The sequence below is a fragment of the Cnephaeus nilssonii genome (assembly GCF_951640355.1).
Source record: "Cnephaeus nilssonii genome assembly, chromosome: 3".
In the NCBI taxonomy this organism is placed as follows: Eukaryota; Metazoa; Chordata; class Mammalia; order Chiroptera; family Vespertilionidae; genus Cnephaeus; species Cnephaeus nilssonii.
Window position 1 is genome coordinate 39222354 of NC_137074.1, and position 144179 is coordinate 39366532.

Consider the following 144179-nt stretch of genomic DNA (forward strand, 5'->3'; position numbering starts at 1 on the left):
GGGCAGACACTCTGACTGGTAGGTTAGCTTGCTGCTGGGTTCCGGCTGATCAGGACTGAGCAAGATGGGCCGGACATGCCCTGGAGCCCTCCTGCGGTCCCTCCCTGGCTGACCAAACTTCCACATCCCTCCCCAGCCCCAATCGTGCACCAGTGGGGTCCCTCAGCCTGGCCTGCACCCTCTTGCAATCTGTGACCCCTCAGGGGATGTCAGAGAGCCAGTTTAGGCCCAATCCTGCAGGCCAGGCCAAAGGACCCCATTGGTGCATGAATTTGTGCACTGGGCCTCTACTGTGTAATAATATCGATTAATAATAAACTTAAAATATCAGAAATATCATCAAGCTATAGCCAACTGATGAGAATAATACCTTCGTTGGATTCCCAACTTTTGTCCAATTTTAAAAATAAATTTTCTGGAATAACAAATCATTGAAAATGTAAGCCTTAACTGCATGATGGCTGGAGGATGACTGTCCTTAAAAGTGTTGTACTTCCAGCCAACTTTCATTTACTTGAAACTCAAAGCCTCAAAATTTTATGTACATCAATCTTTTCATCAAGCCATACAACACATGCTAAAGAGACGCTGAGTTTATATTATGTTCAAGTTCTATTTTCTCCCTAGAGTCAACACATAATGGTGACTGGATTTTTTATTAACATGTTTATCTAAAACATAACATTCATAAGAAGTCCAAACATAGAAATCAACACATTTACAAACACATTTTCTTAAACTAATTAAAGCAAATAGAAGAACTATACTTTTTTTCTCTTCCACAACCATAACCACTATCCCCTCTATATTTACCTTTCTACCAACTGGTGAAATTTCAATGATATCTACCTTTCTCAAAATGATTACCTTTGAACCTGCTGGAGCCCCCAAAAGGCGGGCATTACTATTGCTGAGGAGAACAGGGAAGATATTCATAATCAGAGCTCGTTCAATGTGGGAAAACTTGGATAGCCTACCTATTTCTTAAGGGTCAAATATCAATGAATATATTATTTAAGTAGAAGCAACATGACTTCTTGAGTCAAACTTCATTGGGCAGAATGGAATTGATGAAAGACAAATGACAGATGAAAGAGTATGATAGTCCACTGTGGGCCTTGCTTTCCAAGTAGTATCTTGCACTGAGCAACAAACAGACCAAGATTTAATGGAATTTACAAGATAGGCATGGTAAAACTTGCCAGACTCTTTATAATAAATAACTCTGGTCATCACTGGTTTCATTAATTATAACAGTAATAATCCAATGTGGTTATCATTGAAAAAGGATTAGCAGGGGAGAAACCAAGATGGCAGCATAAGTAAACATCTGAACTGCTGCCTCGCACAACAATTTCAAAACTACAACTAAAAGACAAAATGGACATCATCCAGAACCACAGGAAGGCTGGCTGAGTGGAAATTCTACAACTAGAAGGAAAGAGAAAAGCACATTGAGACTCACAGGAGCTGCGGAAGGCAGAGGTATGGAGGCACGCATGGATAGGGGAGGCAACTGAGGACGCAGCTGTCTTTTTCAAGCGGGAGTGAGACAGAAGCTCCCGACTGCTCTGAACTCCAGTTCCAGGTGAGACTCTGGGGACCCAGACTCATATGGGGAGAAAATGGACTGTCTAGCAGTGGGTGAAACTCCGGGGTGGCTTTCTCTCAGAGGTGCATGCAGCAATTACCATGGGACACTGAGACCCAGGGGCCTCTTAGCGCAGGGCTGACGGGAAGCCATTGCTGTTTGCTCTGCCCTGAGACTCCGCCCCATCCAAGCTGAAAGCAGAGGTTTTTGCATATGAATGGCCTGGTCCTTTGAATTCTAATCTAACCTATCAAACTGCAGCTGAGTCAGTGAGACCCAGAACATCCAAAAGAAGGCCCAAGGCCCTGCAGCAGCTTGCATTGCTTCACAGCTGGCCTCATCTGGGCACCTCCAAACCCCAAACAAAGAAGAGGAATCTGCAGATTGCTCCATAGCTCCTGCTGGGTGGCCTCAGGCAGAGGCTAAATTAGCACCTCCCTGGAGATCCAAGAGCTAGTGTACCCAGTGGTCAGAGTAGGACCATCCAGATTACAACTCTTCAGATCCATAAGGGACACACTCAAGGGGCAGACTCAGTGAGCACCAAAACCCCACTGAAGCAAGTCTTTGTCTCATAAGGGTGTCTCTAGCACAGAAGTTCTCCCAGCATAGACACAGCTGATCCTTACAGCCAATTGGCCTGGAGGTCAATTCCTCCCAGTGATACCAACAACAATCAAGGCTTAACTACAACAGGACTGTGCACAAAGCCCACAAAGAGGTGCACCAAGAGTGTCCACCTCAGGTAACTGGGGAGGCTGAGACACTGGGCCCTATAGGACACCTAGCACACAAAGCCACTCTATCAACTCAGGGAAGCAGCCAAAATGCGGAGACAAAGAAACAGGTCACAAATTAAAGAAATGGAGGAAAGCAAACGACTGGATATAGAGTTCAAAACCACGGTTGTAAGGTTTTTCAAGAATTTCCTAGAAAAGGCTGATAAATTTAGTGAGACCCTTGAGGATATGAAAAAGGACCAACTAGAAATTAAGCATACACTGACTGAAATAAAAAATAATATACCGAGATCCAACAGCACACTAGAGGATCCCAAGAATCAAGTCAAAGATTTGAAATACAAAGAAGCAAAAACACCCAACCAGAAAAGCAAAAAGCAAAAAGAATCCAAAAATATGAAGATAGTGTAAGGAGCCTCTGGGACAACTTCAAGTGTACCAACATCCGAATTATGGGGGTGCCAGAAGAAGAGAGAGAGCAATATACTGAAAACCTATTTGAAGAAATAATGACCGAAAACTTCCCCCACCTGGTGAAAGAAATAGACTTACAATTCCAGGAAGCGCAGAGAACCCCAAACAAGAGGAATCCAAAGAGGACCACACCAAGCCACATCATAATTAAAATGCCAAGAGTAAAAGGCAAAGAGAGAATATTAAAAGCAGCAAGAGAAAAACAGTTAGTTACCTACAAGGGAGCACCCATACGATTTCCAGCTGATTTCTCAACAGAAACTATGCAGGCCAGACAGGAGTGGCAAGAAATATTCAAAGTGATGAATAGCAAGAACCTACAACCAAGATTACTCTACCCAGCAAAGCTATCATTCAGAATTGAAGGTCAGATAAAGAGCTTCACAGATAAGGAAAAGCTAAAGGAGTTCATCACCGCCAAACCAGTATTATATGAAATGCTGAAAGGTATTCTTTAAGAAGAGGAAGAAGAAGAAAAAGGTAAAGATAAAAATTATGAACAACAAATACGTATCTATCAACAAGTGAATCTAAAAATCAAGTGAATAAAAAATCTGATGAACAGAATAAACTGGTGAATATAATAGAACCAGGGGCATAGAAAAGGAGTGGACTGACAATTCTCCGGGGGAAGGGGTGTGGGGGTGGGGGTGTGCGGGAGGAGACTGAACAAAAATCGTACACCTATGGATGAGGACAGTGGGGGGGGGGGTGGGTAAGGTCAGAGAGTGGGGTGGGAACCGTGTGGAGAGGAGCTATGGGGGGAAAAAGAGGAACAATTGTAATAATATGAACAATAAAGATTTATTAACAAAAAAAACTTTTATGAAAAAAAAAAGGATTAGCAGGACATTAAATGAATCATTTTCATACCAAGTCATTATGTTGTCCATAGCACTTTATTCCACGGCTCTCCATTAAAATTTATGTGGCCATAATATTCTGGGAAGGGTGTGAGCAAGCATCCTACCTAATAATAGACAAATATGCAAATTGACCATACCTCCGACACACCCACAAGCCACGCCCACCATCCAATCAGAGCAAGTATGCAAATTAACCCAAACCAAGATGGCTACTGCCACAGAGAGCAAGGTTTCCTAGGTAACAGAGGAAGCCAAGCTTTCCACCTGCCCTTGCCAGGCCTAAGCCTCCACTCAAGCTACAAAGTTTCAATTATAGAAGGTAAACAAATTCAAACAAATGGCGGCAGAATGGAGCTTGAGAGAGCAGGCCAGGGTTGCCGCTGGCAACAGGGGAAGCAAAGCTTTCCGCACACCCTGGCTGGGCCCACCCGCTTAAGGCAACAAAGTTTCAATTATAACCCCAACAGAAATGGCTGCCGGCCTCGGAGGGAGCCCCAGGCTTGGCTCCACTCCAGGCTACAAAGTTTCAATTGTAGAAGAAAAATAAATTCCAGATACCAGGGCCTCCGCTTGGGTTGCCAGGGGGTGTGGCCGGCCTGCAAACCACCACAGGCCCCTCGCTCAGGCCGCCCCACGCCCCAAGGGAACCCCCACCTGATCTGGGACACCCTTCAGGGCAAACCAGCTGGCCCCCACCCCTGTACCAGGCCTCTATCCTATCTAATAAAAGAGTAATATGCAGATTGATCATCACTGCAACACACAATATAGCTGCCCCCATGTGGTCAAAGATCCTGCCCCCATGTGGACACAAGATGGCCACCACAAGATGGCCAGCAGGAGAGGGCAGTTGGGAGGCACCCGGCCTGCAAGGGAGGGCAGTTAGAAGGACCAGGCCTGCAAGGGAGGGCAGTTGGAGGTGATCAACCCTGTAGGAGAGGGCAGTTAGGGGTGACCAAGTCGGCAGAGGAGGGAAGTTGGGGGCAAACAGGCTGGCAACAGAGTGGTTAGGGGCTATCAGGAAGGCAGGCAGGCAAGCAGTTGGGAGCCAGCAGTCATGGATTGTGAGAGGGATGTCCCATATTGGAGAGGGTACAGGCTGGGCTGAGGGACAACCCCCCTCCATGCACGAATTTCGTGCACCAGGCCTCTAGTTATTCTATAAGTAGTCTAACTACAAAACACAACATTAGGTCAAAAGTTGTAATAGAACTCTCTTTCTAAGTTATCTACTTTCATAAATGTATATCACCTCGTATTCTCCAAACAGTTTATCTGTATGCACATTGGGTAATCAAAGTAGAGAATTTTCATCCTCAGACAGAGTACAAGGGTTTTAATACACTCATGTTATTATTGCTTTATTTTTCTCAGTGACTGATAAATTGTGACCACTTTACCCGCTCAAAATACTTACCAGAGAGATTTGAGGAACATTTGATGGTCCAACGAACTAAAAAATCAATCACTAACAATATAACATAGTAGGTTTAGAATCAGACAAATCTAATTTGAATTCAGACTACAATACATATCAATTCTACAACTTAGATCCGGTTATATACGTCTTCTAATCCTCAGTTTTTTAATTTTTAAAATGAAAATGATAATACTTTCAATATAGGGTTGCTATGATTAAATGTGATGACACATTTAAAACCTTTAACGCCATGTCAGACACATAGTAATTACAGAGATAAATGGTCGCTATCAGGACCTCCTCCAGACTTCATCGTTCTTTTGAATTAGAAAAAGACCTGAAGGTATCAAGTTGGAAAGCAGAGCATGAACTGAATTTTAGCCTTTCCTGGCCACCTCAGCCAGGTGTTTCTGTTCAGTGTACAAACTGCACAACTATACTCAGAGGCCTTGGGAGCTACCATCAACTATAGCACCTGAAATTTCTATCCTTTAAATAATTCCTTGTTAATATGGTTTATTCCCTCTCTGTAGGAAGCACCTACTATTTTGACATTCAATGAAAATAAAAAGGTGATGAGATGCATAGTTTCATACACATTATTTCAGGTGTCAAAACCAGAAAGATATCTGGAAAATTCTCCAAAATTTAGAAAGTAAGAACACACTTCTTAATGGATCAAAGAAATCAATATGGAAATTAGACAGTCTTTGCAACTGAAATAATAGAAATATAATATTTCAAAATATATGGAATACACCTCAAGCTGTATTTAGAAGGGGAACTTATAGCATTAAACACTTACATTAGGAAAAAAGAAAGGTTTCAAATTAATAACCTTAGGTTTAATCATAAGAAACTAGAAAAACAAGATCATATAAAGCTCAAAGTAAGCAGGCTAAAGGAAATAATAAGACCACAGCAGAAATCAATAAAATAGGAAACAGAAAAACATTGGGGATCAATAAAAAGAAAGGCTTGTTTTGTGAGAAGATCAATAAAATTGACAAACTTATAGTCTGACTGATTGATCGGGAAAAATGAAAGAAGGCACAAATGACCAAGATTAGGAATGAGAGAGGTGAATTAACTTCAGATTCTACAGATATTAAAAGCATAATAAGGACATATTATGAACAACTCTATGCCATTAAGTTCAACAACCTAGGTGAAATATTAAAATTCCTTGAAAGACACAGACTACCAAAGCATTTCTTTTGGAAATGTCATTTCTGCTCAGTAGGCAAAAGCAGGTTAGCATATAATGAAATAAAATAGAAGCAACATGGAAAATTACAGGGCATAATCATAATGATAGTTTTCAATACCTAGAAATTTTCAGTTCCTTTTTAATCAGTTCTTTAGCAAAAAGGCATCGGTAGAATCTGAGATTATAATTTTAAATATGTCAAAGATGTATTGGAAAGCATTGGACTTCATTAAGACCTAAAAAAGTCATTGAGTTTTATATACTTTAATGTAAGATCTTAATTTACAGTTTTAATGCAGTGAATAAGGCAAAGTGAATGATTTCTTATATTCTCCAGAATTATCTTTTTATAAAGTTGGATAAAATTACTATAATCTTCATAAATGACATGAAATAAATATCTATCCTATATAATAAAGAGGTAATATGCAAATTGACCCTCACGCCCTCACAAAGATGACTGCCTATGACCAGGCTGGCAGGGGGGTTAGTGAGGGACAATCAAATGACTGAACAGCAGGCTGCATGGGGCGACCAGGCCAGCGGGGGGGGGGCAGGCAGTTAGGGGCAACCAGGCTGGCAGAGGGGGGCAGTTGGGGGCGACCAGGCCAGTGGGGGGGGGCAGTTGGGGGCGACCAGGCTGGCAGGGGAGGAAGTTGGGGGCAATTAGGCTGGCAGGGGAGGCAGTGAGGGGCGACTAGGCCAGCGGGGGGGGCCAGTTGGGGGCAACCAGGCCAGCAGGGGGGCAGTAAGGGGTGACCAGGCCAGCAGTGGGGCAGTTAGGAGTAACCAGGCCGGCAGCGGGGGGCAGTTAGGGGCGACCAGGCAGGCAGACAGGTGAGCGATTAGGAGCCAATGGTCCAGGATTGTGAGAGGGATGTTTGACTGCCAGACATTCTCCAATGGGTCCTGGATTGGAGAGGATGCAGGCTGGGCTGAGGGGACCCCCCCCCCATTCCCTGTGCACAAATTTCGTGCACCGGGCCTCTAGTGTTATATAATGGGCTTCCACCAATTAACAAGAAAGATAAATGAGGCTGTAGAAAATGATCAAAGGATATGTAGAGTGTGACAATTTAAAATAAAAAATTAAAATGTCCATTAATTTAAAAATATTAAAATATTTCCAACTTTGCTAGTTATCAGAAACATACAAAGTAAAACAATGAAATCACATTTTTCACCTATTACATTGACAAGTAAAAGACCTTATAATAATAATTGCTAATAATGAGAAAATGAGAAGTTCCATAATTTATTTTGTAAACATAAATTGCTATAGCTTGAGAAGAGCAACTTAGCATTATCAAGCAAAATTTGAAATGCACATATCCTGAAGAAAAGATAAAACCCATATGATCATCTCAATGGATGCAGAAAAAGCATCTGACAAAATCAGATACCCTTTATGACAAAAAATATTCAACAACCTAGAAGCAGAACAGAACTTCCTCTACCAAATAAAGGATATCTACAAATAAAATATATAGCTAATATCAACTTAATGGTGAAAGACTGAATGCTTTTTCCTTAAAATTAGGAATAAACAATGTGTCTGCTTTCACCACTTCTATTTATCATTATACTGGATGTTCTAGCTAGGGCAATTAGGCAATGAAAAAAAGGACATCTGGATTAGAAAGAAAGAAGCAAATGATCTATTTGAAAATGATACAATTTTGAATGAAAAAAATTCTAAAGAATCCACTAAAAAACAACAAGCACTAATAAATTAGTTTAGCAAGTTTGCAAGATACAAAATCAATATATAAAAATCAATTGTATACACTAGCAATGAACAACCTAAAACAAAATTAATAAAACAATTTCATTTATAATAACATCAAAAAGAATAAAATACTAAGGAATAAACGACCAAAAATAAGAAGTCCAAGACTTGTACCCTGAAAATTACAAAACATTATTGAAAGAGATTAAAGAAGATCTAAATAAATGAAGACATAGCCCATGATCATGGTTTGGAAGACTTAATATAATTACAATGGCAATATTTTCCAAATTGATCTACAGATTCAAAATCCCAACTGCAGTTTTTGCAGAAATTAATAAGGTGATCTTAAAATTAATGTGGAAATTCAAGTGACCCAAATCACCAAAACAATTTTGGAAAAAAGAACAAAGTTGAAGGACTCACCCTTTTTTATTTTGAAACTTACTATAAAAGCTACAATAAAAAAAAAGTGTAGTACTTGAACAAGAATAGACATGTAGATTAATGGAATATAATTGACAGTGCAGAAATAAACCTTTACATATACAGTTGGTTGATTTTTGTCTAGCATGCTCCCCTACTGGTGATAAAACCAACACCCAGGTATGTGCCCTGACTGTGAATCAAACCGATAACCTTTTGGCGTACAGGACCACACTCCAATCAAATGAGCCACCAGACAGGGATGAAGCTGAGTCATTCTTAAAAATGGCTTTATGGTTCTTTAGAGACTATCCTTCCAACTGCAACTCCCATGACATAAGTTATTATTTCTGTATTTATAGCTACTGATCCACCCTTCGCTGCTGCTGCATACAGCAGCCCACCTCTCAGAGTCTCTATTAGAGATCCACCACCTTCCCAGGCAATCTTCTTGGAAACACCTTGCTATGTGAAATTATACATTTTGCTTTTTGTTGAAGTCAATCGAGTCATAGTTTTAGGTTATCTGCAACCAAAGCACTTTTACTGATAATAGTGACTTAAAGGTTATTCTTCTCTTCATTGTAACCTGCTTATTTTGTGGAGTTATTGATTGCGCATTTGATTTCTCTTTAGGAAGGTTCAGTGGTCCTGTTTCAGATGCTCTAAGCTTAGTGCCTTCAGAGAATACTGACAAAATTAATGAACTATAATTATGAATAAAAATTATAATAAAGAAGTATTTTTAAAAGTCTTGAGAGCCTATCCCAAAATAAAAGGCAACATCCCTAGACTTTTCTCCTTAAGCCTCAAGTAAGTTCTTTTTAATTGACATTTTATTTTTACTGTATGTTGAAAATTAGAATGCCCATATATTTAAAGCAATAACTATAATATACAGGTGTCCCCAAAAATGTAGACTCACTTTAACAGTTGATAGTTCAATTTTAATGTATTTTAATAAACACTGCTTTATAATTATTCAAAGTGTGTGTAGACATCTTTGGGGACACTCTATATTTGCTTTAAAAACTGACAAGGAAACAAAAGAAGTAGAACAAAAAGCACTAATTTTGTACTCGGCTGTATGTTAAACAGACAATGAACCAATTTGAACCCAAATATAACTGCTATTTTCAGATGTCTGTTTAATTCTATAAGTAACACATAAATATATTTTATTACAAAAGATTCAAACAGTCTCAAAGTAACTTTCCTTTTTATAAGTATTTGAATACATACATATAAATTTAAGTAATTCACATAAATGGAGTCATTGTAAATGTACTATTGTTCTGTGGCTTGCATTTGTATTTAATAATTAGAAGCCCGGTACACGAAATTCGTGCACGGGGGGTGTGTCCCTGGGCCTGGCTGGCGATTGAGGCATGAGTGTCTGGCGTGGAGGGGCAGGTCCCAGTTGACCTCTGGGCCCTGGGCAGCACCTGGGCCCCTGGGCTTCCTTCCACTCACCCCTCTCCGCCTGAGTCATCGGGCCCCCACTCCCTACTGCCGCTGCTGGTCGCCTTCTACGGGGCGATCAGTGGGGTGATCGGGCTCTCACCCGGCTACCTCAGCACTGCTGGTCAACATCTGCGGGATGATTGGCGGGGTGATTGGTGGGGTGATCAGGCCCTGCTCACACCCGCCTTGGCCTGATGCTGCCCAGCTTACCTGCTCCACCATCCCACCGCGGTCCCCTCTCATCAGGGCCCATTGGGGCTGGCAGTGCCTCCACAGCTGCCTGCTGCCAGCGCTGCTTTGCCGATGCCCGCCATGTTCTGTGCCACCCCTGGTGGTCAGCGCCCATCATAGCAAGCGGTTGAACTCCCGGTTAAGGGGACAATTTGCATATGAGGCTTTTATTATATAGGATTTGTTTTAAAATATTTTCCAAGTCAGTATACAGAGCTCATTTTAACAACTGCATAATATTCAATAGTGGAGTGCCTATAATTTATTTAACCATATCTATTAATTGATATTTAGGTTAATGGTAATTTTTAGCTTATTACAAACAATGCTGCAACTACAAACATTCATCCTACCTAATAAAAGAGTAATATGCTAATTGACCGTACCTTCGCTATGCCCACAGCCAATCAGGGCACTATGCAAATTAACCCAGCAAAGATGGCGGCCCCCACGCGCTGCCCCGCCCCTCATCATGCGAGTCCCGCCGCCTGTGCCTCCCGCTGCCCGATCTGCCGCCGCTGAGGGGGGACCGATTGAGGGGGGACCGATCGGGCCGGCGGGAGGCGGGGGCCTCCCACCACTCCGATTGGAGGGTGGCCAGAGCCAAGGCCTGGGTCCCCGGTGCCGGAGGAAAACTGGTGCTGGCAGCCAGGTGAAGGAAGGTCTATTGCACGAATCTTCGTGCAATGGGCCTCTAGTTTATTCATATTTTCCTATAGTATTTAAAAACTTAATTGAGATATATGTACCTGAAACAATAAAATATTCTCTGATCAATTCCATATGTTGCTCAAATTACATATAGACAATTGTGTAACAGGTTATAATAATGAATCATTTGAACAAACAGATCACTGCCTACATGGTCATTACCTAAAATAGTCTGCTTAATAAATGTCTCATGTCTCAAAATGGAATGTAACACACAAGTTCATGAGCTGACTAATCTAATTGGGAATGCCAGCTGACTTTAGGCATTGTTTGTTAGACCAAATTTTCTTCCTCCTTCCCCTTTTCTCCCTTCCTTCTTCTCACATTTGTGGAGATCACTTATTGATTAAATATTTTATATTATACCTTTTAAGTCTTGGTACTTCCATTACCCACTGAAGTATATCTGTATAATAATGATTATATATGGACAACTATTAAGAGGTGTTTCTAATTTTCACAACCTGTTAGAAGACTGAAATATTGATTTTGAAAAGTAATCCTCTTTTAAGCAGTTACAGAATTATACTTGTCAAACTGTTCGTTTTTCATGATAAGGGAAGACTTGCATTACATTTTTATTGCCTGAAAGAAAACCCTGCCATGCTTTTCATGTAGTCTATATATAGATTTTTCTCATTCAGCAGAAAGGAACCAGATATTCTTTTTCACATAAGATATCAAATACTCTTGTGGTTCATGGATCAACAAACCAAACAATGACACCAAATCTTCCTCACATATTACCACCTGCATTAGCAGTAATTCTTAGTTTAGCAACCTAAGAAGAATATTGTAACAGAATCAAGGTCCGGCGGTATCATAGGGTATTTTTAGATTATTGTGGGGTCATGATCTGCTCTGTTTAGGTGTGGATTTCATGTATTAAAATTCAATAACTAGTTTTCCCAACTTCATAAAGTCCTTAAGGAAAAATGCATAATGAAAACTTTTATGGGGTCTCAAACAGTAACAAAGGATACATTTTAATTTTAATACCAATGTAGTTTTCAGTAATTATTCAACTTGTTTACTATTGTGCCCTAGGTTTTCCTAGGCAGCCAGTTGTAAAAGCCTTCTGTGATTTGGCAGCATAAGAGCCCATAAAGTAATGAACACTAAGTCATTCCAATTATCACACATGCCAGGTCAGATATCAGTCAAGTGCAGCGATAGATAACATTCCTTTAATGTGTAAGGAATTTTGTTAAACAAAACATCCTGCCAGGTTGAATTTAACTTAACTGTACTAAATAAAGAAAACTTTCAGAGACTTAGTAAATAGACTTTGTATAAGGCAATAAATTTTACTTAAGTATCTCAGTTGAGCCTTTTTAAAAAATCTTAATTATACTCTTTCAGCATTTTCATACTAACATCCAAAGGATTCTCTTCTTACTTTGACCAACGATTGTTTTAAAATGTAATGAGTTATGCCCGACCGGCATGGCTCAGTGGTTGAACATCAACCTATGAACTAGGAGGTCACAGTTCGATTTCTAGTCAGGGCACATGCCCAGGTTGTGGGTTCAATCCCCAGTGTGAGGCGTGCAAGGGGCAGCCGATCAATGATTTCCATCATTGACATTTCTATCTCTCTCTCCTTCTCCCTTCCTCTCTGAAGTCAATAAAAATATATTAAAAAATAAAAGGCATCCAAATTGGAAAGGAGGAAGTAAAACTCTCATTATTCACAGATGATATGGTATTTTACATAGAAAACCCTAAGGACTCCATCAAACAACTAGTAGATTTAATAAATGAATTTGGCAATGTAGCACAATACAAAATTAACACCCAGAAATCAATGGCATTTTTATATACCAATAATGAATTCTCAGAAAGAGAAACTAAACAAACAATCCCATTTACCATTGCAACAACAACAAAAAATAAGATACTTAGAAATAAACTTAACCTAGGAGGTAAAAGACTTGTACTCGGAAAACTACAGGATGTTGAAAAAAGAGATAGAGGACGATGTAAAATAGTGGGAGAATATACCGTGTTCATGGATTCGTAGAATTAACATTATTAAAATGTTCACACTACCCAAAGCAATGCAATTCCTATTAAAATACCAACAGCATATTTCACAGAGCTAGAACAAATACACCAAAAATTTATATGAAACCAAAAAACAAAACAAAAAAAAAAAAAAAAACAAACAAACAAACAAAAAAAACTGACCCCAAATAGCTGCAACAATCTTGAGGGAAAAAAACAAAGTTGGAGGAATCACGATACCAGATATGAAATTATACTACAGAGCCACTGTAATCAAAACAGACTTGTACTGGCACAAGAACAGGCATATCCTATATAATAAAAGAGTAATATGCAAATAGACCGAACGGTAGAACAACCGAACAACCAATCAAAGTACAATATGCTAATGATATGCTAAGGCTGCTCAACAACTCACTATGATGTGCACTGACCACCAGGGGGCAGATGCTCTGACAGGTAGGTTAGCTTGCTTTTGGAGTCTGGCTGATGAGGACTGAGCAAGATGGGCCGGACACGCCCTGGAGCCCTTCCACAGTCCCTCCCCGGCCCAATGGTGCACTGGTGGGGTCCCTCAGCCTAGCCTGTACCCTCTTGGACCCCTCGGAGGATGTCAGAGAGCCAGTTTCAGCCCGATCCTGCAGGCCACTCCCCTAGGGAGGGCGCCAGATACAGGGCTCATGGCTGGTGAGTCTCCCTATTAGGACTGATTGGGCACGAGCCCACAGCAGGCACAGTGGGACTGGGATGAGCGGGAGTGGCAGGTAGGAGCTGCAGGCAGAATTGGACTGTGGGTTTCAGGCCAATCCCTGCAGGCCACCCAGAGGCATCCCACCCGTGCACGAATTCGTGCACCGGGCCTCTAGTATATATATACTAGTGGCCCGGTGCATGAAATTCATGCACATTAAAAGGGGATTAATTAGAGGAAATAATTTAATATTGATATTTGCCCTTTCTCTATAATAGAAGTGTCAGAGATGAAAGAAAATTAGTAAAATATATATGAAAACCTTCCTCCTATCAGAGTCTGGGGTGCACCACGGGATTCAGAGTCAAGTCCCCACCCACCCACATGCACTTCAAAATTGAGTGAGACCCAGACCGAGCTGCCCCCTCCCCATTGGGCTAGATCCAGACCCAGCCAGTCCCACCCTTGTCAAGCCCCACCGGGCAAGGGGCGCAGCCTCAGGTCCCCTGTCAAGCCCCACTGGGTGGGGGGGGCACGGACTGAGTTCCCGACCCAGCACTGGGGGTGTACCTTGAGGTCCCCTGTCAAGCCCCGCTGGGTGGGGAGCATGCCCTAGGTCCCCCATCAAGCCCCACCGGGCGGGGGGTGCAGTCTGAGGTCCCCCGGCCTGGTGCTGGGGTGGGGGGCATGGCCTGAAGTCCCCAGTCAAGCTCCACCTGGTGGGGGGCATGGCCTGAGGTCCCCCAGCTTGGTGCTGGGGCGGGGGGAGCAGCCTGAAGTCCCCTAGCCCAGCACCAGGATGGGAAGTGCACCTTGAGGTCCCCCATCAAGCCCCACCAGGCAGGGGGCATGGCCTCAGGTCTCCTGGCCTGGCGCCGGGGTGGGGGGCATGACCTGAGGTCCCCCAGCCTGATGCCAGGGTGGGGGGTGCAGCCTGAGGTCCCCTGTCAAGCCCTGCCAGGTGGGGGGCACGGCCTGAGGTATCCTGTCAAGCCCCACAGAGATGGAAGAGGGCGTAGCCTCAGGTCCCTGTTGATTGCTCGTTAAGGCTCCTTATGGGAACTTGGCCTCAGCTATGGGTGCAGCCATCTTTGTGATAGAGTGATGGTCAATTAGCACATTCCCTCTTTATTAGATAGGACTAGTGACCTGGTGCACGAAATTCATGCACATTAAAAGGGGATTAATTAGAGGAAATAATTTAATATTGATATTTGCCCTTTCTCTATAATAGAAGTGTCAGAGATGAAAGAAAATTAGTAAAATGTATATGAAAACCTTCCTCCTGTCAGAGTCTGGGGCACACCACGGGACCCAGAGTCAAGTCCCTGCCCACCCACATGCACCTCAAAATCGTGTGAGACTCAAACCCAGCCAGCCACCCCCACCATTGGGCTAGATCCAGACCCGGCCAGTCCCACCCTTGTCAAGCCCTGCCAGGCAGGGGTGTAGCCTCAGGTCCCCTGGCCGGGCGCTAGGACGGGGGGCATGGCCTGAGTTCCCCCAGCCCAGACCGGGGCGGGGGCATGCGTTGAGGTCCTCCGTCAAGCCCTGCCAGGTGGGGGACATGGCCTGAGATCCCCTGTCAAGCACTGCTGTGTGGGGGGTGCAGCCTCAGGTCCCCTGTCAAGCCCTGCTGGGTGAGGGGCATGACCTGAGGTTCCCAGTCAAGCCCAGCCAGGCAGGGGGGCACAACCTCAGGTCCCCTGGCCCGGTGCTGGGGCCGGGGGTGCAGCCTCAGGTCCCCTGTCAAGCCCCGCCAGGCAGGCGGGTGCGGTCTGAGGTCCCCCAGCCTGGTGCCAGGGTGGGGGGCATGGCCTGAAGTCCCCTGTCAAGCCCCACCTGGTGGGGGGCACGGCCTGAGGTCCCCTGGCCTGGCGCTGGGGCGGGGGGAGCAGCCTGAGGTCCCCTAGCCCAGCACCAGGATGGGAAGTGCACCTTGAGGTCCCCTGTCAAGCCTTGCTGGGTGGGGGCACAGCCTGAGGTCCCCTGTCAAGCCCCACGGGGTGGGGGGAGGGCATAGCCTCAGGTCCCTGCTGATTGCTCGTTAAGGCTCCTTATGGGAACTTGGCCTCAGCTGTGGGTTCAGCCATCTTTGTGATGGAGTGATGGTCAATTAGCATATTCCCTCTTTATTAGATAGGATATCCTAAGAAGCCTGAAACACCAATCAGAAAGAACACATGCATGCCTATGTTCATAGCAGCGTTATTTACAATAGTTAAGATCTGGAAACAGCCCAAATGCTCATCAGTAGATGAGTGGATAAAAAAGCAGTGCTGCATTTACAGCATGGAATACTGTGCAGCAGTGGAAAAAAAAAAGGATCTCTTACCCTTTGAGACAGCATGGAGGGACCTGGAGAGTATTGTGCTAAGCAAAATAAGCCTGTCAGAGAAAGACAAGTATCACATGATCTCACTGATTTGTGGAATCTAATGAACAAAATAAACTAATGAACAAAATAGGTCCAGAGACATAGAATCTCAGAGGGAAGGCGGGGGAGGGTGGGTGGGAGGGAAGAGATCAACCAAAGAACTTGTATGCATATATGCATAACCCATGGACACAGACAATAGGGTGGTGAAGGCCTAGGGTGGGGGTTGGGGGCAGGCTAGAAGGAGCCAATGGGGGGAAAAGGGAGACATATGTAATACTATCAACAATAAATATTTTTTTAAATAAGTAAATAAAATGTAATGAGTTAAAATCAAATTTGCATTAGTACTTCCGAAAGCACTTACAAATTAAGGAAAACAATTTTAAATGCATTAGTATAGCACGGGAGGTTTTCATTCTAATTTTGATTCACTCTAAATAGTCTTAGCTGCATAAGTATTTCATACCATTTATTTAATAAACGCTTTCTCAAATTTTAATTGTATGATAACAGTGTTTCATTATTTTTCAAATTTTTGAAGTGTGAATTTTAAATGATTGTATTAATTACATATAAAAATAAATGACTATTCTATTCTTTTAATTTTACAGCATATGCAATTTATTTGATTCCTGCTTGGTGGTAGCATGGGACTAGATCATAAAAGTGAGAAATTCCATTCATTATTCATTTCAATGACCAAGGTTTGCCAAATATTCATCACTAACCCCTTAGCTGCTTCCATTTTATAGTCAAGGCATATGAGGCATGAAGACGTTGAGTAAGTTTCCAAAGCTCACATAATCTATTTATATAAAAGGCTAATATGCAAATTGTCCCCTCAGGAGTTCGACCAGGAGACCAGGAGTTTGATCACTTGCTATGACGTGCGCTGACCACCAGGGGGCGGCACAAAATGAAGGAAGGCCCTGGCCAGCAGTCGGAAGGCCCCTATCAGCCCTGATCGCCAGCCAGGCCTAGGGACCCTACCCATGCACGAATTTCATGCACCAGGTCTCTAGTATTTTAGTAAACAAATCAGAATTAGATTTCTGGAAATTTCAGCATGTGACAATTTGCCAAAAGATCTTAAAATATCAATGCAATTACTGAAGACAGGAATGAATTATAGCTGATGCCATACAGCAGTAGTGCAGAAGCTCATTATATTTTACATGTGTCCTATGAGGGGAAAAAGGGCAAAGTATATAAACAGAATAAGAATACAAATAGCCTATTACAGTGATTTGCAAATGGCGCACCGCGGTTTGCCGCTCTGTTGACTAATGAGTTTGCCAACCACTGGACTAGATTAAATGTTACCATGTAGTTGGAAGCTGTGAGGATTAGGCAATTGTGGCATATTGTGTGCAAAGAGGTAAAGGGTAGTATATGACAGTGGTCGGCAAACTCAGTCAACAGAGTAGCAAACCACGGCTCGCGAGCCACATGTGGTTCGCAAGCCGCGGTTTGCCGACCACTGGCCTATTAACATATAAAGTATGTACCCTCACTAAGAACTAAAAAAAAAGTAGATATACATAGAAATATGTGTACAAGGACACACACTCCCAACAGTAGTTACTCTGGGGAATCAGGATTATGGGAGGAAAGACTTTTACTTTCAAATGTAAATATTTTTGTTTTGTTTTATTTTTGTTACAGACAAAAACTATGATAGTCAACAAATATTTACTAAACTTCTACAGTGTATGGGTACTGTATTTGAAATATATCAATGAACAAAACAAAATTTCCTCTTGCTATGGAGCTTACATTCAACTTCCGTTCATTGAATAAAAAAAAAAAAAAAACAGCTGAAGCACCTTTAAGCTTAATTCAAAAGCCACAGCAGAAAAATTTAACAGAGAATTGCTGTCTCAAGCAACATAGGTTACATTGAAGTGTATTTGTTTTGTCTGTTTGTTTGTTTTTAATGGCTACGAGAGAAAAAGACCTAAATGGAAAAAAGGAACAAAATAAACAAATAAAAACAGAATTTAGTAATAGGTAATATTGCAATATCTACACTATTTTTATCTTTAATACTAGTCATGTTTTATGTTTTTTTTTAATATATTTTTATTGATTTCAGAGAGGAAGGGAAAGGGAGAGAGAGAAACATCACTGATGAGAGAGAATCATTGATTGGCTTGCCCCCTGCACGCCCCCTACTGGGGATCAAGCCTGTAACTCGGGCATGTGCCCTTGACTAGAACCAAACCCAGACCCTTCAGTCCGAAGGCCGATGCTCTATCCACTGAGCCAATCCAGCTAGGGCTGTTTTATGTTTTTAAAAGTTATCTAAAGCACGAATCACAAAACTTAAAGTAAACCAAGAATAGGAGTTAGAGTTTAATTTCTGTATTTCACATTTGAGAGACCTTTTAGCTTTTCATAACTTGGATGGCAGATGACAGGAGGAAGAAATCTGTGAAGGAAATGAGAATACATCAAAATACAATCTGAATTGGGGCTTCGAGTCTTAGCCCACTAGTTCAGCTAATTTGCTGAACAAGTTATTGTTAATATTCCAGAGCAGGGGCATTTATTGATTTGGAGTGGAATAAACCAAGGGGCAAAGTGACTGCTTCAAAATCTCCCTTTAATTAAAAATGGATTCCCTTCTTACAAGGGTGACTCATATATTTTATTTAATATTTTCCATTATCAAAAAGGTGGCTTATGTTGTTTCACACATAGAAGGCACTAATTTTTATTTATGAGCACATACATATTTTTCAAATGTCTTTCAGATATGTACATGAAACACTGTACCATTCATGGTATGGTTTCAATCAGCTTTAATTTTTAAATGTTCTTAAATTTATAATTGAACATTTTTTCTGCTACAGGATACATTTCACCTGCATTTGATTTTGGGTGGTACAATGAAGTTTTCAGAATGCTGTATATACCTTGTAGTTTGTCAATTATACTGAAGAAAACACTAATTTCTAAGTACTCACCCATAACAACCATAGCTATATTCCTATTGAATACAATAAATTATGCTATAGAGAACTATTGCACATATTAAGGTAAATTCTGACATACATTCATTCAACTTTCATTCTGCTAATCTTGGATTCTGAAATATATATTTGTATATATTTATATAATATATGTTAAAATATATTATATATACCTATATAACACATATTTCCTTTGTACATTGCATGTATGTGGTTTTTTCTTAATTTAACTACAAAAAAGAAAATGTCAAAATAACACTTTATTAGAATAAAGCAATCAATATTCTTGGTATTTAATATTATTATTTTTTAAATGTTAATACTTGCCAGTTAAGCACTCCACATTTTAAAATCACATTTTCCTGGAAGTAAGGAAATATTTTAAAGTGAATCAAAATGCTCTTGATTCTTTTACACATGATTCTTCTAAAAGTTTCTTGGTAAAATCAAATAGTCATCCAAGAATAGTTGACATAGTTTTTGGAATTCTCTATATTTTTTATTAAGTTGACTTTTGTTTATATCTTCTCAAACCAGAAGTTCTATTTTATGAATTATGAACTAAATTGATATTGAAAACTTTGAATTAATGCCTAAAACTCTGAATTTATGCAACACAGGCGCATTAGGGTAGATTAGAATGATTAATTTTGCTGTGGTGTTAGGAATCAGAAAGAGTAGGTTTTTTCGGTGGCCAAGACATGGAGGCAACCAAAGTGTCCTTCCATCGAGGATTGGATAAAGATGTGATACATATGTACAAGGAAATACTACTCAGCCCACAAGAAAAGATGAAATACTGCCATTTGCAACAACATGATGGACCTTGAGAATATTATGCTAAGTGAAATAAGTCAGGAAGAAAAAGCTAAGAACCACATGATTTCATTCATATGTGGGATATAAAACTGAAACTCATGGACATAAACAGCCATGCGGTGGTTGCCAGAGGGAAGAGGGTGGGGGGCTGTGGGTGAGAGAGACCGAATATATGGTGACAGAAGATGATTTGACTTTTGGTGGTAGGCACACAGTGCAATATACAGATCTTGCAACATATAAATCTGCACCTGAAACCTATGTGATCCTATTAACCACTGTCACCCCAATACATTTAATTTAAAAAAAGAAAAAAAAGAAAGAGTAGGTTTTGATTCTCTTTTAATTCTAAATTAATCGAATGTCAATGAAAATACACACAAATAGTTACATGTTGTTTTAATAGTAGAATGGAAAAAAGAAATAAGTAAAATTAGTGAGGACCTAAATTTGCCAGGAATTTATACGTGTTTTTATTTTAATCCTTACAACAGTATTGTGATGTAGGAAATGTTATTTTCAACAATTTAAGGATGCAGAAAAGTAACCTTTTTTAGTGCCACACAATTAGTAAGTGGTTGTGTGGTTCAGCCCAGGATTTGTGACTTCAGATGCTCAGTCTTGAACAACTATAACCTGCTGCCTGTTTGATTGGTTTTCATTTCCTTTGTCTCCTATTTTACTATTAATTTCCTATTTTCATCCTTCTTTCTTTTCTCCTCTCCCTCCCTTCTTTTTTTCCCTTTTCCAATACAAATGGAGAAATACAAGAAAACAGTAAATATTACTTCCTTGTATTGAGAAAACTACATTATGGTTATCTTAGATATTTTACCTTATTTATTTTTTAAAAAATTAGGGTCAAAAACAGCAGAGTTCTAAAGGGCTCTGTCACTTAGGAACTGGCAGGAAATAGGTGGCATACTCAAATTGGATAACTTGAGGAGAGTTTTATTTTTTTTAATATATTTTTATTGATTTCAGAGAGGAAGGAAGAGGGAGAGAGAGATAGAAACATCAATGGTGAAAGAATCATTGATCAGCTGCCTTATAGGAGCACACCCCACACTGGGCATCGAGCCCACAACCTGGGCATGTGCCCTGACCATGGAATCGAACCGTGACCTCCTGGTTCATAGGTCGACGCTCAACCACTGAGCCATGCCAGCTGGGTGAGATGAGTTTTAAAAAGACGCCGTTAATAAGAAGAGGGTCATCTGACAGGTAGCTTCGATCTTCAGTCAATGGATGCAAACAGATGTCAGATAGTGGAACCAGCTCCTATGGCTCTCTGCCCTCCTACCATCTCCTGAGGGGGCTCTCTATTGGCGGCATCTGTACAAAGCTAGAAGGCAAAAAAAGCCTGCTGGTGCGGTCTGTGCAGTCAGTCTCCCAGGGCATGGAGAAAGCTGGAGAAGAGTGGAGAAAGGACCTAGAGAACCAAACGGAAGATGTCCAGCACAAGGTGAAACTTGTGGTGAAAAGAGGTAGTGCAGCTACTCTAGCTAGACATATTTCCTTGTCTTCCAAAAGCTTTCATTTTTGCCAATATAAAAAAAAAATAGCTTTCCTTGATTAATCCCATTGGAATTCATGTAATGTCTTCATACAAATGTCAATGACATTAAACATTTTATCTGTGCCTGATAATCATATCTTTCATACATATCATTGCTCCTAAATTTTTGCAACATGTGCATGTTATGTATGTTACTACTGAGTCATAGAAACAGCAGGCCTAGGGCCTCCTAGGTCAGATGGGTAGGCCCTGATACTAGGGTACCCAAGGTTGACTTAGCTGATCCCACATCTCAAATGCCTTGAACCAACCACTTTCTCTCTCTCTGTCTCCTGCTCTGTTCTGTTTCATTTAATGCCACTTTGTTTTCCCTGCTCCTAGGGACAATATTTTTCACCATTCTTGTTCCCACAGTTCTCTAGTTAACTTTGCCTAGTTCACATTTAGGACCCTGGATTATTCTCTCTAGAAGCCTGTAGCTTTATTTTTATTCCTATCAAGCAATTTCTGCCTTATACAAAATTATTGCCTTAGAGTAGTCATTTTATATATTACTCATAACTTTCGTGGATCCATAAAGTGAAAGCAGAGAAGGCATATTATCATAGATAAATAAAGAATATTATTAGCAACCTAACAACCTCAGTGTTTTCCAAACTGCAGGCCAAGACCCATATGAGTCATCAACTAAATTTTGTTGGAAAATTCCAGAATTTTTAAATTAAACAAAATACAATGAAATAATAAGGAATAAGAAAAATACAGCCTAGTCGGTGTGGCTCAGTGGTTGAGCATTGACCCATGAACCAGGAGGTCACAGTTCGATTCCCAGTCGGGCATATGCCTGGGTTGCAGGCTCAATCCTCAGTCAAGGGCATGTAGAAGGCAGCCAATCAATGATTCTCTCTCATCATTGATGGTTCTATCTCTCCCTCTCCCTTCCTCTCTGAAATCAATAAAAATATATTTAAAAAAATAAAATGTAGAAGAGATAAAAGCAGAGCTGATCATGGAGAGAATAATGATGACAGAGCAACGAACTCCCTTCCCTACCCAACAGTATCCAATTGTTATATGATTGGAAATAATTCAGTAGGGAAGATATTCCTTTATTCCTTTATTATTTATAAATCACTAGTCCCAGCACGCAGCAAGCAGGAGAAAGTTGTAGGAGAGTAAACTTAAACAGCCTTTAGGAGTTTACAAAGCACACTGTTATATTTCATTTTCTCACTATAATCCTGTGTGGTAGGTTCCAGCAGAGATTTTAGACAACTTGGCCAGGATTGTGGAGTTTCAACCCATTTTTTTAAAAATTCATTTTCCTTCAGGGGCACTCATACAAGTGACTTTATAAATGTATTCTTAAAATAATTTTGAAATATAGGATTCCTTAGCAATGCCAAAAATAACTTGCTTTTTATCTCAGAAAAATAATATAGTTGATTAGTGATGGTGAAATGAGTCTATATTTTTTCATTGTCCTATTCAGTATGCTTTGAGATTTCCTGGGTACTGAACAAATTACATTCTTGGTTCTCTTGATTTTAAATTAATGTGCAAGAAAGGCTTAAACTTTTTTTAAAATATATTTTTATTGATTTTTTACAGAGAGGAAGGGAGAGGGATATAGTGTTAGAAACATCAATGAGAGAGAAACATTGATCAGCTGCCTCCTGCACACCCACTTCTGGGGATGTGCCCACAACCAAGGTACATGCCCTTGACTGGAATCGAACCTGGGACCCTTCAGTCTGCAGGCCGACACTCTATCCACTGAGCCAAACAGGTTAGGGCAAGGGCTTAAACTTTTTATGTCAACAATTATGTATTTACCCTCCCCCCTTTTTTTTTAATATGCCTAAACTTGATATACACTGATTCAAGGGATTAGAATCTCAGTTATACCTTACCATCTTTAACATGTTTCCTCTTCTTTAAAGTGGGGCTGGATTTGCCTGCCTAATGATCATTTGTTTATAAATTAGTTTATAAAGTTAATTACCTGTCAAATGTGAAGCTTATGAACGTTTATGGATGTATCTTTAAGAATTACCATTATATTGCCGAAACCGGTTTGGCTCAGTGGATAGAGCGTCAGCCTGTGGACTGAAGGGTCCCAGGTTCGATTCTGGTCAAGGGCATGTACCTTGGTTGCGGGCACATCCCCAGTAGGGGGTGTGCAGGAGGCAGCTGATCGATGTTTCTCTTTCATCGATGTTTCTAGCTCTCTATCCTTCTTCCTTCCTCTCTGTGAAAAATCAATAAAATATATTTTTTAAAAAAAGAATTATCATTATAATTCCATATATCCCTATTATAGATGCATAGTGTAATTTCTTATTGTAAAATCTCATTTAACCCTTTGCACTTGCTTGCTTTTTTCTCAATTCCTTTTTTCTACTCGGGATTTAATTTTTTAAATACCCCAGATTTTACAAAGCGCGGCAGTAGAATAAAAAACTGGAGTTTCTTTTCATACAAACTTATTTATTTGGATTTTTTTATATTTCAAATTATTGATACATTCAAAGAGTAATTTTAATCTCGACATCCGAGTGCAAAAGGTTAAACCTCACTTCCTCCAGGAAATAGTGCATTGCCTTCCCATGTGATTATGTTATGAGAAGAGGCCCAGTGCACAAAATTTGTGCACTGGCGTGGGGTGGGTGGATCCCTCAGCCCAGCCTGCATCCTCTTGCAGTCCAGGAGCCCTCACTCCTTACCACCTGCTTGCTCACTGCTTCTTACCACTCAGCTCACTGCTCCTTAGCACTGCTGCGGAGGCAGGAGAGGCTCCCGCCACTGCTGCTGCACTCGCCAGCTGTGAGTCCAGCTTCTGGCTGAGCAGCGTTCCCCCTATGGGAGCGTACTGACCACCAGGGGGCAGCTCCTGCGTTGAGTGTCTGGCCCCTGGTGGTCAGTGCGCATCCGATCATTCTGGTCATTCCGCAGTAATGGTCGCTTAGGCTTTTATTATATAAACTAGGGGCCCAGTGCACGAATTTGTGCACCTTGAAAAGAACTGTGGGCCACGAGGATGCAGTGGGCACAAGGGGCAGGGCTTGATCCATCCTCTGCACCCCCTGCCCGGCCCCTTCCATCACAGCCCCCGGTCCCCTCTCTGCTGGCAGCCCCGTTCCCACTACCACTGCTCCTATGTGCTGCCAGCCATGATTGCCTCTCAGGAGCAGGGGGAGGTGGAGCAGGCCTCTGGGGCGATTGGGGCCAGCAGCCGCTGCTCACACCTGTGGACAGCACCAAGCAATTGGGGCCGGCGCCAGGTGCCGGCAGCAGGTGCAAGCGGTGGCTTTGGTGCCGGCAGCCAGTGCGAGCGCTGGACAGGACTGCGGCACACAGGAGCAAAGAATTTTCAGTAACCACCAGAGGCTTGCCCCAATGACAGCGACTGGCATCCCCCTTGGTCTGGTGCCCCCGCTCACCTGCTCCACCATCCCACCACGGCTGATGCCTGCCCTATTCCACGCGCACCCTCTGGTGGTCAGCACATGTCATAGCACCCAGTTTTTCAGTTGTTCCACCATTCAGTCTATTTGCATATTAGGGTTTTATATATATAGATACTCTGTTCTGGGTTCTAAAAGAACCAAGTCCTTTTCCCCATTTATTGTAATTGTTGGTTTAGTCACCTTCATTGTCTGATAAAATGAAAGCTCTTAGAGAACAAGGATTTTTTCTCACCATTATATCCCACATGTGCCTAGGAAAATAGTAAAAGTCTAATAAATCCTTGTAGAATGAAAGAAAAGTCAAAGCTAGAGCTTTTTCTCCATTTTACTAAAGTTCATTTTCATTACTGAGTATTATTACTTAAAAAATGAATTTTATCCTCATTTGCCATATAAGCAGCCCAGACATACTCTCTCTCTCTCTCTCTCTCTCTCTCTCTCTCTTTCTCTCTCTCTCAACTGGCCCACCCCTCATTTGGAATATATCTTCAATAAACCCCATTTTCCTTTACTTAAAAAACACATAAATATGAACATTTTGCATAGAAAATGCAATAATAATAACAATGAAACAATATCATTAAAATGCCTTCACAATATATCTGCCTAGAAAACCAGTGTCTTTGAATGAAGATCATCAAGAAGATACACTTCAGAGTTATCACACATGTTGAGTTGTTGTTAGTTACATATTATTCTCCAAAGATGTCATCTTACCAAAGACAGCCTTTCCCTAAGAAGATGATTCCTTACTTAAAGAAGCAAAAAAAATACGTCTATTTTCTGGCCTTGGTAGAAAAGAATTTACAAGGCAGGATCAGAAAAGGAAGTAAAACAAATCTATAAGAAAATTTATAATAAAATATCAAGACTGCTCGGGTGCATTAATAATTTTTTTTAAATTCTCAAGGTTTCCTAAGTGAAGTCACATATAATTTGGTCTTTCTCATGATGAATGCCAAGCCAATTTTCATTTAAACAAACAATATGATTTGTGAATAGGTTTTATGGTTATTATCTTGACACTAAAGCTTATGCACAATTTAATTAGTAAATTGGAGAATTCAAAGGAAATTGAGGATGCAAGCATTATCTCCCCTTTTTCCTCTTTTCTCCCACACTTCACTTCCTGGGAGAAGATGGGGAATTCATATAATTTTTAAATTTTTACTCAACATATACCCATCTACAGAATTTGAGGGTTAAAAATATTGACCATGACTTTTTGTGCTCTTTATGTACTGACCATTTAGGAAATACTTGACATGTTGTGTATATTCCAGAAATGTTTAATTGATGAATGAGTGAAAAACCATTTTTATAACTATCAGTTATATTTGAAATCACACTAAACTTTTCAAAAATCTTACTCTCCTTACAAATATGTATTTGGTTACCAATATATCTAATAATACTTAGCAGAGGAAAATAAACCTTATTTATGGATAAGAACCTAGCTTTTTTCAGTGGATTGAATCCAATGCACCCTCCTTGTCATCTCCTGCTCTTATGGTTTCTCTTTTCTTTTAATTTAAAAAAAATACATTTTTATTAATTTTTTAGGGAGAGAAGAGGGAAGAGGGAGAGAGGGAGGGAGGGAGGGAGGGAGAGAGAGAGAGAGAGAGAGAGAGAGAGAGAGAGAGAGAGAGAGAGAGAAGGGAAGGGAAGGGAAGGGAAGGGAAGGGAAGGGAAGGGAAGGGAAGGGAAGGGAAGGGAAGGGAAGAGAGGAGAAGAGAGGAGAAGAGAGGAGAAGAGAGGAGAAGAGAGGAGAAGAGAAGAGAAAAATATTGATGTGTGAGAGAAACGTAAACCAGTTGCCAATTGGGGACAAAACCCACAATCTGTGACCTGACTGGGAATCAAATTGGTGACCTTGGTGGATGGGACAACACTCAACCAACTGAGCCCCACTGGCCAGGGAACTTATGGTTTCTTTGCAGCAGTGTGTCATTAGTATTATTACTGAAACTCCTTTTTTTAAAATCATTAGCTTCTTTATGAGGAACAAAATGAAAAACAAAAGAAAAACAAACAAATCTAAGAACAAAGAGTTCTATCTACCCTCAATTAGAGCAGATGTCTTCTTTCCCATATTTGCCCAATTGCATCTACCTGATTTAATGCTCTTTATACAGAACTATCTTCCTCTCAATATCACCAAGTATAGATTCAAAGGAAAACAATTTTAATCAAATTCACAGGCAGATTATAGTCGCCTCGCCACTTCCTCTTATCACAATTGACCAGAACTGTGGTACTGCCGTGCTTTATAGAGCTTTAGAATAATTTTCTTTGATGCACATTTCATATCATTTTGAAATGATATAGCCTGTTTAAAAATATGTTTTATAAAATCAATTCTTTCTCCTGTCTTAATAACTCGAGAATATTGGACAGTACAATTTTTTAAAGTTATTTATTTCCATCTTTTTGCCTTTGAAATTTCCTTTATATTGAAATTTGGAGAAAACACTATTAACTTTCATCTGTGTTTCAAAGTAACTTTACTTATCCCAAATATATTTAAAAAATACTACAAAGTATATATCATCTGCAGTTATCTTTCAAAATGCCTCCTAGAAATAGTCAAAATTAGCAAAAGCAGTTAATCCAAAATACAAAGAATTTTATAGTAAAATTGAAAATGTTGATTTTTTTTTAAAGTTTGCAAATAATCTTAAAAAATTTTAAGGTATAACATGTACTCAAAAAAGTATATAAAAATCAGGCAGTCTAGACAAGAATAATAATAATAATAGAATGAACACCCATTAGCTTAATATATAAAATATTAATCAGTGTCTTGGAAACTATTTTAATATCCCTGCTAGCTGGAAAACTTTCTTTTTCCTATCCCAGGAGGTAACTGCTATTTCCTTGCTTTTCTTTATAATTTGTATTATTTATCCCTTAGCAGTTTCACACTTATTGTTTAGTTTTGAAAACCTAAATGATAAATCCAAACCTTGGTATGTGGGAGGCAGTTAGGCAGACAGGAGCAGAGCAAGGATGATGGGCCAGGTACAGGTCAGCAGGGTGGAAAGCCCCAGGTGCCTAGCAGAGGAGGACCTCCCCCCAAGGATGACCTTGGTCATGAGGTTTGGACCCCCTGACCTTTCCTCCCTAGAGGTAACATCTAGGCTTCAGTTGCATTTCAGCTCTAGGCCCGGAAAAACAGCAAAATCAGGCAAGAGACCCCATGGCTGACCTCAGGACCAGCTGCATTGACTAATGACCCACTGCCCTGGTGCTGACGAATCAATCAGTGGAGACCTAGATCCTGAAAGGATACACGTGGAAAGCTGCTGAATGTTTTAATAAGATCTTCCCCTGGGCCCTAGCCAGTTTGGCTCAGTTGTCAGAGCATCAGCCTGAGGACTGAAGGGTCCCGGGGTTTGATTCCTGTCAAGGGCACAGGCCCAGGTTGTGGGCTCAATCCCCAGTAGGGGGCGTGCAGGAGGTAGCTGATCAATGATTCTCATCATTGATGTTTCTATCTCTCTCTCCCTCTCCCTTCCTCTCTGAAATCAATAAAAATAATAAAAATAAAGCTTCCCCTGAGACCTCCCCTAAAATCTCCATCCTTAAAACCCTTAGGACAGAGAACCCAGTGCGCTCTCCCTCCTGGGAGCTGGTCCATGCCTGTGCCTTTCCTGTTCTTTTAAGATTCCCTTTCCTCCCTCTCCACCCCCCCTCCCCCCATTACCATTACATTCCTCACTCCCAAGCTCCAAGGGCCCTTTATTTCTATAACTGGTTTCCTAAGCCCATTTCTTCTAGGAATTACTCCTTCTACTTCTGTGATTTACCAAATAAATGTTCTCTTACAGTTTGGGTCTTGGCTCTGAATTCTTTCCTGGCCAGAACCCAAGTACCGAGGTTGCTGAACCCAGATCCAGACCAACCCCATCCGTCTCACACCTCCTGCCGTTCCAGCCGCCTAGGACAGATAATGGACAGAAAGGACTCTGTTGCCAATGTTACATATACCTTCCAAGGAGAACAGAAACTGAACAGAATTTGTACGAATTGCTTCCGTTTCCCTGAGACTTTTATTATTAATCCTTTCCCAAGGATATGCTCTTGCTCCAATTTAGTCTTATTGGAATTTACAGTTTAAACAGACCAATTGTACGGTATGTGAATTCCATCTCAATAAGGCTGTTGGGGGGAAAAAGCAAACTAGAACATTACAATTCTGAAGGGTCATAATAGGATGGTATTTAACTTGATTGCTTTCTTCACCATGATCAACCTTTTTTAAAACATTCTGTACATAGCAGTACAATATTGAGCACTTTTGCAGCCACCATTTTCTTTCAGAACTTTTGGAGATTAGAAGTGCTGATCCAATATTAGGTACATATTTTTTTTTAAAATTTTTTTTAGGAACACCCCCCCCCCCCCTTATCTACCCTCCCCTCCCCGAAAGACTGGGCCAGTAGTGGGCATTTCCTTGAGAGTATAGAGGGCCAGGAAAGCATCCTTTTTTTTAGACATTTTCTGTCAAAATGACAATACAATAGACACATAAAGGAGTCCTAGCATTCGTTCTAAAGACCTCGTTTCGGAAGTTTTTAAAGTGTTAAACTATTCAAAGTATCTCCATCACCATGCCTGCAGCATTGGTGTAGCTTCTGGTAGACAAGCCTCACCAGGACGTTCCCAAAGCATTGCGGCCGGGGAAACGTGGTCCCCGCTCCCCGACAAGCTGCCCTGACCACCTCCGACAATGGCCGCGCACCCACGCGCTGCGGCGGGTTGTGGACACGTCCAAGTGGAAGGAAAGGAAGTTTTACACACTCAGGTGCCAGCACGTGGGGAGAGGGCCGGGCCCAACTGCGCCAGGTAGGGAACCGTGGACTCTGGCTCAGGAGCAGCCCACCGATTTTTTTATTTTTGATTTTTTTTTTAAAGAGATAGGCGAAAGAATTTGGAGCACATAGTATGTTCATTTTTTAGGCTCTCTTCTCCCCTCGGAAGTTTGTGTCCGTGGGCAAGTGGAGCGCCCCAGGTCGCTCTTCCCTCGGGGCGGCCACCGCTCCGGGCTACCAGCACTTGCCCAAGTGGCGGGGCCAGACCCCAGAGAGTCGTGGGCCCGAGAGGAGGCGGGCAGGCGGGGTGCCGGTGGCTCATTTCCCGGGGCTGCAGGGAGGGCCCGGCTGCGGTGGGCGACCCGCGGGGAGCGGGGCGGGGGGGGGGCGGGGGGGGCGGGGACGCTTGGGCGGGTCAACAAAGGTCGGCGATTGTTCCGGGAGGAAACCCGGGCGTGGGCGGCGGCGCGCAGAGCCCGGGGCGGGTGATGTAAAGGGTCGAGGGATCTCTCCCGGGGAGAGTCGGGGCAGCGCGGCGAGACCCCAGGGGTGTGGGGCGGGGTGTTCCAGTCCCCGCCCTATTTCCCCGCCCCTCCCCCCGCCTCCTGCACGCCCCTCCCCCGCCTCCCCGCTGGTTGGAAAGTTTCTAGAACCTCTTCCCAGCGGCCTTTGCGGTTCCAACATGGCGGAGCTGACGGTGGAGGTTCGCGGCTCCAACGGGGCTTTCTACAAGGTACCCTCCTGCCGCCGTGTCGGGTCTTCTGGCGGCCGGGGCGGGTTTGGGGGAGGCCTGGTGGTACCGGGGAGTGAGGTTTGGAGGCGACCAGGGCGGCCAGGCAAAACGCCCGAGGCCCCGGGGTTCCCTGCGTCTCCCCCCCTCCGCCCGCGGTTTAACGGTCTCGGGGTCCGGCTCTCCGTTATGTTTTTGAAACAAACGTCGGACACGGCTTGCGTTTTTCCTCCTCGGGAAACCTTTCCCTTGGGCGCCCGTGCGGGCCTCGGCCGGCCGGTGAGGAGGAGCCGAGTCCCTGCCGGGAGGGAGCAGGCCCGAGCGCCGCGCGGCGGGGGAGCCTGAGGGGAGGCGGGGGGATTGTGTGGTCACAGCCGCGCTCCCGCCCCTCGGACGGGCCGAGCCGGAGCGCCGCGCCGGCCGCGCCGACCCCTCCCCACCCTTTCGGGGGGGCGCGTCGCGGAATCTTAGGAATTCACCTTTGTCCTAGGATTTGGGGCTCATAAACTTGAGTGTCTGAAGGAGAAGCGGGCACTCCATTTGAGGGTCAGAATCCGAAGGGAGGAAAACTAGAATACCTTGAAATGTGGCGGGCTGAAACCTTTTCTTTTTTTTTTAATTTTTTTTTTTTGCGGCCTGGGAAATTGGGCGGCGCCTGAGCCCCTCTAGTAAGGAAGAAAAGGCGAGACTTGCCGGCTTTCAAGTATGGTTTAAATAAAATGTGAAATGGGTCAGGGGAAACCAGGTAGGGAAGTGACCATTTTCTTTATGGCACTACCCAGTGGTGTGGGGAGGTGTTGAGTTTTGTGGGGGTTTTTTCCTCCCCCACGAGGGTTTTTTTTTGTTTGTTTGTTTCCATTGGGAGGAAGGAGATTCGTTACTGCGGGATGGGAGCTGGGAAAGGGACGAGGAATTCGAGAGCAGAAGAAGTTGGCAGGGGCTTCGAGTGCAGGGGGTCCCGTAGCTGCAAACGAAATCCTTCCAGTTTGGCGCTGCCATTGAAACGGCCTCCTCCCGAATCTCCCTGCCTCCCAAAGTATGCCAAGACGTTACAAGATCAATACAAAACCTCCCCAGCTGTTGTCTGTCAGTCAGCCTCGCTAAGCCAGCATCTCAAATGCTTGAGAGCTCTGGCTATTTTTATGAAGGGGCCTTCTCCTCATACAGGAGCGTTGTGCCTACGCAGGACTGACTCTCTCCACGTTTCATTTCAGCGAACCTTTTATCCCACGGAATTTTACTTTGTTTGGTGGTCCAAATTTCCCGTTTTCAGCGAGTTTCCCCCCCCTCCCCCTTTCCCGGTTTACTGATTAGCTATGGAGATGTGGTTTGAACTGTCACCTGCAATAGCATAGTGGGAAATCCCAGTTGGCGTCTAAAGGATCTCCCTCTGCTTTTGACAACTTTACATCTAGCCTTAGGTGATCAACAAAGTAAAAAGGGTGTGATGGGAAGAAATTTTAATGCATGACAAGTTAGTTGTAGTAGCCGTCTAGGTTTAACACTCGGTGTCAGACAGGCCCTGGCTGGGTAGTAGCTAAGTTGGGTTGAGGGTCCTCCCAACTTGCCAGGGTTGCTGGTTCCATCCTGGGTCAGGGCATAGACAAGAACCAACCTATGAATGCATAAAGAAATGGAATAACGAATTGATGTTTTCCTCTCTTTCTTAAACCAGTCAGTAAAGAGACAAACTTTAGTGTCAGACAAAGGGACCTAAGTAAACTTTGAGTAGATAACTTCATTGACTTCTGCTCTTATTGAAGCCTAGAGGTTGCCTCTGTGAATGGGTGCAGGCACAATGCACAAAGAATGGGCTTACCATACTTTTTCTGTCGAGGGTAAATAAGGTTGGTAAGCTTTGCATCAATACTCTCTCACCCTTGGAAAAATTTAATTTATCACTATTTGATTACACACTTCTTGTGTAATGGAGGCATGCTTTTTTTTTTTTTTTTGGTCATACTGAAAAGGACTATTTTGTCTTAAATTATTTTGCAGCATGTAGATGGTAGAACACCATTGCTTTTTTGCTAAGTATACTTTATGTTGATTGCTACACAAGATAGCCTTCATTTCTTTTTTCTACAACTCATTTGTGATCATCATTGAAAGTTTTAGTCAAGCTTACTTTGGCTTCTCAGTATCAAGTCACAATGAGTCAAATGTCCCTATTTTGGAACTCTAAAGGTACCTATTATTTATCCTTAACCACGTATCTGCTAGATTCTACTTAGACTTTGATTCAGTTACTCTGTGTTACCTAACAAAGAAGTGGTTCTTTGGCAAAGGTTGGGAAGGACCCCCTAGCCACGTTTTTATGTACTAAAATAATTGCATTTGAACATTTGAATTTTACTCTTGCCATAATCCACGGGTACATGCATTTTGTGGAAATTGTGGTCTAAAAAACTCCAGAAGAGAGAACGGTGAAGTAGAAGGAAGTCCTGGATTTGAAGTTAAGTAAATGGGAATTCTTGGGTCTGTACTTCAGCTTACCATTATTTAGGAATGGACCCTGAACAGACCTCTCTGGGTCTGTTTTCTTTTGTGTAAAATGAGGGGATTGAAAGAGCTCAGGGTCCCCAATATTTTTTTTTTTCTCCTACTTGGAAAAATTGGCTTAATACACAAGCACTTTTTTATTTTTAACTATGTAAATTTAGATTAATTTGAATATAGTAAAATTCACCTTTTTTGAAACACAATTTTATGAGCTTTGATAAATGCTCACAATTGTGTAACCATCACCAGGATGAAGAGATAGAATAGTTTCACCATCCCCAAAATTTCCTTTATTCCCCTTTGTAGTTAACTTCTCTCTTAGGTTGTTTTCTGTTCCCATAGTTTTGCATTTTTCAGAATGTCCTCTATTTGTAGAATCATACACATTATAGCATTTTGAGTGTGGCTTCTTTCATTTAGTGTAGCAGCAATTGAAATTATTTTTTTTTCTTAATTAAATAATGCATGGTTAGTTAGGGAATTTAGGAAACTGATCAGATATTGCCTTGAGAATAACAGCTAACATTTTGGTGTATTTTTTCTTTCAGTTGTGTTTTTCAATGTATAGGTGATTGATTTTCCTTTTTCTCCCCTTCCGTCCATATGCACAGACACACACTTGGATCTAAATGTGAATTGCCAGTGGCCCTGGCTGGTTTGCTCAATGATTAGCGCATGGACCCACGGTCCAAAGGGTCAAGGTTTCGATTCCTGGTCTAGGGCATGTCCCTCGGTTGTGGATCCCCTGACTGGTCTGGGCTCTTGCAGGAGGCAACCAATTGATGTTTCTCCCTCTTTTTTCCTCTCTCTCCCTCCCCTCACCTCCCCCTTTCCACTCTGCCTGAAAATCAATGAAAAAAATACCCTTGGTTGTTGAGGATTAGATGTGAATGGCCAGTGAAGAATTTCAGTCATGGGATTAGTAGTAATATCATTCTGCCTTGAAGCAGTGCTCTGTAGACATTGATTAAAGGTTTCCTCCAGGAGCCAAAACTTATTTCACAAATTATTGGAACCAGTGTGTAGCAGAAGATTTGACCAAAAATTAGGATATCCTCTCCCCCCCCCCCCAAAAAAAAATATTTACACAAATGATAGCATGTTCTGTTATCTTTCTTTTTTATTTTTTTGAGGGAGGGAGAGAGAGAATCATCGATTTGTTATCCCACTTATTTACTCATTCATTGGTTGCTTCTTATATGTGCCCTGAACAGAGGTGAAACCTGAAACCTTGAGGTATCTGGAGGATGCACTAAGCAACTGAGCTACCCTGTCAGAGCTGTGTCTTACTATAAATTAACAGTGGATCTATAGTTAGAGATAAAGACTTGATATTTTGTTTGCAGCCTTATAAATCTATGGGGATTGGAACTAATGGGAGATATGTTAATTAAGCGCTTGATAGGAGATGTCATTTTTATATGGAAATTTGCTTTTATAGCCTTTTCTACCTGGAGCATGGCATTTTAGGGTTTATACTACTAGCCATTTAAGATGCCTTTTTTTTTTTTTTAAAGCTGTGAGTTAGAATTTACAATCTATGATAGAGTATTTACAGCATTGTGTAACCATTACCACAACCTTATTTTAGAACATTTCCATTACCCCCTGCCCCCAAAAACCTTGTGCCTATTTGGGGTCATTAAAATGCTTTTTAACTGGTGTACCTGATATTAAGCTTTGTAATAACATTGAAACTTGCCTAACTATGGGCAGGATATAATTTTTAATGTAAGTTGAAAGTCACTCAATTTCTGGCTCGTATAGAGGAAAGTTTCCATGGTGTTCCAAGGAAATGTGTAATCTCTAAGATGGTTGAATGAAATATTAGGCCTTCTCTATAGAAAATAGAACTAAATACTTTTAGAGTTTTGTGAGTTCTTCTTTGACTATATAATTGACTACAAAACAAATTTTAAAGTATATTTTCAAAATCTTATTTACTTAGCTTAATTTAATGTTAAAATGAAATTTGATAATAATTAAGTTATACAAGGTTAGCATCACTAATGATGATGACCTATGGGGCAATAGTGAAGGAGTTGTATTCTGAGAGTGTAATGACTTCACAGTTAGTATACGTTAGTGTTGATTTCTTTGTGGAGATTAGTTGATGAAAAAGTGGTGGCTGTCAATAATACTAGGGACACTTAATAACATATAATTCCAGGTATTTTAAAGATAATTTTTAGTTTCACATGTTTAAAATGTGATTTTTATAAAAATGTAAAAGAACTAAGACTTAACTAAATGAAAAGGCCAACTAACAATTTTTAAAAATTAAATACTTCTGTAGTTTTGTTTTTATATTATAAGAACAGCACGATTATGAAAACTCTGAAAAAAATTAATAAAACTATCTATCTAGAGATATATTGCCAAGGCCTTGGCTTTATTTACTTACAGAAAGCATGCTTTTTCCATATTTTTACTTTTTTGGCAGCAGCATATTTCCAATACCATATTTGTTTGCCTTCTGTGAGTTAGATAATAGTTTTCTATGAGTGCCTGTTATTGACTAGATATTCTGTGTCACTTATACATGTATTTCCTGATTTTCTCTCAAGGATTCCATGAGGTATGTGGTATCCTATCTCCATTTTACATTTTAGGAAACTGACATGATTAACTTGTCCAAGGTAACACTATAGCTGAAGTGAGATTTAACTCTAGGGCTTCTCACTTCCAATTGCCTTGTTGAGCATAATATTAGTTCTTCAAAGGAAATTTTAGAGTAGTGAGCTTACATTTCAGTTACAAATACAGGGCAGACATGTGACTGGATAACAACTGGAGAAGTGAGTTCTCTACCACAATGTTAAAGATATAGCAAACTAGTTTTTGTTGTGTTTTTTTGTTTTTGTTTGTTTAGTGGGGAGAGCAATATGCCTTCCATCTTCCATGTCTGACCCCTAATTCTTGTACTGACTGGTTGTGAGACCTTGATTTTTTTCATTTGCAGTATGAGACGGTTGGAGTGGTGGAATCTGCTAGGTTCTGTTCACATCTAGCTCTAACAACAATAACACCTATTATTTATTGAGCATGCAAACTATCAGATGGTGCAGGTACTTTACATGAATTTATCTCAGTCCTTTTATTCACAATGAAGGGGAGATCATGTTATCAATTAAGGAAACTGAGGCTATAAGTGATTGTAGGTCCATAAAATTAATAGGAGGCTGATTCAAGATTCATACTGAGCTTTCTGACTCTAGAGAGCCTGATGTCTGTCATCACTACAGTATGTTTTTTTGGAAGTACAAGTATTATATGTTTTATCTAATTATTTTTAACTAGAGGCACAGTGCATGAATTTGTGCACGGGTGGGGTCTGGCTGGCACACCCCAATGGGGGCCCATCGGGCCTGGCTGGTGGGAGGGAGGAGCCATGGGCAGTTGGCCGGCTGACCCCACCCCCGATTGGGGTGTTGGGGGCCAGGCCAGCCAGGGGGGGAGAGGGCTGATTGGGACCCTGGATCAGACTGGTTGGCTACCGCAGTGCACGTCATAGCCACCGGTGTTTCCGGTCGCTCTGATCATTCAGCCGTTCTGGTCTCTGGGCTTTTATATATATACTAGAGGCCCGTTGCAGGAAGATTCCTGCAATAGGGCTTCCTGTGGCAGTCTCTACTGCCCCACCTGCTTCCCTCCCTTCTCCACAGCCCCGCCTGCTTCCCCACTGCCCCACTTGCTTGCTTCTCCGCAACTTCGCTCCCTTCTGCAGCGCTTGGCTTCCTTCTATGCTGTCTTCAGTCTTCGCTCTAGGCCTGGATATGCAAATTAACTGCCATATTGGCTAGGTTTATTTGCATATCCACTCCTGATTGGCTGGTAGGCGTGGCTAGTGGGCGTAGCGGAGGTACGGTCAATTTGCATGTTTCTCTTTTATTAGATAGGATAGATTACAAATTACTAATTAATACAGTGGAAGTCAGGAGGACTGAATTTTGAGGATTCCTGAAAAAATGATTTGAGCTATGTCTTCACTTTACAAAAATCTACTTTTTAGCCACATCACTGTGGTTCAGTAGTTGAGCATTGACATATGAACCAGGAGGTCACAGTTCAATTCCTGGTCATAGTACATGCCCAGGTTTTGGGCTCATTCCCCAGGAGAGGGTATGCAGGAAGCAGCTGATAGATGATTCTCTCTCATTGATGTTTCTATCTCTTCCTATTCCTTCCTCACTGGAATCACTAAAAACTTTTTTTTAAAAAAATCTCTTTACAACAAGCATGTCAAACTCAAAGGCTAACACGGGCCAAATAAACAAGGTTTAAGTTGATGTGGGCTGCAAAAAAACAAAAGCTTCAATTTTCATAGAAACGTAGGCTTATTTCGATAGAGACATGCTGAATACAAAGGGCTGAAATAAATGAGTAATTGTTAACATAAAATAATAGAACATTTTAATAAAAATTGTTTTTTCTTGAACATTAACTTACCAGACACTGAATAACTGCACAAATTAATAAGCGCAACACAAATAAACCTATTTTTCTTGTTCTCTGAAAGCAAAATATTTCCTGTTGCACACACCAAACAAGTCAGCACAAGACTAATGACGTGGCAATCAGCTGCTAAAATATCTGCTGCTAGTATTAGTGAAGAGAAATGGTGTGCCTGCGCATAAGGGAAAGGAATGCAACACGATTATAGTAATCAGTCATTAGCGAACATTGTAGTTCTGAGTTGAGGTGTGCTTTAGCTGTACAATCCATACTAGATTTCAGAGATTTAGTATGAAAAAAATCATATGTATCATAATTTTAAAATACTGATTACATGTTGAAATATTTTGGATATGTTGGATTAAATTGTAAGATTTTTTTACCTGTTTTTATTTTAATGTAGCTACTAGAAATTTTAAAACTTGATGTGTGGCTTAAATTATAATTTGTGCTGGGTATAACTATTCACGTGTTTATATCATCCTCAATTGTTAGCTTTATATTGTGTAAGGTATTTGGGAAAATATTTGAAATATCCTATATAATAAAAGCCTAATATGCAAATTGTCCCCTCGGGCATTCGTTCGACCGGGAGTTCTACCGCTTGCTATGACGTGTGCTGACCACCAGGGGGTGGTACGGAACATGGCGGGCGTTGGTGACGTGCTGTGACCTCTCACCTGCCACCTGGGGGTGGGGGTGATGGGGACGGAGTTGTGGTGAGAATGCGGTGTGTCTGCCGAGCTCACTCTCACTTCTGCTACCCTCCCCCGGGACGCCAGGGCTCGCGCGCCAGGGAAGCTGCCGTGCTCAGGTGCCAGGCGCCTGCAAGGAGCCCACCCCGTACATGTGCGGCCTCTTCTGGGTGAGCCAGGCCATAGCCGCTGGGACCGCAGGGGCCAGTCTGCGAGGCTGGCTGGGAGAGAACGTGCTGCCTCCCCCTCACCCCCAGTTTCTGTGCGGTGCCACTGAGCAGCCCAGAGGCCCATGCTGCACCCCGGGCCGCAGCGTCCGGCCGCGCTCACTGCATCTCCGCATGGGGGCTCGGGCACCGTAACTCAGGTGGAAGGGGGTGCACGGGGGTCCAGGTGTTGCTCAGGGCCGAGAGGTCAGCTGGGACCTGCCTTTTCCATGCCAGATGCTTGTGCTTCGATCGCTGGCCAGGCAAAGGGACTGCACCCGTGCACAAATTTCATGCACCGGGCCTCTAGTTTTATATACATGCATACGTAGTATGAAACTTTTTTTAATAATGTGGCATTTCTTGGTGGTAATTGTGCCACGTAACATTTTTTTTTAGGGTGCCAGAGCTTTTTTAACAAAAGTTTTATTTCCAATTACAGTAGATGTACCATACTATATTAGTTTCAGGTGTGCTACAGTGTTTAGACATTTATATACCTTCTGAAGTGATAACGCCAGTAAGTCTAGTGTTCATCTGACACCATACATAGATATTGCAATATTATTGACTATGTTTAGAAGATTCTTTGGCAGATCTTTAGCAAATAGTAAAACTGTTTTGATGGTTATTAAATTTTCTAGGACCAAATCTTCAAAAATAAAAAATAAAAACAGCTCAAGCAAAACAAAAGCAATACTAGGCATTACTTTGTTACTCTGAGCATGTATATTTAGATGTATAACAATCCCTTTATTATTTTAAAGAGGCCAAAAGAATGGCAAAAATTGAACCAACATTAAATCTGAGTAAAATACCAATTATTTTGTCTCTCATACTGTAGCTTCAACACCTTTTGCTTAGTTTTCTTTGAGGATGAGTCTCTCCCAGTAATAACTAATGGAATTTATAGATATTGTTGGCAAAGGAACATGCATTCCCCTGGCAAGATTTCTTCAGGATAATTAGTCATATTAAAACTTTTCTTCCTTTCCCATGTTATAACTGTTTGGTTTTATAGTTTTTCAGGTTATTTTCAAGTCTCAGGTTTTTCAATAACTTGGTGTGTGTACTTAGTAATAGTAAGCCTTCAATACATATTGAATGAACAAATGAATCAGTTATTCTTGACTTTTGGACACTTGTCTGATACACTGTTAGACTTAGACATTATAGCATTGCATGTATATAAAACTAACTTTATCATTTTAAATTTTGATTCAGACAACTTAAATTGGCTTTTTTTTTTTTTAGGGGTTACCTATTAATTCTGGTCAAGTTCAGATATTGTTACAACTTCATGCATACAGAAAGAACTATTGGGAACTTCAACTCTTTGCAATAGGAAAGTCATAATGGTTTTGGGTGGCCATTTGGAACTACTAAATCATTCCATTTTAAGGTGAACTGTTGGATGTTACAAACTTGTGAAATTAATAGGCAAAGAACATTACTGTTATGCAAGCATTAGTAGGTACTTATGCATTCTTACGAAATTTTCATACCTTCATTGTCATTTTATTTAGAACACTTAAATGTTCAATATTAAAGAATGCTGAAGGCTTACCTTGAATAACTTTTTTCCTTAATATAACTTATTCCATAATGATGTAATAGTTTATATATAAAATGATTAGTAAATTTGCAGATTTTTTTTATTTGTGGGATGTGTCCATTGATTTAAAATAATTTCTGTTTGTAGATTAGTTTATCTTTTAAAAAGTGTATTGTTTGAAGCTACTTTTTATTTTTTAAAGAGATTTGCAAAGTTTATTTGAAAATTCATAATTGTAACAGGACATTTTAACATGTTTTCTCAGGGAATTAAAAACAATATTTGGTAGAATATAACAGCTGAGAAAACAGTTAATAAAATATTTTTATGAAATACCTACAGAAGTGTTCATTTGACTACCCCCCAAAATATATGTACTTTTAATCATATCCAGTCAAACAATTGAAAATATATTGAGGGAACGCCCACAGTCTTCCTGATGACAGGAGGAAGGTGCTTATTCTCACACGTAAGGACCAGGTCAGTGCAGCAGTGCACATGCAGCTGAGAAACAAACGCCAATGTCCTTTTTGACTGCACCATTGTAGATGTAATGGCGAATCAGGAAAGCATACTCACTGACACTGTTAACTGCAGAAGGTGTTTCCTATACAAATTAGACCATATCTACATATATAAAAGCCTAAGCGACCGAACGACTGGTCAACTGGTCACTATGACATGCACTGACCACCAGGAGGCAGATGCTCAATGCAGGAGCTGCCCTCTGGTGGTCAGTGCACTCCTACAGTGGGAGTGCCGCTCAGCTGACCACCCATCCTAGCGGTCCACTAGCCCGGTGGCAGCCACTCACTACTCAGTAGTCCTGCAGGTCCAATCTCCAGAGAACGGGCCAGGCACTGACAGACTGGCACCGCTGGCCTCCTGGAAATCAGCCTTAGGCACCATGGCCGCTTCTGCTCCCTAGATGCCCCGCAAGGAAGAAAGGATATAAAAGCGGCCACCAGGTGGTTCCCAACAACCGGGGCGAACGTCAGCAGAATGGATCTGGATCCCAGTCCTGCAAGGGTGTCCCACCACCCGCCCAGAGGGCTGATTGCGTCCTGGCCGCACCCCCACCCTCCTTGGGACAGGCGCCATACGCAGGGCTCACAGCTGGCCAGTGGTGCTTTGGTGACGCGGCCTCTTCTGCTTAGGACTGACTGGGCGCAAGCTGGTGGCAGGCACAGAGGCTGGGATGAGCGGGAGTGGCAGGCAGGAGCGGCAGTGGACTGCTGGGTTTCAGCCCAATCCCCGCTGGCCATGCTGAGGGACCCCACCCGTGCGGATTTGTGCACCGGGCCTATAGTACAGATATAATCTAGAGAAGAGGGGAATTAGACATAAACACGGGAGTTTGAATCAGTTACCTGGTGAAGTTAAGACTCTTTTAATTGCAGCAGCAGTCTTGAATGTTTGTGCTTGTTATTGGAATCAAATTACAGCTTAGATCTTTTAAGTGTAAACATAAAACAAGTCTGTTACTTTAAAAGTAGATTTGAGGTCCCTAGAGATAGAAAAATTAAAGATGTGCCGAGTAGTAATGTATATACTAGATGCTGTAAGGAAAAAATGCTGACTTAATATCTAAACCCTAAAAATATTTATACATACATATACATACGTATAATTTTACACATGCATAAGTATATTGCTTTATTGTAAGTTTTAAAAATACGTTTTTTGTGTGTGTGTGTGTGTGTGTGTTTTTAATTTCCGAGAGAGGAAGGGAGAGGGAGACAGGGATAGAAACAACAGTGATGAGAAAGAATCATTGATCAACTTCCTCCTGCACACCCCCTACTGGGGATAGAGCCCAAAACCCGGGTATGTGCCCTGACCAGGAATCAAACCTTGACCCTCCTGTTCATGGGTTGACATTCAACCACTGAGCCACACCAGCTGGGTGTAATTATTTTCCTCCTCTTGGCTTCCTTTCACCACTTGATATCCTTTCTTCCCCATTTCATTTTAGGTAATCCATTTATAGCCAAGTATACATCATACCTGATTTGCCTACATACTCAGTAGAATAGTATATAGGTACACATTCAGATACTCGTGTATATTTTTCCATACTCTATAAAAAGAAGATAATCTACATCTTGGCTCTTTTTACTTGGAATGTAATTATGTTTTAATGGTTATGTAATGTTTCACAGTAAGAATTACCATGAAATTCAGTCATTCCCCAGTTAGTAGACACTTGGTTCTCATTTTTTTGCTACTCCACATACCTGTTTCCATTGCATAGATTTCAAAGAGTGGGATAGCTTGTAGAAGGGAACTTTTTTTTTTTTTAACTCTAATAAATGTTAACAGATTAAATTTCCAAAAAGGCTTAGCACTTCCTTTTTCTTCCATCAGTGAATGTCAGCCCTTTTCTTTACATCTTGCCAGGAATGGGTTTTATAATCTTTGATCTTTGCCTGTCGGATGTAAAGGAGGATCTCATTGGAACTTTGACTTGCAGATCCCCACTTGTGAATTTTAGTATTTGTTGGCCACTTGGATTTACTTTTCCGTAAGTTGTCTGTCATTTGCCCATTTGCTTATTGGGATGTCATTTGTCCCTTTTTGAGATTGCTTAAGAGTCATTTATTGTAAGAGTTCCCCTCCACATCTATTATCTGTTGACATTCTGGTATCCCTGGCCATAGAGAACTTTAATTTTTTTTTTTTATATATATATATAGTAGTACTGAACTATTATTTCCCTGTTAACGCTTCAGGGTTTCCAGTCCTGGTTAAGACATCCTATGTTCAGACTATACATAACATTTCTTAGGTTTCCTTATAGTGTTTCACTCATTCATTTTATATTTACTACATCAAGAATTATTTTTGAATATAGGCAGTTGTATTAGCACCATGTACTAATGGGGAGTGGGGAGATGTGAGGGAATTGGTATTTGCTCTCTTTAGCCAAATCTTCCTCAATTCTAGGATTGGGATGGGAGGAGGATGTCCAACTCCAAGAAAGCTGGGTCTCATTCAGAGTTTATAGAATCTGCTGAGAATTGCCCCCAAAAGTCTCTTAGGTGCTTTGGGAAGACCATAGAGTCCTGAAGTGGGACATTGTGACTTGCTTTTGGGCAAATAAGTGAGTTAGGAGCCTTATTTTCCTTATCTTACTGTCCTGGGCCCTGTCTTTTGTTTTACCTACCACATAGTAAATAGTGGATTTGAGCCCGTCTTAATAGTGAAACCCCACTATACTATATTGTCTTTTAATAGATTTTTTCCCTTTCCCTATTAATGAGTTATTTCTATATGTGCTAACTGAAATATTGCTTTATTATAAATTATTTAAATTGTGTGACATAAAAGCTCCAGGGAGATTTACCATGGTATTTATTGGGGGTTCGGGAGAGGGGTAGCTTTAAGTACCTCTAGCATACCTTTAAGTTCCTGGGAATACCTTCGTTTAAGATGCTTCAACTGTTTGCAGATTGAGACTCATATAAAACTAGGATTTGTTGGGTAATGGGGGAATAAGGACACATATGTAATACCTTAATCAATAAAGAAATTAAAAAACCCCCACAAAACTAGGATTCGTGCACCAGTGGGGTCCCTCGGCCTGGCCTGTGCCCTCTCGCAATCCAGGGGATGTGGGAGAGCCGGTTTTGGCCCAATCCCCGCAGGCCAGGCCCAGGGATCCCACCTCGTGCACCCGGCCTCTAGTATGCTATATTCTAGTAAGATCTTTGGTTAATCTCTTCCTGCCCTCCCCCCTCTTCCCTTCCCTCTGAGATTCATCAGTCTGTTCCAATTTCCCATGCCTGTGGTTTCCCCCCTTGCGTTGAGCGTCTACCCCATGGTGGTCAGTGTGCATCATAGCTACCGGCTGGTCGCTTAAGCTTTTATACACACACACACACACACATACACACACACGTATATATATGTATATATATATAGATGGATTGCTTAGGTTATGATGACCACTTATATCTGGGAAGCCCCCATTCGTTTTCTCAACCTAATAGAGTTTCTCATCTGAATTAAAAAACACACTTTTCTCAAATTTTCAAAGATGGTGCATAGCTAGTGCCATTCTATATGCATGGGAGAGAAGTTTAATTTATTATGGACAATGAATGCCTTAATGATTGGGCTCTTACAGACCTGTTGTGCTATATTCAGTTTTCTCTTTTTAATCCTGTAAATCGGATCATATGTGTGTAGAGTGCAAAGTAGGACAACAGATGATTCTGACTGTTGGCATGTTGATTGGAGGTGTAAAAGTAAGCCAAAGATAGAGATGCCTCTAGTTGGAAGTTGGGTTTAGAGTCCAAGTACTAGATTATTTTTCCATTTGGGAAGTTAGTGGAAGATCCATACAACTTCATTGTATCGAAAATGGCATCAGGTATAAGAGGCATTAAGTGGAAATGTTGCCAATTAACCTGAGAGGTAGTCTTTATCTTTTAGAATTTTGTTGTAATGTAAGCATTACATTTAAACCAGTTAAAATAAATTTGGTTAAAACACCTTTACAGGTGATTATGTTTCTTCTTACAGTATCTTCTTCAGTGCCATGGAGAGCATTGATGTTGCAAGCAAACTTTAAAAGAGCTTTCCTCAATTATCTCCAGGATTTTCTTCCAAGAGTTTTTACCCACTCTGCAACTTTTAGTGCTGGCGCTTTCTTGATTTTATCAGAAGGTGTCAGCAGAACAACCTTCTGGTAAGAAACCTTAGTCTTTCCTAGAATGCTCCTTCATTGGTTTGCTCAATGAAATGTCAAGGTGTTGTCAAGTGTCAAAGGAAATTACAGGCAAACCAAGTTTGAGCATACTTTTTTTTTTTTTAATTGATTTTAGAGAAAGAAGAAGGGGGAGAGAGAGAAACATTGATTTGCTTTTCCACTTATTTATGCATTCATTGGTAGATTCTTGGATCTGACTGCCATATGGCTATCAGCTATTCTATGACCAGGAATCGAAACTGAAATCTTGATATATCAGTACGCTGCTCTAACCCAGTGGTCGGCAAACTCATTAGTCAACAGAGCCAAATATCAATAGTACAACGATTGAAATTACTTTTGAGAGCCAAATTTTTTAAACTTTAATGTCTTCTAACACCACTTCTTCAAAATAGACTCGCCCAGGCCGTGGTATTTTGTGGAAGAGCCACACTCAAGGGGCCAAAGAGCCACATGTGGCTCGCCAGCCGCTGTTTGCCGACCACAGCTCTAACCAGTTGAACTCCTGGCCAGGGCTTTGAGCAGACTTAAACAGTAACACTTATATTTATATCCTGACTGCCATATGGCTATCAGCTATTCTAAGATGCCATCTATCATTGTAAGAAGCATTCCGATTTCAGAGATATTAAATCATTAGTATTGATGGGCTGAGAAGGTAGACTGTGGTCAGAGGATGAATCATTAAATAAACTGATAATTGATCAAAGGGTAACAAGTGATAAATCCATTGTGGCCATTCTTGGAAAACAAAAACCTGAGGCAAATTTTGTATAAATTATGCTATTAAACTTTTCATTTTTCTTTATAATCACATTTATCCACAACAGTAAACTCTACCTAATGTAGTTGGGAAAAATGGAGACTTAACCCAGTCAGATAAGCCCTATATAGGACCTGATATATAGAGAATTTATTCCAATCAGTTTATTTGTAGATTACAGTATTTAATCACCTTTGCTTCCGTAATTAAGCCACGAACTAATATTTGGAGAAGGCATAAAAAATATGGGTACTTCACTGTTGTGCCAAATAAGTGGAAAAATAAAGTCTCTAAATTTCACAACAGTGATCCTGAGAAAGAGTGTAGGAAGAGTTTTGGATCTGGGCTTCCACTCAACCTTTAACCCTTTGCACTCGCTTGCTTTTTTCTCGATTCCTTTATTCTAATGCTAACCGTGTGGAGTCACACTTGACATCCAAGTGCAAAAGGTTAAGAATTCATGCTGTCCAGTTTCTGTTAGTAGTTTGCTGAGTAGTAAGGTTTTAAAGTTTCTGTTTCCTTATAAGGAATGTAAGTTAGGGTTGTAATGAATTACAATTGTAAGAAGTCTGTGAATTTTTAAAAAATCTAAAGTAATGGGCAGATTTGAAATGATAATTACTTTCCAGTTAAAGGAATTTTTCTAGAGTAGGATGATACGTTCTTAATGAAGTTAGTAGGGATGTTCTCAGAGGGATTCATGCATTTCTGCAGATTTCTAAGCCACAACAAGCAATCTCTGATAAATTGATCCACACTTTAAACATTAAAATTTTACTTTAACTTACATTTATGTTTTGGACAACAGAGCTGCCTTTCCAGTTGTGAACTAGATTTTGATGTTTTGTTCTGGAACTTTGGCTTAAATAGGCTTTTAGGGAAAGGTGCCTTATTTTTTCACATTAGTATTGCTACCAGTCAACCTTTTGGAGTTTAAAAATATGAATTAGCAAAAGCATTTTATCATCTGATGAAAAGAGCTCCAAACAGAAAAAGAGGTGTGGTTTTTTTGTTTTAAGTATTTTTGATTGATTTCAGAGAGGAAGGGAGGAGAGAGAGAAACATCAGTGATGAAAGAGAATCATTGATCTGCTGCCTCCTGCATGCCCCACACTGAGGACGGAGCTGACAACCCGGGCATGTGCCCGACTGGGAATCGAACTGTGACCTCCTGGTTCATAGGTTGATGCTCAACCACTGAGCCATACTGGCTTGGCAGAAGAGGTTTTAAATTTAGTAATTATAATGGAAACTTTGGAGCTATGTATATGTGTATGGTTTCAACTTTTCTCTGTGAGGGAACTGAAAGGTGTGTATAAGAGAAATTTTGTCCATCTTCAGAGTCATTAGCTAGGGTCCATAACTCACCCCTTCTTATTTTTGACTATATATCCCAATCTTTGAATTCCTATAGGAATTCCATCTTGCTTTCTGTGTAACCAATAAGATTTCCTTCCCCATGAGTACTTACCAAGTTGAAAACCTGTTTTCCACTTGTGGTGTTCTGTAACTTCAAAAATGTATTCTTATGTTAAGCAGATACCCTGTGCTCCTTGTACCACAGGCCATTTAAGCTCCCACCACAAAATAGCCATATACCTTATGCAGATGTTTAAAAAATAGATTTTTATGTTCTGATGAGAAAGGATCTACAAGATATAAAGTGGGAAGAGAAAAGCAAAGTTCAAAACAAATTGTAGTAAATGTGTAATACTTAAAAGAGGATTTATACATTACTAAAATTACAACTTATTTTTTTGTGACTTGCCCATTTACATAATTAATACCGATTCTCCTCTTATCAGCTTATTTCAGCTTGTTCTTACTAAATCAGCAAAGAATATTATAAATTGGGATTTTAACTGTTGTTTCACTTTCCTTTTCTTTCTTTCTTTGTGGTATTGTTTGCTTATATTTTAGCTTTTAGGTAGTATAAGTGTATCAAACTTTTGTTTGTGGCTCTGTTTTTTGTTTGTTTGTTTTGTTTTGGGTACTTGTCTTGGGCTTTCTCCTAAAATCTTTATTGATTTAAAAAAAGTTTGAAACATTTATCCATTGATTTATTTTTTATTTTGTGAAGAAATCCATTTTCTTCTGTTTTTAGTTTTCTAGATGACTTAAACCTATTTTTTGGAATCTGTCGGTCTCAATTATTGTAGTTTTAAAATGAACTTTAATATTTGGATAGAGGTAGTATATTCTAGTTAAATCCTACTACCATTTAAAAGTTTCCTTTTTGAATACTTTCTTGTTTTGGTGCAATTTTATTAGGAATAACCCATTTTCCTCCAACAGAATCATACCATATACTCCCTTAGTATTTTAATGGGATCCCAGTTAGGGATATATTGAAATTTTTATAATATCAAGACCCTCCCTAAGAATGTGATATGGTTTACATTTTCCTAAACATTCTATTTATATTTATTAGTCAAGTTTCTAAGATTTCTGCACATTATGCACTTTTTTGTTTTTGAGGGCATTTCTACGGTTTTATTTTTTTAATGCTGTTAGAATATTTTTTGTCTTTTATTTTCCAGCTGCTTGTTATTTTTATCTAGAAAGCTGATTATTGGTTAACTTGCCACCTTACTGAATATTTAAAAATAAATTTATTTTGGGCTAGATTGCATTTGAAAAATAATTTCTTAAAATAGTGCTTCCACTGCTTACGGAATTCTGCTGTTCCCTTTGAAACCAAAAATATGGGTGTTTTGAGTCCTAGTTCTTGTCTCACCAAAATAAAAAAAATGAAGTCAAGGACAAAAAAACAGTTAATGGAACCAAAGTTTATTGGCAGAAGCCAGTCCTGGAAAAGGTGTAGCTAGGGTTCTAGGAGCAGGTCAGTGTCCAGAACTTCCTTCCATGTTACAGTTGGGAGTAGTTTAGTATCCAAGCTAATTAAAGTCTCTAATAGTCCATGTGTGGAGGGCCACATGGCCATAAGCCACGTGGGCTCACATAGGGAAGGGAGTGCTCGCTCTTTTGTATAGTATATGCTTGCCTCACAGCCTTGTGATTGGTTATCTGTACACTGTCTTTGTGATAGCCATACATTTCAAAGTTAATGCCTCTGGCACGCTTGCTTGCAAGCATCCTTCCTTCCCACCCCAATTGGGGTGTCCTAATAACTTTGCCTGGCTGGGTTCCTCGTTTCACTTCTTCCTCCTATAGTCCCACCCCTACCTAGCTAACTTTTTTCTGTCTCACCATCTCCTCCCTTATCCACAATTTACACATAATTTATGACATTCTTGGGTTTTTACTATACGATGATCTGTTTATTTCTTCTGGGAGAACATTTTCATGACACGTAAGATGTGTTAGTGTCTTATTTTACTTATGGATGATTAAACTATAGTTAAGAGTTTCAAATGTAGACATTTTGGACTGTTTGAACAGATTAAGGGACTATTTTATAAAGCTGCCTTGGAATCTTCCATGGTTGCATATGTATGCAAAGATGAAAAAGAAATGTGAAAAGTTCTGTTCTGAGAAATAATGGTTCCTGGACCAGATGAGTGTGAATAGGAAGAGAGAGATAAAAATCCCCAAATGTTGGAGTACCAGGAAGAAGACAAAGTTCTAGAGACTTAAAGTCATAAAGCCCTCCCCCCGCCATATGCAATGTGGCTATTGTTATTTGGTGACCCTTGATTCAAAGATTTTGGCAAAGATCCAACTCTGCTGTTTTGGCTCTCCTTAGTATAAAGGGACCCACCATTATTCTGGTGACTTGGAAAGTACAAAAAATGTCTTGAAAAGTATTGACTTTGTCCTGTACCAAATAGACACAATTTAATAGAGAGCTAGCCACTAAAGTATCTTATCCTTAGCATCTAGGTTTTGGGGGATGGAACAGATTTCCTAACTGTTCACTACAGTCCAAATGCACTTAAAGGACTGGCTGTCAGGTCCTTAATCCATTTAAACTTATGCCTGAAGGATTTAAACAATATGAGTAGGTGTCCAGAGCTTTATTTTTTTCTTAAAGTTTGTGAAAAATGTGCATCCAAACAAAGCCAATACTGATGTGCTGGAAGTAAAGTGGGGGTGGGGTGGGGACAGGTATAAGCACTGATTTTTAGATAGAAAAGGATTTTATTATAATGAGTAGAATTTCCTAATGACTTGGAGCTCTGATTTGAACTAATCCACATTATACAGGAACTAGAGGCCTGGTGCATGAAAATTCATGCACTGGAGGGGGGGGTCCCTCAGCCCGGCCTGCCCCCTCTCACAGTCCGGGAGCCCTCAGGGTTGGGAGGTGACCTGGCGGTCAGGGGAAGGCGACACCCCTATCATACCTCTGCTGCTGCCACTGCCGCCAGTGCAACCCTAGGCCAGCCCTGGTTACCTGAGCCTCGGGCGGCCCTGGGCGGCTGGGCAGCTGCCATCTAAGGTTTGCCTGCACCTCTGGCCGGCCCTGGGCGGCTGGGGGGCTGAGGGGACTGGGGGACTCGGGAAGTAGGCACGCGGAGCGGCCGGACCCACCTGGGGGCGGGCCCAGCCGTGCTGTGCACCTGCTGCCCCAGTGGGGCTGAGGGGACTGGGCACCACCATCTTGTGGCTGTGGGCACCGCCATTTTTGAGGGCGTGACAGTCAATTAGCGTATTCCCTCCTTATTGGCTGTGAGTGCCGCCATCTTTGTGAGGGTGTGATGGTCAATTAGCATATTCCTTCTTTATTAGATAGGATGATAAGGTTTGACATAATGGAACATTCCAAATTCTGAAAGTTGTTTGTGAAGGACTAGAAAATAGAAAACGTTAGTGAAAGTTGAAAGTATGACTGACCTCTGATGGTAAGATATGTTTTACTCTAATATTCATGAACTTGAAAATTCTAAGTTTCTGAAACATTACTTAGAAATTGCAAGAGTATAATAGAAATAGATGTGTTAGTAACATAACTATGAAAGTGCTCACCAAAAAATGATTGCTGAAAGTACATGTGTGGATGAAGTACTAGGAATAGAGAAACAGACCAGGATATCATTAATATAGTATGGTCAGATAATCAGAACTTGTACTAGAATGACAATTCTTAATTTTTAGCTTTGGGAGGATAGGAATTTAAAAAATGAGTCCAGAATTGCAAGACAGGAACAATTATAGCACTCTTGAAAGGAAAGTACACTTAAGTTCTCACTTAACATCATCCCTTGGTTCTTGGAAACTGGAACCTTATGCAAAACTACCTATAACAAAACCAAGTTTACCATAGGCTAATCGTATATAATAAAAGGGTAATATGCAAATTGTCCCCTCCACCGGGAGTTCCACCAGAGGGTGTGGCCGGCCTGCCAACTGCCCAGGGCTCCTACCCTGCCAGCCTGGCCCGGTGGACCCTGATCAGGGCAGCTGGCTGGACCCCACCCGTGCATGAATTCGTGCACAGGGCCTCTAGTTGATATATAAACATTCCTAAAGCATATTTCTGATCACAAAAATGTCACCAGACTTCTAAATAAACTAGAGGCCTGGTGCATGAAATTCATGCACGGCAGGGGGGCGGTGCTCAGTCCAGCCTGCACCCTCTCCAATCCCGGACGCTTCGGTGAATGTCCAACTGCTGGTTTGTTTCCGCACTTTCAACATATGACAGCTCCATTGTTGTTTCTTTTCATGCTTAAACCCATTGGAATAAGTAGGTATTCAAAGTGTGTATACATATGGGGGGACAACCCTGTATATCTCTAGTCAGCAGTGAAAGGAACCAACGGTGGATTTGGGACCCCCAGACAGGGAACCTCGCTCACTCCCCGTATGTCTCCCCACTCCACTTTCCGCCTTCGCGGGCAGCGGGAGAATCAGTTTTCTCTCATTAACTCGGAAAAGCACATCCTGTCACCTGCTGCCCGGCAGGAGTCTGCTAGGCTCCAAACGAGCAAGGCTCAGTCAGGGCAGCCTTCGCTCATGAGTGCTGGCTCCCAAAGTGCACATTTCTCCTCTGCAGTTGCCCCGATTATCCCACCATTTCACTGAGAGGACAGAACTCCTCGCCTCCTCTGGGTTCCCGATCTTGAAAGCTGACCAAAGACACCTCAGCAAGGGCCGCCCGTGCCCACCAGGTGTGTCTGTCCACACCTTGCTCCCGCCTCAGCACCTGCATTAGCCCCACGGAGGTGATTTTGTCACTGCACTGGCCTCCGCGGGAACAGGTCATCATCACTCCCCTCTCACTGTCATCTCACAGGCGCCCACCCTCAGCGCCCAGGATACCCAGACACTCTCCAAAGGACGTGAGTGTGCCGGAAGGGACGTGCGCACGTCCTGTGGGGGATGTAGGCATGCTGGGTTGATGGAAGTGCGGTGGAGGGGAACTTGCGCGCTCCATGGTCCGGAACTGTTGCAGGCGCGCGTGGGTGACAGCGCGCTGGGGGATGTTCGCACGCCAGCGGGGGAGGAGGGGATGTGTGCACCGGAGGCCTGCGGCTGCACAGATCCGCAAACCCCCGTGGCACAGCCAGGGGGATGTCAATCTGGCCTGCCATGGTGGCTGTCCCTGCGATCACACACCTTCTGGGCCAGGAGGTGGGACTTGAGCAGCCACTCCTCGGCACTGATGCCCTGCAAGCGCTACTTCAGCTCGGCCTGCAGGCTCCACTTGGCATGTTCATGACTGCCACCGGCCGCTCTGCGCCTGTGCGTGCTGCCCCCCAGCTGCTCTGTGCCTGCGCGCGCCACCCACTAGTCCGGAATGTCCTGCCCTGCCCTCCGGCCATTCCCGCACCTGTGCGCTGCCCACAGGCCCTCCGCGGGTGGGGTGGAATGCCTGTGTTGTTGCCATGGCAATGACACAAGCGTCCAGCCCCGGCCACGGCCATCTTTTTCTTGGAGTGACCCTCAATTTGCATATTCCCTCCTTATTGGCTGTGTGCGCCATCATCTTTGTCACAGAGTTACGGTCGATTTGCGTATTCCCTCTTTATTAGTTAGTATATTCAAAACACATTTAACATTAAACATTGAAATTTGAGTTATACGGAATTTAAGAAAGATTAATAAAAACAATTTTTCAACCTGCTTCTTCCAGTTCAGGATTTGGGTGGGGGGAGAGAGGATTGGAGCCTATCCTGGCAACTTGGTGCGCCAGACATGAACCAGCCCTTGACAGGAATCCCTTCCATCTCAGGGCACACTCCTCCCACATTCACTCAGACTGGGACATTCACCTCATGTGCACATCTTCAGGATGTGGGAGGAAACTGGAGTGCTGAGAGAAAACGAACACAGGTATGGGGTGAATGGGCCAACTCCACACAGGACGGGAATAGATTTTTTTTCTTCTCCTTAACATTAAAATGTACTATTTGAGAACCTCCTGTATCCTGAGTTTTAGGCCTCAAAAAATGTTTGCATTGAAATAACCCTTAACACAAATAAATCAGGTTATAGGCTTTTAAAGCTGGAGAGCAATCAGGGTCAAATTACAAATCATATAATTGAGTAGCAGATGTGGGAGGAGTGTACTGAGAGATGAATTATAGTTATCTACATTCTGTGAATGGTGATTTTTTTGTTTTTAATCCTCACCCAAGGATATTTCCCCCCCCCCATTGATTTCTAGAGAGAGTGGAAGGGAGGGGGGAAACGGGAGGAAAAAAAAAATCCACATGAGAGAGAGATATTAATTGGTTGCCTACCTGCATGCCCCTTACAACCCCTACTGGAGCTGGGGAATCTGCAACCCATTTACTCACTCTTGACAGGGAATCCTGTGACCAGGTCTGAGGGCAGAAGGCCATGGCCAGCTCTAGCCAAACCAGCCATGGTGGTGATTTCTATATTATTGAAGAAAATGAAATATTTTCTTCAGCCCCTGTTACCCTCTTCTAAGTTCCAAAGATTTTTCTGGAGTGGTATTGCTGATCTTGCTGTTTGCTTTTTCCACTGCCAGTTTGTTTCATAGTTTTTGGTTTGCTGATTTACTTAGAAGAATGTCTCAGGAATAGTATTCAAGTAGTTGTTGCTTTTTTAGAAATTGGTTAGGCTTCTCCATCTATTTTGTGAGTTTACTAAATTTTGTTGCATTTTTGTGTGTGTTTCTTTTGTGTGTGTGTGTGTGTGGAGGGAGGTGGGGGTTATGCCTAAAAATGTTTTTGGTGTTTAATGGACTTCTGATAAGGAGATGAGGTAAACAGATGTGCTCATTTCTGCCATATTTTAACCAGGAACTGAAAATGTGTGTTTATTTAGCTAGTTTTAGTGCATCTTAGGAAGTTTAGTCTGATCTTTGTTTTTAAAACATATTTAAGTAGTGTTTCAAAGTGTGTGTATGCATTTGACTAAGATTGAGAACTTTGCATTTCTGATTGACAGAAATATAAAGTGTCATTTAATGTCAGTTGTAATTATACCAGGTGCCAAGGACCGCTTGCCCAAGGTTAAATAGTGGTAGAACCAAAGATTTAAACAACAGTTCTGTACCCAAGTCCTTTGCTCTTTCTTGAGTATGTTAGGTCTAATGATTTCTTTCAGCTATATTTCTCAAATGAAGATAAAGTAATTTTAAGGCTAGAAAATGACTACTGATTTTTAGTGAGAATCATAATAATAAAAGGCTAACATGCAAATTGACCAAATGGTAGAACAACCGGTTGCTATGACGCACACTGACCACCAGGGGGCAGACACTCAACGCAGGAGCTGTCCCCTGGTGGTCAATACGCTCCCACAGGGAGAGCGCTGCTCAGCCAGAAGCTGGGCTCACGGCTGGTGAGCGCAGTGGTGGTGGTGGGAGCCTCTCCCGTCTCCGTGGCAGCGCTAAGGATGTCTGACTGCCGACTTAGGCCGGTAGTCAGACATCCCCCAAGGGCTTCTGGACTGCAAGAGGGCGCAGGCCGGACTGAGGGACCCCCCTGAGTTGTACGAATTTTGTGCACCAGGCCTCTAGTCTATATGTAAAAGCCTGGTCGACCAGTTGATTGGTCACTATGACGTGCACTGACCACCAGGGGACAGACACTCAGCACAGTAGCTGCCCGCTGGTGGTCAGTGTGCTCCCACAGTGGGGGAGTGCTGCTCAGCTGACCAATGAGCGCCAGACGCCTGCCTCACGGCTGGTAAGCACAGCTGCGGCAGCGGGCCGCGGACACTCCCCTTGTGGGCCCCTCCCCCATCCAGACCAGGATTGGGACCAGCATTGGGACTGACTGGGCATGAGCCCTCTGCTGCTTCTCAGTCATGGGCACGCTGGTATCACCCTAGGATGGGTGCGCAGAGACCACAGCGGAGCGGCATCAAGCCTACTGAGTGGCAGCGGTGGCAGGCGCAGCAGGACTGCGATGAGCGGGAGCGGCGCAGTGCCCAGCCCAGACTCGGGCTCCTCCCTGGCTGCCTGCTGCTTCTCACACTACTACATCCCTCAGGGAATGTTGGGCTGCCGGTTTTACTCGATCCCTGCAGGCTATGCCAAGGGACCCCACCGGTGCATGAATCTGTGCACTGGGCCTCAAGTCTATATTCATTCCAAAATGGTTTGGAGGCAATGCACTCACTATAGCCGCCTTTTTTTTAAGCAAAGAAGGAAGAGAAGTTGTAGGAAAAATAAGATTAGGTTAATGGCAAGGTTAGTATTCAGAATGTGGTCTTGTCTTGTTATTAAAGGTGGGCTATAATTTAATATTTATAACTAATATTTATAATAAATTTGAGTTTTTCCTCCATGCCAAGTACTGTGGTAAACATTAGTTATTTTACTTGATTCTCAGTTACATGAGGTATGATACCTCACTCAAGAATGTATAAGTGATAGAGAGCCTGGCATGTGAATCTGGAAGCCTCAACTATTTATTAGTCACAGTACTAAATACTGCCTCACTTAGTTTGAGTATTGTATTGACTAATACCTATGATGTTTCAGGCTTTTTACTAATTTCAAGGTAGGTATTTGAAACTACCTACCTGAAGGTTATAGTATTGTGTGAAAACAGGTTCAGAGAGTTTAAGTAAATTCCAAGGTCATACATTTCACAAATGATGAGATGGAAATCAAACCCACATTTGCCTAATTCTAGCTATGTGTTCTTTTCAGTACTCCATATTTTCTTTATATCTCTAGTATTATTGCCTTTTAGAGTTAACATAATGTTTAATTGAATATTGATATACTTTTAATGTTTTTGGCTTTTGCAGGGATTTATCAAAGATGTTCATGAAGACTCCCTCACAGTTGTTTTTGAGAACAAGTAAGTTGTTTTTTTATTGATAGAGATCTTATTTTTAAAGATGGGTAGTGCCAAATGGTTTGCTTTTGGTTCTTCCTTTTGGCAGTGAAAAATGACTTTGCTTTTGGACAGGATTTTTGATGGCTTGATCATCTTACGAATTTAAATAATTCTAGTTTTGATAACTCTTCACCTGTTTTTCTACCCACCATTTACTCATTACTTTTTTTCATGACCCCTTTCTTTGCCAAAACACATGTGAACATGAATCAGTAAGTAGTTTTTGCAAAAATACATGGCACAAATGGGATTTTAATTCTTAAAAAAGCACAGATGTTAAAATAATGTTGTAGGAAGCCTTCCGAGTGGCTACTGGTAGTCATTTTCAAATAGTTTGAATATTAAGGAATTTCAGTTTATAGATACTGTAACAGCTAGGTAATGTTTAAAATATGAAAGAGTATGCTGGCCTTGTCTAATTACTTTTCTCTTTCTGTTGGCAATGGCTGTGTATAACTGAAGGTCAGAAAAGAAGTGTTCAACTTTCACTTTTAAGCGGCTCGGGAACTGCCTGAAAAGATATCTGCCCAACAGCTGTTTCATGTAGAAACAAGTGTTGTGATGATTTCTGTCTTTGAGCAGCTGCCATTTAGATAGTAATGGTGAAAAGAAAGCACTCAAAAATCTTTTATTGCCTTCTGCTATGTGTGTGTGTATATCCCATGCATCCCATGCAGATAGATGCTAAAAGAACATTTTATGTGCTGGTATACCTCTCAGCATATGAATGACCTATTAGAACTTAAAGTTATTCATCAACTCAGCTTATAAAATACAACATAAAAAATGTCAGTTAAACAATAGCTAAATTAGTAACTTCGATATATGTTTGCTACAAACATTAAAACTAAGCTTTTACTGGTTTTAGTTATGTTTGTGTTCATTGTTGAAAAGATAATTTTTATGTGAGGAAATTGAACGTAATGTAATTCAGCTATTCAAAATAATTGAGTAATTTTCTGTGTTTCTGTGAACATGTACACTAAAACGGAATTATGCCGTTTATATTGTTTTATAATCTCTGGAATTATGTCTCATCCAGTTATAAATGTGTTTGAAGTTGATTCCACTGCTGTTATTAAGCAGTGGTGTTGATGGGATGTTATTTTGAATCTACTACTATTATGAATGTAGCCCATATCATTTGCAGAATAATGTATGTACTGTTCCCTTAAGATGAGTAATTTGGCAGGTAATATGTAATTATTTTCAATGATGTTAATTATTTATAAACTTTATCAAGAATCATGCAAAATCTGTTCTACCTCAACAAACTAATTACTTGGAAAATATATAATATGACGTTTTTCTTAGGGAAAACTAAATGATTAATATGAAAAATATACAGCACTAAGCATAGATTATATAGCTTCCATATTAGGGGGTATTGAGATAATGTATTTTAAAATTGTTTATCTCTTTTCTAATCCTTCAGTTGGCAACCAGAACGTCAAGTTCCATTTAATGAAGTTAGATTACCACCACCACCTGATATAAAAAAAGAAATTAGTGAAGGAGATGAAGTAGAGGTATGTATTTGTAAGTTTATTTTCTTATATGCCTATTATTTTGTTTTAAATATTCTTGTAGGAAAAATCTGTTTAACTGATGGAGAATAAATCTAATTCCTTTTTTCTTTCTATTGGCAATGGCTGTGTAAGTAGCAATACTTTAGTTTGGAGTCAGAACTGGGATTCATGTCTCAGCTCTACAATTTTTAGCTTTGTAGCTTGGTCAAGTTTCTTTATCACTAAAATGAAATAATGTGAGAGTTAAGGACGATAGTGCATTTGAATTGCTTTGTGTGGAATATGGCACAGGGAACTAACCATGTTGGTTGCTGGTTTCCTTCTTTTTCCTAATGATTTTAAATAATTCGTGCATCAGTGGGGTCCCTCGGCCTTGCTTGCAGGATCGGGCCAAAACCAGCTCTTTGACATCCTCCGAGGGTCCCGGATTGCGAGAGGGCTTAGGCCAGGCCAAGGGACCCCACCAGTGCAAGATCGGGCCTGGGGAGGGACATGATGAGAGGTTGGCCATCCGGGGAGTTACCACACTAGGGCTCTAGGGCGTGTCTGTCCCATCTCGCTCAGTCCCAATCGGCCAGATCCCAGCAACTAGCTAACCTATCAGTCAGTGTGTCTGCCCCCTGGTGGTCAGTGCACATCATAGCTAGTGGTTGAGCCGCCTTAGCATATCATTAGCATATTATGCTTTGATTGGTTGAATGGACGACCGGACACAGCATATTAGGCTTTTATTATATGGGATAGGATAGGATTTGTCTTGTGCTTTCTTCCTCAGTATTTTTGTAAAATATTAATTATCACCCTTTATTATAGTGATCATTAATATAGTTTATATGTAATGTGAAATATTGTAATTAGTATACTGCCTTGTTCAATATTCTAGAAATGTCTGGAACTTTTTTGAAGGATAGGGAAAATTCATGTTCATTTAAAAATTCTGCCTAGATTTTAACTACTTGCTCTAAGTTTCCTGTGTACGCTTGCTTTTGCTAAATCAAAAAGAATGCTGTGACTTAATTGTGTCAGGGCACCACACCATGAGCCCACTTCCTAATAATGTTACAGCCTTTCACTTTACTCACCTTTTTCTTTTTTAGTTGACTTGACCAAAAGTGGGTACTAAGAACTTTTTTTGTATGGAGACCTGTAAATGTAGTCTCAGTGTGGTGTGTATTTGTGTCTAAGTAGGTGGGTCCTATGAATTATAGCAGTAATGCTGCTGATTACTTATTGTACTATGTTCACTTGGACATTAGACTCCAGTAAAAAAGTTGTGTGTTTTTTTCTTCTTTTTTCTAAACGGAAGCAAACTTTTATTTAGAAAGTTTCCAGAGATAGAAGAAGTGAGCCAGCTGGGCTCCATGGGCTCAGGAAACAAATTGCAGAAGCAGAAGAAAAGCCTTTGGAGCTTAGGAAAAAGAAAGACAAAGAAAATTCACCCAGGGGAAGGAGAAGAGAGAGAGGCAGGGGCCTGCTTCAGAGAGCAAGAGAGCCCTGGAGAAGGGTGTGGAAAAGCAGGTGTGCTCAAGAGAGAGAGAGAACAAAGAGTGAACTTGTATTCTTTTCTAATTAACACCTTTTTGTGAGGATTGATAAAAGAGCTTATTTGCTTTCATTTAGAAAAATATGTTTTAGAAGTTGTTTTTTTTTCTCCCCTGAATTCTTGGTTTTGTTCTAGAATTAGAAAGATGTGGTGGCCAATTCTGAGCATTGTGAAGAATTATTGTTTAGACACTTATTGGTAGTTTAAAGGCTCAGATGAAAGGAAAAACTTGGTGGAGTGCTGAGGATGTTAACAGTGTGCTTTCCCCAATCTCAGACAAGGGAGGCCTTATCCATTTCTTGGACCACCTTTGTTGTTCATTTGGAAATTGATTGCTGAGTGTTTTATTTCAGTTTACTTTTTGTTTTCGTTTTAGTGAAATTTACCCCTTACAGTGTGAGAGTCTGTACCTGAAATTAAGATGTTGTCATTTTTTCACTTGAAAGTTTTGAAAATTTACATAAGGAAGAAGCTTAAACTTAATCTTGACACATTACCCCCAACCTCCTTTGGTCACTAGTACTTAGGAATGTCTCCATATGACCTGGAATGTTTAGGAATTTTGGTTGTTAGGCTTTATATTTTGAACCAAATACCTTTTTGAAAGCCCCCCATACCCTTTAAATTTAAAATAATAAAAGATTGATGTAATAAAATAGTAGAGAATTAACATAAAATGGGAATTTTCCCTCTTAGTGTGGTTGTGTAGGTGTGCTTGTTGCCCACCCCAGTTTTAATCTCATTTACCAGAGTTGAGTGCCTCTTCAGATTTTTTTTTTACATTTATAAAGAACATGTGTGTTCGTTGCAAAAATTGAGAATATATTATATATTTGTGACTTTTGTTTTCAGTTAATTAGGATACTATAAACATTTTCATGTCTGAACATACAGATTACATCACTTTTTCTAAGTATTCCATAATATTCCTTAGTTCTAGAAGACATTGAAGTTAACAAAATTTTTTGCTATAACAAAAAAGCTAGAATTAGTTAATGGTCTTTTATATAAACATCTTCTGGTAATACAGTTCTAAGTGGTTCAGTTGCTGAATCAAAAGGCATGTTATTTAAAATTTTGATAGTGTCAAAATGTATCATTTTGTCTTCTAAAAATGCTTTTTTAAATTACCACTTCATAACACCTGAAGGTGTTTGTTTCCTCATTGATTGACTGGCTGGATTATTATTAATCTGTAAAGTTTTAAAAACCCAATAGAAGGAAGCTTATGTCTGCTCATTCTTCATTTCCTTGATTATGGAGTGTTTTTTAAATTAGCTTATTGGCTGTTGACCTTTTGTTCTGTGACTTGTCTTTATTTTTTGTTATAATAAGGCAGGCAGGCGAGCAGTTAGGCATGATCAGGCAGGCGAGCAGTTAGGGGCATCAGGCAGGTATGCAGAGTGGTTAGGGGTGATCAGGCAGGCAGGCGAGCGGTTAGGGGCGATCAGGCAGTCAGGCAAGTGATCAGTTAGGAGCCAGTGATCCCAGATAGCGAGAGGGATATCTGACAGCCGGACATCCCCAGAGGGGTACCCAATTGCAGGCCAGGTTGATGGACATCCCCTCCCCCCCTCCGCTGCCCCCATGCACGAATTTTGTGCATCAGGCCTCTAGTATGATTTATAGCAGAAAGTTGGTTTTGAAAGGTCTAAAATTGAAAGATTTATTTTGTAACCTAATTAGTGGCTTTTATTTTACTTTAAAAAGTGGTGGCATAGCATGGCCAGCAGAGCTCAGTGGTTGAGCATCGGCCTGGGTTGGGGGCTCGATCCCCAGTGGGGGATGTGCAGGAGGCAGCCGATCAATGATTCTCTGTCATCATTGATGTTTCTCTCTCTCCCTCTCCCTTCCTCTCTGAAATCAATAAAAATATATATATTTTTTAAAGTGGTGGCATATATTTTTAAATACAATTAAAATTTTTGATAAGTATTTGCTTAATGGTTTTCGTTACTAAAGATTGCTAAGAAAATGCTCAGCTTTACAAAGTTGGATGTAAAGGGAAAATGAAGAGTATTTTATAGATTCTCTTAAGCTGGTTATCTATATCATAAAAAGCCTGTGGTCGTGACACTGTGATGGCGGCACGACCAACTGCCGGACTCACCAGGAGGTGCATTGCGGTGGGCAGGACTTCTGGGTCCTGCGGCGGCTGCGGCATGCGGGACCGACTTCTGTAGTGTTGCGGGGCACTGGCAGTGTCTGAGGAGTGTCGTGGGCCTCCATCAGCGTCTGCATAGCGTTCGAGGTTTCGCAGGGTGGCGGACATGGCCTGATGGCAGGTTAGGCCTAGGGTACCCTACACGCACACGATTTAATAGTACACTGGGCCTCTAGTATAATATCATAATGTTCTGGGATATTGATTGCACATGAAGTGAAGTCAATAGATACTTGCATTGTTTAGCAAATTAGTACACACACTACATAGAAAGCTTTATATCTCAAGCTAATGTATAATTTAACACAGGTTTTCAAAGTTTTCCTATTGGATTTTATAATTTGATAATAAAAGTTTATTTTTGAAGTTTTCTGGATGAAATAAGAATTGTCAAGTTTTGTTCCTTACCTTACAATTTTTTAATCTGATATTTTGATTTACACAAAAGTTAAATGTATGTGTATTGTTAACATTACTTTTAAAAATGTTTTCTATTTGATTCTTGCGGCCAATCTGAAAATTTTAGCTGTCTTTAGTTAGTCTTTCTCATAATACCAAGTCCGCTGTTAGTCTTAGTGTTTGGGAAATGCTCAAACATTAAAAAAAGAGGTGAACATATTTTTATTATATCTTTGTCTTGGAAAATGGTGTTTTTTAAAGATGTATGAAACCCACTTGTTCGAGTAGCAGTCACAAATAATGAATGAGATAATATTGTACAGGTAAATTAGTGTGTTCTAGATTCTAGATGTTAAGCTTGCTTTTTCTAATTTTTTTTCTTCATAGATTGTAATGAGATGAAATGGTGAATACAGGAGAACGATAAATGTTTCTTGTATAGTTGTAAAATGGGTCATTATGATTAAACTAGGGGCCTTGTGCAGGAATTCGTACACCTTGAAAGGAACTATGGGGTGCTGTGGAGGTGTTCTCTCTTTTCCACATCCAGCATGGAAAATGAACGGGTCCGGTTGTTGAGTGGTGGAGCTGGGGATTAAGAAATAAAAGAAAGAAAGAGATAAGACGCAGAAATAGAAGCAAGCTGGGAGCTAGGTGGGACGCCATTCTCTCTGATGGAGAGGCAGCGACCCTCAGCCCAATACAGCACATTTATTTTATACCCCCAAATACCAGGAAGTAACACCAAAACTTAGGATCAAAGGAGCTTATTTGCATTCTTAAGTAGGTCCTAGCATTACTGGATTTACATATCTAGACCCGCCCCTGCCGACACCTGGTCAAAGGTAAGTCAGAACTGACAACACCCCCCCCCCCCGCCTTCTTGGGGGGGGGGGCGTAACCGAGACATGGTTCTGCCAGTCGCCTCGGGCTCAGCTGACAACAATATAAAGAATGTCCATGTGCCTTCCCAGGGGGCCCTCTACAGGGTGCGAGGCTGTGGTAGGCAAGGGGCGGGTTTGGCCCATCCTCCGTGACCTCGCCTGGCTCCTCCCACCGTGTCCCTGGTCCCCTCTCTGCTGGCAGCCCCTCTCCCACCACCGCCACTCCCACGTGCTGTAGGCGCCAGCCCTGCTCGTACCCGCCGACAGCATAAAGTGATTGAGGCTGGCGCCAGCAGTGGGTGCAAGTGGTGGCTACTGCCCTGATTGCCCCTCAGGAGCAGGGGGAGGTGGAGAAGCCCTCGGGGTGCTCGCACCAGCTGAAGGTGCCGAGTGATCGGGACTGGTGCCAGACACCGGCAGCAGGTGTGAGCGGCAGCTCCGGCGCTGGCTGCGGGTGCGAGTGGGACCGGCACTGGCAGTGGGTGCAAGTGCCGGGCTGGACTGTGGTGCGCGGGAGCAACAAAATTTCAGTAACCACCAGAAGCTCGCCCCAATAACAGTGACCAGCGTCTTGGTCTGGCATCTCCGCTCACCTGCTCCACCATCCTGCCGCGGCCAATGCCCACCATGTTCCGCACATGCCCCCTGTGGTCAGCACACGTCATAGCAAGTGATTGTTTGGTTGTTCCACCATTCAGTCTATTTGCATATTAGCCTTTTATTATATAGGATTATTATATAGGATAATCAGTTTAGTACTTAACATTATTTAGGAATTTTCTTTATAGTTTGGTGAAAACTGGTAAAAATTTTCTATCTCTAGTGTTTATTACCTCTGTTCGGTTGTGACTTTCAAAGGCATAGTTGAAAATTATTAACTTAAATGAAAAGTTAGCAACATCAGCCTAGAATTTCATTTTAAATCACAATTTGGTGTGTGTTAGTTACAGTTTGGAAACCATTTTATAATAGGGTTTGACTTGGAGTCATTTGTTAGAAAGAATCCTTAAATGGACTTTTGGAATTTGACTCTTCATTTTCCATCTTTCACTCCAACCTTTGATCTGAGTACTATTAGGTTTCTAGGTCTCCCATGGGCACTCCTTAGTCTCCTGCTTTTTTGAGCTTTTTTTTTGGATTTGAAGAAATTTAGTGTTAAAAGCAAGGAGTAGCCGTAGCTTTAGAGTGTGAATTGCTCCCTTGAAACAGTTTGGAGATTTAAGTGAAATCTGAAGGAGAATTTCTATGCGGTGCTCTTATTCCAATGACATAGTTGTAAATAAATTTAGTAATCGACATTTGGAACATAGTACACTAGGGTACAGTTTTAATTCTAGGTTATTAAAGTGATTTTTTTTTAAAAAAAATTGTATGAGATACAGTACATCCTATCAAGGATGTGATTTGACCCACAGCACTCAAGTGGAGCCAGACTCATTGTTGGCTTTGTGACAGTGGCCTTGTCTTTCAGGGATAAAGTTATTAATGAGATTTACAGAGATGGATGTAAGTGTAAAATGGGATACAGCATTTCATTGTTCAATGAGAAGTAAAGCCTCAAAGCAGTCCAAAATGGTTTATTCTCTGTTTTAGTAGGTAAGCTTACATAGCAAGCCAGATTCCTAGAAGGTTATAACCACTTTGGTAGAAATAGAAATAAAATAATGGTAGTTTTAAGACCCGTTTTTTACAGCACTTGAGCTTGAGGCACCCATTTACTAAAAGATATTTCATCTAGCTGAACTGCCTTCCTGAGATAGTGCTTGGAATTGGTAAGAATTTTCGGTTTTTAGGATTTTCTTTTTGTTTTTAATACTCAGTATGCTAGGGGAAATAGTTATCACTTATCATTTGGAGCCAATAATCCATATTTACTGGTTTAAAAAATATTTTTAAGTCATTTTACATACATTTTTTCAGAAGTAAAAATGAAAGGATGGCAATAGTCAACATTATAAGATAACTTGATAAGCATTTAAACATAGCAAATCCAACTTTATATTCCACATTTTCTTGGTTTTGATAATACATATACCTAAAATGAGTAAAGTTCCCAAAATATTTCTGCTCATCAGCTATTTATTATACATAAACTCAAAACATCATATAAATACTGATACCAAATTTAAAATGCATTTCTAATAAAATTTAGTTTATTTCTTCTGGTTCATTTGGCACATGAATTATCAGGATGTAATACTTTAAGAATATTTGGAACTATTGGTGGCTTCTAATTTTATTGAACAAAGCATAGTCATCTTTGTGCTATAATTACACATTTTTAAAAATTGCACTATTTTCATACTTAACTAATTGGGTTGACTAATCCACTGAATTTTTTGCATTTTTTCATCATCTGTTTCTTTCTAGTCATCTTTGTATATACATCTACCTGTGGCATTTGGCCACTTACCAACTGAATCGAGTATATTTTAGTGTGCAGACATAAAAGATGAAACAATACTGTTAGGTGTCCTTGTAGAAAAACAAGAATGGTCCAGCTGCTTGTTGCAGGATTTTATATAATGGAGTCCCAGTTGAATGATTAACTGAGTGAGAATACTAAATTTCCTTTCTCCTTAGAAATGTATTGTTTGGGGATATTGACTTAGGATATTGTCATTTGAAGACTTCATAGTCTGAGATTCTACTTATGAGATAAATTCATATTGATCATTAGAATCTGGAGTGCTGTTGGCTCTTTGCATCAGTCTGATTCCGGTAATAATTGTGAAAGTCCTCTGTAAAGTTTTTTCTCTTTGTAATTATAGGTTGAAAATAATAATTATGAATTCTTAACTGTTCAGCAATATCCAAAAGCAGACTATAAGAATGGTGTTTCTAGTCTTCATTTTCCTGAAAGATTACGCAATAAACTAGAGGCTAATACAGTAGTAATGATATATTTCATTGTTATATCCTTCCAAGTAATACCATCATTTTTCTGTTTTCTTTATATTTTTAAAAAATCATAGTTGGAAATAATTGAATGATGATGAAATAGCAAATTGTTTCAAGATAAGAGGAAAAATATGATCACTAGATTCCACCTTAGATATATAAAAGGGGCCACAGGATTTGTATACTAATTTCAAGATAAAGTAATTTTTATTCTATTTTTAAAACGTTCTTATTTTTTTTGGAAGACCAATGAGAAAGGATAAAAGCCATAAAATAGTTAGATTTGCTCATTAAAGAAATGCAAAAGCTAAAATTGAGTCCCTTGGAGCCTAGTTGGTACAAAGGCTTTTTTTTTTTTTCCTTAAAGTTTTTTTCTAATGTATACAATAAAGTTGATCATAGGTTTTGGCTTACTCATTTATAGGTTCGATTTTTCATTGCTTCCAAAGTCATTCAGATTATCTTGAGAGAAGCTTCAAGCTTTTCAAAACTATTTATGTATCAGTAGTGTGCATTTATCTCACAGGTAGCTGTTAATACATATTGATAGATTTCTCTGGCCACCTCTGTAGGAGTAACCCTTTAGTCTTCTCTTTTCATCCCCCCAGTTTTCCATGTATTGAAAATACATTTAAAAAGCTGCTGTATTGCCCTAGCCAGTTTGGCTCAGTGAATAGAGTGTCAGTCCATGGACTGAAGGGTCCCGGCTTCGATTCAGATCAAGGGCATGTACCTTGGTTGCAGGCTTGATCCCCGAGCCCTGGGTGTGTGGGAGACAACCAATGGATGTATCTCTCTCTCATCGATGTGATATTTCTCTCCTTCTGTCTCTCCCTCTCCCTCTCCCTTCCACTCTCTCTCAAAATCAATGGGATGGGGCGTGGGAGTCAATTGGGGGAAAAGGAGACATATGTAAAACTTTAGACAATTAAAAAAAACAACAACCTCCACACACACACACAAAAAATCAATCGGAAAATATCCTTGGGTGAGGATTAGCAAGATAAAAATAAAATTAAAAGCCTAAGCGACTGAATGACCGGTGGACCGGTTGCTATGATGCACACTGACCACCAAGGAATGGAAACTCAACGTGGGAGTTGCCCCCTGGTGGTTAGTGCTCTCCCACAGCCAACCTACCCCCCACGGGCCAACCTCCTGTGGCCCCTCCCCCTATCTGGCCAGGCTGAGGGACCCCACCCGTGCACAAATTCGTGTACCGGGCCAATCCCTAATGGAAACTTTTAAAATGTATAATGTTAATAAATACCTGATAATTACAGATACAGAACATATACACTTTTTTTTTAGATAGGTGTAATATACTTATGTACTCTGCTAGATGTATTCATATGTGTAATTTTTTTATTCAGCTAACCATTTAGTACATGTGATCTAAATGTCATATCCTTGAAGGAATTTTAAAGTAGGGTTTAGAACCTTTTTTTTAAATGTGTTTTTGATTTTTTTTTTTAAAGAGAGGAAGGGAGATGGATAGAGAAGTAGAAACATCGATGCCTGCAACCTGGGCATGTGCCCTGACTGGGAATCGAATTGATGACCTCTTGATTTCTGGGTTGATGCTCAACTGCTGAGCCACACAGGCCAGGCTATGGTTTTTCACTTCTGAAAATAATTCTTAATTTGAGCATCTTCTAAATACTGACATCAGATTTACAGTACACCTCAATAAGTTCTAGCTTATCCTTCTGCTACTTGAACCATCAAAATGCAATGTTTGAAGATGAATAATGGCAACAGAAACTGTTGTTTTACACTGTGTAAAACTACCTTGTAAGAAGCATTTAATATTTGTTTAGTAAACCCTCATGAATTTGAATTTGATTTTCAAGGAGCTAAATTGCCCAAAAAAAGTTGTTTTAGTTTTCAGCAGTAAAATTTAGGTTTACATAAGTCTTATTAAACTGTTTAGTACACCAGTTTCAATACAATAGTATTTTTGATTCTTAAGTTTAAAGGGACTTGGTATTTATAATAAGTTCTTATTTAAAATATTGGAAATCTTTTAGGATCAGTGGTTGAGGGCATTTTTTTTTTTTCCTTCTCAGGTATATTCAAGAGCAAATGACCAAGAACCTTGTGGATGGTGGTTGGCTAAAGTTCGAATGATGAAAGGAGAAGTAAGTGATGTTAACCCTTGGTTCCTGTCAATGTTACTCAAGTCTATTGTGTTTTTAAAAGCCTACTTTAGAAATAATTGGTCACACATTTCAAATATTCATCACCATTAATTTCTGTTTGTGTTCTGAATTTGCAAACACCAAGGCTGCTCTCCAGAGATATACCCTAAGCATGTGAGGACTACCAAGGTTCTTGCTTGTGAAAACCTATAATCTACTTTAGGCAAATCAATTTGATGTAACTAAGCTGTTCTTAGTATTTGTGCCACAAGGGGGAGGGTCTACTGTTTAAACTGAGCAAGATAATTAGAACTTCATTTAAAGCTTATTATTTTTGTTCAGATGGGATTTTTAAAGTATTTTGATGTCTTTTAGTTTTATGTCATTGAATATGCTGCTTGTGATGCCACTTACAATGAAATAGTCACATTTGAACGACTTCGGCCTGTCAATCAAAATAAAACTGTCAAAAAAAATACCTTCTTTAAATGCACAGTGGATGTTCCCGAAGATTTGAGAGAGGCGTGAGTAATTTTGTTTACTATTACTTTGTGAATTAGGAATTTTTAAGTGCTACAAAATTCTTTTTTCCCCAAATACCCAATCAAAAACTTCTGATAGAACGTCTTTATAATGAATAAAAGTTTTAATGGGTGGTGTTAAAATGAGATACTGGGTTTGTATTATACTTGCCTCTAAATTTAATCTGTTATTTAGGTCTTACACATGAATTAATTTCTCCATAGGTGTGCTAATGAAAACGCACATAAAGATTTTAAGAAAGCAGTAGGAGCATGCAGGATTTTTTACCATCCAGAAACCACACAGCTAATGATACTGGTAAGATAACTCCAGAGTTTAGGTAGTTAATAGATACTGCAGGAATTTTGTAATAAATGTTCAAAAAACTATATAAAAGCTAACTTGGTGTATAGTGAATTTGTTAATACAGTGTGGGAGAAAAAAATTTTTGTAGTTATAGAATGTTAAATTTTTATCTTTTCTGAAGTAAGGAGGAAAAGTTTTCATGTGGCATTCTTAACATCAGACAATTAATTCTTAATGTGTGGTGTGTTGGAACCTCTCACCCCCATCATAATGTGCATAGCAGAATTAAGTAACATGGGAATTCAGGAAGGAAAGTAAGGTTATTCGGGGAAGAGGGGTGAATGTTAGGTGAGGAGAGAAGTGTAGTTGATGAGAATCATGGAAGGCTTTATTATGAAGATCCTGTTTGTATTATCTTGAAAAGTGATTGTTTTGAGTTATTAACTTGTTTGTTTATAGTCTGCCAGTGAAGCAACTGTGAAGAGAGTAAATATTTTAAGTGACATGCATTTGCGAAGTATTCGTACGAAGTTGATGCTTATGTCCAGAAATGAAGAGGCCACTAAGCATTTAGAAGTAAGTGAATTTACTCATAAAAGGTATGTTGTGTGTCCCAGTTTCATTAGTATATACAAGCTCCCTGGCTCAAAATTACTTACTTGACTGTTAGGTAAGGTAACTTGGGACCTATTTTGTGGCTAATACCTGGAGTCATTGTGTCCTTGAGGAATTGCTATGTATTGCTAATTCTTATTTACTCTGTTCTTAACTTTTTTTTTTTTTTTTTACTTCCTTGTCAGTTACAACACACTTCCATTAGTAACTAGATTATTATAACCACTAGAGGCCCTCAGCCCAGCCTGTGCCCTCTGGCAGTCTGGGAGCCCTGGGGGAATGTCTGACTGACAGCCATCAGTTGGACATCCTTAGCATTGCTGCGGAGGTGGGAGAGGTGGGAGAGGCGCCAGCCAGTTGTGAGCCCAGCTGCTGGCTGAGCAGCACTTCTCCTGTGGGAGTGCACTGACGACCAGGGGTAGCTCCTGTGTTGAGCGTCTGCCCTCTGGTGGTCAGTGCATATCATAGCAACCTGTCGTTCCCCCATTCAGTTGGTTTGCATATTAGCATTTTATTATAGGACTGGTGGCCCGGTGCACGAAATTTGTGCACATTAAAAGGGAATTAATTAGAGGAAATACCTTAATATTGCTATTTGCCCTTTCTCTATAATAGAAGTGTGCGACATGAAAGGAAATTAGTTAAATGTATATGAAAATAATATATAAATTTATTAATAAACAGTAAAAAAAAATACAACAACAACAGAGGCATGATATAAAACAAAAACATGATATGAAAACAACAGTGATGCACACAATGACTGATAAAGTGATTAAACTTATTCTAATATCTCCCTGTATACCACATTAAGAATGAAAACACTTTCAGAGTGCTTGACTAATTTCCCTTGTGATGAAGTATTTAGAACTTTAACTTTAATGTCACATGCTCTTCGAACTTGAGAAAAAGTAACATATAACTGACCATGTGCGAAAATAGGTTCAGGTAGGAATATTCCTACTCTGTCTAGAGTTTGTCCTTGTGATTTATTATTAGTCATCGCAAATGCTGGCATCACGGGAAACTGTTGTCGAATCAATTTAAATGGGAGGCCAGTGTCAGATGGGGACAAATCAATTCTTGGAATCAGAACAACCTCTCCCTCTGCAGATCCTGTTAATACTTCAGCTTCGATAATGTTAGGTCGTAATCTTTTGATAATAAATCTGGTACCATTACAAAGACCCCATTTACTATTAAGATTTCTCAATAGCATGATGATTGCACCCACTTTCAATTTTAATTTATGACACGGCATTCCCAAAGGGGTGATACTATTAAGAAATTCGATGGCAAACTTTTCCTTTTTAGCATCATCTATTGAGTCAATGGAATCATCACTCAAATATGTGTGAAAATCTCCATCAAGTATATCCAAAATTTCTTCATTTAATTTTTGAACGTGCTCGTTTTTTTGGACAAGAATCGCATGTTTAGATATACTTTTAATATTATCTATAGATACACTATTTCCAAAGGTAGCTTCACTAATAGATCCATTACAAACCATTTCACAGGGGATTTCAATAATATCCATTCCTAAGTGAAAACTGCTATCAGGTTTGCCACCTCCAAGTTTTACTAACCATTCACTATAAGCAGAATCCTCTGATCTCATATTTGTTGTAAGAGACAACTTTCTGAAACATCCCCAAACAGTACAGTACTTTAAACTCGTTTGTACTATGGCCGATCGCATAGCATGCGGTGTAATAATGAGACATTGTTGAAAATCCCCTCCAAGAAGGAGAACTTTCCCACCAAATACAACATTCATATTCATAATTTCTCTTAGTAATCTGTCTATGGCGTTAATAGCATGACTGCATGCCATGGTGCATTCATCCATAATGAGAAGTTGGGCCTTTTTAATAGTTTTAGCAACTTCACTGTTTATATTGAGTCTAGAAATTGAAGTTTCATTTAATGGAATTGGTAATTTATATTGGGAATGAAAGGTTCTTCCACCGAGAAGTAAATTTGCAGCAATTCCTGTAGACGCTGTGGGTAAAACAGTACCACCACGACCTCTAATATAATGTATTAAAACTTTATACAGCTGTGGGGAGCAGCTACAGTGTTTGGACAGGTTCAAGCCTTGGACCGATGAGAGGGCACAGTCCTCTCATTGCCATGTGCAAGTCCCAGCTTGGAGGGCAGGGCCCTCCCAGCACAATTATAGCTAACAGCTATAGTTGTGGGCTTGTGAACACGTGCCTAAGTGATGTGGGCTTGATAGAGTTCAGATGCATGAAGTTGAGTAGGATTGAAACCCAGGAGAATGTTGTAAACATCTTGATCAGGCCCTTACTTTGCCTGGTGGCATCTGCTGTAAAATAAAGACACGGCTTGTGGACGCGGTCGCTGTCTTTCAGAGAAGCAGTGTCCTACCGAGACCCAGCTTTCATTCTCTGGTCTGTCTTTTCTAAGCCTTTCACCACCCCCACTCAGGGTCACCTTTGGCCATGCCGGCGCGGCACACACAGATATGCAGGTGAATAGGATTCCTAGCTGGCAGGCCCCTGACAGCAAGCTGGTCACCTGTCGATTCCGTGAGGAATGGGGCTCCCTCCTCCCTCCTGTCAGGGTCCGGGGTGCAGGTGAATGGGGTTCCTGGCTGGCAGGCCACTGACAGCAAGCTATCCAACAGGGGATTCTGTGAGGAATGGAGCTCCCTCCTGCCCCTGTCAGGGTCTGGTTTGAAGGTTGGCCACGCCCCCTGTTGGGCCAGACCCAGAGTTCTACCGGGGTTGCCTCTGCCTTGGCAACCCAGGACTGACTGCCGCTGGGCACTCCTGGTGCTCCGAGGGTGGGTTCTTCTCTCAGGCCTCGAGGGAAACAGCTCGGGGAGGGTGCAGCCATTGCCAAGGTGACCCAGGACCCAGTGCCTCCACGCTTCGAGGACTGGTTCCTGCCTCAAACCTCGCCCTCAGTGGGAACAGCTCTGGGAGGGCGCAGCCGTTGCCAAGGCGACCTCTGCAGGACTGACTTCCTTCTGGTTGGTCGAACTTCTGCCATGATGGTGTTACACCCAGGGTTTTTATATAAATAGATAGGATTCTTGTGTAAGAGAAGAATAGGACACAGCATATAATTTTTAAAAGAGCATATCGTTGCTTTTCTATCCTGTCCTAAAATACTCCTGTTCATCACTGGGAAACTTGCAAATACACACTGTCTAGAAATATTGAGACAACTTTGTTTATCTTTAAGACAACTTTGACTGCCCTTACAAATTTAAAAGTTACAAATAGGATATGGGGATGAGTTTTGAAACATAAATCATTTGAATTGGAGAACTGCTTGTATCAATTATTCTGGAAAATTGTTTTAGAATTACTCTTTTCTGTGGCCATGACTAAATAGACTCATCAAACCATTTTTTCCCCCTTCCCTTATATGACCCAAATGAGTTTCCTTTATTTCTTTTTTTTGTTAGTTCTTTTTATTTTTATTCAAATTGTAAAATTGACATAACATAAAATTTACCATCTTAACTATTTTAAGTGCAGTTCAGTAGTGTTAGGTATATTCAGATTGTTGATCAATCCCCATAACTTTTTCATCTTACAAAACTGAAACTCTATACCCATTAAACAACGTCCCTTTCCCCCTTCCCCTTCAGCCCCTTGCAATCTCCATTCTGCTTTCTGTTTGACACATATAAATGGAATCATACAGCATTAGTCTTTTTGTGACTTGTTTATTTTACTAAGCACAATGCCTTCGATGTTTATCCACATTGTAGCATGCCAGCATTCTCTTTTTAAGACTGAATAATTTGCATTGTATAAATAGATCACATTTTATTCATCCATCTATCAATCTGCATATTTAGTTTGCTTCCAGTTCTTGACTCTTGTGAATAATGCTGTGAACATGGTTTTACAGAAAACCATTTGTATTTTTGATCTTTTATAATAAATTCTAATTTACCTCTTTTACTAGTGCACAAAACAACTTGCAGCAGCTTTTCATGAGGAATTTGTTGTGAGAGAAGATTTGATGGGCCTGGCAATAGGAACACATGGTAGTAACATACAGCAAGCTAGGAAGGTTCCTGGAGTTACAGCTATTGAACTAGACGAAGATACTGGAACATTTAGAATCTATGGAGAGGTAAGCTGTTTTCTGTCCCTTACCTAGGATAACTTTGCTAAAACATTGATCACATTTATTTGGAATTTTAGCTTCCCAGTGAAAACACTTTAAAATCAGTCAGCCTAATAATCATACATATATGTGTGTGGATCGAAGGTGACATTGTATTATATGGAGCAATGAAAGATTTTTGAGTAATGTGTACTATTTTCAGAAGTTTCTTAACCAACTGCTTCTGGGTTTAACTCAGTTTTCTGTGCATTACAAATAATTTATTCAAATATTTTTTGCATGCTTACTATGTGTTGGGCACTGGCAGTTGTAAATAACATAAAACAGCTTTGGTAGAACTTGAATTTAGGTAATATTTTGTAACTAAAAATGAAATTTGTGTGGATAGGAAAATAATCTGAGAAATAAATCAAGTTTTTAATTGAGACCATGTTTCACATTAAAATAATATGGATAAGGTGTTTTTTGGGGTGATAATTTTAAGTCTTAGCTTTTTATAAATCTGACTAGAGACCTGATTTTTATTCCTGAAGCCTTTAGACATGGGCATTATAACAGAGTAATTAAGATGAAAGGCTTTGGAGTCATAGTGGCTGAATTAGAATTCTGTTTACCCCTTTGAGTAGGCTTAGAGAATGTTACTTAATCTCCCTGTATAATTTTCTTGTAAATGAGAAGTATAATAGTGCTTATTTTATAATCTATGAGGATTAAATACATTTTTAAAATGGTTATTGTATGTGGTGTATTACATGAGTACACAATACAATTGATCTATGGTTATTAAAGAACAAACAGTAAAAGTGGAAGTTAACTGTTATTGAGAACTGTGAATTCCTTTAGGGAACCCCCCTCTCTTCCATCCTTCAGTCTTTTAAAATTGTACCCAGGAGAAATTAGGAATTTAATGATGCTACTGATAGGTACTTTTTTCTAATGCATCTCTGCAAAACCAGCTTAGTAAATCATTTTGAGAATGAAAAAAAAAATGCAGGCAGTATAGACAATGTGAACAATTTATTTTTAATATTCCCCTGGAGATACTCAGCATGGGAAAATGGACCAAATAAATATATTTTCCTGGGTTTAAATTTGGCAAACATAAGTAAGTTAATTTTCTCAGAATCTTAAAAGGGACCTTAGAGATGACTAACATGTTTTTGTTCTAATAGTACTTTTTCCCTAGCCTTTTATTTTTTTTATTTTTTTATTTTTTTAATTTTTTAAATTTCTTTATTGATTAAGGTGTCACATATTTGTCCTCATCCCCCCATTCCCATCCCACACCCCTCCCCATGGATGCCCCAACCCCCTGTTGAACTTAACCATTGGTTAGGCTCTTTTCCCTAGCCTTTTAATTACTGCTTTTTTTTAAAAAAGTACTTAATGAATTATCTGACCTGAAAGGTCACTTTAGTGGGCTGAGCTTGTTACTAGAATGTCATAATTCAGATTCTGCTCATTTCTCATATTTTTGTTTTGGACTGTGGGGTTTATTTCATGTTTGTTTCTCTCTCCCTTCCTACTCTCCCAGAGTGCTGATGCTGTAAAAAAGGCTAGAGGTTTCTTGGAATTTGTGGAGGATTTTATTCAGGTTCCTAGGAATCTTGTTGGTAGGTATTTCTTCTACATGTTAAAGAAGTTAAATGTTATTTAATTATAGTGAACTAATTGAAAATTAGTCTTGTCTGATATTTTACTTATAGTTAAGTATTTTGATAACCATACTTACTTTCATTATTTCAGTAATAACATTGTATGTGACTTGTATTCATTATGATAAAAAGTAAAGATATCTTCTTCTGTACAGGGTAACCCACTAATAAGACTCATGGCTTTTATAACAGTTTGCCATTACAATTTTTTTTAAGACAATTTAGACCTTGGGCTCTTTCTTACTATTTTCATTCACTTAATATCTTTTTATTATTCATGTTTATCAAAATTGTAAGTACTTTTGAAAATGTATGATAAATTATTTTGTTTATTTAGTGCAAAGAGAAAGTAAAAGTGAATTGACAATATGGTAGTAAATAGTAAAACTTATACACGGTAGACTCTGAATAAATAATGATTGGTTTTGGCAAAGGTAAATGAGCAGGAGAGGAGGATGGTGATAATGATATGATAGGAGGTTTCACTGAAGTGTTTGATGTCATTAATGAAAACTATTGTGCCCCCATGGGTTATAAGTTGTGACAAATTTGAAGCTGGAGTTAAGTGAGCATTATAACTTGGAGTGAGTTGTTGAATAGCTTTGTTATTAATATCCTGTAGATCGGTGCTGTCTGTCCTTTTAAATGCTAATTGAGACAAATGGGAAAGCTTTTGCCACATGTTAAATACTCATGGATTATCCTAGAAGTTTAATATAAAAATAAACATTACCATAAGGTAGTGAAATTTACTAATTTACTAGGAGAGATGAATTTTCATCACCTATCTGATTTTTTACCTTGTTGAAATAGTTAGAGCCCTTTAGGCTCTATTCAGCCTTTAAAAATGTTGGGTTTTTTTTTTATTATTATTATTATTTTGCTGTTAGTGTTTTATTTGTCAAATTCTATAAAACAAACACTGGGAGAAAAATTTAAAAAAAACTCCCACTACATAAAGATGTTTTTCTGGCCTATGACAACTAGAATACTCTGATACAAGAGTCTATATACAACACAAGAATTTGGAATTTCTTGATACTCAGCTATTATATAAAAAGCTTTTCAATTTTGCCTGAACATTTGGGTAGTTATGACATACTGCCAATTAAGCAAGCTCTACTTTATCTGTTCTTGGAAATCACTGTCCTCTGTAGAATAATTTTAATAAATATTATGATACGAAATGTTTATTGTCAAATGAAATCACTGTAGACAAGAAAGCTGCTTTTGAAAATGATCCCCATTTTGTTTAAATTCTACTCAGTTATTGATATCTATCAGTACTAACATTGGTTTGCTGCTTTACAGAGTGTAATTTAACTTAGGTTTCTTCAGTTGTAAAAATGATTTGAGGTATGTACTAGAGAGAGAATCAGGGTTCTTTTCTAATTTAACAATTCTATAATAGCCTTGATTTTAAAGAGTTTGTGGTAGTGTTAATTTTGAGTAAAAAGTCCAGATATTTCAGAAGTGAGGAAATTGGATATATTTGTAGCTTTCTGATTCTTTATTTATTTTGTGCAACAATGTCTGTGCCTGTCATGTCTCTTTTTTCCTCTACCTGTCTTGGTTGGCTTTGATTTGGGTTATTTGTGTACTCTTTAGGAAATATACATTAGCAACAACTATTGTACGTTGGTGAAATTTTCAGAAGAAGTATAAAGATTTCAATTGGTTATTGTGTATAATAATACTACATTTTCCTCCAAAATGTTTTATGGGTGAAGCAGACTTTTGAAAAGTAATACATTCTTAGTCCAAGTGAAAGAGGAAAAGAGGACTGAGGAGTAAAAGGGAATGAGGACTACTTGGTGGGTAAGTTCCAGAGAGGATTCCTTTACACATTCAGGTTCCCAAGAGTTCTAGAACTTGACCATTCCCACCCCTTCCAAATCAAAAGAAAACATACTATGTGAACATAGATTTGAAAATGAGTCAAAATCTTTATCCTCCTCGAAGCCTTCCTTAATCACTTCTCTACTCTGTCCCTTCAGCATTTTTGCTCAATACTCAATTTATACTACAGGTCTGCTTCAGTTTATCAGTATGCTTTGGAATTTAAACTATGGAAATGATCAGTTAAAATTTTGACGGTCTCTGATGGGACTAAATAAAACTTGCAGGTAGGTCCTTGCCACGGACCCCAGAAGGGTGATGGATGTTCACTCACCACTGATAATAGTTCACAAGAAGAAAGGGGTACTAATAGTGGGGTGGGAGGGTTATAATATATCATCCTGACTTTTGTTATTTCGAAAAGATATTTGCTTATTTTTAGCAGGGTCAAGGATGGAGTTGCTGCTTGAGCTTCACTGTGTTAAAAATGAAGGTTGCTTTTATATGCTGCTGCTAGAGCTAAGAGAAGACATGTGACTTCCCTGACCTCTTATTTTTTTGCCTGTTTAATCACTGTTGCTTTAAATTTAGGGTTATTAATGGGGAAGGAGGCTTGAGAATAGGGACAGAAAATCCTATAATAGTGGCTTTGCTGTATTGACTGGCTTACTGTTACCATTGTTCCCTTACTTATTCTTTAATGAAAACTGTTCTCTCAAGCATGCAGTAGGAAAATTTTCATTTTCACCCCTTTCAACCAAAATTAATTCATTGTGGAAATAGATTGCTGAGTTAGCAATAAAAAATTATTGGGGATTTGGACATAAATAACATGGACTTATTTAATAACAAATATGGTGTTGCTGTGAATTTTATAAGAGATACATCGTTTCATATAGAGAAGGTTACCTAAATATACTGTTCCCAGGTAACAGTATGCAGTATTGGTTTGTTAATTTATGTGAATGTATGTTGTAACTAATAAGTTCCTAAGGGGAAGAGAAATCTTCATGCTTCTTTTTTAGGTTGTCCTTTAATTATTGGATACTTTAATTATTGGTTACTGCTGTTTGACAGACTTAGAGATTAAGAGTAGAGAAGGTAAATAATTTGGATTTAAGGTACTTTATAGTGTTTCATATCTAGGAAGACAGCATACCATACACATGTTGTATGTATTTTTATAGCTGTGGAGTACTTTTTAAAAACTTACTGGTGTAAAATGTTATACTTGTTAAATGTTAACATTTAATTTTTATGAAGGGAATATTTTAAAAGTTACATCTTTAAGTCACAGGTATCTTTTGAATAAATAAAAACTTAAAAATAAAATCAATATTGAATTTGTTAATTGTTTGAATAATTATAATTTACAATGAACATAAACAAATTGATCTGATTAATGCTAAGATAAGGTTTTTTTGCCTCTGTATACAAGAAATGGGTTGGACTTGATATTTTAAAAATATAAAAATGATGTAGAACATCTTAAAAGTTTAGACTTTGAGAATGTTTTCCATGTGAGCAGCATTGCCAACCCAGTTAATGGTAGCCTGCTGGAGAGAAGGAAATTTCAGACCAACAGTAAAACTTCTCAGTAGTCTAGGGCTGAGTTAATGAGAGTACAAAGATAGAACATTGCTTGGTTTTTATAATTTGATAGCAAGTTATAAATTATTTGGAAAGGATAGCAGTATTGGTTTTTAACTTACCATTATATTTGTTTTCTCTTATTAAAGGAAAAGTAATTGGGAAAAATGGCAAAGTTATTCAAGAAATAGTGGACAAATCTGGTGTGGTTCGGGTGAGAATTGAAGGAGACAATGAAAATAAACTACCGAGAGAAGATGTGAGTATTTAAAATGTAATTTATTTGGCCTGTTGTTGTTTTTGTGTGTGTGTGTGTGTGTTTTGTTTTTTATTTTTTCATATTATTTTCTTAGCTGACTTAATATTATTTTGTATTTTGGAAATTGTTTTATGAAATTATATCTAGTGAGCTACTTACACTCTAGTGCAATGGACTTTTCTTTTCTAAAAAAGTTCTGTTCCCTATAATATTTCTTTTGCATACTTAGAAAAGAAGTCTACTTTTCATCATGGGCCCTGGGTTCCTTGGTTGGTTTCGCAGTACTTGAGTAAAATGCCAATCCTATCTAATAAAAGGGTAATATGCAAATTAACTGTCACAAAGATGGCAGTGCTCATAGCCACAAGATGGCAGTGCCCAGTCCTCTCAGCCTCGCTGGAGTCCCCCAGTCCTGGGGGGGGGCTGCCGCTAAAAGCGGGCAGCATGAGCGGCCTGACGGAATGCTTGCTTGCTTCATCGCCGCGGTGACGGAGGGCCTCTGAGCAGCGGGCATGGAGCGGGCGGGGTGGGATGCTTGCTTCGGCGACGCCCCCGCCATGGAGGGCCTCAGAGGGACAGGGGACCTGGCTCACAGCCTCCGCAGGCAGGCCGCTACCGCGGAAGCAGCACGGCTCCTGGTGGCAACCTGCGGTTCCCGCCGGTTCCCACGGAAGCGGCCTACTGCGCGTGATACTGCCTGATGGGCTACTAGTTTTTTAATAAAAGTCTTCAATTTGATTATTTTTATACTTAGAATGTAAAGCTGTTCAATTTGATATTAAACAATACAGTCTTTTATGAAGGAATTCTTGACAGCACTCTCCCTAGCAGTTTTATAGAATCTGAAAGCACTGACTCTTAATTGAAATCTTGAAGGTTTTCTGTTGCTATTTTAATATGAACTTTCTGAAATTTCTTTTCAGTCCTACTTCTCACATTTTGATATTTTGTCTACAATGCTGTTCATTGCTTTCATATATCACTTTCAGGATCTCTTTATTTTGTGGCTTCAGTAGTCAACACTGTGTAGTTGACTTAAACTTTGTATGTTTGTTTGTTTGTTTGTTTGTTTTTTTAAATATATTTTATTGATTTTTTACAGAGAGGAAAGGAGAGGGACAGAGAGCTAGAAACATCGATGAGAGAGAAACATCGACCAGCTGCCTCCTGCACGCCCCCTACCTGGGATGTGCCCGCAACCAATGTACATGCCCTTGACCGGAATCGAACCTGGGACCCTTCAGTCCGCAGTCCGACGCTCTATCCACTGAGCCAAACCGGTTTTGGCTGTTTGTTTGTTTTTTTACATTTGAATATTTTTTTATTTTTTCATTTTTTTAATTACTTTATTGATTAAGGTATCACATATTTGTCATCAACCCCCTCCCCCCGTTCCCTTCCCAAACCCCCCACACGCAAGCCCCCCTCCCCCTGTTTAAACTTTGTATGTTTGAATATAAGGCAAGGATTTTCCTACAGAATATCTTCCAGCAATACACTCATACATAACTTCTTCAGTTTTGCACAATAGATAACTGTTTGGAGAGTTTGTTAGCCTATTGGATAGAATCAGTCTCATAAAACAAAAAGCTGTAGATATTTAGCTTAAGTAAATAGCTTCACATTAAGGATGTTGTAACGATGCCTATCAAAGATGGTCACTTCCTTTATTCATTTTTTTCTTTTTTAACTTTTTTAAAAGTAAATCTTTATTTTTCAGATTATTACAGTTGTTTCTCTTTTTCCCCCCATAGCTCCCCTCCACCCGGTTCCCACCCCACCCCATGCCCTTACACCACCCCCCCACTGTTCTCGTCCATAGGTGTAAGATTTTTGTCCAGTCTTTTCCCGCATCCCCTTTCTCCCGAGAATTATCAGTCCACTCCCTTTCTGTGCCCCTGATTCTATTATAGTCATCAGTTTATTCTGTTGATCAGATTTTTCACTTGATTTTTACATTCACTTGTTGATAGATATGTATTTGTTGTCACTTTGTTGTTCATAATTTTTATCTTTACCTTTTTCTTCTTCTTCTTCCTCTTCTTAAAGAATATCTTTAAGCATTTCATATAATACTGGTTTGGTGGTGATGAACTCCTTTAGCTTTTTCTTATCTGTGATTCTGTTTATCTGACCTTCAATTCTAAATGATAGCTTTTCTGGGTAGAGTAATCTTGGTTGTAGGTTCTTGCTATTCATCACTTTGAATATATTTCTTGCTTCTCCCTTCTGGCCTGCATAGTTTCTGTTGAGAAATCAGCTGACAAACGTATGGGTGCTCCCTTGTAGGTAACTAACTGTTTTTCTCTTGCTGCTTTTAGTATTCTCTCTTTGTCTTTTGCCCTTGGCATTTTAATTATGATGTGTCTTGGTGTGGTCCTCTTTGGATTCCTTTTGGTTGGGGTTCTCTGTGCTTCCTGGACTTGTAAATCTATTTCTTGCACCAGGTAGGGGAAGTTTTCTGTCATTATTTCTTCAAATAGGTTTTTAATAACTTGCTCTCTCTCTTCTTCTGGCACTCTCATAATTCGGATGTTGGTACGCTTGAAGTTATCCCAGAGGCTCCTTACACTATCTTCATATTTTTGGATTCTTCTTTCTTTTTGCTTTTCCGGTTGGGTGTTTTTTGCTTCTTTGTATTTCAAATCTTTGACTTGATTCTTGGGATCCTCTAGTCTGCTATTGGATCTCTGTATATTATTCTTTATTTCAGTCAGTGTATGCTTAATTTCTGATTGGTCCTTTTTTATATTCTTGAGGGTCTCACTAAATTTCTGTGAGGTTTCTACAAGATTCTTCAGTAATCTTATAACCATGGTTTTGAACTTTATATCCAGTAGTTTGCTTTCCTCCATCTCTGTCATTTGTGACCTGTTTCTTTGTCTCTGCATTTTGGCTGCTTCCCTGTGTTGATAGAGTGGCCTTGTGCTAGGTGTCCTATAGGGCGCAGGGGCTCAGCCTCCCCAGTCACCTGAGGTGGACACTCTTGGTGCACCCCTTTGTGGACTGTGTGCACAGTCTTTGTTGTAGTTAAGCCTTGATTGTTGTTGGTATCACTGGGGGGAATTGACCTCCAGGCCAATTGGCTGTGAGGACCAGCTGTGTCTACAGTGGAAGAACTGCTGTGCTGGAGACACCCTTATGAGACAAGACTTGCTTCAGTGGGGCTTTGTTGCTCACTGAGTCTGCCCCTTGAGTGTGTCGCTTATGGATGTGAAGAGTTGTTATCTGGTATGGTCTCACACTTCCCACTGGGTACACTGGCTCTTGGATCTCCAAGAAGGTGCAAAGTCAGCCACTGCCTGAGGCCACCCAGCGGGAGCGACAGAGAGATCTGCAGATTCCTCCTCTTTGTTTGGGGTTTGGAAGTGCCAGATGAGGCCCAGCTGTGAAGCAAGGCAGGCTGCTGCTGCCGGGCCTTGGGCCTTCTTTTGGAAGCTTTGTAGCTCTCTGACCCAGCTGCAGTTTGTTAGGTTTTAGGCTGCAAAAGGACAGACCATTCATATGCAAATGCCGCTGTGCACAGCTTGGGTGGGGTTGTAAATTGGGTGGGGCGGGGTCTCAGGGCAGAGCAAACAGCAATGGCTGCCAGTCAGCCCTGCCCCGGAGAGGGCCCCGGGTCACTGTCCCAAGGCCCTGTGCAGGAACAATGATTGCTGCGAGCACCCCCGAGAGAAAGCCGCCCTCACATTCCAGTTTCTCCCCGTATGAGTCTGGATCCCCAGAGTCTCGCCCAGACCTGGAGTTCAGAGCAATCGGGAGCTTGTATCTCCCTCCCGATTGAATAAAAACAACAGCACACCCAGTTGCTAGCTTATTTCGCGCGCGCCTCCACACCTCCACACCTCTGAACCTCCACACCTCCTACCAGTCTCAGTGCGCTTTTTTCTTTCCTTCTAGTTGTAGAACTTCCACTCAGCCAGCTTTCCTGTGGTTCTGGATGATACTTGTTTTGTCTTTTAGTTGTAGTTTTGATGTGGTTGTGAGAGGCAGCAAGTACAGGTGCTTAACTATGCTGCCATCTTGGTTCGGTAATTCACTTTTGATCACATAGTAGGAAATTTTAGAATTCTTAGAGGTGCTTGCAGCTATCGTCGTTCTGCATGCGGGACGCGGAGAACCAGGGACCTCTCCTGTTCAGAGCAGCTAATGCTTATTCATTTTAATTAGTTAGAATGTGGAAGAAAATGAATGAGGAAAAACAAATGACTTAGTATGTATAAATATATCAAAGGCTAATATGCAAAGTGCCCTTGGGAATTTGGGAGAACCTGAGTTTGATCACTCACTATGATGTGTACTGACCACCACGGTGTGGCGTGGAACATGGCAGGCGACCAGCAGTGGTGGTGGGGCGCTGAGGGAGAGAGGAAAGGAGGGGAGGGGAAACCATGCAGTGGCAGCGCATGGGTGGTGAAGGAAGGAGGAGATGGGGAGGTGGGGGGAACCATGTGATGGTGGTGTGCCAGTGGCAAGGGAAGGAGGAGGCAGGGAGGGGGGGAACTGTGCAGGTGGTGAGCAAAGGAAGAGGTGGGGAACCTGATCAGCCCTGATTGCCAGCCAGGCCTACAGACCTACCCATGCACGAATTTCGTGCACCGAGCCTCTAGTTATACCTATGAGTACTGGTAGCTCAGATTGATTTCAATTTGCACTGTTTTGAAAATTGCTATAAATCACAAATAACATTCTTAAGCAAACCTTCTTTCCCTTCCCACCATTTTTCCATGACTTTAAGATGCCTTTGAGATAAGGAATAAAATTAAGTGTCATACTATTATGGGCACTTTCCCTCTTCATGCTTAATATATAAGATAATGGAGATCTATTGGTATATTACCACTATTTAAAATCAGTCAGAAGATCAAGATGTTTACTGGCAAAGGCTATTAAACAACTCAAGTATAAATTTCTTGGCTTGATACTAATATCTCATCTTCCCTTACCTTGATTTATCCCAATTGCTTTTTAATATTTACCATCTTGTTGTAAGTGAATTCTAGGTTCTCCTTCAAATATAAAAATTTATACTTTTCAGTTTGTAGTATTGGTCAGTTGTTCCATTTTTGTGCTAGGTTAAATTTAAATGCTTACCGAAACCAAGAAAATCATGTAAATGATTAAGTGGGTTGAGATGTATAAGATAGGGATGGGAGGGCACCAAATAACTTTCTGTAAAAGAAACATGCTGCTCAGTTTTAATTTGATTGACGTGTGGGAATGCTGCATTGTGTTGCTAGATTATCTGATATTTCTTAAGAGAAGATGAAAATCTATAATACAATAAAGAATTTTTTCAGTTCCTAAACATTTCATGTTAAAACGAATCTGAAGGTTGGTAATAGTTTATTTTGGGCCACCATTCCACAGTGTAAGCCATCTAAATCCTGGAGAGTGTTTATAACTTGCTTTCTCCAAAATCTTTGGTGACTCATCTCTTGTCAGAGATGACCCTTTGTATTCGTAGTAATTATTGTTGGTATACTAGGGTATATAATGATTTTCTTTTATATTTTCTAGTTTATTTTATATCTCCAAGCTAGTAATACTCCTTGAAATCAAGAAATCAAATCTGAATTCTCTCTCTCTCGCTCTCTCTCGCTTTTTTTCCCCTCATTTTTCCCCTGTCACAATGAATTTTATATATTAGGCACTTGATATTTTAAATCAGTTAATTAAGATTTTGATTTTTTTTTTTAAGATTGAGGGTTCCCGCCTAACCAGTTTTGCCAGATTTGCTCAGTGGATAGAGTGTCGGCCCACCGACTGAATGGTCCCGGGTTCGATTCCGGTCAGGGGCATGTACCTTGGTTGCTGGCTTGATCCCCAGTGGGAGTTGTGCAGGAGGCCAGCTGATCAATCTTTCTCTCTCATCAATGTTTCTAACTATCTCTCTCCCTTCCTCTTTGTAAAAATCAATAAAATATATTTTTTTAAAAAAGATTGAGAGTTCCCCAGTCCCAGTAGGGGCTTGTGCAGGAGGCAACCAATCCATGTGTCTCTCTGAAATGGATGTTTCTCTCTCTTCCTCCTCCCTCCCTTCCATCTCTCTCCCCCTCCTCCATCCCTTCCACTCTTTCTAGAAATCAATTGGGAAAATATCCTTGGGTGAGGATTAAAAATAAATAAATAAACAAATAAATAATTCACCACTTAAATTGTTAAAAAGTCAGTTTGAAAATAAGCCACAGAGTAATTTCTTACACAGAATCAAAAGTTCTTAAGCTACACTTAGTTCCATAAGGAACTATTCTACAAAATCAAGAAAATGGGAAGAGACACTGAAACCCATTGGATCACTTTATTTAGGCTATACTCATTCTCCTTAGTCAATAGTATGCTAGAAGTGTATTTCTTTTTTCTTTTTTTTAAATATATTTTTATTGATTTCAGAGAGGAAACGAGAGGGAGAAGAGATAGAAACATCAGTGATGAGAGAGAATCATTGATCGCTGCTTCCTGCATGCCCCCTACTGGGGATTGAGACTGCAACCCAGGCATGTGCCCGTGACTGGAATTGAACCTGGGACCCTTCAGTCCGCAGGCCAACGCTCTATCCACTAAGCCAAACCAGCTAGGGCTAGAAGTGTATTTCTTTAAAGAAAACATATTAATTATCTTAATTCTCTTCTACTTTTTAAAAACCTTCCTTCTTTAAAATTCATCAAAGTAAACCAGGTCTATGTTAATCTTTTGACTTGCTTTTAAACCTGTGACAAAGTAAAGTATATGCCTTTACCAATAATTCCTTATTTTACTTTGTGTAAATATTTATACTCTGTTGGTGATACTTATGTTAACAGTTGGGAAGCATTCCCTCCAACACAGACTTCGAAGATTTCGTTATCTGAAGATGCTCAGTGTCACGAATTATCAGAGTAATGCAAAATTAAAACCACAATGAGATAGCATCTCACACCTGTCAGAATGGCTATTATTAATAAATAAACAAACGGGGCAGGGGATGGACCAAAAAACCTGATATTTAAAAACTAATTTTTAAATGCTAAGTTGTAATGCATGTATGACAATTTTTTGAAAATCTCAATATTTCAAATTACATTGATATTTTTAGCAGCATATTTTTAAATCTTGACGTTTGATAGATATAAATTGCTATATGTTTTAGAAAAGTTTTCAAAATTATATATTGGTATGTCAAGTTTAGGCTAGAACTTTGTTAAAATATTAAATGCTTGAGGACGTTGTTTTCTTACAGGGGATGGTTCCATTTGTATTTGTTGGCACTAAAGAAAGCATCGGAAATGTGCAAGTTCTTTTAGAGTATCATATTGCTTATCTAAAGGTTTGTATTACTATTCACATTTATATCATTGTTGCTCCCCACATTAAGCTTAATTAATTTGATGTTTGTAGTATATTTTAGACATTTATGTATTTTTAATTTAGGTTCAGTTATGCCCTGTTTTTATGAGAATTTATAAATAAAACATCTTTTGCCATAATAAAATGATTTTCCTCATGCACATTGTTTCTCTTTCCCTCTGAACTTTTACATTTCTTTCCTTACTGTTATCACTTAATGTACCTACACATTCTGTACTGGAACTATTTTGTTTTTACTTGATCTTTTACATGCAAACAAGACACAGAATCAGCAGTGAAGATAGGCTTTCTTTGTAACTGGTATTATCTGAATCAGATGCCATTCGATAATTCTTAACCATTGTTTATAATGTAGTCTGTTTGAGTTCATAAATAGAGCAAGGGCTTTAGAAAAGAAATGCCACATAAATTATTAAAAGTTGTATTTATTATTTTCTATTCCTTTTTTATTCCTGCTATGTTTCTCTTGTTTAGAGTATAGTAATATCCTCAACTGCTCTGTCTAGTTAGTATGTTTTCCTTTTAGTCATATCATTGCTGCTGCTTTAGTATTTTGAAAGTACCCCTGATAATCTCATTCCATTCTTTTAAAAGCTTATCTTTATATAAGTCTCAATTCAATCTGGCATTCTAAGCCCATGTTTTACCTTTCAGTACTCTACTAACTTTTATAAAGCCAAGAGCTTTGTTTAGATACCCTACCTTCACATCCTGTAATGACCTCAGTTTCTGAATTATCAAGCCTACTAGTTCATCTAGGTCACAACTCAGGTGTCATTATTTTGATAGGAAAGTAGGTTAATGGTAGCTCTCATTGATGCTACCTGAACCTCATTTAGCAGAGTTTTAACTCATTCAGAGCTAAATCTGGTAACATTGTATAATTACTAGCTACTTAATAAATGGGTTATTTTAATGCTTGTCAAACATCCCCTTGAAAGAGGAGAGTACTGGTCTTTTTTTATATTGTATGCCTGTAGCACTTAGCATGACTGGCACACATATTGGGCATCAGTAAATGTTTGGTGAATTGCAACAGCAAATGACCTTGCAGGTTGTGTTCACTAGGAACACAACTATATTTTACCAAAGGCCCACGATGCTTCTTTCATTGGTAGGGAGTATAGCTCTAGCTTTATACTTGAAGAAGACAAAAAGTTACAAATAAGATTTACCATTCATTGTTTTGATTATAGGAAGTAGAACAACTAAGAATGGAACGCCTACAGATCGATGAACAGCTACGACAGATTGGTATGGGTTTCAGACCTTCTTCCACCAGAGGGCCTGAAAAAGAGAAAGGATATGCCACTGATGAAAGTACCGTCTCTTCTGTACAAGGTTCTAGGTCTTATAGTGGAAGAGGCAGAGGTCGTCGGGGCCCTAATTACACCTCCGGTTATGGTAAAAAAACCTTTTTTTTTCTTTTTTAACTAGTTCTAGTTTAGGTGCTCCAATACATTTTGCTTAATATTATTTAGTTAGTTCTTTACCTTATTTTGCCTTTGAGGGCAGTGGATAGTTCTGAAGTATATATCTTAGTAATAGTGATGGCACACTTTATATTAATGACAATAAAAGGTATGCAATTACAGCTGTGTAATGAAATAAAACATGTTTTTGTTAAGTTGATGGTTCATGATCATATTTATTATTAAATAGATATGAAACTTGTTTTCCAAATATTTCCCCTGTACAGTTGTATACATTTTTCAATAAAAGCCTAATAATGCTGGTTATACTACTAGGAATCATTTTTGCTTACTCTCTGGGGAAAGTAAAAAGGAGAAACATGCTAACCACTGTGCCAAGATTGCATATAACAAATATATACTAGCTTTTAAAATATACTTTATTGGCTCATTCAGCAGTTCTGAATATTAATATCTCTGGAATTATTTTATGAAATACAGCATTTCACTAAAGTGAGGGCTTTAAAAATTAGAACCTAATTAACATTTTTGTAAAATGTATTTATTTTACTCTGAGGATGGGGCCTAACCCATATAGCAAGGGGCCAATGGATTGTGGTGGTCAGTAATTCTCTAATCCTAAATTCTCACTTATTCTTCTTCAGCTTTGTGGAGTTTTCCAATTTTCTACATTTGGACTTGGATCTTAGCAGTGACCTGGTTATTTTTTTCCCTTCATTCTTTCCTTTCTCTTTTCTTCTTCTCTACTCCCCTATGCTAATTCTAACTGCTTTTATAATCCCTAAAATAAAAGGCATTTAGGGAAAATAGGAATATATGAAAGCTTACAGTGTGCAGATTACACATCCAAATTTCATGTCATGTTTGACTGAAGAATCATTTAATGTTGCCAGTTATGTTAAATTCGTACTATTTTTTATTTGTTGTAGAGTTGAAAGATTAATTTTCCCTTCCCTTTCATATCCTCATTTCTTTTAATTTTTAAAGTTAACCCTATATTGAAACATGAAAAACAAATTTCAATAAAATAAAACTGTTCAGCATGTGAAGGGCTGAGAATTGTGGACAATTATTATATTCCTGAAAACACATTTAATGTGTTTTCAGGAATATAATAGAAAAGAAAAGCAGTAAATAGAAATTAAGTATATACTGAATGATTTCAGAGGTGTACAAATTACTAGTATAAATAATCACATTTGACTTTTTGGATGATGAGGATTATCATCTCATTATTATTATCCTCATCTGGGAAGTCAAGTGAAATAGACGAGAGATCATTTTTTTTGCAAAATGCTTTTGTTGCGAGTAGATAATAAATTTACCTGAGAAAGGTAGAGGAATATCATTGGGGCTGAAGAAAGCTCTGCCAATTGTTCAGTAGATGGCACTCTTACCTCTGAATCTTTACAGACGGTGTAACATTGTATTTTTTAAAATAACCATGGAACTTAAATGGGCTTGAGAGAAATAAAATCATTCGAATTTGGTTATAGATCTTGTCCACTTAATATCAAGGATTTTTTAAGGAGATATTACATACAAACTGTATAAGAAACATTTTCTCTATAATATCCCTGAAGTTGGTATGTGTTTTATAATGGATGATGTCTTATAACTTTCATTGGCAACACACAAAAGTATGTCTTAGGATGAATGAGTAGCATATGGATTTAATAAAATGTACTTCAACTATTAAATTTAGCATACACAATCATTGAAAAGGATGTGAATCATCTTCAGGGGTGATTTTAGAAGGTTTAGAAAGGGGAAAATCTGATTTTAAATTGTGTTAAAAACAGGTCTTTTAATTTGTTGGAGTCATTAAAAATTGAATCAGTTTTATGAATTTTAAAGCTTTTAAAAAAATGTGTAAGTTCAGAAGTTCTTATATATTCCAAAGGTTTTCTTCACTATTCATGAAATGATAAATAAGTGTTTGGGAGATTCAAGGAGAAAGGAAGTTGGTAGGCTCCTTCATTTTATTTCCTATACTTAGTCCTTCTAACTTTTGTATCTGAAGAGCTCTTGTATTTTGCTTTTATTATCAAATGACAGTGGCATTTAAATGTAGGGAATTTATAGTTTAGCATGGAAGCACTCTTATTTGGGAGTTTTAGCAAAGGAACTTCAAAATCATGCAGAAATTTACTCAACAACAGAAAATGGTTATGTTCATTGGTAGGTGTCTGGGAGCAGTTAAAGGTATGAGACAGAGCTGCACCCTTTACATTTATCATAGCCCAAGTGAGTGGATCCAAAAGGGGTTAAAAATAGAAAACAACATTCGGCAACACTGCATGACAGGTATACATTGCTTCTAAGAAAATAAGAGAGGAGAGGAGAGGTCTGTTTTCATTCACATTGGTCTGAACCTAGAAATTGAACTGGGCTTTGAAAAAAATGTTTGGTTATATGATAAAAAGGAAAAGGTGGAAGAGACATCCCAGAACTACCTAAGAATAGAAGTGGAAATGAGTGTGAATAGTGATTGGGTTACATAAATCTAATATAATGGTGATATTGTAAGGCTTCTATAGAGTATTTGCAGTATTTAAATTTTTAAAGCGTCATTATTAAAATAGGTCATTTGAAAGTCAGAAATGGTCTAAACTTTTAAAGTTAGGCTGAATTTTTGTCTCATGGATCATGGCTTTAATTCTGTTGTTGGTTTGAAGTTGTCTTTTCTCAGAATAACCCTCTTAAAATTGGTTCAGTAATTTTAAATACTGTATTCTAATTTAAGACACTTTGCTCATAAAACAGCTATTTTATGTACAACCATTAAAAATACACTCCCAGTTTAAAAAAGACCATTAGTTATCAGAAACATCCTGATTTCAGAGAGATTAAAATGTTAAAAAAAAATGGTAAAATACACTATATAACTTTATTTTTCTAAATATAATTGAAGTTGCTTTTAAATATTGGGTAGCAGTTATATTTACTAATTTGATATTAAACCTAAAAATGGGCAAAATTTTAAAAATACTTGCCCATTTAGTGCATTTTTATATTTGTATATGTAATGTTTTATATGTTTTCTGTAATATTCTATTGGCTGTAAAACAATTCAGGTTTTAACTTCTGAAGAGTAGATACTATATTATTAGTATAATATTAACAGTTCTTTATTTATTAGTTAAGAAATTTTGAAATCAGTGTTTTGATGTAGTGTTTTTGAAGCAGCCAAATAGCAGTTATTTAAACAATGATTTGCAGGAACTTTTTAATTTTTCTTTCATTCCTATAAAAAAATTGGCTTATGTTCTCTTCTTTCCCAAGGTACAAACTCTGAGCTGTCTAACCCCTCTGAAACAGAATCTGAGCGTAAAGACGAGCTGAGTGATTGGTCATTGGCAGGAGAAGACGATCGAGAGAGCCGACATCAACGTGACAGTAGGAGACGCCCCGGAGGAAGAGGCCGGAGTGTCTCAGGGGGTCGAGGTCGTGGTGGACCACGTGGTGGCAAATCTTCCATCAGTTCTGGTAGTCTTTTATATACTATGTCAGCATCCTTTCTTTGTAAACATTGTGACTTTATACAAATTAGTTTATTTTCCGGGGCCACTGATTTTTGGAAGTTTCTCTTGCTACTCACTGAGGAAGATAATACAACATAACAGTATAAGGAAAAGCCCTTTGAGTATTTTATCAGTGAAGGTTAACTAGAATATTTGGGTCAGAAAAATGGTCAGATGTTTATCCCTTCAAGTTTGAGGGGCTTATGTAATTAAGAGTGTTTTTTTCTCTAGAACTTTTGAGTGTTATGTATTTGTTGGCCAGACCCAGAGAATTCTTGTGGTCAGAAAGATCTAAATTCCTTCGTGTACTTAATATTGAAAAGTAACTGAAAAGCATTTTTTGCTACACTATGCACTACTTTGGGAACAGGAAAAAATTGTGTAGTCAATTTAAAATATTTTTTAATTATTTTACTGTTTGAGGAATTGAATTGTAAAGAGAAGTGTTCAGAAGACTGAGATTTGAGGTGTGTAAGCAACTACTTCAGTGGATTTGTAGAGTTGCCAGAATGTTTTTGCTTAGCATAATAGGACTGGGGGGAGAATTGTCAGGGATACTTGGACTAGATTATATCAGGGAAATAACCATAACGTATTGTAAACCACTTTATGAAAACCACTCTTAATGTTATACAATGCCCTATGAAAGTTTATATAGTATTTTAAATGTTATACCACATTATATATATATAAATATAATTAAGTATATACCACATGTGCTTACAAGTTAGAAAAAACTGGAACAAATCACAAAATTTAGGGACTTTTTGAAAGGTATTCTCTAGTTCCAGTGAAGCTCTTTAATATCTAAAATTTAGTTTATAGGCTTTCAGATAAATAGTTTTTATATTTTAGTACATTGTTCACTATTACCAAGGTTTATATTATAATATGCTGAATTGCAAAATAAATGTACTTAGTGTTTATGATTAATGGATAAACTTAGTGTCTTTTGCAAAGATGCTAGCTTGCTAGCTGTTACCAAAGGAAACTTAGAAATGAAAAGTCGTGCTTAGGTGAATTTCTTCTATAATTTGATTGGTGGAGGCAATAAATGCACATAGGTAAGATGGGTATTTTTTTCTTACAAATTATATTTTAAAACTTTACTTTTCCCACCCTCACCCCACCTTATCCCACCCTCACTTTTTGTTTGTAGAGATGGGAGTACTAGTCAACACTCATTTCCACATTTTGCTATACCCAGTTAGAATTTCAACTTTTTTAGTTTTTTTTTCTTTGTGTTTGTGTAGACTTGTTTTGATTGCTTCAGTTTATAGTAACGGATTTCTGGTAAGTCGTGCAGTGCAGGTGTTGAGTATTATTTAGAAATAGTCCATTAATATTAGCAAAAAGAAGCAACAGTCACCTCGATCTCAGTAAAGGTGACAAAAACTCTTTCTACAAATTAATTCATATTAGCTGAATATTTATTTCTCCTTATTTTTATTTTTCTAACCTCTGGTCAGGTTTAGCTAGGAATGTGAATGTCAGAAATAGCATGTATAATGTGCTATATCCTAACATTGTCAAAACAAGTCAAAGTAAAACAGTAGGAAGTTGAGGTGTCTGCTCATCTTTTGCTTTAATTTTTCATTGCCATTTCAAGTTTTTTTTTTTTATCTTTAGTACTTTCCAGGTAAAATAGTGATAAAGAAAACATTTGAAGACAGAATATATTTTTATTGGGGGAAAATTCAAGTTTCTTAATTATTAATTAATATAGCTTAATATAGATCAAAACATTCCTATTAACTGCAGCTCTCTTAAACAAATATTTCTTGCCTCTGACATGCATATAGTGCTCAAAGATCCAGACAGCAATCCATACAGCTTACTTGATAATACAGAATCAGATCAGACTGCAGACACTGATGCCAGCGAATCTCATCACAGTACTAACCGTCGTAGGCGGTCTCGTAGACGAAGGACTGATGAAGATGCTGTTCTGATGGATGGAATGACTGAATCTGATACAGCTTCAGTTAATGAAAATGGGCTAGGTATGTAAGCACTTAGGGAAAAGATATATATTGTATAATACTGTTAATGTATTATGCTTTTTTCACATAAGAAAACCCCAAAAATAAGCAATTTGAAAATTGGATTTTTTAGTGCTTGTTTCAAAGTAGATAGCTTTGTATCTGTCTTAAATATCCAGTTTTCAGATTTATATAGTTAAATTATTTGAAACTGAGAGGGTTTATTAAAGTGCCCTTTGATGCCATTGCATAACACCAACATACAAACTGCAAGGCACTTAATACTCTTATTGTACCTAAACCAAAATTGGGCTTTCAGCTTACCTCTTTAAACATTACTATAAATGACACTAATGAAAATGTGTATATTGAATAGGCATTAATTTGCAAAGGGCTAAACTGTCATTAACTTTGGTTAATAAACTGTATTGGAGAGGAAAAATTTGATCTCCCTGAATGATGGCATTTTAAAAATTAAGTCTGAAAGTTTGTTTAAGAGTTAAAACCCTCTTAATTTCCAGATGATAATTCCATTTTGTAAATCTATTTGGAATGCTTAAAACTACAAAAGTTATTTTCCTATCAGTAATTTATGTGTTTTGTCTTCCCTATTTAATTGAAAGTTTCTCTTTCCCTTTCCTTGAATCTTTGAAGGAACAAAGTTTTTGTCTTGTTTTGTTTTTATCAGAATAGTTCATGGTAAATTTTGCAATTACAGATGATAGTGAAAAAAAACCCCAGCGACGCAATCGTAGCCGCAGGCGTCGTTTCAGGGGTCAGGCAGAAGATAGACAGCCAGGTAACTTGAGTGGACCTGTTGACAACACCAGGTCATAAGCATGAAAAAAAAAATGTCATGTGTCTGCTTTCTAAATATATTATACTTACATATACACATGTGTGCATATATATTCAAGATGTGCATTGCATAAATTGTTTACTCAACTAATAAGACTACTACTACTCTTAAGAAAATGCATTCTTCCTTGACACCGTAAATGTTTAGTAACCTGTCTAATTAAACTAATATGACTCAATTTTTTTCATGGAAATACTGTTGAGAAGGCCATTATTTTGTCCACTTGGCAGATTCTTCACACTTGAGTTGGGGCCTGCCATCCCAGGGGACTATGTTGTTAGATTGTGATTGAGGTTGATTGGCAAAACTGGAGAGCTTTTGCATGGTGCCTGCTTACTCTTATCTGCATTTGCACCTCATTTTTGTGGGAATTTTATAATACCCACATTTTTTAAAAAAGTGTAAATGAGAAAAATACTTGAAAATGTCTTTTTCCTAATAAGAGGAATGCATGTTATGTTTTTGTTTATTGTAGTGTGATGTTTTTTCCCTACACCTACTAACTATTCAAATTAATAGTACTTACTTATTAGCTTTAGAATGTTAATTTTTAAGTAGTCATGTTTTAGTAACTTCAAAGAAACCTTGTTGGTTGTGTCTATATTATTTTGAACATAATTCCATTTCCTGTGTAAGAGAATCACATGTATATTCACAAATAAACCCCTTTTAAACTAATCAATTTTGCATTCTTTCCAGAGCAAATTCTTTCATGTGTTTTCCCCAACTAAGAAATATAAATTCCATTATCTTTAGTATTTTAAGTTAAGTGATTATAGAGACATTTAGAAAAACCCATTAAGGCTATTAGTTTCTATTCTTGAAAAAAAAAATTTATGCTTTAAAGATATTTGTAAATTTAAAAGGAATTAAATATTGTCAAAGATAGAAAGTTTCCAGAAAATATTTGTTTTCCCCTTTCATCTTTACTCACTGCCTTTAGTGTTAGAGATATGTTTTAGATCAAGAGATCGTATTTCATTTTTTTTAAGCTGGCACAGCAGTGAATATAATATCTGGCCATACTTTATAAGAAAATTCAGGCTATCAGTATGGGAGCTTATCATAGGATAAATTACAATGTAATTTATTAACTAAATGGATGGTGATTTATTACTAAATCAGTGGACATAAAAGGAATAATGTAGTGGTTTTGTTAACAAAGAGGCAGAGATTTCTGCATGGTATTAATTGAAATTTGAGTAATTTGGAATTTTTAATAACTTGTGTTCCATATTGCATTTATTCTTATTTTACTCTGTTCTTTGGAAAACTGCTTTTCATCTTTAGAATTCTTTGCTTTCCCTAGCCTATTCCTGCCCTACTCCCTCCTCATTCCCCCCTAAAAAAACAAACAAACTCAAAATAAGATAGAACAAGCACACATTTTCTCATTGCCCCTGCAGCAGTTCTAGGAAGGCAGCCTCTATCTAAAGAATATCAACATTCGTTTAAATACACAATTATTTAATTTGTTCCTATTTGCTTAAAATTTCTGTTGTCCTTAATGTTAAACAATGAATATTCTTTACTAAGAATGTGACAATACAGTGGTGTCCAGTTGATTAACTTGGACCTCTAAGAGGAAATTCTAGAGTCCAAATTATGTGGCAAAATTGCCTGTTGTTTTTTTTTTCCCCTAGATATTTTAAATATCTATTAATCTGTATTGAACTTCTAAGTGGCTTGTATTTTAAAGACCGGCTATAGATAGGGGTTTTGTTTGTTTTTTTAATCAACAGAATTTGTTTTGGTTTTTACCTCCCCTTATGGGAAAGGAGGGGCACTGGTAAGTTTTTACCTTTCAAACTAAGTGCCTCTTAATTTAATTGATAAACTATATTAAAGTATATTATTCTATGTCTGTACATAATTGTCAGGGTTTCCAAGTAGATGAGTTCTTCAAGTATCACTGAGGACTGAATTATAGAAACATAATGAATTTAATTATTAAGGTGCTTCCCAAATTAGAATAATTCCTAGAATGGTTTTATCACCAGGTACGTAGACATAACAATGAAGTGGATTTGATAGTACCCCCCTCCCCAGTTTTGGAAACCATTGTTAAATGTATTTATAATTCATTAACAGTGAATTTAAATTACTTTTAAAGCTCCAAAATGAGTACACTGAGTTTCTTCTAATTTGGAAGAAGCAGGTTTAGACAAGAAACATCTTTAGTGGTATTTCTAATAAATGATATGTATTAGTTCTGAATTACATTGTTTCTTTGAGCTTTTAAAAAATTCATCTAATACTTTTAGACAGTTCTTGGATCTTATAAAAGTATTAGCATGTCAATTTATGATTAAGAAAAAATGAATTGTAAATAAATGGTTTTATATAACATCAAAATGATTTATTTTCATAAAATTTGAACCCGATAAACCAATTCTCCTCCTAACTAGTGACTAATTAGACATTTACTTGATTTTTCATTCTTTATGTAATTAATTTGCTCCCATAATTTAAAATACACTATATTTCACTATAATCAGGGATTTTTCTTCACCAGTTTCTGATAGAAAATAATTCTTCCAAAGAAAGAGAATGATTATTTTGTTATTTTTTCAAATATGTGAATTCTAAGTTGCAAGCCTTCAGAGAGAGAGAGGATTGAGACATAAAGTTGGACTAGCCCAGAGTACCTGTAGACAAGAGGTCAATTGTGGTACTGGGTTGGCAGTAAGTAGGACGTGAGGTCAGATTAATCTTTTCCCTAGATTACTGCTGCCATCCACCTACTTGCAAACACGCACGCACACCTCAGTCCCTCAAAAGATTGAAAGATTGGCAAAGTGAGGAGGGAGTGGTTAGTAAATTTATGATGGCCTTTCACCATGATCAGTGTTTACATTTTTAGGGTGGCTTTCTGTCATCTTTAGTTTGCTTTGTAGTTTTTTATTGTCGATCACTCAGAATGGTTTCTAGTGTGGAATGTTTAAAAGGAACCATAAAATACCACACTTGGATTTCTTGTGTTTTTAAAAAAATAAGAGAGCTAATATTTGAGTAACTTTTTACATCTTAGATGAAATTTTCAAATTAAAGTACACCACCCCATGATTTATACCAGACTTGCCCTATTTCCCCCCCAAATACTGTCTAGGCTTAGAATACTGTTTTTCTATTCTTGGTTGTGGATTTCTGTATCAAACTTATGCCACAGCCGTAGACTCAACTGGAAGTAAATGGCTGGATTCGTGTGAAAGAGGACATTAATCTAGGCTTCCTCGATCTCCAGCTTAAAACTTTTTATTGTTATTGCTAAGTTGCAGGCACATTTTTCAAGCTGTTTTTGGTTGGAGGTGTTACCCATCTTAAGAAAAACTTGAAATTGGGTAACCCACCATTAGTTTATTTTAAAAGTAAAATTACTCTTTATCCATCAATAAACTTTAAACATATTTTTCAACACCTGTAATTTTTTTCTCATCTTCAACAGTCACAGTTGCAGATTATATTTCTAGAGCTGAGTCTCAGAGCAGACAAAGAAACCTCCCAAGGGAAACTTTGGCTAAAAACAAGAAAGAAATGGTAAGGAGAATTTAAACTGTAGGTTTTGTTGCTTTTTTTTTCCCCCCCCTGGTATGGTTTAGCGCTATTTTTACTTAACTTTCTGTATGATCGCTTGTTTCCCCCCAACTAAACAAATACTATTTTAGTTAAAGACTACTATTGAGTTTGTTGTTGGCCCCAGGTAACTGAAGATAGAATGCATGCTTGAGCCTGAAATACTTTTCCGTTAGAACTCTAAATAGCATTTGTAAAGCTCAGTCTGCCCAAAGATATTGGGCATAAAGACTATTGCTTAATTTGCGGAGCGATAGGTTACATATCTCTTCTCAGTGATGGATCTAGACCTTTAAGTTTCAATTCTTTTAATGCTTTAAAGGATTTATATGTAACTGAGTTTTTAAAAAGGTGAGTAAAGTAGGCGATTATTTGCTTTACTTAGGGTATTAACTATATCTTTTACAAGGTGAGCTTTCAACTGGTTAAAATAAAATTAGGTACAAATTTTCAGTAATCAAGTACATATTACATATTCAGTAATCTAGGTACCTCTAGGTACTAAAAACAAAGAGTTGAAATACCCAGAGAGGTAGAGTATATTGGTATTTGTTTTGAACTTTAAGAATATTTGAATTATTTGATCCATTATATCAAACTAAAATTATTTATTTGCTAATTATTGTTTATGTAGCTATTTTCCTCCTCAGCTATAGATTTTATTTATAAAGAAGTTGAAAAAGTTGTCTCCCTTTGGCAGGCAAAAGATGTGATTGAAGAGCATGGTCCTTCAGAAAAGGCAATAAATGGCCCAACTAGTGCTTCTGGCGATGAAATTTCTAAGCTACAGCGTACTCCAGGAGAAGAAAAGATTAATACCTTAAAAGAAGAAAACACTCAAGAAGCAGCAGTCCTGAATGGTGTTTCATAAACTGAAGAAGTTCCTAGTTTACAGTTCTTTTACATTACATTTTACAATAGTGCTTGTACAGCTTGCCAAAGATAGAATATGGATCGCCAGTCTTTACATCGCACTTTCAGTTCCTCCATTTGGAATTCAGAAAGGGGAGGGATCCTGAAGAAATCATATGTTAAACATACTTTGACACCTACTGTGTTATAAAATATATCATCAGATGTGCCTTGAGAATAGTATATGTAACATTAAAAAAAGTTGCTGGCTATAGGAAATGTTATTTTGTTTTCAAAATATGGCAGAGATGGGGGGAGGTGGGTGGGGTGGGATCCCTGACATAATATTCTTTATGAAAGCATTAGCTGCTTTTGTTACATTTTTAATATGCAACCACTTCTTCACCTGAGGAAAACTAGAGTTGAAATGCAGTCTAAAATATTTTGCACTGAATTGTAATTTCATTAGTTTAGTCTGGAAACTGGTCTGTTTTGATGTGTTTTTAAAATGCTGTATGTAGAGGAAAATCTGCAGACCACTGGAATACATTTGTTAAACTCTCTCATCTGCAGGGACACTGGGTGATATTGGCAGTGACTGTTCTATATTGAGGCTTTGTTTGGTTTATTTATTAAAGTGTACAGTATTTAAAAATCAAACATAGCTTTAGTTAAAACACTAAGGTGAATTAGTCATGTCCATTCAGACATAACCTGAACTACTGAAAAGATCACTTTCCAGAAGGTTTATTCTGTATAAACTACATGTTAGTCTTCAGTAGAATATCTTTTCCTTTTCTTATTTTTTTTCTTTTTTCCCCCGTTTTTCTTTTTTTTTTTTTTTTATTTTGGTTGTTTGATGTGCAATATGTTTTTGTATGCAGGTAGTAAATAAACTTTGATCTTCCATTTGCTGATTTTTAACTTTCTACTTTTTATACCCACTGTTGCAAAGTAGTTGGAGCTACTTAGAGGCCTAGAATAGTATCCTGATTGCTTTTTAAAAAGCATTTATACTTGCTCATAAATAATATCAAACTACTAATTGGTCAGTTAATCATTTTGTGATGAATCCTCTGAAGTCTTAGCAATTAAAATTTAATCTGTTAGAATAGAATGGCTTAGGGAATTGATCATACATTTGATTTAGGAAAACCTTTGGAACATAAAATTGTAATCAAAGAAATTTGGAGGGCAGTGGGGTAAAATCTAGAATTTTTTGCCCTTATTTAAAATTATTTTTAAAGAAGTATGAACAATTTTAAAATATGGAATAAGCCACTGGTTTGATTTTTTTATTCTCATGGAAATAGTTTTGAAGATTCTCATATGAATGTATTTTTTGTATATATTTTAGCCAGATGGCTTAATTTAGGAAGATGAAGACTTTCACACTAAGTGTGTTGCAAAAAGTAACAATTTATGAAGCTAATTGTGAATACAACAATTGTGGATTTATGGGAAAGTTTAGCTCCACTGAGCAAGAAAGCCCTTTTTGGTATCTTGTTTTTATGTGCATAACTAGTGTTAATTTTTTATGTGCATAAAAATGTACTTTTAGTTTATAATTATTGAAGGAGAATTCAGGGTATAGTTAAAATTGTAGTAATTGCCAGGTCAGTGTACATAACCCTAGCACTTAAACCTATTGTTGAGGATAAGATGTGATGTTATTAAATGCTCTTTTATAAAACCCTAACAGATTTTTTAAAGTAAGGTGTGTTGTGAGTAGTCAGTCCTTGCACATTAAATAGCAATATGAAGTCATTTCATATCCTAGTTTTTAAAAATTTACACACAAATGTATTTTTATCCATCAATGTTAGAAGCAAGTAAAATTGTTGGCCTTTTTATTCTTAGTTCTCTTCAGTAATAGGTTTACAAATTAACTATGAGTTATGAGAAATATGTTCATTAATCCCCAAATTGGTGAATGTGGTATAAGAAAAAAAAAAGATTTTTCATTTTCTTTCACGTAGAACAGATTCACTAAAGTCCTTTCATAAAGATTGTTTCCATGGGAAAGGAAGAAAGAAGAGACCACCTTAAAAAGTGGGTATAGCTAGCCCAAGCAGTGCTTTAGAGTACAACTGATAACCATATTCCCGGAAATAGGTCATAAGATTTCATTATTTGTAAGTGACTAAACCCAATGTTTTGTCCTTTAAAAATATGTGTTGAAGAATCCTGATAGGCTTTTTTGGGGGTAAATAGTACATGCTCAGGTTCAGAAATGAAAAGCCCACTCCCCAAAGAGAACCATTGTTGGTTCAGGTAGCATTCCAAACTTGTTTTGAGAGGGGTGCATCTTTTTAGGCTATTAAATTAGATGTTGGTTGCTATGGGAGAAATTAACTATTCACATTAAACAGATACTCAAGCAAGAAACTATTCTAAAGGTCTTGTGCAGCTCAAATATGTGCTAGCACACGTGAAATCTGAACTAAATCATGAAGTGGGAGCTGAGATGATGTGGAGGCAAAAATGGTCTGCTTTTCCCAAAACTTGCGAAAGCCTAGGATTCATGGGTTTGGCATTACCTTTTTTAATGTGAAATTAAGGGAAATAGCACATCAAACTGCTGGTGACTTTATGGAAACTTACCTGAGACATTGCTGAGGATAAGCCTAAGGAAGGTTGCTTAAATGTAAATTTTTTTTTAAGTACACGTATATATAGGCAAGCAAACTAAAGAACAGGGAAAACTTATGTATAGGCAAGCACAAAGAACAGGGAAACGCTAAACTAGTGGTTTACTCTTGTATTATGGATCTCTGTTTCAGCCATTCTTTTGGCTGTGATCCATCACCTTTATGTCTGGTATTTTTATAGCCAAGAGTCTAGTGTTTAACCGACGAAGGGTATTTTGCAAAGTTGGCATGTTAACAATGTTGCAGTTAGATTGGGAAATAGTACCATTTGTGTCCTCTGTAAATAGATTTACAGGTGTTATTTTTTTGGTTTTTTTTTTGAGGTTAAAAGATACCATTCTCATAGGCTGTGCCTACAATGAGCTCAGTCGAAGGACAGATGAATAGAAAACTGGCCATAATGCATTAAGTCCTATATCAGATGATTGGGTGTGTAAAGGAAAGTTACTTTTACACTCTTAATTTTTCTAGAAGACCTCCAAGAACGTGAACTGGTTATCTGTAGGTTTGACAAAATTATTAAAGGCCAAAAAAAGGATGTTGTGAAGTTCCATTCAGTCTTCTTATCTTTACTATTATGGTTTGGATCCCCTGTACCCTTTTATAAGGTTATCTGGCATTTGTTGACCCTTATTCTTAAAATTTTAGTTCTTTATTAGGATGTGCGCTTGAATGCATAGTAGTAACTTACAATCCATGATAAACCTAAACTTTTGACAAGTGGTTAAGTATAATCATTTACTCTAGAAATCCATTCAAGAGTAGTCTAATCAAAACCCCAAATTCCTGGATGACAGTAGTACATACTAGTATAACCTTATAAGGAAATACGTATTAATTTTGTTTTTAAAAAGGGTTATTAGTGGAACACTTCATAGTCCAATTCATCTGCATTACTATTTCAAGTAACAAAATATGGTGCATAATGATGCTCCTGGATAAACTATAATGCAGCTTTTTATAAGAGAAATTCTATCGGTCAGTTTGCTTACCTATTTCTTTGAGAGTTTGAAAAGATGTATATGTAAGTACAGAATGGGATTTACTGTCTTCTAACTTTTTCTGTATTTCATCTTAGAGAGGGATGGACTACCTAATCTCTTAAGGTTCTTTCCAATATGAATGTAACGAGTCTATTCATATGTGTGACACTTAACCATTTTCCCAAGTACTCTCAACAATTAGTATAGCAAATTAAAATGGTGTTTTTTATATGTGTCCATCCCAGACATTTCCAACTATGCTGTTATGCAATCTAAAGGATATCAAAAGCAAGGTCAAAATTATTTTTCACTGACATTCCCAGTCTTGCAGTTCCAGTATTTGTGTTTTAGGGATTGGAAGGATTTTTTGGGGGGGTGAAATCACAGGGATATTTTCTGAATGTTTTATACCCTTGTTATTTTATTGTCAAATGTAACTATTAATTTTCTACTTTAGAGACTTTATTACAAAAATTTTTCTATAGTTTTTCTGGTAAAATCATTTTATACTTCATTGTTACCTGGAGCTTATGCCACAACTTCTTTGAGCTCCATTTTTCAACTTGCTGTTTTCAGGTTAAGAAAAATGTCACATAAGTATTATATTTGAAATTCCATTAATTGACACCACTAAGGTAACAGCAAGTGTTAACATGTTCCAGATTATACCTTAACACCAGACTATGTCTTCATTGGGTGAGGAATAATAAGTAACACAGGATAGACGCTCTTCCTTCCTATATGCTGTTGCTAAGGCAACAGTTGGCTCCAAGCAGATATACAGCACTCTGAACAGTGTCAATAACACAGAGCAGCTTACAATCATTTTAAGTTTCCTGGTACCCAAGGTTACCTTCAATTCAGGGTTTTTTATATAACCAAAAAAAAACTAGCATTCTAAATAATGTTACATGAAAATAGGTGGAATACAAGTATTTTCATGTAAGTTCTCAACTGTTTGTTGAATGGTTTGAGTCTTCTGGAATAACTAAACTATTTTTCTTATTAAATGCTTCTATAAGTACCCATTATTTGGAAAGTACTTGAAGGCAAAGAATTTGCTTGAAATTCTAAGAGTGGGAAAAGCTTTATATTTGAGGACCACTTCATTACAGCCCACTTTCATCACCAGTTTTTATAAAGTGTAATGTAGGGGTCATCTGATGTCAATGCAGAGGCCCAGTGAAGGCTAAAGTATCTATTGAGAACCAAATTACTAATTAACACAATAAGAGAAGATACCCAGGGCTTAATTATAATTTTGCTAGCTGTGTTACCTCAAATATTTGCTCTGGCTTTTTCCCTATCCATAAAATGTGGAGGGATCCTCATACTTTTCAAGTTGGCCATTCTTTTTCCTCTTAACAGATGAGGAAGCAGAGCCCTAAGCACACAGATGGCTGGCTCAAAGTTGCATGCCTCTTATTGCAGAAGTTTGACTCGAACCCTGCACCTCTTATTCTGTTAGTGTTGTACTAAACTATTCCTTCCTCCCCTTAATACCATCTTACAAAAAGGCCCCAAGCTAGATGTGTAATGACAAGTACCAGACTCACCTCTCTACTACCAAGAAAAACATCTGGGTTATCAGATTTGTGAAAGGTACCACACTGCTGAGGTTTTAACAGCATGGAACCTTGAGAAAAATCAGCGTTTTCACTCAGCATGTTGCTTGGGGCAAGTTACTTAACCTCACTAAACTTCACTTTCCTTACTTCTAAAATGTACTAAATAAGTACTTTTGAGGTACAGTAGGTCCTTAATGTTTCGTTTAATGTTATAGTGCTAAGATGCGACAGGAACTCAACTCTTGTTTATATCAATAGCCTATGGTAAAATTAGTTTTGTTATATATTATTTCACTTAAAAGTTGGGGAACTTATCGAGGACTTTAGGTGAGGACCTTTACTGGGAAAATGCTGGCTCATTTTAAGTAGCTAATGTTAACATTTCACATCAAATTTTTGTAAGAAAACACTATTAAAAAGATACAGATCATACTTCCATCACTTTACCCTTTATGATCTAGAGCAGTAGTCGTCAACCTTCCGGACGTCAGTCTGTGGACCACTGGTTGGTGACGCTGCTCCAAGGGTTTCCTTAAACCAGCGGTTGCCAACCTTTGGACCTCACGGACCACTACTGGTCCGTGGACCACTGGTTGGCGACCGCTGATCTAGAGCCTACATAGATGACGCTTTTTCCTCCCAAGAAAAAAGGTAGAGGTTTTCCTAATAGCCTTCAATGAAATATGGATTCTTCTACTTGATAAAGGTAAGTAGAGGAAACAAAGCTGATATGAAAGAAAAATGTGCTGTTGTGCTTAGTATTAAAGTGGTTCCTACTGTCTATTGTCTTAACCTTTTGCACTCGGATGTCGAGATTAAAATTACTCTTTGAATGTATCAATAATTTGAAATATAAAAAAATCCAAATAAGTTTGTATGAAAAGAAACTCCAGTTTTTTATTCTACTGCCGCACTTTGTAAAATCTGGGGTATTTAAAAAATTAAATCCCGAGTAGAATAAAGGAATCGAGAAAAAAGCAAGCGAGTGCAAAGGGATAAAACGGGTATGCTATTTACTCAAAAGGCATACCTACTATATGAAGTTTTCCTTTTTACAGTTCATGCTTGATTGCCTGTTGGCATATTATTACACTTTATACTTGTCTTTTAAAAAATTGCGTTTAAATTTTAATTGATACTCTTTTCTTTAAAGCTCTTGGTCCTAGAAACTTTTTTTTTTTAGTAGTCCAAAGGTTTGAAATAAAGGGTTAGCAATCCAAAATATAGTTGATTCTCATTACTAGCAGATTCCTCATTTGCATATTGACCTACTCACTAAAATTTGTTACCCCAAAATCAACACTTGATGTGCTTTCCTGGTCATTTGCGGACACGCAGAGTGGTGAAAATTTTGAAACATCTGATGTACAAAAAAAAAAAAAGTCTTGTTTTCATACTGTAAACAAGTATCCTTTTAATGATTTAGTGCCTAATTTTTTTCAATCTTTGTGCTTTTTATTGGTGATTTCCCTGTTTAAGATGACACCCAAGCTTAGGGAAGTGCTGCCTAATGTTCCCAAACACAAGAAAACCGATGTACCTCCATGAGTGGTATTGGCTGTGAGTTAAGTGTTAAGGAATCAACAATATATCACATAAGGTGTTTTTAAACAAAAACACATAAAACAAGGTTTTATATTAACTGGTTGACTAGAATGTGACCAGAGGATTACTCGGAACCAGTATTTCCCCTAGGAACAACGTTTCATTATTTTTAGTGACTTTATAGAACATAGCTACTATGAATAACAAATCAACTGTACCTCATACCCCTTCCCTCTGGGAGTAACAATTTATCCTACACAAAAAGCCATGGCTGCCTTATTATACTCTTAAGAAATAAATACTTGGTTAGATTTTAAACAAGATGGAAAATAAACCAAAAGCAGATATACCCCAATTTTGAAATTCCCCTAAACACATTCCAACACTAAATATTACCTCCATTATTTTGACCTTGAAAGTTTATATTCTCCATTAATAACTTTAAGATTACTTCATAAAATTTAGGTGGTAGGTAGCATACATTATCATCTTAAAGCTAAATACAAGTACTGCCAGAGACCACAGACTAGCTATTTCCCTTGGGTGTTTTATATAAGTCCTTTGGTTAACATCTATACTAATAAAAGGGTAATATCTAATTAGACCAGATTGGATGTCCTTCCAGATAAAGCCAGGGCCAGGCCCGGGGGGGGGGGGGGGGGGTGGGGGGGAGCCGCCCGGGTTCTGAGTGCCTGTGGCCAGCCAGAGGGCAAGAAGCCTGGGTCCCGGGTGTGAGGCCAGAGGTAGTTAGGGGCATCAGGCATGCAGGCAGGCGAGCGGTTAGGAGCCAGTGGTCCTGGATTGCAAGAGGGATGTCCGACTGCCAATTTAGGCAGTTGAACGTCCCCCGAGGGATCCAAGAGTGCAGGTCGGGCTGAGGGGCCCCAACCCCACCCCCCTGGGTCCGTCACATCCACAACGACCGGGAGGCTCGACCAACTGCAGGCATGGTGACCCAGCACTGCCTGCTGAGAGGGCTGCAAATCAGGCCCAGAGAGAGGCCTGAAGAGAGAAGCAGGGTCTGATCTGTAGCCTCTGTTGACCAGCACTTGCCCCTCTCTTTAGCTTCAGGCCTGGTCAGCAGCCATGCCTCCATTTCTCTCCAGGCCCCCACCAGGGCTGCTGATCAGCCCCACCTTTCTGATCAGACCCTGTTGATAGGCCCAGAGACGGACTGGCATAGAAACCAATCAGAACCAAATCTGGGTCAACTGTGAGAAGCCAATGGCTGCCTAGGAGGCAGAGCTTTTGACATTGACTGGCATAGAAACCGAGCAATCAGAACCAAATTGGCCGGCTGAGGAGGGCAGTTGGGAGCAAGATCAGGCCGGCAGGGGAGGGCAGTTGGGGGCAAGGTCAGGCCGGCAGGGGAGGGCAATTGGGGGTGAGATCAGGCTGGCAGGGGAGGGCAGTTGGGGGCTACCAGGCCGGCAGGGGAGCAGTTAGGGGGTAATCAGGCTTACAGGCAGAAGCGGTTAGGGGCAATCAGGCTGGCAGGCAGGCAGGCAGGTGAGCAGTTAGGAGGCAGCAGACCCGGATTGTGAGAGGGATGTCCAACTGCCGGTTTAGTCCCGATCCTTGTGGAATCGGGGCCCAAACCGGCAGTCAGACATCCCCCAAGGGGTCCCAGATTGGAGAGGGTGCAGGCTGGGCCGAGGGACCCCCCCCCCCCCCCCAATTGCACGAATTTCATGCAGTGGGCCTCTAGTCTATATAATAAAAGCCTAAGCGACCATTATGGGGGAACAACCAGAAAGACTGGTTGCTCTGATGTGCACTGACCACCATGGGTCAGATGCTCAATTCAGGAGCTGCCCCCTGGTGATCAGTGCACTCCCACAGGGGGAGTGCTGCTCAGTCAGAAGCCAGGCTCACGGCTCGCCAAGCACAACAGTGGTGGCGGGAGCCTCTCCCGCCTCCTCTGCAGGTGGGAGGTAAGGAGCAAGGAGTCCCGGACTGTGAGAGGGCACACACCAGGCTGAGGGACAACACCAGTGCACAAATTTCATGCACCAGGCCTCTAGTTTAAATATATCACTGTATAAATTCTCAAGAGTCCAAGCTAAGTATTTTGATATCAGGGCATCTGTATAGCTAATCATGTTTAAGCTTAATCACAACAAATGCAAAACTTGATTATATAAAAATTATTTTTACAAATGGTCAGTTTCTTAAAGACGCTAGCTGAATACACTGTAAATATTTTCGTGATTAGAAACGACATACTCTTTTATCAAGTTTTTAATGTATGAAATCTGAATTCTGCCCATGATATAAATGACATCAATTTTTTTAAGTCAGAGTTGTGGCTAAACTCACTCTTAAATTCACAGTCTTAAGCAACTGAACCAGCTCTCTGTACCTTAACAGTCTTTCCTCCTAGCTACTATAACAACCTGTACTAATTCCATCATAATATGTACCATATTGCATTTTAATTACTAGTGTATGGGTCTCATCAGATTGGGATTTCTTGAGAGCAGACTTTCATGTTCACTTGGCCTTGAAGTAAATACCAAATTATTTACCAACTGATTAATGACAGAACAGTATTTCTATTCAAATGGTATGTATCCATAATTATTGAGCATTAATTTCCAAATATTCTATAATTTGATTTAGAACCTTCAAATTTAAATAAGAAACTTAAACCAAGGCTTTGACTTGGTTTGTGCTAAATCATTTTTAAAATGTGTAGCTTTGGGACATTTTATTACAAAAAGCTGTTTTTATATATGTGACTAACAAAATTCACCATACATTTACTTCATTTTTTAGCTTGACCGTCTAGTAAATCTTTAGCTTCATTGATTTTGGCTGCTATATAAGGAGATCCTCCTATAGGAAAAAAGAAAAAATATGGAGTCTCAGTTTCTGCTTGATGGAAAGCTATTCTTGTTTCAAGGATCCCTATGCTTTATCTGAGAGATGCAATTAGCAGAAATAGTATTCCAAAAAATAATTATGATACTGCGACTGGATAACCACATATATGGCAATATATTTGACCAATGGGTAGTGAGATTTCACAAAACCACCTTTTAAAGACGTTTAAACTGATGATGAACAGAATTTCACAAAGCCTATATAGACTTACATAACTTTGAAATAATGTAAGTTACCTACCAATACTGATGATTACAAGTCATAAATGAACAGAAATTTATTATACTCTGTTATTTTAAAACCTTGATATTCTCAGAGGCTTCTGAGCTTTGTTGGAAAGGGCTCACTTTGCTTTAGATCCTTTTTTTGCCCTTCATATTTTTTCTTTTCCTGTTACTGTCCCTTTACAATGTTATATACAGTCTTTTTCCTACTAATCTGCTGGAGCAGTGATTCTCAAAGTGTGGTCCTTAGACCAACAAGCATCAGCATCAATAAGGAGACTGGTAGAAATGTGAATTTATGGGCTCCACCCTAGACTTTAGTCAGAAGCCCTCCAGTTAATACAAACTAAATTTCATAAAAGAGGCTATGCAGTCAGATACCAAAAAATTGCAACTGTGTTTTAACTCAAAGCCCTCTTAATGAAAGGCCTCTCCTTAAAAAGGAGTTGAGCACTATAATGTAGATTTTATGGTCTATATTTTGGCTTTCCAAGGAATTACTTCAACACAGCTAAAGCTTCTTACAAGTGTATCAGAAACTGATAAATATATTCTATAGGTTTCTAACTATGTAATCTCAAGTTCAAAGGTCTAAAGAAATAAAAAAAAATTACACTTTTGGTTTCATTAACTGAAATTGAGTATTTCCTTTAAGAATGTAGTCCAAACCCCAGGAGAATTTGACTATTAGAAATCAAATTTTATCACAATTGCAGATCCTCAAAACATTGTTAATGCTTATCACTACTTCCAAATTCTAGTAGTTATTAGATATCTACTCATCATTGTATAAGTAAATTTTTCACTCAGAATTTATTCTTTCAAGACAAATGGATCCAGCCTGGGAGACAAGTGCTCACACACAGATTTAGGCACTTCATTATAAGACAAGAATTCGATATAAATTATCCCACTAATAACAATTACAAAGTCACTACAACATGCATATGAAGAGTTTAATGACTACTTACCCTTGTCTGGGTGATTTAACAGCATAATTCGTCGGTGAGCATCTCTTATTTTTCCTTTATTGGCAGTAGGGCTAATTTAAAAAGGAAAAGGTATTATTTCAGACTACTTCTGGATCACATAAAAAATTGTATATACCATAAAGGGCAATTACTGGTAAAGATGCAAAACTGAAATAAATCAACACAACAGTGTGAAACTCTGTTTAGGAACCTCTTCCCTATCACACAAGATGAATATTTTGAATCGGAGTAAACAGTTCCTTAGAAAAATTAGAATTCTCAAAAATTTAACAGAGCTTGATAATATTTATTTCAACAGTCCTTTTATTGGAAAGAAAGTTTAAGTATGTGGGAATGACGGCAGAATTCCCCCACAAAAACTTATAGAGAACAACACTGAGTATTGTTATCTGTTGCACATTTATCTTTCAATGAATTAAAAAGTGCTTATGTGCCAGTGTGCCTTCTCATTGGAATTTTGTTGGGAGTGTTTAGATGTTAAAATAGACATGATACAAATAATTCCTTCCTAATGAAGGAAGGTCTTTCTTACATTTATTAATAGCTCTAGAGTTGTAGAAAATATAAAAATTATTAGAAGTTATTTTACCTTACACCTAGTATTAATGCTGCTTCTCGTTTTGTCATTTTGGGTTCAAACCCACCTCTGTAATAGCCACCACTGAAGGCCTGAAAGAGGAAATGCATTAGTAAGAAAAGATTATTAGAATAAACTGAGAGTTGCTAAAAAATGTCTGTAAATGTCCATAGAATTAGCAGGAAAACTAAGACATTTCCGATAACTTGTATTTTAGCTTTATAAGTAGCAACAAGTATTTTAATGATCATTAAATATCCTTTTTTTTTTCTACACAACCTAAACTGTCTTGAATAGAAGACAAAAGAACAGTGCCTCAAAGCCAGTTTTTTCTGGGAGTGAAGGGAAGATTCCAAAAGTTAGCCATGTTCTACATAAAAATTTCATCTCATAGTATGACTGTGTTGTAGAACAAGTCCCTCAATGGGATTCAGATATCTTTAAGACAAGTGGTTCAAATTAAGATACATACATGGAGAAAAATCAGGCTATTAGGTCTTCTGACCTTGTTATGTAAGAAATATTTGTAAAGCCTACCATCACCCTCTTCAATCATGATGCTCAGCAAGCTGTCACAGCCATATTCATTCTGATATGAGACCACAGAAGGTATGATCGTTACATCCCATACAGTCATCTTCTACAGCCTAGTAAACTGCAGAGCTTCCCAAGTATGTTAGGGAGTGCCAGGGCCGCACAGTAAAAATGGATCAACCTTCAGAGCCCTAGATTCCTGTGTGTGTGATGCAAGGGGGCAGGAGGGATGTGGGCAGATAATGCTGAAGTTAATAATGTGCCAACAATAAAGTGATATTAACTCCCATGATGCCAGAATTGTTAACACCTCTGTCCCAATCCTGCTACACACAAAATTTGACTCGTTAGGGTAGCACCTACAAAGTTCAGAACTTCTAAACTCTCCTTGTTGAAAGCAAAAGAGGGACCCTCCAAGTAATCACTTAGAACGTCATAGATGTTTGGAAATTTACCCTCTTTAAATGTAATTCTAGTTTTCATATACAGGCAGCAAAGAATTAGCAAAGATGTTTAGGAAGTCTTACAGATTTTGGTAGACTTTGTAAAACTTGTTTTACTTGAGGCTCCATATGCTTCATGGCTTGCAAAACATAACGGCCTAAAAACAAAAGTAATAGGATAATTAGAAAGTCCTCAACCTCCCCTACTTCACTTCCATCCCCAAACCACAAACCAACCTGCAAATCCTGCAGCAGCAATGGTCAATCCAACTGCTACCACTGTACTGGCCTGGGAAGGGGAAGCAGAGGAGATATTTTACTTCTCTAATCCCCACCCTTCCCTATCACACCCATGCTCCCATCCCAACTCGTATTTACAAGTTTTACTTCAACGGGAGAAACACCTTTTAGGGTGAAAATATTCTGCCCAATAGTCCTTTAAAACCACTACAACTTTTAGCCCTGACCGGTTTGACTCAGTGGATAGATCGTCGGTCTGCGGACTGAAGGGTCCCAGGTTCGATTCCGGTCAAAGGCATGTACCTTGGTTGCGGGCACATCCCCAGTGGGGAGTGTGCAGGAGGCAGCTGGTCGATGTTTCTCTCTCATCGATGTTTCTAACTATCCCTCTCTCTCGTCCTCTCTGTAAAAAAATCAATAAAATATATTAAAAAAAAAAAACAAAAACCACTACAACTTTTACATAAAAGGCATTGCGAAATTTCACCACGTTAGGAAAAAAAAAAAAAGGATGATTTCCCTCGCTTTGAAAACCTCTCTCACCTCAGAGCTAATGAAGTTACATTCAAGTTCAAGGCAAAAGGAAAACAAAGCTGCTGAGAAACTGTCTAGGGATGGTTCCTGTAAATTTCTCAGAACGCACTTCCACGTTAAACGTCGGCTTAACGAGGAGCCGAGCTTTTCACTGCCCTTTTGGCAGCGTCCCGCCTCAAGGCTGCGGGGCGGAGAGGCGCAAAGAGGGTTCGGCAAGGCCAGGAGGACAGAGAGCAAAGCGGAGCAAGTCCTGCGAGGGCGTGCTGGGGGAAGGCAGGAGGGTCCAATGCGTTCCCACTACGAGCGGCGGGTGGGAAGGCGGCGGGCCGAGGAGGAGCACAGGCTCGGGCGGGGCGAGCCCAGCTTTGCCTCCTGGACAGTGAGAGTCGGAGGCCGACCCCGGCCCACAGTCGCACGAGGGACACACCGCGGCTCCCCTCCTCTCCCAGCCGCGAGCTGAGGGTGAGCTCTGGCCCGGGATCGCCCAGGACCCGCAAGGCCGCACTCACCATGGCTCCGGCTCGGCTCCCCTGCCCCCGCCGAGAGCGCGGTTCATCCCAGCCCAGAAGGCCGCGGCCCCCAGCTCCCCGCCGCTACCAGAAAGCAAGGGCGCCGCCAGCGGGGACCAAAGGTCCGCACCCGGGCACCCAGAACGCTCGGCAGTGGCGCCGCAACCTGGGCCGGAAAACTGTCGTAAAAGGTGAAAGCGGGCGGGAGGCAAGGTTGCTCACCAGGGGGCAGACGGGGGACGCGACTTCCGATTGGTGGATGGGAGGGAGGGCCCCGCCTCCCTGGGCTCAGGGGTGGGGCTTCTCGGAGTTTCGGGGTTTGCTCTCCGGCGCTGGGCGTTTGGGAATGCCTTCGGGGAAGATAGTGGCGGGGACGAGCCTGAGGAAATACTGTGCAGCTGTACTCTGAATTTCCCTTCCTCCCACAGTCTCCAGTTGCAATTTATTTATTCTTTTTTTTTTTGGGGGGGGGTTTGTTTCCTTATTGAATTACTTATATTTTTTATTATTTATCAGAATTTTTTATATTTACTGTTGAAAGTATTGCAGATGTCCCCTTTGTATTTTTTTTTTCATTGACCGCCCCCCCCCCCCGCCCCCCGCTTCACCCCGTACCCGCCCCTCCCAGGCCTTCACCATTCTATTGTCTGTGTCCAAGGGTTATGCAAATATGCATATAAATTCCCTGGTTAATCTCTCCCCTCCCACCCCCTCACCCCGCCTTCCCTCTGAAATTCCTCAGTTTGTTCCATATTTCTATGTCTCTGGTTCTATTTTATTCATCTTTTTTTTCCCCATTGGATTCTACATTCAGCTATTTTTTTTTTAGTTATTTTTATTGTTAGGAGTATTACAGATGTCCCCCATTTCCTCCCCTTGCCCCCTTCCATCCTGCTTCCGCGGCCTCCCCCCACCCCCCTTCACCGCACTGTTGTCTGTGTCCATGGGCTATGCATATATACATAGAAGTTCTTTGGGTAATCTCTTCCCCTCCCTGTACCTCCCCTCTGAGATCTGTCTCTTCCATGCGTCCATGTCTCTGGACCTATTTTGTTCATCAGTTTATTTTGTTCATTATATTCCACACATAAGTGAGATCATGCCATTTATTTTGTTTATAATTGTCTAGAGTAATGTTATCTTAAACATGTCATCATGAAGCCAAAGGAATAGGTAGTAACCCGGAATAGCAAACTTGAAGCTGTTCCAGAAAGCCAAAGGGTGTTTCAGGGGTTGCTTGCTATTATTTTATTTTTTCATCACTAAAAAGGATTTATTCAGGGGGAAAAAAGGATTGCAATTCAGAACTTGCAGACTTGGTGAGCCATGTGCAAATTCTCATTCTTTTATTAAAATTTTTATTAAGTATGTGACTTGACAATACCTTGTGTCAATGTTTGGGGTTTTATTTTGTAGAATGGGACTACCCCTTCAAAGACAGCTAATATTCTGATCATGGGATATCAAAAGCCCCACAACTAAAAAATGCTGCTTACAATTTCTATTCACAGCTCTCTCCCTCTCCTAAAATAAAAAGCAGGGTGTGGTTTTGCCCTTACAGGGCATCAGTTTCATATATCCCTACATAAATGCTTGAGAAGAGAAAAACAATGGAAGTTTTACAATGCAATCTTTGGATGAGCAAAACAAGTTTGGAGTTACTTCCCAAAGTATTAGAAATCTGTTTACACTGCAATGAAATTCTGCTTTGATGAGCTGGTTGGTTATTCGACAAATATGCAAATATATTGGCTTTGTTTACCTCATCTGTAAAAAGATTCTGCATTTGTATCTCCAAGAGCTTTTCTAACCCTTAGATTTTTGTAAATGTAATTTATTGTCAACAAATGATTCAGCACTATGACTTTAGAGTTCAGTGTACATCTTCCTTTCTTGCCTTTCATTTATCTAGCTTTTACCCAACAACCACAAAAGAAATAATCAAGTGATGCATAAGACCTTGGACCAAATTGGCTTTCTGAAAAAAAAAAATTATTATTATGTATTACGCTTTTTTTTTTTTTGTATGTACAAACTATGGCATGCAGCTTGCTTGAGGAACAGGTTACCATACAGAAGCCCAGCCTCAAGAAGCCAGGGATGGGCAATGCAGGGGGCACATTAAATAGAGATAGCTCTCTTTTTTGGAGGCAAATCAAACTAGATGTTCAACCTGGCTGTGTCACTTACTAGTTGTGTGAGCCAGACAAGTTATTTTTAACCCTGACTTTTCTCATTTGTAAAACAAGGGCAATGATGACTACCTTGATGAATTTTTGTGAGGATAGAGATTAAATAAAAGTGTGTCCTGCACATAATTATACCTCAGGGTGTGGCTGTTATCAGGAGGGAAGTGAGAGTACAGATGGTTGTGCAGAGGCCTTTCCAATTCTCATGACACCTTGACTCATGGATGTAAATCTGGTATTCCCTTCCCTACCCACAAAACAGGGGACTAGTAGGCACAAGAGAAAGGAACCAAGCACATCCGCTCAATTTTTCCTCTCACATTTGTCAATCAGGTAAGTCACTTCTTGGGGAGGAATAAATGAGAAGCAAGAAGGCATAGCCAGAGTGTTCTTGCATTGTGGCTTTCAAATAGTTTTTGATCATGATTCTTTATAAGAAATGTATGTTACATAATGACTCAGGGAATGAATATATACTTGAACATACTCATAAACACACACACATGCACATATAAGTTATACATTGAGTTTAACATATATTTAAATGGAATTTAATTGAAAGTAATGTTTTTGAGGCAACATTTTTTCTTACTTCATGAAATGCATGCTGGTCTTTTCTATTTCTTAAAAAAAAAAAAAAATGTTGAGAAACCCATTAAATTCACAGCCCCTAATTGATCATGATCTGAAGTTTGGAAGTCATCTCTTCATAAAAATCCACACTTGGAAATGCGATGCTAGGCAAATAAGAGTTGATATTGTTCCCTAAAAACTATGTGTCAGCCATTGTGCTAAATGCTTTACGTAGATGATTTCAATTCACTCGGTGACAGTGATATTAATTCCTGTTTTGCAGAGGATGACATTTTGTCAGATATCCTGTTTTCTCTTCCAGTTCCCTTCTCTACCGATTTCCATTCGGCTCTGTGTCCCAGATGAGCACGTGAAGCTAGGAGGCTGACCTTAGTGAGCTCTCTCTGTCTTCTGCCTTGGGGTTCGTTTTGTCTGCGACCAGAAGATGAGAAGGCAGGAGGAGTGTGAGTTCATGGTCTTCGTCTCTCCATTTTTCTTTCTGGTGGTTGTCGCTGAAGAATGCAATTCCTGGTGTGTGTGTGTGTGTGTGTGTGTGTGTGTGTGTGTGTGTGTGTGTTGTTGTTGTTGTTGTTCAGGTAATTACTACCACTCCTTGCTCCCTTAGGTCTAAGGATAGTAAGACTCCATTGGCACTCTCTGCCTTGCTAGACACAGGACACTTGGCCATCATTTGTTAGTTTCCCTCAGTCTTGTCCACATGTTTGTAAATAGCCCCTTTATTAAATTCTCAGCTATTCCACTTGGATATGCCATCTGTTTCCAACATGGATTTTGACTGTTGTAAGAGGCAACTGCAATAATTCAAGTAGGAGATGATGGTAGCAGTGGATGTGGAAAGAAATGGCTGGACCCCTGATTGTATTTTGAAGGAATAGCTGATAGAATTTGCTGGTGGGTGAGATGTAGTGTGTGAGAGAAAGAAAGAATTTAAGAGTGACTTCAAAGCTATAGCTTGAGTAGCCGGAAGGAGGGGATTGCCATTTAATGGGACTGGGAAGACTTGAGAAAGAGAAAGTTAGAGGTGGGGACTTTTTCATGTTAAGTTTGAAATACCAGCTTGATAGCTAAGCAATGTTTTCAAGTAGGCATTTGAATATTCATGCATGGCATCAAGAGAGAAGTCTCAACTCATAAGCTCATAGATAGTCTTATGAAATCACCCATTGCATGAGTGGAGAGAGAAACAAGCGGAACAAAGCCTATGTTTGGGGAATCTTCCATATTTGGAGTTTGAAGATATGAGGAAAACCAAAAAATTAGACTGAAAAAGAGTGACAGAAACCAGGTGAGTGTGGTGGAAGACTAACCGTTGACTGCTAGAGATCCTTGGTGATATTTATAAGAAAAGTTTCTGTGATGTGATGGAGTGGTCAAGAGAGGATGGGAGGAGAAAGGTGAAGATATGATCATAAGACATCTCTTCCAAGGAATTTTGCTGAAAAGGCAATTAGAGAAATAGGGCAGTGCCCAGAGGGAGAAGCAGTATAAGGAGAGGTGTGTTTTTTTTTTTTAAGATGGAAGAAATAAAAGCATGTTTATCTGCTAGAGGAATGACTTTACAGATAGTTTAACAAAAGTCATTGAATTACATAATTTAAGAATGAGAAGAAAATGTAGAGACTACTCCCCCCTCAACACACACACCAACGGCCTCGTTTTTTAAATGAGGAAATCGTTGATTTCTCAGAGGAGTTGATTAACTTTTCTAAAGCCTTGACAGAGTCCAGTTATCACTTACCCTTATTGTCTCTTTTCCGGATGTATATAATGTCAGGGTCATAAGATGAAAGGGTTATAGAATTGCCTTTCCCTATATTTCCTCACCCCTCTTTTCAGGAATTAGCTCAGATCTATATTAATGTAGTCTAAATTCCTGACCAGCAGCCATTTAGCCCCGCTCACATAATGCTGTATATAAAGCTAAATGGCACTCAATAAATATTTTCTTCCTTTCTCCTTCATTCCCCTCCTTTTATCCTCTTTCTTCCCTCCTTTCCTCTAATGATCCTGTCATGATCTGATAATCTGCCATTAGGAATTCATCTTTTGGTTGGGGTATGAATATTCTTGGTAAGGAGGATACTAAGGTTGGATCAACAGACGCCTCTGCGAAGTCTTTTAAGAGATCCTTTTGGCGTTATAACTAGTAAAAGGAATACTTTAATTGGGGTGTAGAAAGGAGAGAAAAAAGAAGAGATTTAGAGCAAGAGGGACAGAGGACTGGCCTGGGCAGGAATACTATGAGGACCTAGGGCAGTGGGGAAGGAGATGGGATGCTGGGAAACCAGAGGGGAAGGCCAGAAGTCCAGTTCTCTTTGCTCCAGTCAGCCTCGTGTACATCCAAGTCAGGTGACCCCACCCCTGCCCTATGGCTATTATACAATAATTTATAGCTATTTCTCCTGTGAGTTTTCGCTTTCTTTTCCTCAACTTGTTTCATTTTTTCCCCCCTCCTTTCCTACTTTCCTTTCTAAGTACAATTTATTTAATCTGGAACATGTGAGTAGAAGAACAGAGAACTGCAGTGTGTTTGACCTGAGTGACAGCACCCAGGAGGCATGTACTTCTGGATCAAGGCTCTCTTCTCTTCTAGGCTGTGAGGAAGGAAATTTGAGGCACTCGGGATTTCAGGGGAAACTTGGAAATTTGGGTAATGCAGGTGACTTTTTCTCATTGGAGATTTCCCAACAACTCCTCATTTCATTCCATCTTTGCTTGTCTTTCCCCCTTGCCTTTCTCGGTCTGTTTCCTCCCTTCCCTAGCTAGGATTCCACTTGTAGGCAGCAGCTTTATGCATTGAATAAATCAAGCCCTCCCTGCTGAGCTGTCAGCAAATGGAACTGACCAACAGAACAGTTTGTGTAAGTGCATCTTGTGCCTGGGCCAGGCAGACAAGCACAATTATTTGATTGCTGGAGATTGCCACTAAATGAGGGTGAAATAGTGGGCCTGAGACTTGTTGGTGAATATTATTAATAATATAGTGTCATGCATTAATAACATAGTGTCATGTGAAACAAAGCTACACTGGAGGGTCTGTCTGAAGTCCCATTTTAAATCACATTTTCAGGGAGCTAAGAAGTAATAAAGCAAGGTGTCTTTAAGCACTTTGGGAGTTTCAGTTCGACTTAGGCTAAAGTGAAGAGAATGCATATTGCTGTCATGAGTTATTTGGTGGGCAGAATGAAGCATGGTAAGGAGGATACTAAGGTTGGATCAACAGACGTCTCTATGAAGTGTTTTAAGAGATCCTTTTGGTGTTATAACTAGTAAAAGGAATACTTTAATTGGGGTGTAGAACGGAGAGAGAAAAAAAGAGATTTAGAGCAAGAGGGACTGAGGACTGACCTGGGTAGAAATACTATGAGGACCTGGGGCAGTGGGGAAGGAGATGGGATGCTGGGAAACCAGAGGGGAAGGCCCGAAGTCCAGTTACATTCAGAAACATCACATTACTATAGTGCTCTTTTGTGAAAAAAATCATCTTCATTCTCATCATTATCGTCCTTGGAGAGAGGCCGTTGCAAAAACTCCATGAAATTCTTTCTGGCCACTGTGATGTCCTTAGTTACTGCATGGTCAACTTTCTTAGCCCACATACCACCACAGACAACCCTTCCAGTCTCTTCTTCTCCCTTCATAAACCATATTCCTGCCAAATGTGATCTGTCACCATTGTTCTCCACCTGTGCCCTTGGGCTTTTATTCAAATCATTACCTTCACTCCAAGCGCCTTCCCTCTGCCCATCTCTGTCCCTCAGTGAAAGGCCTAGAAGATCAAATGTACATTCCGTGAAGCCTTTTTTCTTCATCCGTTTGGAACAGGCATGCACAAACATTTTATGTAAAGGAACCAATCGTAAAATTTTAGTCTTTGCAGGCCACATATAGCTTCTGTATTCGTTGTTTTATCAAAATGTAAAAACTATCCTTAGCTCGTGGACTATTCAGAAACAGACCACAGGTGAATTTGGCTCATGGGTCCTAGTTAGTTAATTTATGGTCTAATTTGTGATCTCTTCTTTATCGGAATTCCTGTACCATTCTGTTACACATGCCACTTACTACATCCAGCCTTGTATGGAAATTATTGGTATACAGGTATTTTCTGTATTGGACTGAAGATTCCTGAGAGTAGAAATCATGTCTCGTGTCCTTTATTTTACTCCCTGCAACATCTGTTATAGTATCTGAACATAGAAAGTGCTGAAAGGATATTTGTAAAGTGAATGAATAAATGAATTCTAATGTCTTCTAGCCAGAACATAATTTTTTACCAACTTTCCCAAGCATTTACTTTGTGGTAGGTGGGTCTTCCACCTTTACCCCAATCCTGGAAACCCTTAACACGGCCAGGTGCACTCTAAGTACAGCTAGTGATTAGACATATAATATTGTTTTCATTTATTAAATATTGTATTCATTGAACACTTACTATGTGCAGAGCTCTGAGAAGACATCAATGGACAGAATAGACAGAAGCCTAGCCCCTGTGGTGCTTTGCAGTCTAGACTGGGGAGCATGACCTTAATGTGAGCTCTCCTGATATGTCTTCACTTCACGTTCCTATTTTTCAGATCATTGACTTAATAATAATATTTGCCACTTGGTTTGCCAGGATACAAGAAAGAATAAAAACTATAATAGTAGAAGCCGACATTTATTGTATGCCTTAGACAGTTATAGATATCCTTTTTAATATGTACAACCACATGCAGAATTTAATGAAGCAATTAACTGCATTTAGTTATTTTGTTGTCAATCTGGATAAACTGGTGATCACAGCTGTCACTTAACTGTATTATAGGAGATAAACCAGTTGACTAGAGGCAATATCTTGATCACAAGCTAAATTAAGCAACATCGTTTAGAATAGGCATCTAGTGCTTAATTGGTGGTGATTTTAAAAAAAAAAATAACTTAGCTGGTAAGTGAAGGAGTAGAAAGAAAAAAAAAAGGAATAGAGATTTGATTAAAAGTCTGTTTTAAATCCTAAGCCTGATCTTTCCGATGTAATCAAAATAATGTTAGATCATGTTGAGTTTTATTCCTAGCACCTATTTGCACCGAAATGAACAATAGTGAAGCAAAAATAGTAAAAAAAAACAAAAACCACCCAAGTACGCATACAACTAGTTGAAAAAGATTAAGATATTTTATAGTAGTCTCTAAAGAAAATACCAAAAGAGGGAGCAAGTTCTTAGTAGTTAGAAGTATTTTTTTAAGGTCCTTTTTCCTTATTGTGTCTTTCTTTTTGTCTGTCCACACATTAACACACAAAATTCTTAACTCTCCCAATTCTCCCCAGTGCCATTTGCTCAGCAGTTTTCCCTCTTGCCACCACTCTTCAATCTATTTTTTCCATTCGAGTTACTCTCTGCCCATTTAAGATTTCCCCATTCCTTTATTATATTCTCTCTCTCCTGCAATGCACACTGTGGGAGGGCACATTCTAAGATGGCCCCCAAGATTCCCAGCCAGTGATGCACACTCCCTGTATGATTCTATCCCCTAGGGCAGTGATGGGCAACCTTTTGAGCTTGGTGTGTCAACCTTCGCCAAAAAACTGAGCATAACTCAGGTAGTGTGTCACTTTGAGGAAAAAACATTATTTCGCGATATTTATAGTTTAAATAACATAAATGTATAATTGTTATATATAATTGTATTTAATAAACCAAAAACTAAATATTTAACTTACCTGCTTAGTGACTTCTTTGTTCATCTGTCAGTCGGTTTCTTTTGTTGGTCTTGATATTATTTAGCTTGTGTGGGGTGCCGTGAACTAAGATAAGTGAGGGGGAGGGGGAATTCTTTAACTAACCTGCCTATTAGTGACTTTTTGTTGCTGAATTTCATTGGCTAAATCTTCAATTGAAGGTTGGTATTTTGTACACTTCAGGCCCAAGCAAGCGCTACTAACTTCATCTATCAATCTGTTTCTTTTGTTGGTTTTGATATTATTTAACGCTGAGAATAAGGCCTCACAAAAGTATGTAGAGGGAAAAATTGTGAGTAAAGCCATTGGTATGTTTTTCAGGGTGCTAAAAGTGTCTGGTAGTCGGTTGCAGGCACTCCAAATTTCCTGTTTGTAGTGGCACTCCTCTTGATTCTCCAAGCGGCACCTTTCCAGATTCTCAAGCTTTGACCTCAAGTCGACAAACACCTGAGCCCAGATACTGTCTTGAAATTCTGCAAGTTGCATCTCCAAATCATCAATTTGCATCCATTGGAAACCATTTAATTCCAAACTGCTGTAGACTACTACATCAGGATACTTAATTATTTTCATGGTCTGTTCTAGACTTCTAAATTGACTAAATCTATCACTAAACTGGTCAAGTAACAAGTCTAAAACATGCTGGTACTTCATATGCAAGAGTTCCATTTCATTTTGTACAGCTGCACTGGCCTTCTCAAAATACTTTGTTACTCGAGGAAAATACTTACAAGTTTTAGTTTCTACATCTCGCTTGAAAACTTTAACTTTACTTTCAAAAGCTTTTATGTATCCAAACATAACATGAATACTTTTGCCAAAACCTTGTAACTTTAAGTTCAGTTCATTAATATGAACAGAGAGATCTGTAAAAAACATCAGGGTGTTGACCCACTTATCATCATTAAGCTGAGGAAAGTTTCCCAGATCCTTATCGTCAAGAAATACCTTAATTTCTTCAAAGCACTCCACAAAGCGCTCAAGAACTTTGCCTCGGCTCAGCCATCTTACATTATTGTACATCAGCAGTCCACTGTAGGTGGAATCAACCTCCAGTAAAAGTGACAAAAATTCTCGCTTGTTAAGGGGGCAAGCAGCTATTAAATTTTTGTAACAACTGACATTAAGTCGTTTAAGTCAGTGAATCCTGCCTTGGCACATAAAGCCTCCTGATGGATAATACAATGAAAAGGCACAATCGGATGTCCAATAGCTTCTGTAAACAATTTGACAAATCCAACTTTTTCCCCACCATATTTGGTGCCCCATCTGTCGTCACTGACACAACTTTAGAGATATCAATACTTAGGTCACGAAATGTTTGTATAACAACCTTACATATTTCGCTTCCTGATTTACTTGTTGACACTGATACTAACTTTATCAACTCTTCTCTCATTGTGAGACCATCAGAATATCGACCAATAATGGCCAACTGAGCATGTGATGTGACATCAGTAGTTTCATCAGGAGAGATCGAAAAATATTTACACTTCCTTATGTCTCTCTTTAATTGATGTTGTACGTTTGTGTTCAGTCTCATTATTCGGTCTTTTATGATATTTCTACTGAGTAGTAACTCAGATATTCTCTTAATAATTGCATCTTTATTCTGCATATCGTGAAATAGAACTGGTGCACATCTTAGGAGAGTTTCTTTAATAATTTCTCCCTAACCGAGCGCTTTTCCATGCTGAGCTATAGAGTGAGCAATGCTCAAACTTGCAGATGTTAAATTTGTAGAGCCTTTCATAAATTTAAGGATGGAATTAGATTGGCTCTTATAAAGGTGTAGCTGCCTGGAAATGTATTCCTTCCTTTCATCCTCACTTTTTTCCAAGAGCTGGGAATAGTTTCAAAATGTCTATTTATATTCCACGTTCTGCTTACTACCGTTTCAGTACATAGAACGCAAAATGATCTGCCATTTTTTTCTATAAAGCCATACATCTCGGTCCATGTCTCTTGAAAGGGTCGGCCACTGCTACTACCACTTCCTTTACTTAACCTTAGTTGTTTTTTTGGGGGTTCTCCATCAGGGGGGCAGTGACAGAAGATAGAATTATAGATAGCTTGTTAGGCTTGCAGGCAATTAGCGGTTAACTAGCCTAACTAACCACAAAATGGTGCATATAACTGTCTTTTAGGAAAGGGCAGGGTTAATAAGCAGAAATAAGGGTTAATAAGGATGCACAACAGTAATAGTGGTGAAATGGAGTCTGCACTATGGAGCGAGATGGTGTTCCTTATGTGAATTAAAATGGCTGCTGCTATTTCTAATGGCGGGAAACGGCACCCATAGCATGCCACAAACCCTCGCCTCTCCCAGCCTCCCCCTCACTTATCTCATTAATGATGGATTAGAAATCCATGACACCCCAGAACAGTAGATAATGGTTGCTGTGGTTAACTGTTATTTGGTTACCGGTAATGGCAGGGCCCCCAGAGATGCGTACCCTGCTGCGTTCCACTGCTCCCTGCTCTGCCGGCGGAAGTGAGGGCAAAGATCCCGGCTTAACCGGAAGTCCCAGAACTAGACGCTCTGTGCCGGACTTCTGTTGTTTTGGCCTACAGACCTCCGGCACAGAGTGTCTAATAGGGGAGGATGAAACATTTGCGACTAGAGTCTTGGAGTTAGAGTCTAACTTCAAGACTCTAGTCGCAAATGTTTCATCCTCAGGAGCAGCAAATGTTTCATCCTCGGCATGTGGCCGCTTCAGCGGCCGCGTGTCATCAGAAATGGCTACGCGTGTCAGTGCTGACATGCGTGTCATAGGTTCGCCATCACTGGTATAGAACATCAGCGTGGGGACTGAAGGGTCCGGGTCAAGGGCACATGCCTGGGTTGCAGGCTTGATCCCCAGTGGGGGGTGTGCAGAAGGCAGCCGATCAATCTCTTATCACTGATGTTCCTATCTCTCTCTCCATCTCCCTTCCTCTCTGAAATCAATAAAAATACATTAAAACAAAACAAAACAAAACAAAAACAAACAAACAAACAAACAAAAACCTAGGAGGGATCTCTCGGATACAGATGTTCCCTCTGAGGAGCGAGGAATTCCAGTTCTATTCCAGGATTCCTAGGCCTAGAGTTCTAGTGCCAGGAAATGAAGTCCTTATAACTTCTGACTATAAAAACCAGCTGGGATTGAGGCTGGGTGAAAGTGAGGTCTGCTGAAGTCTCAGGCAGTTCTTCTTAAAGGGCCCACCCACGGACTTACTTGGACTCACCAGCTTTGAGCTTCAGCGGGGAGGGGGAGAGGACATGGGGTAGAGGGGAGTCAGCAGCTTGAAGGCACCAGGGACATACCAGACAAAATAGACTTTATATATGTTTAATAAAAATTAATCAGGATATTTAGTAGATATTCATTTATGTTTGCATTTCTTTATTCTTGGACATATCCCTGAGTTGAGATGGCTTGGATCATTCAAAATTGAAGGTGTTTCAGATGTGAGGGCAACCCGGCTTCTACTCTGTCACCCCATTGATTGCCAGTTTTGATTTCGGCTGATCTGGCTGGCTAGGCGGGTGTCCTCCTCCTCCCTCACCGATCCATGTGTGAGGTCCCTCCCAAAGCTGCGCTAGGGGGAAGAGGATGACCTTCCCCCCAGAGGAGAGGACCGCTCTTCTGTCAAGAGTATACGAGTAGCTGTGCTCCCCTGCTAGAACCTCCAGAAGCTCTCAAAATCGAAGGGATTTGTGTATGAAACATAAAGAACAGTGAAGCAGTGGCCCACTGAAAATAATCTGTCAGATAGCAGAGTACGATTAGCTCGAAGCTGCTGGGTTTAGTGAGGGTTAAGGAAATGAGAGGAAAAACTAAACTAAGAAGTGAGTCATTCACTCTCCATAACCTGGAATGTGGTTTATAATAAGTTAATTGCAATAGTCAGAAAGACATATATAGGCTCAGTCTCAAATACCAAAGAGCATTCAGCAGTCAGAATCAGGGGGTAAATTTGGAGTTGAATGATTTCTGCAAATTTTACTTTTTTTTTTTCAATTTTTTTATTAAGGTATTATATGTGTACATATCTTACCATTGCCCCCCCCCCCACACCCCACTCCCATATATGCCCCCACCCCACAGAGTTTTGCATCCATTGGTTATGCTTATATGCATGCATACAAGTCCTTTGATTGATCTCTTATCTCCCCCACCTCTCTCTAACCTTCCCCTTGTAATTTGACAGTCTGTTTGATGCTTTACTGTCTCTGTATCTATCTTTTTGTTCAAGTTTATAATGTTCTTTATTATCCATAAATGAGTGAGATCATGTGGTATTTTTCTTTCATTGACTGACTTATTTCACTTAACATAATGTTCTCCAATTCCTCCCAGGTTGCTGCAAATGATGAGAATTCCTTCTTTTTTATGGCAGCATAGTATTCCATTGTGTAGATGTACCACAGTTTTCTGATCCAGTCATCTGCTGACGGGCACCTAGGCTGTTTCCAAATCTTAGCTATGGTGAATTGTGCTGCTATGAACACAGGGGTGCATATATCCTTTCTAATTGGTGTTTCTAGTTTCTTCGGATATATTCCCAGGAGTGGGATTACTGGGTCAAATGGGAGTTCCATTTTCAGTTTTTTGAGGAAACTCCATACTGTTCTCCACAGTGGCTGCACCAGTCTGCAATCCCACCAGCAGTGCACGAGGGTTCCTTTTTCTCCGCATCCTCGCCAACACTTGTCGTTTGTTGATTTGTTGATGATAGCCATTCTGACAGGTGTGAGATGGTACTGCATTGTTGTTTTGATTTGCATCTCTCGGATAATTAGTGACGTTGAGCATGTTTTCATGTGTCTCTTGGCCTTCCTTCTGTCTTCTTTTGAAAAGATTCTATTTAGGTCTGTTGCCCATTTTTTTATTGGATCATTTATCTTCCTTTTATTAAGTTGTATAAGCTGCCTGTAGATGTTGGAGATTAAACCTTTATCAGTGATGCCATTTGCAAATATGTTCTCCCATGCAGTGGGCCTTCTTGTTGTTTTGTTGATGGTTTCTTTTGCTGTGAAAAAGCTTTTTATTTATGTAGTCCCATTTGTTAATTTTCTCTTTAGCTTCCATTGCCCTAGGGGCAGTGTCAGTGAAGAATTTCTTTTGGCATATGTCTGAGATTTTGCTGCCTGTGGATTGCTCTAGTATTTTTATGGTTTCCCGTCTTATGTTTAAGTCCTGTATCCATTTTGAGTTTATTTTTGTGTATGGCGTAAGTTGGTGATCAAGCTTCATTTTTTTGCATGTATCTGCCCAATTTTCCCAACACCATTTATTGAAGAGACTGTCTTTATTCCATTGTATGTTCATGCCTCCTTTGTCAAATATTAATTGAGCATAGTGGTTTGGGTCAATATCTGGATTCTCTATTCTGTTCCATTGATCTATATGTCTGTTCTTGTGCCAGTACCAGGCTGTTTTGAGAACCGTGGCTTTGTAATACAGCTTGAAATCTGGTATTGAGAACCCTCCTACTTTATTCTTCTTTCTCAGGATTGCTGTGGCTATTCGGGGTCTTTTTTTATTCCAGATGAATTTTTGGAGAGTTCTTTCCAGGTCTGTGAAATATGCCGTTGGTATTTTAATGGGGAGTGCATTGAATCTATAGATTGCTTTGGGTAGTATGGACATTTTAATGATGTTGATTCTACCAATCGATGAACATGGTATGTTCTTCCATTTGTTTACGTCTTCCCCTATCTCTTTTTTCAGTGTCCTGTAGTTTTCCGTGTGTAAGTCTTTTACCTCCTTAGTTAAGTTTATTCCTAGGTATCTTAATTTTTTTGGTGCGATGGTAAATGGGATTGCCTTTTTAGTCTCTCTGTCTGTAAGTTCACTATTGGTGTATAGAAAGGCCATAGATTTCTTGGCGTTAATTTTGTATCCTGCTACATTGCCGAATTCATTTATTAACTCTATTAGTTTTTTGACGGAGTCTTTCGGATTTTTTATGTACAATATCATGTCGTCTGCAAATAAAGACAGCTTTACTTGTTCTTTTCCAATTTGGATTCCTTTTATTTCTTCTTCTTGTCTAATTGCAATGGCTAATACTTCCAGTACTATGTCAAACAGGAGTGGTGAGAGTGGGCATCCCTGTCTTGTTCCTGTTCTTAGGGGAAATGTCTTTAGTTTTTGTCCATTGAGTATGATGTTTGCTGTGGGTTTATCATATATAGCTTTTATTATGTTGAGGTATGAGCCATCTATTCCCACCTTGTTGAGAGTTTTTATCAAGAAAGGGTGTTGGATTTTGTCAAATGCTTTTTCTGCATCAATTGATATGACTATGTGATTTTTATCTTTCAATTTGTTTATGTGATGTATCACGTTTATTGATTTGCGGATATTGTACCATCCTTGCATTCCTGGGATAAATCCTACTTGGTCATGGTGTATGATCTTTCTGATGTACTGCTGGAGCCGATTTGCTAGAATTTTGTTGAGGATTTTGGCATCTATGTTCATGAGGGATATTGGTCTATAATTCTCTTTCATTGTGTTGTCTTTATCTGGTTTTGGTATTAGGGTGATGCTGGCTTCATAGAAGGAGCTTGGAAGTGTTCCTTCCACTTGAATTTTTTGGAATAGTCTGAGGAGGATAGGTTTTAGTTCTTCCTTGAATGTTTGGTAAAACTCTCCTGTGAAGCCATCAGGCCCCGGGCTTTTGTTTGCCGGAAGCTTTTTGATGACTGCTTCAATTTCGTCCATAGTTATTGGCCTATTGAGCTGTTTAGCTTCTTCTTGATTGATTTTTGGAAGGTTATATTTTTCTAGGAATATGTCCATTTCCTCCAGGTTGTCCAGTTTGTTGGAATAGAGTTGTTCGTAGTATTTTGTAACAATCCTTTGTATCTCAGAGGGGTCTGTTGTTATTTCACCTCTTTCATTTCTGATTTTGTTTATTTGGGTCCTCTCTCTTTGCTTCTTGGTGAGCCTGGCTAGAGGTCCATCAATCTTGTTTATCCTTTCAAAGAACCAGCTCTCGGTTTTGTTGATCTTATGTATTGTTTCTTTGGTCTCTATGTCATTTATCTCCGCTCTGATCTTTGTTATTTCCTTCCTTCTGGTTACACTGGGCTTTTCTTGCTGCTCTTTTTCTAGCTCTTTGAGTTGTAGGGTTAAGTAATTTATTACCATTGTTTCTTGTTTTTTGCAATAGGCCTGTAGAGCTATGAACTTCCCTCTCAAGACTGCTTTCGCTGTGTCCCATAGATTTTGGATTGTTGTGTTTTCATTGTCATTTGTTGCCATGATGTTTTTTATTTCTTCCTTGATCTCTCTGGTGACCCAGTCCTTGTTTAATAGCATGCTGTTTAGTCTCCATGTGTTTGATTTCTTTGGATTATATTTATTGTAGTTGATTTCCAGTTTTATGCCACTGTGATCTGAGAAGATGCTTGATATAATTTCTATCTTCTTGAATTTGAAGAGACTTTGCCTGTGACCCAGCATATGGTCTATCTTTGAAAATGACCCATGTGCACTTGAGAAGAATGTATATTCTGTGGCTTTGGGGTGAAATGTTCTGAAGATGTCAATTAATTCCATCTGGTCTAGTGAGTCATTTAGGATTGCTGTTTCTTTGCTGATTTTTTGTTTAGAGGATTTGTCCAGCGGTGATAGTGGGGTATTAAAGTCTCCTACTATGATTGTGTTGCTATTAATCTCTCCCTTGATATCCTCCAGGAGTTTTTTTATGTATTTGGGTGCTCCTATATTGGGAGCGTATATGTTTACCAGAATTATTTCTTCTTGTTGGATTTCTCCCTTTAGTATTATGAAGTGGCCTTCCTTATCTCTTGTTATGGCATTTACTTTGAGGTCTATTTTGTCAGATATAAGTATTGCTACCCCAGCTTTTTTTTCATTTCCATTTGCCTGAAAGATATTTTTCCATCCCTTCACTTTCAATCTGTGTGAGTCTCTTGTTCTGAGGTGGGTCTCTTGTAGACAGCATATATATGGGTCGTGTTTTTTTATCCATTCAGCTACTCGATGTCTTTTGATTGGAGCATTTAGTCCGTTTACATTTAAAGTTATTACTGAAAGGTATTTGTTTGTAGTCATATCTATTTTTGTGTCTGTATTCCTTCTTACCTGTTTATTTCTTCTTTTTACAGTATTCCCTTTAGCAATTCTTGCATTGCTGGTTTGGTGGTGATAAACTCCCTGAGGCTTTTTTTGTCTGCAAAGCTCCTGATTTCCCCTTCAATTTTGATTGATAGTCTTGCTGGATATAGTATTCTTGGATTCAGTCCTTTGCTTTGCAACACTTTGTATACCTCCTTCCATTCACTTCTAGCTTGTTGTGTTTCTGTTGAGTAATCATTTGACAATCTGATGGGTGTTCCTTTGTAGGTAACTCTCTGTCTCTCTCTTGCCGCCTTTCGGATTCTCTCTTTATCATTTATATTTGCCATTGAAATTATGACATGTCTTGGTGTGGGTCTTTTGGGGTTGATCCTGCTTGGGACTCCCTGTACTTGCGTAACTTTTACCTTTCCCATATCCGGGAAGTTTTCTGTCATTATTTCTTCGAATAGATTTTCTAATCCCTGCTGCTCTTCTTGTCCTTCTGGCAGCCCTATTATACGCATGTTACTTCGTTTCATGTTGTCCCAAAGCTCCCTTAGGCTTTCCTCCTGCTTTTTAATTTTTTTCTCCAATTGCTGTTCAGATTGAGCTTGTTTCTGTACCTGATCTTCTAACTCACTAATTCGGTCCTCTGCTTCTTGTAGTCTACTGTTGAAACTTTCCATGGTGTTTTTGATTGTAGCTATATCACTTTTCATTTCTTCCTGATTCTTGCATAAGTTGTTGATTTTCTCATCCATCCGATGTTTAAATTCCATGACCATTACTCTGAACTCCTTTTCGGTCATGTTGCAAGCTTCAGTTTCACTAATTTCCTTTCTTGGCGACTCCACATTTTCTTTCCTCTGTGAGTTATTTCGTTTCCCCATTCTGGCTATTACCAGAAAGCTCAAGCTTCCGTTTGCGTGGACCTGGGCCATGTACTGTGGGGACTTCGCTCCACCCTAGTATCACTGAAGTGCTCTGACACTAGGACGTGTGGCTGCCTTTGGTTGGTGGGAACCAGACTTGCCCAGGCTCAGTGTCCCCAGTGTTCCGTGTGGTCTCGTGTGCACATTTAGAATCAGGGGCCCTGTCTGCGCCACACTGTTGGTATGTGCCGAAAATGAGATCCTTAGCATGTGCCAGGAGTCAGAGTTTCCCTGTGTCTGCACCAAGACTCGAGTGTCAAAGTCTCTGTTGCCTTGTGCGGTTTCTCGTTGAGAATCAGGGTCCCTGTGTGTGCACGCACCAACAATTGGGGTCGCTGGCTCTTAGTGTGAATGCGCTGTGAGTCAGGGATCCCAGGCAGCTGTGTCCGGCGTGCCAAATTCCCTGAAGTGGAGCTGCGTCCTGTGTGTGCTCTCTCTACTGAGCCAAACCGGCTAGAGCGCACATTCTTAAAATCCTGAAAGTGAGCTGGCTCAGTGCACTCTCCCAGAGTCCCGGAAGTGTGGCGGAGTCCGTACTGCACGCCAAATTCCCTAAAGGGAAGCCCCTCTGTGCACGCTCTAAGAATCCCCGAAGGGGGAGCTGTGACCCGCGAGCCAAATTCCCCGAAGGGGAGCCCTCTGTGCGCACTGACAGATTTCCCCGACGGGGAGCTGGTTCTGTCCCGCGCGCGCGAGCGCGCACCAAATTTCCTAAGGGGGAGCGTGTCCCTGCGCAAAGCTTGGCAGCTTGGGCGAGGGGCGGGTCTATCAGTTACTATGGCGCTTTCCGCGCGCCTGTGGGCGCTCAGCAGCTTGGGGGAGGGGCGGGTCTATCAGTTACTATGGCGCTATCCGCGCGCCTGCGAGGAGGGGGATAGGCTCTTTGACTCACGGAAATCTGCGGGGAAGTCTGGATTCTTGTTGTTTGTTGGTCTGAAGCTGTGATGGCAGTTTTCTGTCCCCAGTGGCTGCAGGGTCCTGGTTTGTGTCAGAAGCCAGGATCCGAGTCTCAGGCAGCTCTGTTTCTCAAGATGGCGTGGTCTCCGCGTCCGCACCAGCCGCCGAGAAGTGTCCGCATTGTGCGCGGGGCTCCGCCGTCTAGGGCTGCCCTGTTAGGGAGCCCCTTGGAAGACCTGCAGAATCTCACTGACCCTATCTCATACACACACACACACCACACACATCTACACTCTCCTCTATGGGTTCCTCACTCACACTCTCTCTCTCCCTACCTTCCTGCTGGTCACCATCAAATTTTACTTTCTTACTCTCCTCAAGTCACCTTTCAGACAGTGGGAAATTCACTTCCTGGGCAGTAGATTGTCTGATTCTCTCTTGATCTCCTCTCTTCTTCCCATTCTACCCACCCCTCTATCAAGCTCCAGGCTTGCTCTGGATCTTTACATTCTAACAGTGGAGACCTATCAGACAAACAAACTTCCCTTGGTACACAGTTAATGTCTTATTATGATAAACTAGAGGCCCAGTGCACAAAATTTGTACACGGTAGGGTCCCTGGCTGCTGGCCGGGGCCTTCCTTCATTCTACGCCGCTCCCTGGTGGTCAGCGCACGTCATAATGAGCAATCAAACTCCGGGTCGGTTGAACTCTCGAGGGACACTTTGCATATTAGGCTTTTATACATATACTAGAGGCCCAGTGCACAAAATTCGTGCACGGGGTGGGGGGCGGTCTCTCAGCCTGACCTGGTCTCTCAGCTCCCAATTCGGGAGCCCTTGGGGGATGTCCAACTGTGGGATCGGGCCTAAACTGGCAGTTGGACATCCCTCTTGCAATCCAGGACCTCTGGCTCCTAACCGCTCACCTGCCTACCTGCCCTAACCACTCTGCCTGCCTGCCTGATCCCCCTAACTGCCCTCCCCTTCTAGCCTGGTCACCTCTAACTGCCCTCCCCTGCTGGCCTGGTTGCCCCTATTAACTTTAAAAAAAAAATCTTATCCCCTTCACACACAATTGTATTTGACTTCCTTATTGGCTTCTCCCTCTCACACAATTTTTCTCTCTCCTTTATGTAACACTTTTTCCTACTGACTCATCATTTATAAACTTTTCTTTCCTCCTTATTTCCTACTTCTGTTCCATCATCCTTCTTCCCATCTTTCTCCTACCCTTCCTCCCTCCCCACATTCCTTCTTTTCCTCTGCATTTTAGGTGAAAAATGAAGAATATAACATTAAGAATACAATGAAAAGTGAGAAAAGAGGAAAATAGTTCCTCTAATTGCTGGAGCATATTAGAACTAGAGCAAAAACAGAACTTCAGCAGTTTGCAGTACCTTGATATTTCAACCCTTTTAATGGCAGCCATACATTGCACACAGGCTGGCCTTTAAGGATAAGGTACACTCAGGAATGACCTTTGATTCTGGCATCCCAAATTCTGCCCTAAGACCCATGCTTTAGAAGGCTCCATTCTGCCCTTCTCTGGCTGTGCCTCTCCTGATGGCTGATGTGTTTGTGGAACCAAGGAGGTGTGCTCAGATAATTGTGTTCTCCTTTCTAGACCACTTACTGGGAACCCACAAGCAGAGACCTCTTACTGAGTAGGAAAAAGAGAAATGATGGGAAGAAAAGGTAAAGGTGGGAGGGTGCATTGTGCAAAGCTCGGAGCCTCCAATTGTCCAGGGCCCCACAGAAATTAGGGTTGGGCCTATACTTGCTGGCATTCCAGCCCATTTTTTTTTACTTTCTCCATTCTTAGATCTATATTCCATCAGATAGGTTTCTGTTTTTAACTTTATTTATCCTTAACTAGGGGTTCCCTGCATGCAAAGGTTCTCTGAGTTTGAATGGGAAAATTTCACATTTTTATTTTCACTAACTTCTAATTGAAATCGATCATTTTCTTCCATTGTGAATGCAGGCAATGAATATAGTAATACTAGGGGCCCAGTGCACAAAATTTGTGCACTGAGGGTGGGGTGGGTTCCCTCGGCCCAGCCTGCCCCCTCTCACAGACTGGGAGACCTCAAGGGATGTCCTACTGACGGCTTAGGCCCGCTCCCCATGGGCCTCCCTCTGTGGGAGGCGACCGGGCTGATCAGGGGAAGGTACCAGCCCCATCACCCCACTGCTGCAGCCACTACCAGCCACCGCAACCACCAAGGTGTTTTCATCAACATGGACTCCAGTCCCTTCACCATGAAAATATGACAACTTTCTTTAGGCATTTTCAAGATGTGTCTTTCATAGGATATGACATTTCTTTCTTTCTTTTTTTTTTTTTTTATCCTCACCTGAGGATATGTTTCCATTGATTTCTAGAGAGTGTGGAAGAGAGAGGGAAAGAGAGAGAGAAACATCAATGTGAGAGGGATACTTTTATTGGTTGCCTCCTGCATGAGCCCTGACCTGGGCCCCAGCCAGGGAAAGCCTGCAACCTAGGTACATGCCCTTGATCACAATTGAACCTGGACCCTGTGGTCGGCAGGCTGAGGCATTATCCACTGAGTCAAACTGGCTAGGGCAGGATATGACATTTCTTAGCCCTCCAGCAGCAGACCTTCTTTTTTTCCTCCAGGAATGAGGTGGAAAAACCCTAGGTCACCTTTTTGGATTCTTATTACCCAAGTTACCAAGAACATTACCAGTGGTATACAGGGAGCTTAGCCAATGAGCGGTCAGAAAAAGTGTTTCCTCTGCAGCTCACGTGCAGAGGCAGGACTGCTGGCAAGCTGAGGCTGGCATCCCCCACCCCCATCTCCGGGCCTGCTCAAGCCTCCGCTGTGGCTTGGGCAGGGCCCCCCAGCTCTGCTCAGGCCCTGCTCAAACCTCTGCCGCCCCGCCCCCGGCCACTCAGTGCCAAGGCCCGTAGGCCAGGAGTGGCCAGGGGCATTCGGGGACCCCGGCCGCTCAGGGCCTATGCGGGGGCCTACAGGCTCTGAGCGCCCTGGGTCCCGAGGATGTTCCTGGGACCCAGGCCGTTGGGTGCCTGCATATGCAAATTAATCCACCATATTTGACGGGTTAATTTGCATACTCACTCCTGATTGGCTGGTGGGCATTGCGGAGGTATGGTCAATTTGCACCTTTCTCTTTTATTAGTGTAGATTAGTAGTACCTATAACTTTGTCACCAGTATAAATCACAGATATATTTATAGCATATTAAAGTTAACCCTTTGCACTCGCTTGTTTTTTCTCGATTCCTTTATTCTAATGCTAACCGTGTCGAGTCACACTCGACATCCGAGTGCAAAAGGTTAATAATAAGTCTTAAAATATCACTTATACTTATACTACAAAACATTATTTTGAAATAATACTTACTTAATGTGTTAATGAAAATGCATACTTATCACACATGAAAAACAAATTTCTATACCTTTATTTTAATATAATCTGTGTAGTTTTTGTTTTCTAATTCTATGTATTTTGTTTACACATTTAAAAACTATTCTGAGAATGGCTTCAGTAGACAGGCAATAGAGCCTATGGTACAAACAGGGTTGAGAACTTAGACACTGAAGTTTGGATCCCCTTGTCTCTATTTCTCCCACCATCCCTGCTCACCTCAGGTAGGAACATCCCCACTAGCCACAGGCCCATAGAATCTAACTGTCCCCTGGTCCTTGGCCAGGACAGCTCTGCTACGACATGACCTCTGCTAATTTTCCTGGAGCCCCACTGTGTAGCAGTGGGCTTTGATTCATGTAGACCTTACTTTGAATCGGGTTCATTTCCTTAGTATGTGACTTAGACATATGTCTGTTACTGTTCCTTGGGAGTCCCTGTGGCTTCCATCCCAGGTTAATACTACACTCTCCTGGTTTATCTAGGTTAATTGTCTTCTTTTTTCTAAGAGCTTCTACCTTACAGCTGTGCCAGAAAACCATCTGTGACTAGGTGGTTAAATGAGAACTATGTCCCCTTCCTATCTACCTACCACAAGTTTTGAACTTTATGGTGTTATTAGAACACATGGTATTTTTACCTCATCCCTACTTTGCCTTTATGGCCATAATCTCTCTCTTTTTTTTTAATATATATATATATATTTATTGATTACAGAGAGGAAGGGAGAGGGAGAGAGAGATAGAAACATCAATGATGAAAGCGAATCATTGATTGGCTGCCTCCTGCATGCCCCCTATTGGGGATCGAGCCCACAACCCAGGCATGTGCCCTTGACTGGAATCGAACCAGGGACCTTTCAGTCCACAGGTTGATACTCTATGTACTGAGCCAAACCATCTAGGGCTGGCCATAATCTCTTGACACCCAATCTTTCTAAACAGAGTCTCAGTGATACTCAGCTCCTGGGCTATCTTCTCTGTCTTATCTTGTCCCTCAACCCCTGCATCTAATTGGCCATGGCATTTTGCCAGTTGTAGGTTTGAATTTTCTTCTTTTTTTCTTCATTCTTGCTGGTATTGCCTTGTGTAGACTCTCATTAACTTCTGGTTGGGTCATCAGAGTAACTTCCAACTTGGTCACTGCCAGGGGTCTTTCCCAGAATCTTGAAGGGTTCAGGAATCTGGAGAAGGGGACTACTGTAAATAATTAGAGTCTAGAGATGAAACATAATTTTGGAAGTCATTTTTGGGAGCCAGAGAAGACTTAGCTAAAGGAACCAAGTTCTCCTGTCTCTCTGTACCCCTTGCTTTTTATTAACACAAATTGTCCTAAGGCAAGGTAGATATACATATCAAAGGCCAAGGTTTAGTATACAGAATCCATTGTCAGATTGGGGGAACTGCTTAGGCTGTTCAGGTGTTTGGCCAGTAGGAGGCAATAACATGTAGATTGAAATGCCTTCAGCTATCTGGCAGCAAGCAATCATTTATGCATCCTTTTCAGGTTTGGGAAAATGCCCTCAGCCATTCCAGATGATTCAGCCCTGCTGACATGCTGGAATTAGCTTCTGGCAGGTCACCTAGGCCAGTCTGTATGTGTGTGTGTATTGACAAAATCAGAATACTCTGGGCCAGTGTTTGAATGACACACATTAACACAGCTGTGGAAAGAACATTGGAATGGAAGTTAGGAGATGCGGGTTCTAGCTAAAAAAGTAAGTGACCTATGGAAATGGTGTGGTGAAGTAAGGTGGGATTTTTCTGAAGAAAATAGTCCTATTTCTAGGACTAAAGGGGTATTGAACACAAATTCAGAGGTATAGGATTATACAGAGATTCCACTGGTGTGAGTGGAGTGGCTCTTGCTTTTCACAGTCCTGGCAGAAGCCAGTCAGATTCTACCCTATGCTCTCAAAAAGCTATTCTAGTGTAAACCACATTGTGTGTTTTACTTCATTATCCTCAGGTCTTTCATAAAGTCTTTTTAAAATGTTACTCTACTATGGAATTAAGGGGAAGAATCATTTTCTCTCCAAGGCGAGGGTATGGACATCAGTAGGATCTCCAGTGAAATTATTCTCAGCCAAGCAGCTGTCTCCGAAGGATCATGGAAGAGGCTGTGATGAGATGACAGGGTAGAGCACGAGATATGGAGGAAATTATTCTGGGCCATGCCTGTTGCAACTCACTAGGAAACTCCCAGAAATTATGCTGGGGTGGCAGAAGCAAGAGCAACACTTTTAACTTCCAGGTAGTAGGTCACTGGGGCTCATATGGTAATAACTTATAGAGTAATCTCTGATAATAAATGCAGGCTGATGACTTATGGGTTATTTTTTAGTGTATAATTTTGAATAACTCTGGATCTCTTAAAAATGGCTATAGCCCAAGCTGGTTGGCTCAGCGGATAGAGTGATGGCCTGCAGACTGAAGGGTCCTCGGTTCGATTTCAGTTAGGGGCACATGCCTGGGTTGCGGGCTTGATCTCCAGTAGGGGACATGCAGGAGGCAGCTGATCAATGATTCTCTCTCATCATTTATGTTTCTATCTCTCCCTCTCCCTTCCTCTCTGAAATAATTTTTAAAAAGATATTTTAAAAAAATGGCTATAGATTCATTATGGCTTATAATTAGAAATATGTTTGTTTACAAATAAACTATTGTTAGCTGATATTTTAGTAAAGGAAAAAAGCCAATTCAAATCCCTCTCCCCTTTTGGTATGATATAAAAATAAATTATAACAAAAAATAATTACAACAAGTTATAGAGAACATATATTTACAAATTGGCCACAAAGATATCAGATTTGAACAATTTCTCATTTTCTCTGTCAGGAAATCTACTGAATCAGTAGGCTTTCCTTTATAACCTATTTTTAAAAGCATCATTATTTCCTTAAAAGTCATTTTTGTTGATATTATAAATACATTTTTAAAAATTTAAACATTGAGATAATTCACATGCCATAAAATTCACCATTTTAAATTGTACAAGTGAGTTATTTTTAGTATATTTACAAAGTTGTGCAAACATTACCATTAATTACAAGACCAACTTATCACCCCAGTGCATGGTGCATGGATTCGTGCACTGGTGGGGTCCCTTGGTTGGCCTGCACCCTCTCGCAATCCAGGACCCCTCAGGGGATGTTGCACTGCCAGTTTTGGCCTGATCCCTTCAGGCCAGGTCCAACGGACCCCACCAGTGCATGAATCTGTGCACTGGGCCAGTTTTGGGGTTTCGGCCAGATCCCTGCAGGCCAGGCCGAGGTACCCCACTGGTGCATGAATCCATGCATCAGGCCTCTAGTATGCATATACGATCTTTGGTTAATCTCTTCCTGCCCTCTCCCCTCCCTCTTTCCCTCTGAGATTCATCAGTCTGTTCCATGTTTCCATGCCTGTGCATTAAGCGTCTGCCCCCTGGTGCTCATTGCATGTCATAGCTACCAGTTGAACGGTCAAACGGTCGAATGGCCGGACACTTAGCATATTAGCCTTTTATATATATAGATCGTTTGTCTTTTTTAAATAAATTTTAAAAAAAAATATTTTTATTGATTTCAGAGAGGAAAGGAGAGGGAGATATAAATATCAATAATGAGAGAGAGAACCATTGATTGGCTGCCTCCTGTACACCCCACCCTGGGGAATGAGCCTGCGACCTGAGCATTTGCCCTGACTGGAAATCAAACTGTGACCTCCTGGTTCATAGGTCAACGCTCAACCCCTGAGCCATGCATGCTGGGCTCTATTGTTTTTCTATTCTTTATTTTACTTATTTCCAATCTAATCTTGATGCTTTCTTCTTTTTGTGTTTAGAATATGCTTCTTTTTTTTTTTTTTCTTTTTTTTTTTAGCTTAAGTTGGAAAGTTAAGTTATTGATTTGGGATCTTTCTTTTTCTTTAATATAGGCATTTGCAGATATAAATTTCCCTCTGAGTCATGCCTACACTGAATTCCACATTTTTGTATTGTGTTTTTGTTTTCATTAATCTCAAAGTATTTTCTAATTTTCTTTCTGACTTCTTCTTGGACTCATTGCTTATTTTGGAGTCTGTTATTTAATTTCCCAAAATTTGTTCTGTTACTGATTTCTAGTTTTACTCCATTGTAATCAGAGAATATACTTTGTATGATTTTAGTTTCTTAAATTAGTGAGACTAGTTTTATGGCCTAACATATGGCCTATCCTAGAAATTCCATATCAACTTTCAAATCAGTTTGTCAGTAACCACAGAATAATTTTCTGGTATGTTGACTGTGATTACATTGGATTCATAGATCAAATTTGGAAGAATTGACAGCTTATCAATATTTAATTTTCTTATTCATGAATATGAAATATCTACCCAGATATTTCATTTTTAACTCCATGATTTCCACATTTTGTCTTTTCTGATGTTGTTGTTGCATAGTTTTTATTTTATTTTATTTTTTAAATATATTTTATTGATTTTTTACAGAGAGGAAGGGAGAGGGATAGAGAGTCAGAAACATCGATGAGAGAGAAACATTGATCAGCTGCCTCCTGCACACCTCCTACTGGGGATGTGCCCGCAACCCCGGTACATGCCCTTGACCGGAATTGAACCTGGGACCTTTCAGTCCACAGGCCGATTCTCTATCCACTTAGCCAAACCGGTTAGGGCTTTATTTTATTTTTTATTTTTATTTTTTATTAAATCTTTATTGTTCAGAATATTACAGTTGTTCCTCTTTTTTCCCCCCATTGCTCCCCTCCACCCGGTTCCCACCCTACCCCATGCCCTTACCCCCCACCCCGTCCTCATCCATAGGTGTACGATTTTTGTTCAGTCTCTTCCCGCACCCCCCATACTCTTTTCCCGCGAGGATTGTCAGTCCACTCCCTTTCTATGCCCCTGATTCTATTATATTCACCAGATTATTCTGTACCTCAGATTTTTTTATTCACTTGATTTTTAGATTCACTTGTTGATAGATATGTATTTGTTGTTCATAATTTTTATCTTTACCTTTTCCTTCTTCTTCCTCTTCTTAAAGAATACCTTTCAGCATTTCATATAATACTGGTTTGGCAGTGATGAACTCCTTTAGCTTTTTCTTATCTGTGAAGCTCTTTATCTGACCTTCCATTCTGAATGATAGCTTTGCTGGGTAGAGTAATCTTGGTTGTAGGTTCTTGCTATTCATCACTTTGAATATTTCTTGCCACTCCCTTCTGGCCTGCATAGTTTCTGTTGAGAAATCAGCTGACAAACGTATGTGTGCTCCCTTGTAGGTAACTAACTGTTTTTCTCTTGCTGCTTTTAATATTCTCTCTTTGTCTTTTGCTCTTGGCATTTTAATTATGATGTGTCTTGGTGTGGTCCTCTTTGGATTCCTTTTGTTTGGAGTTCTTTACACTTCCTGGACTTGTAAGTCTATTTCTTTCACCAGGTGGGGGAAGTTTTTAGTCATTATTTCTTCAAATAGGTTTTCAGTATATTGCTCTCTCTCTTCTTCTGGCACCCCCATAATGCGGATGTTGGTACGCTTGAAGTTGTCCCAGAGGCTCCTTACACTATCTTCATATTTTTGGATTCTTTTTTCTTTTTGCTTTTCCAGTTGGGTGTTTTTTGCTTCTTTGTATTTCAAATCTTTGACTTGATTCGTGGGATCCTCTAGTCTGCTGTTGGATCTCTGTATATTATTTTTTTATTTCAGTCAGTGTATGCTTAATTTCTAGTTGGTCCTTTATCATATCCTCGAGGTTCTCACTAAATTTATAGGCCTTTTCTAGAAAATTCTTGAAAAACCTTATAACCGTGGTTTTGAACTCTATATCCAGTCGTTTGCTTTCCTCCATTTCTTTCATTTGTGACCTGTTTCTTTGTCTCCGCATTTTGGCTGCTTCCCTGAGTTGATAGAGTGGCTTTGTGTGCTAGGTGTCCTATAGGGCCCAGTGGCTCAGCCTCCCCAGTTACCTGAGGTAGACACGCTTGGTGCACCCCTTTGTGGGCTGTGTGCACAGTCTTGTTGTAGTTAAGCCTTGATTGTTGTTGGTATCACTGGGAGGAATTGACCTCCAGGCCAATTGGCTGTGAGGATCAGCTGTGTCTATGCTGGGAGAACTTCTGTGCTGGAGACACCCTTATGAGGCAAGACTTGCTTCAGTGGGGCTTTGGTGCTCACTGAGTCTGCCCCTTGAGTGTGTCCCTTATGGATCTGAGGAGTTGTATTCTGGATGGTCCTACTCTGACCCCTAGGTACACTGGCTCTTGGATCTCCAAGGAGGTGCTAATTTAGCCTCTGCCTGAGGCCACCCAGCAGAAGCTACGGAGAGATCTGCAGATTCCTCTTCTTTGTTTGGGTTTTGGAGGTGCCCAGATTAGGGCCAGCTGTGAAGCAATGCAAGCTGCTGTGAGGCCTTGGGCCTTCTTTTGGATGTTCTGGGTCTCTCTGACTTAGCTGCAGTTTGTTAGGTAAGTTTAGAATTCAAAGGACTGGGCCATTCATATGCAAAAGCCTCTGCACACAGCTTGGATGGGGCGGAGTCTCAGGGCAGAGCAAACAGCAATGGCTTCCCATCAGCCCTTCCCTAAGATACCACCGTATCTCAGTGTCCCTTGGTAATCACTGCAAGCACCTCTGAGAGAAAGCCGCCCTTGAGTTCCACCCACTGCCAGACAGTCCAGTTTCTCCCAGTATGAGTCTGGGTCCCCAGAGTCTCGCCCAGAACTGGAGTTCAGAGCAGTCGGGAGCTTGTGTCTCCCTGCGGATTGAAAAAGCCAGCCGTGTACTCAGTTGTCAGCCCTCTCCGTGCGTGCATGCCTCCGTACCTCTGCACTTTACTTCTGCAGCTCATCTGAGTCTCAGTGTGCTTTTCTCTTTCCTTCTAGTTGTAGAATTTCCACTCAGCTAGTCTTCCTGTAGTTCTGGATGATGTCTGTTTTGTTTTTTAGTTGTAGTTTTGAAGTGGTTGTGCAAGGCAGCAAGTTCAGGTGTTTACCTATGCTGCCATCTTGGTTTTTGTGCATAGTTTTTATTTTAATGCAATTTATCCTATTTCCATCTATTACAAACATATTTTCCTTAATAGCCTTAAGATAACTGCTTTAAAATAACTCTTTGCCAGTTATAACATCTGGTTCACCCTGAGGTCACCCTTCATTTAATATATTTTCTCTTGAATATAAATCATGTTTTGCTTTGTTTTCTCCTTTTTCTTTATATGTTAAGTAATTTTTAATTCTTTCCTGGGCATTGAGAAAGAAACATTGTGAAGACTCTGGATTTAGTTTTTGTCTTACAATTTTTAAGTTTTATTTTACCTTTTGATTCTCTTTAACCATTTTGCCCATCTTTAATCCCCTGCCTCTATGGTAACCAACAATCTGTACTCTGAATTTAATGCATTTTTAAAAATTTTTATTTCACTTTATTTTAATTTCACAAATAAGAGGAATCATATGATATTTGTCTTTCTCTGTCTGACTAATTTTACTTAGCATAATGCCCTTGAAGTCCACCCATGTCACACATGGCAGGATTTCTTTTTTTATGGCTTAATAATATTCCATTGTATGAATACCACAATTTCTTTATCCTTCATTAATTATTGGACACTTGGGTGGTTACCAAATCTTGGCTATTGTAAAGAGTGCTGCAAGGAACATGGTAGTCATGTATCTATCTTTTTGAGTTATTTTTGTTGTTGTTGTTTTCTTTAGATAAATACCCAGAAGTGAAATTGCTTGAAAGATTTGGGAACTCTCTAAGGCAGTGGTTCTCAACCTTTCTAATGCCACGACCCTTTAATACAGTTCCTCATGTTGTGGTGACCCCCAACCATGAAATTATTTTCGTTGCTATTTCATAACTGTAATTTTGCTACTGTTATGAATCATAATGTAAATATCTGTGTTTTTCCGATGGTCTTAGGCTCTACAGCAGCGGTTCTCAACCTGTGGGTAGGTCACGGCATTAGAAAGGTTGAGAACCACTGCTCTAAGGGGAACTTGTTGGTTCCCTTTTGTGCCAAGTCATGGAGATCATATTTCCCTATCCAAAATATTGGGACTCCTGATTCTCATAATGGGAGAGAAAATTGAGATTGAGACCATTCTACCAAATCTAGGGTATATGACATACTATATGGTAGCTATAAGAATAGGCCTAAGATGCCTGGCGAAGAAAGCCAGGGTAGGAAATGTTTCCTACTGGCTGAACTGTTCCTGGAGAGGAACCCCTATGGGAAAGGATTGATGCTGGGTATTCTCTAAGCATTTAGAACAACTTTAGCAATAAACTAGAGGATTTGGGTTCAGTTAGGGTCTTGATTGAATTGAATTGATTAGAATATCCGCGGGAAGTCCACAGCTTCCAGTGTACCTTTTGAAACTCGTGACCAGTATAAACTTTGTTTTCACCCTGTTTGCTAAAACCTTTAAAGCAAACTAAGTGAATCTTTCTTTTGATTATGTTTCTAACTGAATTACCATCTGCTATTTGGAAATCATAGTTTTGAAATTTACATTTAAATATAAATTGTGCACCATCACACTGATTGGTCTGTTACTAGGATAAGGAGACGAGAGTGATTCTTAGAGTTTGGTCTTATTATTCATTCCCATGCTTCATCTATTACACGGGATCCCAAGTGTATCTTAAAAACCCTGATTGATGTACAGAGGCTTCAACTGCTCATTATTCTTTCCTCAGCTCCTCATATTTGCAGCATCTCTCATTTATTTAGGACACAGTTTTAATTTTCAAGGCCGCAGCAGCTTTTCTGTGCTCTCTTAAAGGAAAACTGCCAAGCTTGATAGGTTCAAATTTGACTTTTCTTCCTAAGTGCATTTATGCATTGCCAAGATCTTCCTGCTTCCTTACATGCTTTTGATTTTAATGGTTGATGCACTGCCATTGACTCAAGGACCACGTAATTACAATAATGTCAGCCCTCAAATCTGATTGTATAAATCCAGAACAGTATGCTGCTTTTCTTTGTACTTAAAGAATGTAACAAGACCAGTGCCCAAGAATCAATTTAAGAACAATAGGCTGTTGAGTTAAAGCATTATTATCATTAAGAGGTATTTTTATAATGCGTGACATTTTTCGGTGGATGCAATAACTAGATCTAGATTCTCAGCCTACTCCTACCATGACTTATTAGGTGACCTTGGGCAAGTCACCATAATGCCTCTGAGTTTCCTCATTTATGAAATGAGGGGTTGGACTGGATGTTTTTCCAGGTTATTTCAGATTCTTAAATTTATGATTAATAAAATTATTCTGCTGAATACTTTTCAAGTTAATTCCACATTTATGAATGAAAATGGAACCGCAATGGTTCCATAAAACTCAGGATTATACAGTATTTTACCAAATGGATTTGAATTCTTAATTTCTGATCCACATTTACATTACTTTATTTTATTTTTATTGATTTTAATTTTTTATTGAATTTATTGGAGTTATATAGGTTTCAGGTATACAATTGTACATCTGTATATTGCATTGTGTGTTTGCCACCCCAAGTAAAGTCTCCTTCCATTACCATTTATACTCTCTTTATCCTCCCCTATCCCCTCTCATGCCCCCCCCTTCCCTCTGGCAATACCGTTGTCTGTGTCTATGAGTCTTTTTTTCCTTTGTTTAATCCCTTCACCCTTCTCATTCAGCTCCTAGTCTTTTCCCTTCTGACAGCTGTCAGTCTGTTCTCTGTATCCATCAGTCTAAATTTTGTTAGTTTATTTTGTTCATTTGGTTCCACACATAAGTGAAATCATATGGTACTTTGTTGGTTTTAAAACATCAATAATATAAAGACAACTTATAGAGGAGAAAGTATTTTAGACTCTTATTGTTGGCTTAAATTATTTATTGTAAATTATGTAAATACTTAAGAACATAAAATTAAGCATACATTTCTAATGCTTGTAACTTCTATAGAATGGAAGGAAATCAATAAATTAAATATAAACAAAACTAAAATTTAATAAAAAAAACCCTGGATAATGTTGGTTTGCTGAAACCAAATAATCTATTGGAAGTCTCATTTGATTCTGTCTGTTATGGGGTGGGTGGGTTTCTTTGAATTTGGCATACCTAGTTAATAGTGCCATGTCATGACTTAACATTTTAACCAATTTCCTTTATTCATTTATACAGCAAACTGGGATGTCATTTGGACTCCACTAAATAAAATATATATAATTTACTTAATCTACCTTTTCCTTTTTCTCCTTAGCTTTTAACAATTAAATCAGTAAGTAAAACTTGGTGCCAGTGTGAATTTAAGACAATCATGGGTATTAAAGTCATGTTGCAGAAATTAGTTATTTATTTGTTATTCTAGAAGATACTTCTATGTGCCAAGCCAGATACTTCTATGTGCCAGGCTCTGTTCTGGATAGTGGGGGTGCAGCAGTGAATGCAGAAGAAAAAGGCTCTACCCTCACAGAAATTACATTGCACTAGGAATCATCCAGATGATTTAGAATATTAATTTTAGATGTAAAATAAAATGAAAATGGAAATAAAAGCATTCCTATAAGGAACTTGTTGATCCTTGGGACTATGGCACATTATAACCGGTTCATGGATCCAACTTTGAGAAAGGTTGCTCTCTTCAGTTTATTTCTTTTGCATTATGAGCTTCCTAACTTTTGTAATTCATTGAACATAGAATAGGTTATCCAATTCTCAACTTTTAGAATTTTAATTTGCAAGGAGTTGGAATCTGGGCCATACTGCTAAGCCAGTTAACTTAAGACAGCACTGCAAAATGGAAGGAGCATTTGTTCAGGGGTCACAAGACTGGGATACTTGCTTTGTTATGTCATTAGAAGACTTTTATGACCTTGAGGAGGGCACTCAACCTCTCTGAACCTGTTTCCTCATCTTCAAAATTGCAAGGGGGCCCTGGTGAATTATTCTTCTCCTTTTTTGAGGGAACTACAACCCTTTGAGAATCAGATGAATGCTATGAAGTCTAAATGGCTTACACACAAAATTTGCTTATAAGTTCCGAGGATTTATTAACCTCTGCTGATCGAAAAGAACCATATTAATATTTTGTTGTAAATATTCTCTATTCTTTTTTTTTTTTACTACCTTTACCCTATCTTTTTTTATCCTCACCCAAGAATATGTTTAGAGAGGGGGAGGGGAGAGAGAGAGAGAGAGAGAGAGAGAGAGAGAGAGAGAGAGAGAGAGAGAGAAAAGAGGGAAGAGAGAGAGAAACATCAATGAGAGAGAAACATAATT

General features: G+C 39.5%; 2 protein-coding genes across 6 annotated transcripts; one reads left to right on the forward strand and one right to left on the reverse strand.

The window, feature by feature from the left end:
* The first annotated feature begins 30122 nt into the window (after window positions 1-30122).
* Window positions 30123-98331, forward strand: FXR1 (FMR1 autosomal homolog 1). Of its 4 annotated transcripts, none has more exons than XM_079766234.1 (17): window positions 30123-30270; window positions 55298-55350; window positions 56825-56918; window positions 66879-66950; window positions 67326-67474; window positions 67697-67790; window positions 68238-68354; window positions 72345-72515; window positions 74044-74122; window positions 77743-77852; window positions 85072-85158; window positions 86396-86453; window positions 86541-86603; window positions 89918-90121; window positions 91959-92159; window positions 96443-96534; window positions 97271-98331. In XM_079766234.1, the coding sequence occupies exons 1-17, from the start codon at window positions 30220-30222 to the stop codon at window positions 97439-97441; spliced, it is 1866 nt and encodes a 621-aa protein (XP_079622360.1). In that variant the 5' UTR covers window positions 30123-30219; the 3' UTR covers window positions 97442-98331. The 4 variants fall into 4 exon arrangements, with proteins under 4 accessions (XP_079622360.1, XP_079622359.1, XP_079622361.1 ...); XM_079766236.1 differs by adding an exon at window positions 92857-92937 and having other exon boundaries at window positions 30130-30270; window positions 86396-86603; XM_079766233.1 differs by having other exon boundaries at window positions 86396-86603.
* Window positions 98332-98469: 138 nt separating this feature from the next.
* DNAJC19 (DnaJ heat shock protein family (Hsp40) member C19) lies at window positions 98470-111288 on the reverse strand. Of its 2 annotated transcripts, none has more exons than XM_079766238.1 (6): window positions 111109-111288; window positions 110063-110114; window positions 109910-109983; window positions 108861-108940; window positions 108251-108321; window positions 98470-107007 (listed from the first exon to the last, which is right to left on the reverse strand). In XM_079766238.1, exons 1-6 carry the CDS (start codon window positions 111109-111111, stop codon window positions 106937-106939), a joined length of 351 nt encoding a protein of 116 aa, XP_079622364.1. In that variant the 5' UTR covers window positions 111112-111288; the 3' UTR covers window positions 98470-106936. The 2 variants fall into 2 exon arrangements, with proteins under 2 accessions (XP_079622364.1, XP_079622363.1); XM_079766237.1 differs by lacking the exon at window positions 111109-111288 and adding an exon at window positions 110369-110792.
* Between the last annotated feature and the right edge of the window lie 32891 nt (window positions 111289-144179).

Excerpts from the sequence above, each read along its gene's own strand:
- FXR1 (XM_079766236.1), top strand. The coding sequence starts at position 30,220 with ATGGCGGAGCTGACGGTGGAGGTTCGCGGCTCCAACGGGGCTTTCTAC. Across the intron at positions 67,791-68,237 it reads CCACACAGCTAATGATACTG|TCTGCCAGTGAAGCAACTGT; the intron begins GTAAGATAACTC and ends GTTTGTTTATAG. Across the intron at positions 74,123-77,742 it reads GGTTCCTAGGAATCTTGTTG|GAAAAGTAATTGGGAAAAAT; the intron begins GTAGGTATTTCT and ends CTCTTATTAAAG.
- DNAJC19 (XM_079766237.1), bottom strand. The coding sequence starts at position 110,434 with ATGAGAGAGAAACATCGACCAGCTGCCTCCTGCACACTCCCCACTGGG. Across the intron at positions 109,984-110,062 it reads TGCTGCTGCAGGATTTGCAG|GCCGTTATGTTTTGCAAGCC; the intron begins GTTGGTTTGTGG and ends TTTTGTTTTTAG. Across the intron at positions 108,941-109,909 it reads TACAAAGTCTACCAAAATCT|GCCTTCAGTGGTGGCTATTA; the intron begins GTAAGACTTCCT and ends TTCCTCTTTCAG.